The 144,179-nt window shown below is 38.0% G+C and overlaps 5 protein-coding genes and 1 pseudogene across 5 annotated transcripts; 3 read left to right on the top strand and 3 right to left on the bottom strand.

The window, feature by feature from the left end:
* The first annotated feature begins 72,830 nt into the window (after positions 1 to 72,830).
* Positions 72,831 to 77,236, top strand: LOC103502508 (transcription factor PIF4-like). The gene is made up of 9 exons (XM_008466463.3): positions 72,831 to 72,999; positions 73,767 to 73,852; positions 73,999 to 74,917; positions 75,005 to 75,103; positions 75,183 to 75,248; positions 75,539 to 75,604; positions 75,700 to 76,005; positions 76,109 to 76,235; positions 76,821 to 77,236. The coding sequence occupies exons 2-9, from the start codon at positions 73,788 to 73,790 to the stop codon at positions 76,823 to 76,825; spliced, it is 1,653 nt and encodes a 550-aa protein (XP_008464685.1). The 5' UTR covers positions 72,831 to 72,999; positions 73,767 to 73,787; the 3' UTR covers positions 76,826 to 77,236.
* A 10,368-nt stretch (positions 77,237 to 87,604) lies between these two features.
* Positions 87,605 to 89,218, top strand: LOC127150348 (uncharacterized). The gene is made up of 2 exons (XM_051088015.1): positions 87,605 to 88,709; positions 88,973 to 89,218. The coding sequence occupies exons 1-2, from the start codon at positions 87,996 to 87,998 to the stop codon at positions 89,132 to 89,134; spliced, it is 876 nt and encodes a 291-aa protein (XP_050943972.1). The 5' UTR covers positions 87,605 to 87,995; the 3' UTR covers positions 89,135 to 89,218.
* LOC127150347 (uncharacterized) lies at positions 89,214 to 91,018 on the top strand. The gene is made up of 5 exons (XM_051088014.1): positions 89,214 to 89,535; positions 89,624 to 89,689; positions 89,768 to 90,157; positions 90,245 to 90,340; positions 90,432 to 91,018. The coding sequence occupies exons 1-5, from the start codon at positions 89,233 to 89,235 to the stop codon at positions 90,987 to 90,989; spliced, it is 1,413 nt and encodes a 470-aa protein (XP_050943971.1). The 5' UTR covers positions 89,214 to 89,232; the 3' UTR covers positions 90,990 to 91,018.
* Positions 91,019 to 91,561: 543 nt separating this feature from the next.
* Positions 91,562 to 92,378, bottom strand: LOC127150346 (uncharacterized). Its single transcript, XM_051088013.1, has 2 exons — positions 92,292 to 92,378; positions 91,562 to 92,204 (listed from the first exon to the last, which is right to left on the bottom strand). The coding sequence occupies exons 1-2, from the start codon at positions 92,349 to 92,351 to the stop codon at positions 91,614 to 91,616; spliced, it is 651 nt and encodes a 216-aa protein (XP_050943970.1). The 5' UTR covers positions 92,352 to 92,378; the 3' UTR covers positions 91,562 to 91,613.
* LOC127150309 (uncharacterized) lies at positions 92,353 to 94,653 on the bottom strand. Its single transcript, XM_051087722.1, has 7 exons — positions 94,512 to 94,653; positions 93,646 to 94,342; positions 93,420 to 93,566; positions 92,922 to 93,353; positions 92,597 to 92,724; positions 92,420 to 92,505; positions 92,353 to 92,357 (listed from the first exon to the last, which is right to left on the bottom strand). Exons 2-7 carry the CDS (start codon positions 94,339 to 94,341, stop codon positions 92,353 to 92,355), a joined length of 1,494 nt encoding a protein of 497 aa, XP_050943679.1. The 5' UTR covers position 94,342; positions 94,512 to 94,653.
* A 5,086-nt stretch (positions 94,654 to 99,739) lies between these two features.
* Positions 99,740 to 122,439, bottom strand: LOC103502506 (ABC transporter G family member 31-like; annotated as a pseudogene).
* Positions 122,440 to 144,179: the final 21,740 nt, after the last annotated feature.

Raw genomic sequence — 144,179 nt, 5'->3', positions numbered from 1 at the left:
AACCTCATAAGATCCTGACTTCCTTGCTCCCTCAGACTCAAGGGAGAAGACTAACTTCCCCGACTGACTCCTCTCTCTCTCGACTAATATCACTCCTGACTCTTTTTTCTAGCTTCTGGGCTAAGTGAAAGAGAATGGTTATGACGCTTCCTCAACGGAGAATGAAAGAGAGTTCGCGCTGACTATCCATATTAACCTCTTCCATGAATGAGTCACCTGGACCTTGATTTTTCCTTCTACGTCTTCAGACTCATTGATAAGGACATATGAACTTCGTACTGATTACCTTGTTGAATGAGACTGGGACTGATTGATCTGATTCAACCTAGCCTGACTACTGAGCTACCTCTAATCGCTCCTTATCATGACTGACTCTGGGTCTGACCTTTCTGACGCTTCTGAGGATAGTACCTCTGAAAGAATGGAAGAAGAGACGTCCTCTAATCACAGATACTGATTCCTATGAAAGAGAGAAACTGAACCTGAGTACGGAAAGAATGCTACACTCCTTCCCATGCCGGTCCCAAGCTGCTACTATTGAGTGATGTTCCGACTCCCTTCTAGCTTACTCATGAAACTGGGACGGATTCTGCTCCTTTACTCTCTCACATATTCATACCTATCCCATCACTTCGTGGTATGGGCCGCCGCAGAAGAGGTCTACCTCGGTAGTGACCTCGTACGCGGTGCTTGGCGATGACGTTCTCATTTCCGACACTATGGTTAATAGACGCTGACTCTCAGATCATCAGTTAGGCCTCAGCATATCCGCAAATCTTTGGACTCCCCACTTCTTTTGAAGCCCTCCTTTATCCTCTCCTCTGGCTGATTCTATTTTGAGTCCCCACGTAGCGGTTCATTCCTGTCTGTCAAATAAAGACTGGAAAACATCCTTTTTGAATTTGAGGATGGCTGAATGGAAGTTGGAACCGCCTCAATGGATCTGGCTTTAGTTAGGGAAAAATGGACATTTCCCACTCCGCGGTTTTCCCCATGGTGAGATGCACCTCAAAACCCTTGATTTCATCTTTCTATTAACGGAAAAAGAGAAAGATGGGAACATGAATTACCATGTATGTAGCACTAAAAAACAAGAGTGCCACGCTGATCAGAAAGGCTTTCAGAACTTCTCCTTCAACAACTGCTTTCAACGGCGGACATGAATGGAACAAGAACTTCTACGTGCGTAAATCGTCAGATTCAGAATCAAAGATCTCTCCTAAGATGAATTTCATCCCAAGCACACTAACCTTTCCTATCTCTTTTCGGATCAGAAAGCATTTACTTAACACGGTCTATTCTATGCCCCTCCCTAATAAGGGTTGAGCAAGTGGGTTCCATAAGAAGGTAGCCATGGTGGACCACTAGTCCGCTCGATCCTTCGGTAAGCTATGAGATCGTCAGGCTAAAATCAAGGAACTACATCAGCAACAAGAAGAGCCAAAATCAGAGCCACAGCAAGGGATGCCACTGGCAGGGATGCTACAACCGCTACGTGGGGTGGAAGAGCCGCCAACGGGGTACTTCCTCTCGTCGATCCTTTCCCAGTCCGTGGTAGTTGAATTTCACTGGGACATCCACTTCCTCTGCAGCGAGACCCTTTCGGTCAAGCGGATATAGCTAGTGGGTCTATTTATTGAGAAACCTCTTCCCCATTCCCCTTGAATGATCTTACTCATTCCGATTGATGTGAGAATGATTGGTCTCCTCCTTCGCCTATCCTTCCTTTTCTTAGTGGCCCGATACTAAAACGATCTTCCGACCTATGAAAGACAGAGAATACTCGTCATAATACCTCCCAGATTCCCCTCCAGCCACAATGGTGTGGGGCCTCGTCCTCTTGCCTCGTGGAAAACTCCTTTCCTTCTATCAAGGTCTATTCATTTCCCTATTACAACCTTTAGAAGAGAGGTCTTGAATGCGGTATTCTCCTTCTGCTTAGATCTTTCCCCTACTAATGAATGAAAGGGAGACTCCCCTTCTCCAACTTAGTTGAGTGGCTGAACGCCTATTCATATTCATTCGTCTATGAGAAGTTTCATTTGACGAAAACCCGTCTCCTGGCTCAGGTCTCTCCCGAAGATTGAGTTCCATAAACAAGTCCTTTCCTTCGTCTGCAATAAGAAGCTGGAGGCTGGGTAAGAGTCAGAAGTTCAAGGTTGCATCCCTTTCAAAGGTAATTAATGAGACAAAATAGGCAGGCGCCTTGGGCCGGTATTCAGGGAGTGGACGGACTGAGGCCCAACTTTGAACTTGGTCGAAAGATGTCCCATTCCGGATCCGGATCTTGAAAGACTTGAAGATGATCACTCTATTAAATTAAGAAGGATGAAGGTCAGACTTTGCATTATTGGAAGGTTCACGCCCTCGGATCTCTGATTTTTTCTCAGTTTCATAGGAAAGAAAGTAGCCCCCAATCGGAATGAGCAAGCCCTCCGTGGACATCCGTATCCCTTTCTGGGTATGACAGAGGTCTGGCGGTGCGCCGAGTGGAGGCTTAGAAGTGGGACAAAGCCCTCTTCCGTAAGGCTAAGAAGAAGGGAGAGAGTTAAGGAGAAGAGGTTCAAAGAATGATCGAAGCGACTGAATTTTGAAAGGCTAAAATCAAGGATGATTTATGGGATTGAATATATTCAATTAAGTAATTACGAGTTCCGGATCCCGAACTCAGAGGGAGGGAGGCGCCGAAAGCCTCAGATCTTTTTTTCTAAGGCTTTCAATGGACTCCCAATTTCTCACTTTCTTTCCTTTTCCTCCCCTAAACCTTGAGTTTATCCATCTCCGTCCAGGCTCCCCCCGGTCACCTGTCCTCCCCTCCCCTTGTTAACGGACTCGCTTATTAGGCGGTCGCTTCGCTCTGGCCAGCTCGTATGGAATGCCCTAGGCGGGCATCCTTGTCTTTCTTTCTTTCCTACTACTGATTCTGAGGTCGCTTCGCTCCGGAAGAGGAAGAAGGAAAAACCACTACTGCTACTGCTTCTGAGGTCGCTGCGCTCCGGAACCACTACTGATGAAATACTACTGATTAGGTCGCTTCGCTCCGGAACAAGGAAAAGTGCGGAAGAACTACTACTGCTGATTAGGTCGCTTCGGTCCGGGGTAGCTTAATTCTTAGGTCGCTGCGCTCCACCAAGGTTCTTTCTTTCCTTCCCTTTCCTCCGTCTGATCCCGCCCTGCCACTACTAGAAAGCCGGAAAGCCTGTTTTCACTCCTCTCGCGATATTCTCGTAATATGATTGATTCAAAGAATGATCCTGAAAAAGACAGTGAATCCCAGCCTTGCCAGCGGATTGGGACATTGTACTACACGGCAGAAATTGTAGGCACCCCTGAATGAGCCCTTCTCTACGGAGTTGGGTGGCCCTGGTCGACCCGGTCTTCGGACCTAGGCCATTAACTGGAGATTGACTCGCTCGTTCTTGGTACGCTGATGAAAGCGAGGGTGGCTCCATACCTGGTAGGTAGATTGACTTTTTCAAGTTTTTCTGCTCATACCAGTCACCTGGACCTTGATTTTTGCTTCGAACTAGAAATCCATTATTTTGAACTTCTTCTTCTTCTGAACTGAAAATCTTTCTCAATAGAGAATCATCTTTCTAGTTGATATGAGTGAATGAGTGAATTGTGCTAGTTCGATCTTTGATCATGCATTTCATGCTTTGATTCTGTCTAAATTAGCAGATGATGTCAGTCTTCCACGCGGGGAATGAGTTCTTTCCTATCGCTGAATTTAGTGACTTCACACCTCCCCTCCCGGGTGGGGTTTGTGAAGGAAGGGTCCACCAACGAGCGTAACTGCTTGCTCGGGGGGTGCGCAGTCTAGCCTTTCCCATAAGTCTATCTCTTTTTCTTTTTGTGATCGGTGAACAGCAAGTTGCTGCATGATGCCTTCTTTCTCTCATATTGGTACCAAAACATTTCTTAGGTGTGCTCGCTTGGGAGCCCCACCAGAATCTCTACCGCGGAGTGGGATTCTTTTTTTTCCTTCCCCTCTGCCTGAATCCGGTCTTCGAGCCCTTGATAAAGGGCCTGTACGTCCGCTTCCTCCTCCTCCCCATGTGCTTTCTCAAAGTTAATTTTGAGCGTCAATTCATACCTAGTCAACTCAATGAACAAGGGCTTGATCTTAAGGGGCCATAAAGAGGCCTTAACCTACTAAAGAAGACTGAAGGAAGAAAGCCTTCTACGCCTCCCCGATTACCAATTTTTCCTTTTAGGTGGGGTACCCTAGGCAAACTGATTCATGTGCTCCCCTTTTAGGGGCACTACAACAAACTTTCGTAGATCCATTCCCCCATCTCTGACTTGAGAATACCCCACGGAGCGGTGCAGGTAGGGTACCCTCTTCCCTCTGTCCCTTTATATGGGCACCACGAGGACTTCTTTCCCTGACCTTAATTGAAGCAAAAATCTTTCCGCCGTAGGCTTTGGCTTTCTTTCTTCTTGTCTTTTATTGAGGCTAATGAGGAGTACCTCCGTTGCACTTAGAGAATTGTACTTCAGTCGGGGATCCCTCTTGCTCTGGATTCATGCAAGCCCTTCCCACAATACACCCCCATTTAGTTGCAAGAACCCTTTCTTTATTTCACTCAAAAATCAAAGAGTCAAAGTTGACTTCGAAAGGAAAATAGCTGCTTTCTTTTGATAGGCCTCTCACACACAAGGTTCATTGCAATCCAATCGAGAAAAAGGTACTTTTCGCCTAATTCCTCGGCCTCATACTCCTCCGGCCACTCTTTGTCAAAGGGATAGGCTAGGGTGCTCTCCTACCTTTTTTCCTAGTTGACATCTTCCCAAAGCTTCCTGACAGTATTCTACCTAGACCAGAGGGCACTTCCAGAATCAATCTCGTAGGCGTTGGATCTTTCTTGGATTGGAGGATAGTTTCTTAGGCCCCACGGAGCGGATAGACTGTCGACTTTTTCTTTTTGTTTCAGTCAGGAAACTTCAGCAAAATGAAACTACCACGGACCGGAGTGCAGGTTATGGAGGGATTGAATGGGAAAGATTGAAGTTGCCGAGGAAGGAATTATAGACTCAAGGTTAGAGGAGAGGTTTCCTCCGTCAGTGACTCCGTCAAAGGGACTCTTCTGATAATGGCACAGCCACTTCTTGGGATTCTATCTGAGAATTGGGAATCTTTGTTCAATTCCTATCTCTTTCCTCATGGATCCCTTGCAGCTCGACGAGGATAGGCTTTCTGACAAATAGTAGGTGCAGAGAAAGAGAAGATCAGATTTCTGTCTAACTCGGCTAAGAAGTTCTTTCTTTTCTATTTTTTAGTTAGTCGGCTCATAAGCCTCAAATTTTGAAATTCAACTACCACGGACCGGTATAAGTCGGCTAATAAGTTTCTCTTGATTTTGAGTCCTCCTCTCCAGCCAAGAACATCGATCAGTCCGAAGTCCTTCGATCATTCTTTGAGCCCGTAGTTAGGATCAAAGAGGTCATTCTCCTCCTACGGAGCCTCCTCTATTCGCAAATTCTTTGCGCCTCCGGACGCCTCATACTCATGAAAGAATTCCTGCCCATCAAATCGCCGACTAAATCTCCGAGAGCATATTGAAAGGTCGTATTCAGATGGAAGACTAAGCTAAACTGGAAGAAGATCTCTCTTTCTGGGTCTTATCCGTCCTACTCTCTCAGTCTTGAAGTGACTGACTCTTCCTTCTGATCATAGTACTGATCCTACTTCTGACTATTTATCTTATTCATTCTTCATCGACTGATGACTCGGAAGAAATGGAACAAGGGGGGTGTAGCGGACTCTCTCTCTTACTGACTTTCTGATCATAGTACTTATGAAAGTGAACCAGATCTTCTTCCTATTCTCATTCTAACTTCCGATTCTTTGAAAATCCTTTCCAGTGAATCATGAATTGAGAATGATGACTTTTCTTCCATATTCAGGAGTTCAGTCAATATCCCTCGTACTCCATCTAGATAGAAAATGGAAAGTCCTCTTATCGATACCCTGCCAGACTCGGCTTCGCGGGCGCCTATATAAAAGAAGGGAGAGGCCTCGTGGGCCCTCTTCTCTTTGAACGTGGTAAGAAAGAAAGAGTTTTCTCTACCTGAATCATATAGATTCATTCACTAATGATAAAAGAAAGGAAAATCTTTTCTTTTTCATGAATGAATTCCAAGAATGGAAAGAAATAATCAGATATAAGTCGATAAGAATTCATCCTCTTTCTCTCTATTTCTCTAATCTTGAATCTGAATCTATTTCAAAGAAAGGCCGAGGATTGAGACTGATAAAGTAAAGACGAGCTTCTTCTTCTCCTCCTTCTACGTCCTCAATTCCATCTCTATTTCTGAAAAACTGAAAGAAATCCTCCGCAATGATGAAAATTCTTTTGGACTCCAATGGTACCTGAATCAAAATCCAATTAATGGAATAAAGAGAAGAGGCTCCGTAAGGAGTTGAGAATTTGAGAAGACTCCTACTCCGCTCCGCTTCTTTGCGCGGTTTTCATTGAAAGGAATAAAAAGAAGACATGAAAGTCAGAAACTACTCCTCCTAGGGCTCCGCTCCTTCTACGTCTCCTCAACGAAAGGATGAAAGGAAAGTTCGCCTTTGAATAGTGCAGATTCCTTAGAAAACGAGGATCAGGCGTAGGTTATGACTTGATCCAATAGAGTCAGAACACCTTTCGAGAAACTTAAGGCGCGAAGATAAAGGATCCAGATTTCACACTATGCTGTGGGCTGGGGAGAGAGCAGCTTTGCGAAGCTGGGCCTTTAGTGTGATTATAGGGGAAGCATACTAGAAAGAGAATAGAAAGGGCCTTCAAAAGAGAGCGAGTGAGTGATGGGCAACCGTCAGTCTATATCTTGCTCGTGAGCCGCCAAGTACCAGTAAAGTAAGAGTACTGGCGCAAAAGGATCGGTCCTTCACTTGCTGATCGTTCGCGAGTCGAACTCGCTCTCTTGCCACGCTTTTCACTCACTCGCTTGAGTCGGACGAAATCACTCTTTTTCTTTCTCCATATGAACTTCTTCTTCTCTCTCTTGCTTATTAATTAGTCGTCTATTTCATCCATACCTTCTTCACTCTCTTCTTGCTATTACCCGGAAGGAGCGCAGCAACCAAGGCGCATATTTGAATATGGAAACAAGCGAAGCGTAGCGATTCGTACTACCGGAAAAGTTTCGGTAACCGGCAGGCAATAGAGTCAGTCCGCCGATAGGCGCAAGCAAGCGTAGCGAATCACATAGATAAGCCCCTACCTGCGAGCGTGCGGATAGATAGGGCGAGCGAAGCGCTCAGGGGATGGATGTCTGCCAGTATAATTGATGGGTCTTGAAAACCGAAGTCTTGATAGGAATACCGGGGGTTCGAATCCCTCTCCATCCGCGAAGTCATAAGTTCTCTCTTGCCTTATGGAGAGATAAGAACGAATCCGGATCGACTCGACTGATATGATAGATGGAATGGTTAGCTTGTCTTCGGATACAAAGGTTAGGACTCTCCCTTTGGTTATCTTTCGCTCCCCGGAAAGTGGAAGTTCCATAAAGAGGTCCTCCGGACGGGTGGATTACCTTTGGGAGCTAAGTCGAAGATCTCGGTGGTCTTGTGAGTGGTTGATAAACTACGATTGCTCTTTTCTTTAGGAAGTCCCGGCTTCAGAGACAAAGAAAAGGCTTTCTACTTCCCCCTCAAGAGGTAGAACAAGTGAGAGGGTAGAAGGTGAGGACCCTAATGAATCGACTATGAAGGTGGCTGTTAGCTACATCAGCGCTCAAATTCCTTTGATTGCCCTGGCTTCGATGATCAACCCCTGGCAGGCACATTTAGGTTTTGATCTTCGGCCATCCTGGTCCTCAGGACCCAAGACAATCAATATTCTTCCTCGAGATTTTCTTGACTTTCAAAGATGCAAAAGGTCTTGATACGTCCCATCCACATAGAAAGCTTACCCTCTTCCACACATTACCGGTGGATGCTACAGCCGCTTTTGGCTACAGGAGGGGAATGAAGGGAGAGGAAGCAGGGAAGAAAAGGTTATTCCCTATTGGCTCGCCCTTGTATCAGGCCTTGGTACGGCCTATACATGATTATTGGGCCATGACGGGCAAGGTATAGTTTGATTTTGACCTATAACAAGACTCAATCCTTGCAGTACTTGAGAATCAAGATCAATTTCTTTTTCTTTCAAGGCAGGATTCCTTACCAGTGATTCTGACGTCCTGTATGATTGCAGGGTTTTTCGGGAATCCCTTTGCAACTTCCTGGACGTGAATACATAATCTTTAGTCTTGAAATGACAATATTTCAGAATAAATCAAGGCGAAATCTAAATAAAGCAGGAAGATGATTTAGAGCTAAATAAAGCAGGAACTTAGTGCTTTGATAAGAAAAAGATCATAATATCTCAAATACCGATATACCGCAAGAATGAAATTCCATAAACAAGTCCGAGGCTTCAATGAACAAGGGTACGAAGTGGGTACGAATATCCGTTGCGGAAGGGTACGAGTCAGCGGCAGCTCGACAAGAGGTCCCAGTGTCATGAGAAGTTGCCGATCTTGAGGAAGATGCTCTTCTTTCAGAAAGAGTTGAGGATGCTAGCTTAGTTTATAGATCGATCGGTAAGCTCTTGAATGAGATCGTCAGGCAAATTGCCTTCTTTCTCTATTTCCTTTGTATACATTAGAGGGAGGTAGCAGTCTCAGACACATTATCCGTTCCTGCAGAGGTTCTTTCATAAGTACTCAAAGCCAAGTATCGGTTAGGGGCTCATAACTTTCTGGGTCTGATGTATGAGGGGGAGGTAGGTCATTGCATATTTCGGCTCAAAGATCAAATAGGGCTAGGCCCAGGAGTCACTGAAAGAGGAAGCAGTTGTAGAGGTCCTCAGTCCTCATGAAATTCCACTCAAAGAATAGAAGTCAGCTCCCCCGAAGGAGAAGAAAGATGTTGTGCCGGACAGAAGACGGAACCGAGAACTAACTCAGGCAGGGAGGAACAAAGGAAAGAAAGCGCAGGAAGCAGTAAGCTCGACCAAACGGAGAGGAAGAAAGAAGCCTACCGTCAGAGGAATTTTCGAGACCAGTAGCAGTTGAGGAATGAACTCGACTAAGAGGAAGTTCAGGCTAAACAAACCCCCGTTTTTTCAGTGACTTACGAAAAGAAAGGAATAAGGAAGAGTCAAAATAGAATCAGCCAGAGAAGAGAAGAAGACTGAAAATCAAGATCAAGCTGCGGTTATTCCATAGCGAGACCAGTCCGAAGGAGCAAAGAATTTGCGAAAGGAGTCCAAGATTCAAGCTTCATCAATGAACAAGGTCTCGACTGAAAGGAGAGCGAGGGCTCGACTGAAAGGAGAGCGAGGTCTCGACTGAAAGGAGAGAGTTGAGAAGGAGAGAAAGATTCAAGCCTAGGATTTGCTTGAAAAGAAAAGCGATTCATTCTGAATATGGTATATGAGAGAAGGAGTCAAATCTCTCTACAAGAAGAGTTCTGGGCCAAACTCCCCAAAGAGGGGGATCGGAAGGCTCGGGTAGGAGACCGAGACTGGTAGCCGCCGAGCATCGACCTAGGAAAGAGGAAGGCTCTGGAAAGAAGGGGCGGCGATCTAATAAGGATCAAGCTCTAGGCCTACCTTTGAAAAGGAAAGACCACGAATACGCTCTTGGAGCAGAAAGGCTAGGCATTATTGGTATGCTCTATGACGAGATATCTTTCGTAAGGCCCCATTCAAGGCTTCCTAATTGATTGACTTTCTTATGTCCCAAGTTGGTTAGTCTCTAAGCCTGTTTTTTACTACAAAGGTGAAAGACAACCCCCTGACGGCTTTCGTACTGATTTTGCCCCTAAAGACCCGGGAAACCTTCATTGCTCCAACAAAGGAGCACAAAGGCCATTACCTACCTCTGAAGAACTAGGCGGGAGGAGAATAGAATATGATCTCTTCCCTTTCGCTAAGCTTTTGACCGCTACGTGGGATGAGACTCCAAAAGTTCGACCTGTGGCAGCAGTCGTAGTAGTTGACAGAGTGTAGGAATTTGCTTTTCTTCTTTCTTTTGTTCTCCTTGCTGTAGAAAGAGGCTTTGATGAAAAGCGATTCTTGTGAAGAATCAGAATGTATGAACAAGTAGAAATGGAAGATCTCTCAGAAAAAAAATGGAAAGAAAACTCCTAACTCCGCCTCCTCCGCGGTCCGAAGACCTCCACTCTCTGTAGTTTATAAAGCTAATCGTCTCTTCTAAGTCTCTGAACCTACTTAAAAAAGCCTATCTCCAACTCACTTTGTTCTATCTCCTGAATGAAGCACCCGAGCAACCTCTGAACTTCTTCCTGTTCCCGGTTCCCGCTACGTGGGATTTCCCGACTTCAGATGAGGAGAAAAGGTTTCCATTTCCCACGGTTTTTCATTTGGAAACTATTAAGAAAGTCTGCGGTTGAGAAAGACGTGTTCTTGCATTAGCGGAAGTTCTGAATTCACTCATATAACGAAATAATCGAGTTCATTCTCATTCTCCATCTCTTTCTCAGTTAATATGTGCATAAAAACAAGTCCTTCGGACAGGTCAAAAGTCGACAAGAAGAGCATGCCATGCCAAAGAACTACTCCAAGAAAGTGGACGAGGCACGACCACCCTTTTCTCGATCCGAGGATTTCAGTCTCCTCTTTCTTTTATTGCCTTCGCGCTTCGCGCCTTCAAGCCTATAACGGAAAATTCCTCTCGACCGACTTCTTCTTCTACTTTCATACTTCAGATCTGAAAGAGGGCCCCGATGATTCTGAGTTCTCAGCTGTCTAACCTCTCCGAGAATGAAAGAGCAATGTGCACAATTTCATCATTCTTTTCCTGACTCATGGAGTGAATTCCGTATTCCGGACTCAAAAGCCTACTGAATGAGACTGAGTCCTTCGCCGCCTTGGATCTTCCAGTTTTCACTGAAAAAAAAGACCGCTCGGACCGAACCCCTCGGTAGTTCTCGCTTACGAAATGAGAAGACTGATTCCTATTTCTATCCTACCCCGTAGTGCGGTCTATTTTTGGTCGCGCTGACAAGGGAGAATGAAAAGAGAAAGATCTCTAACCTCTGCCTCAACCTATGAAACCTGTCCTTCGTAATTAAGCTAGCACGGACCGGTGCGGTCTCGCCCTCTTCCTTCCAAGGCTTCCTCTTCCCCCGAAATCTTATTCACCGCCTGGCCGAGACTGATTTTTTCCTCCACCCTAAAGGTCGGTATCCTATCTTCTATCCCCGAATCAGGAAACCTATTCCTCACTGAAACTGCCCTTCCTTCCGTCATGAGCTAATTCATAATTTTCGAGTTCTTCGTCAACATCGATCGGCCGACCATCTTCAAATGGACATTCCGGACTCCTTTGAATGAGAAGAAGCTATAGGTTCTTCTCTTTTATCAAGAGGCGGAGTAAGGAGTTGACGAAGCGGGAAGCCTTTCAAAGAAATCTCGTAATATATCTGAAATGGGAAGAGCACTCTATTTCGAAGGAAAAAAGTAGTTTAATTCATTCATGAAAGGTGGAGAAGTGGAGCTTTGCATTAGCTTAAGATAGGCTGATCGTAGAAAAAGACCTTGAACCCACGAGTTTACAAGGTGCGAGAAGTTTACGAGAGGGAGAGGTAGGACTCGAGTGTGAGGGGCATGGGCGAAGCGGTGCGTGCGCGAAATGAATTTGAGATTCAAGTGAGCGCTTAGGTCATGGTGTCCTTGGTACCGCCGCCGCATTCATTCTGGGACCAGTCGTGAACGACCGATCGGACAAAAAAGAATGAGCTTACCAGTAAAGGCGCGAGGTTCAAGGCTCAAAGAATTTGAGGTCCCAGTTCTTCTTCTTTCAGTGGCAGTGGGTTTTTCTCTTCTTCTTGATTTGCAATCTCCGAGAGTCGATTCCTCGGTTCCCGAACTCATTGAAAAGAGGGATCAACCTAATATCAACTAAGGAAATCTTTCCGAGTTCACTCTACTTCTCATGGGACGCGGACCTCCTACCTTTCGCATTGTGGGAATTCTCATTTCTAATATTTTGAATAAAGGATATTAATCATCTACGCTTTGCAAGAAAGACCAGCAAGTCCTCCTCTTCCTTTTTACCGGACTGGGACAAGAAAGGCTACTGCCTGAAGATAATGGTACTTCTCCTCTTCCTCCGTCCGGTCGAGCTTCGTACTTGTGGCCGATTTCTTCTTTCAATGTGAGAGTACGGGGTGGTTTGCATCCGGGAAGGAAGGCGGAATCCTTCCTTCTACAGAGATGGACGTGAAAGTGAGGTTCCTTCTCTCATCCTCAACTGCGAATTGCGCGATGAGATGGATCCGCCTCGGTCGAGCTCCCGATCTCTGGTCGAGTTACTACCTCTTGGACTTTCGATTTGAGTTTGGGAATCTTTCTTATAAAATTGGGAATATTGAATGGACTGATTATACTCGCTTCGCTCCTGTCCTTTCTATGCTGCTTCGTTGAGTAGATATATGATTCTTGCGCTAGCTAGTCCTACTATTGCAGAGTTCCCCGCTCTTTCTGACTCTGCTGCAATGGAAGAGCTATGACTCGGCCGATCCATCTGATACGCTTGAGTTCTCGATCTGATACAGTGGAGCGGCTTTGCCCATAATCCGATACCCTTTCCCGAACCCAAGAAAAGGAGAAAACTAGGTCTCGCAACCCTTTTTTCTCTTTGATCAATCCTATGACATTACTATCCGATCATGAGATCCCTATCAAAAGTAGTTTACGAGGATATAAGTCAAGCTTGTAGGTAGGTAGCCTCCTCTTTCATCTTTGGGGCGTCCTACGAAGCTTACCTCCCACCACCCGTGGGTTTCTTATCTGACCTTTATTTATGAAGTAGAATAAGAAGCGGAATAAGACCGATCCGAGTGGGGTTCGGTCGGTCTAGTCTTGTTGGAAGAAAGAGAGAAAGAGAATCAGAATGCCCTATGAATCAGACCGATAGCGGCTTCCCACCTCTCCCTACCTTTTCTTATGACTCAAGATCTCATTCCATCGCGGACGATTGGTCACCACGCCCACGGTTGATTTTGACTGTAGAAAGGAAAGTCTGAACCTACTGAAAGGTAAAGGAGCGGTTGAAGTTGAAGAAGAAAGGATCGAGAGCAGTGGCTGCGGAAGTTGAGGAAGTGGTTGTGGCTTGTTCCAGGAGAGTCAAGCTATTATTCAGAATAGAGTATCAAAACTCATATTCCCATTCTCTGATGAAAGAAGAATTCAGGATCAGACTGAGAAAGTAGCGAGACAGCAAAGTCAAATAGGCACGCACGAGGAAGAACGGAGAGAGAAAGAGTACGAGTCGAGAGGTTAGAGGAAAAAACAAAGAATGAAAGACAGGCAGATCTACCTTGCTCGGGACCGGACCAGAAGAAAGGAGTGGTGTTCTTGAATTCATTTCATAATCCTTGGTGGCACATCCTAAGTTGACGAGTGGAATGGCTCTTTCTCTCTCTCTTCCATTAGACCATGCGTAATGATTCAATGATTACCGGAAGCCCGGAGGTAACTGAAAGCAGAAGATATGAGTAGGTATGGCTTTCCTCTTATGCTTATGGAACCTCTCTTCCATTATTAGACCGAGTAATCTGAATTCGGATCGAGAACTCGGTTTTCAAGAGAAGGCCGGAGATAGAACTCTTGACTTGGGTCTGGCTCTCTCACTATTAGAATCTCTTCGTAGACCGGCCAGCCCACGGATGAAACTCCTTACGGAGCCTTGCTGGTGGCTCGACCTAGAAAGAGCAGTTGCCCACTACGGAGAGGTTATTCCTTGTAAAGAGATTACTGCATTAATTATATGGATTCTGAGAAATGAGGGCATTATAGAATCTCCAGTGATTTTCGGTTGAGCCTCACACTAATTCTCAGTTGCGGACAAGTGTGAAGCAGCTCTTCCAAGAGGATAGGTTGCAGCTTGACCTCTTTCGGGAATGCATTGGAGTTGAATGAGGAAGAAAGCGGAATGGAATTCCCTCTTTCCGAAGCTAGGGTACAGAAAGATCTCGAGTTTACGACTCATTCGTAGGAGCAAAGAATTTGCGAAGGAGATCTTGGGGTTCCAGAGTTCAGGAAGGAGGAGCGGTCTAAGTTCCGGATCTCAAATCGAGTTGGGGCGAAGCAGTATTCTGACGAGGGTGCAGAATTATGAGGATATGTTTTCCCCGAAAACTCTCTTTACTCATTCGATCTGCTTCCGAAGAGGTGCTAGAAGCCGCGTCCGTCATCCCTGATTTCGAGGTGGGAAGCCGTGAGTCGGGTCTTTCTTTCTTCATTCGCTATTGCTTCAAGCAAACTAGTCAAATACTTGATTAAGTTCGGGGATAGGAATAGTTAGAAATGAATAACTGTCTTCTTGCGGATCTTCTGAAATCAGAGGTCAAATTCAAAGAAAAAGGCGCACTCACAGAAGTTTCAGTCAGAAGTAGCCTCAGTCCTCCTTGGTCCCCTGAATCAGAATCAAGGATCTTTCATCCCTTCTTCTTGCTTTTGCAGTTGCAGTGGAAGTGGGAGTTTCAGGTCCAGAGTAGCTTAATTAGGAGGAAGGAATCTCATATTTCATTGACCCTTGTTCATTGAGGCGGTTGAGCTGGCGCAGCTTCTCCCTGGCGCCCATAAGAGTCTGAAATCCATGATGAACCACTACTCCCCGGATCAGGCAGAGAGGGTAGAGGCGAGGAAGCTTTAGCTTTGGATGAATGGGGTTGAAGCAATGAGAACAAGAAGAGCGTCTTTTTATACCTCCTTCCATCCACTCCTTTTTCCGCACTTCAATCTGAACACAGAAAAGGGGAAGAAGAAGAGCAGCTCTCCCGACCTATCAAATCTCCATCTTTCTTTCCCGAAAGCATGAGTCAACAGAGTCAGCAGTCTCGGCAGAGAAAGGGGTTGGACCAAGCTATCACTCATATCCTATTGGAGTTGGGTCGATCGGGAAGTCTGTTTAGGAAGTAGCTGCGGTGGAAGAAGCGGCCTTTCCTTCCCCTATCTCTGGGAATCAAGTTGCTTCTTTCTTCATTTACGGATCGAGCGAAGACATCTTGAGACCATAGGCTTGAATCCTTTCAGAAATATCCCACTTTGCCTTTCTTTGACTGATAGATCCGATCGATCCTTCTACTAAGACAAGAAAAGCGACTTCCGAAAGATCTCTAACCAAGTCTCTATTCTATTGGAAAAGAAGTGGAACTTCGAGTCTATAAACTTTGTTCCACTCATAACGCTTACGAATTCCGATGAAAAGAGTCAATCTCAAATAAGTACGAATTGCATTTTGATGCCTTCAAACCTACGGCTACTAAAAGGAAGAATCCTCCTAACCTCTGATTTATGGGGGTCTCGCTCCCTCTTTCTTCTCTTTTCTTGGTCTCCTCCGAAAGAAAGGATCAAGCAAGTGCTAATTAAACTACCACGGACCTACGGCTCCGCTTCCGCTCCTTCTAAAGAATCAATGAACAAAGGTTTCTAATTAAACTACCGCAGACCTGGAGCTAGGGAGAAAGAAATGAAGAAGGTCGTAATTGAGCGATTCAATCTTCTTTGAAGAAGGATGAAAGAAAAGAGAAAGAAATCTCGTGATAAATGAAATAGAAGAAGTCAATTATGAGGTAGTTCTAGCTTTTTCTATCTTTCTGATTCTGATCTTTCTCTTTCGGATCTCAGAGAATTTGCTTAAGACATGAATTCAACGATTTCTTAGTCCTTACGGACTCCTCTTAAGTCGCTTCGCTTCGCGCCTTCGCAAATTCTTTGCTCCTTAACAGTCGCTTCCTTTGTTCATTGATTCAGTCGAGCTATTTCATAAGATCTGGACCTTTGTTTTTGGATCACCGCTTTTTCTATATTACTAATTTGCAAATACAACCCAAGGTTTTGACCTTCATTCTTTCATCTCCCCTAGGCCTAAAAGCATGAAAAATGGAGATTTTGCCTAAGATTTGACCCATGTGGCATCCTTCTACGCCAATAGGGAACAAGGAAAACGAGGGAATGAGTTCACAGGAAATTCCTCGCTTCATTGCATTGATTGAAGAATAAAACCCTCTCAAGGAAGATCGAAAAGCTCGACGAAGGCGCGAAGCGACTGGTCACCTGGACCCTTGTTTATCCACTAAAATAGCGAGACCGCGAAAGTGCTCTTCATTATTTCATAATCCGATATTCAGAACGCGAATGTGCGAAAGTCATAATCAAGGCATCCTTAATCTTGCTTAACACATGAAAAAAGTAGAAAGAACCTCATAACGTGAACTGAAAGAACCCGCAGAGACAGGGAGCTAGGCTTTCCTTCCGCGGAGTGGGGTAGATCCTAGGCTTTCCTTTTTGGAACTCTTTCTCCTTTGTACTTTTTGCATTCTTCTTGTACATTCCATTTCAGATCTCAAATTCATCTTTTTGGCTCATAAAGAAAGGAAGGATAGAAGGAGCCGCCCCCACGTAGCGGGAGAGGAGTGGGACAAAGAGGAATGAGACGAATCTCCAAATCCATAAAAGGGGAAGAGAAAACGAAAGCTCGAGCTTGGGCTGAGGCAAGGGCACGAAAAGGCTTGGCTTAAAAGCACAAGTAAGGAGAAGCTTTTCCAAGTCCTTTGAGTATAGCATCTACCGCTCCTCTCATCCCCACCGGCTCCATATATATGGTGACTGTATCCGCAATTGAGTTTTGTACTCTGAGCTGTAGAGTTAGTAGAAAGAATTTCTTCTTCGGCAGAGATGCGGGCATCTTCTTTGCCTAGCCGCCTCTCCATTCTTTTCTTGCCTTTTACCTTCTCATCTTCTTACCACCAATCTTCTTTCCTCCGAATGATCATAGAAAGAGGGCTGCCGGAGAAGACTAAAAAAAAGGCTGTAAACGAGAGTCAATTTCAGAGTTCAAGGCGATGGTCCTTTTTAAATAGAGCCAGCCCGGATTGAGAGTTGAGAGACCGAAGCCGGTGAGTTTGCGTACTCGAGTAAGGGTACCTTGGTGAAGAGTACTTAGCTTTGTAAAGAGCATCTTCCTCTTGAGTCCACCGGCCTGGATCCCCTTACCCCTACGTGGGGCCTTAGTTAGGAAAGAGAGATCCGTCCTCTTCTTGTCTTCCAGTGGGTAAGCACTTCTTGGCCTTGGGAGAGTTAGGTAAGTTCAGGGTTCCCTATATGGAGCTAAAAGGCTGATTAAGAAAGTGTGGCCTCGTCTAAGCCACTATGCTAGTCTCCCAAAAAGAGAACTGACTAATCGCTAAGAGCTCACCCCGAGTGGGATAACTCTAAGTACGGCATTCAGTCAGAAAGATAAGGCCCCAACCATTAAAGGAAAGGCTTTTCCTTCTATTCTCTCTCGCACTAGAAGGAGGTAGTCAAGTGTGATCTACGTCAATGAATGCATAGGCGGATTCCCATTCCTTGCCCACATAGACAGATTAAGCACCATAGTAGGTAGGCTTCTGGCCCACTACGCGGTGGAATATCGAGGTCAAAAGGACGGGTAGAAGAGGGAAGCTGGATCTTGGATCTTCATCCTAGGCTTTCTTTCCTTGGCCTCTGAAAATAATGAATAGTATGGGGCTAGATCAGGATCCGTGGTTGAAGCTGCGGAAGAGAAGTGAGGGGAGAAGTAGAATCAAATGTAGAATAAGTAGGTCGCAGTTCTTCCTCTTTCTTGGCTCTTTCTGTATCGGTTGATAAATCGGGCTAGGCCCAGTATGAAGGAATCTAATAATGAAGGAATTACTGTCTCGACCTTTACGAAAAAATCTCCATAAAAGGGAGGAGAGCCTCTGAAAAAGATCAAATCCTCAGGGCGAAGCCACCGACCGCTACGCTACGCGGGAAAAGGTAGTTCCGCTGGATCAAAGAAAGGGCGAAGCCACCATACATAAAAGGGAGAAGGCACCGACCGGCCTGTCCTATTCAGCCTGGCCAAATCCCTATTCCTATATGGCGAAAGCCACCCGCTACGCTTCAAGAAAGTGGGTTAAGCGAACCGCTACGGCTCCGCCTACGCTACGGATGAAAGTAGTTGTTCCGGATAAGAGTTTCGGATAAATAGCAAAGTAGTTAGATAACTAAAGTAGTTAGATAACTAAAGGAGAAAGTCAAAGTAGTTGACTGGTCCTTCGATCATTCTTTGAGCCTCCGCTGCTTGGATCTGACTGAATAATCTGCTTGCTTGGATCTCCTTGGAGCAATTAAACTACCACGGACCGGAGCGACTGAAGACTGAATCTCAGAATATCCGGATAAATAGAAAGTAGTTCCGGATAAGAGTTCATAGTAGTTAGATAAATAAAGGAGGTAGAAGGAATTAAACTACCACGGACCTACGGCTCCGCTCCGGAAGTGCTTTCAGGCTGTCCTGTCCGCGTAGCTGAAAGAAAGTGGTTGACGGCTGCTATCAATCGCTGCCATCAATCAAGAATCTACGTACCTTTTTTGTATGTTTTTCCTACTTTCTTTTGGACACGTGTGTCTATTGCCTTGAGTCCTTTTCCTCGCTAAGCTAAGAAAGAGGTCCGGCCATACATACGGCTTTTCATTGTCGGCGATATCGATCCGGCTGCCTTCTTCTGGCTTCGCCCTGAAATTCAGATTGGAAGCGGAACTGGGCCTGATTCCGATACAGTGAGGCGGAGGGACGTGAGGGGGTGAAAAGCTGTCCAGAGAAGTCTGGATTTTCGGCGCTACGAGGAGACGAAGATGGGATCCTTGGAGATTTTGAATGCTATACAGGCCAAAGTTGAAGTGCCTAGGCAGCAAGGAAGGGACCCTTCTATGTAGAAGGCAAACTAGGCAACTACACAGCCATGGTGGACACAGGGGCTACCAACAACTTTCGAGAGGAGAAGGAAGCTGAGCCTTTGGGCGTCAAATAGATCAAGGAGCCTGGATGGCTCAAGGCAGTAAACTCAGGGCCTAAATCCATCTTCGGAGTAGCTCGTGGCGTGAACTTGGGGCAGTGGAGTGGAGAGATTGACTTCGGAGTTCTACGGATGATTATCCCATTGTGCTTCTTGGCATTGAATTTTGAGACCAAGTAAAGGCAGTACCTATTCCTTTCAGCAAGAGTTTGTGCATCTTGGAAGAAGGCAATCCTTCCATGGTTCCGTTAGCACGAGAGTCTAGCCTGAAAGCAAGGCAAATTTCAGCAATGCAGCTCTCAAAGGGATGAAAGAAGGCGCAGCCCACCTTCCTAGCATGCCTCAAGGAGGAAGGAGTCCTCGAGCCAGCAAGGAACCTGCCCTCAGAGATCTTGCCTATCCTAGAAAGTTGAAAGGATGTTATGCCAGCTGAATTGCCTAATGCCGCCTCAACGAGAAGTGGACCACTGAGCTTGTGCAATTTTTTGCCTCCAGCAGCTTCAAATAAAAGGAAGAAAGCCTAGGCTTGATCTTTATTGAGAGTTTTTTCTAGGCTTTCCTTCTTTCTAAACCTACTTAAAGGCTCCGTAAGGCGCGAAGCGAAGTGACTGTTAAGGAGTGCAAGTTGACCTACTAAATAGGGAGATCATCAAAAAAGTGGAATATTTCTGGTTGTGGCTTTGCTACTTGCTAAGGTTTCCATCTCATGGGACTCTGATACAAGGTCCTACGCTCTTCTTATAGGGTAGCTCGACCCCCACGTAGAGGTTAGACAAACTCTGATCTTAAGGATCGGTGCTCATATCTGCACTTTACGTGAGTAAATGAGTGAAAGGACATCTAAGAAAGAAAGAACACTTTCTCTTTATGAAATGAGCTTTGAACCTTCTGTTCATAGTGAGTTGAGAAATTCATGGATAGGGCTTAGAGGCACGAGGAAGAAACTCCCCAGAAAGGCGAGACCAAGAGGATCTGGATGAATGAATAAAGCAAGGAGACCAGGAAGCACTCGACTCTCACTGGAAAGGTATTAGGCTTCGGGGGAAGTAGCTCTAAAGTCACGGATCTCAACGCTTACCCGAGACGGCTTACAGAGGTCTTCTTTGAAAAGGTAGCATCTCTATTTAGTATGAGAAGAAGAGAGAGTTGAATAAGGATAGGTCTGATGTATGAGGATAAAGGTATTGCATAACTGTGATTTCGGTTCGTACTATTATGTCTCTTTCGGAAGAGGGCTAGCCTCAAGTATAATGTCAGAAAGATTAAGCCTAGGGGAATGAAGTTGAAGAAGAGTCCTTAGACCGCCCCGTGGGAGACTAGGGTCTTTCGATCTTGAATGAGCATAAAAAAGGCAATTTGCCTTAAAAAAGATCTCACCTATTTTTCTTCGGAAAGAGAAGTAGTAGCCTCAGTTGGGTCGGCCTCTGTTGAGATATTCCAACCTTCCACTCTCTATTTTATGGATTGGTCGAGCCCTTCCACTCCCCACGTAGCGGTAAATCAGGTCTCTGCCTTCTTCCCTCTGATGGGATAATAGTGAGAGTTCATTACCTTTTAGATGAAAGAAGAGAGTGTACTCACCGAGTCAATAGCAAATAAGAGTCTCAGATATTGAGAAATAAGAGCTTTACAGCAAGCTAGAACCGCCTCAATGAACAAGGGCTACTGCCACAGCCTTTACCTCGGCCGCACCCTACTTTTTCTTGTTTTCGTGTGAACCGCCTCAATGAACAAGGCTCCGTAGGGAAGAACTCGACTCCCAGTTCGAAGAAAGTCGACTGATTATGAATTTTTGTAATCAACGACCTTCAAATCCTTAGCGAAAATTCACAATTTGCTAGGTTTTGACATAGGGAAGAAGCAACTTTTCAAGTCAAATGCCTGATTTTGAACTCTATTTTCGTTATATAGAAAGATGAGAAAAACGAAGAAAATGCAAGAAAAAAGACGGGAAAACGCAATGAAAGAATCAAGCCTATAAAAGAAATTCACATTGTTTGATTATAGTTCTAGTTTCTGGTCCGGATAAAGAGAGGAGAAAGAAATGTTTTTCACTCAATTATCGTGAAATATCAAGATTCGAAAAAGTCAGATTTAGAAGGAAAAAAGTAGTTTAATTAATTGCAATGAAAGAAGAAAGCCTAGGACAGGTAAAAGAAATTCACATAGTTTGATTATGGTTTGTGGTCCGGATAAAGAGAGGTCTATGCCCCAGATCACCGCGTAGGATCAAAGAATTTGAGAAAGAATATTGAGCTTTAACCGCTACGCACTGGCCAGCTCGGATGGTAGGCCCCAGACGGGCAACTTGAAAGATCTCCTTTTGACTGAGAAGGTTTATCGTTAATAGTTGATGAAAAGGATGTGTGCCCGAAAGGCTTATGCCTTGACTAGGGACATCGTGGACAAAGGGCATCAATCGTAGGACTCTTTCGCGAGCTCAGCTTGACTGGGTGGCTGGCAGAACCAGTCTTCGGACCTAGACCATGAACTGGAGATTGAACCGCTAGTTCTGGTACGCTGACCAAAGCGAGGATGGCTCCATACCCTTGACTGGTAGGTGGAGGAAGACAAGATTAGTCTTTCTACGCATACCAAGGGGTGGTGAATCAGAGCGAAGGGAAGCCGGGTAAAGCCTTGTTTTTAGTGCCTTCTGTGGGAGCCTGTGCTTATTATATGGGATCTGAGCCTCTTATTCTGATATGGAATGTGTAATCCTGCGAGCCGAGCCAACAATGTTCTTGCTGTTCTCAAATTCTTTGCCCCTTATACTTGCTAGCCGTCACGGATTGGTTTACGCCGTCACGGAGTTCAATCAGCGGATTCACCGACAGCGAGAAAAAGGGAAAAAGATCTATGGATAAGGCGCAAAGCTCAAATACTTTGATCCTGAGAAAGACAGGCGCAAAGAATATTGCGGCTCATTAACGAGAATGAAAGAATAATTATTCTTGAATAACCTGGAGGGAAATAAATCAAAGATTTTGCTAGGGCGAGACTGGTCCGGAGGACTTGTGAATAAAGAACTCATGAAAAATCAGTCATTTTGTCTCTATTTTCGAAGAATAAAGTAGGAAAAAAGTAGTTTCAATTGAGTTAATATGGATAGGACTGAGGACTGATCCATTATCAAAATCTAGTGTGTGGAAATGAACATGGTTTTCTTATAGTTTCTGGTCCGGATAAAGAGAGGTTCAAAGAATTTTTCAAGTCAAATGCCTGATTTTTCACTCAATTATCGTAGAGTAGATAGATTCGAAAAACTAAGAAAATGTAAGAACCGAGAAAAGGTCAACTTTCTAGGATGAGTTGGATCTCTGATCATTTGCTTAAGACATGAATTCAGAGAAAGCTAACCTACTATTTAGCATGAAAGAAATAAATACAGATAAGACCACCTACGGCAAGGAACTGGAGGCAAGGAACCTACGAGAAGGCGCGAAGCTTTAGCCGTAGGCAAGGGGCGAAGCCAAGCGCAACCTGCGGTAAGGGGCGAAGCCAAGCGACTTAGTAGGAGTCCTTCGGACGGGTGCGAACCCCATCCATCCCACGGAGCGGGGAAGCAAGGGTCTTGAACACCCCTTAAGAACTCTCATTACGAAAGAATGAAATACCTATGAGTGGGCTTTCGACGAAAGACCCTAAGATCGACCCGGTCCACATCCTCTGTCAACTCTTTCTTTCCTTTGTCCTCTTCTGTGACTTCGCTAGCGGACTCTGATTCTTGGAGTGACTTTGGGAACTTCTCTCACTGATTCTCCTTCCTTTGTGACTGATGTGACTGATTCCATATCTCATTCCTATAGGTCTCATTCCGATTCCATATCTGACCTTGGGGTAGCAGCGCCAACTCGGCCCGTAGCGGTGGTGCCTTAGTACTTCCTCATGGTTCTCGCTTATGGATAGACTACTTCTGCTTACTCAAGCCTACTAGCTTCGGATAATGACTCTGCCGCGAGATCTCTGTCTACTACTGAGAATGCTACCTTCTCTAGGGAAAGCTGCTCACATTCAACCGATGAAGACTAATCCCACTCCTGGAACTGGAAGTCGAGCCGCCCTTGATCCTCTCCTGGGTCTGACCGATCGATCCTATATATCATATCTACCCTCTGAATATCCCCCCGATATGACCCAACTCTTCTATCTGAGTGAGTCCTTCTTTCTAGCTTCCTCTATCTTTTCTTTGATGGATCGGTCTTTCATCCTCTTCTGATCTCATGAATGCGCCTTTGTTCCCTAGGCTTTCTCTTTCCGACTTCTTATGAATGAAGGAATAAGAGTCTAGCGGCTTAGCACCCTTCCCAATGGGGATGAAATAGTTCATTGACTGAGTCTCAACCCTTGTTCATTGATTCAGTCTCGCCGATCATTCTTTGAGCCTTCGGACCACTAAAAGCCTTGTTCATTGATTTTCTTCCTGAATTTGGAGGGTAAATAAGGAAGGAGATGAATGAGCTCATTCACAATCATAGCTTATCCACTTATCCTCTCAGAAGACTCCCACCGGACCACTCCCGCATGCAAGTCTCTCCTTCGCAACCTCTACTTTTCTTCTTCCCTCGCTTTCCTTCTTTTCAGGATAATTACCCTTGCTTGATTTCATGAATGAGAATGAACCATTAGAATGAAGCCAAACCCCTTGTTGTTAGTTAGTTCGAATGTGCAAATTTCGCCCTATGCGAGATTCAAGCCATAGCACAACCCAGTCCAAGAGAGAGGGACGAGGTTCAAAGGATATTGAACTGAAGAGCTCTTTTTCTATTCAGTTCCGGCAACTTTCGTTTTTCCTTTAGGAAGGAATCCGAGACTGGGAAGTAGGACCATGTTGAGGCTTCGGGGGTTGCTCCTCGTCTTCTTCTTCGGTATGCAGAGCTCATGTCTATGCATTTCACTCTTTGTACTGGAAGAATCCCAGTGAAAAGAAAGGATCGAAGAGAAAGAAAGCCTAGAGGTAAAGGAGGGAGCGAGACCAATAGAAGGAACTCTTTCAGGAGAGGGAAAAGAGGGAAGGAGCTCGAGTGTAGAAGGAGAAGGAGCGAAAGCAGCTTGACCCACGAGAGCTAACGGATGCATTTGAATAAAAGAAGGAAGTCAAGAGGTTCTATAATATAGAAAGAAGACTGGGAAAGGAGTTAGCCAGGGCGAGGTAAAGAGAGGTAGGGTGCAGGTGCGGAGGAAAGATGGGTGCAGGGGTGTGCCTACTCGAAGGAGACAGCGATAGGCACGAGAGGAGTTCGGAGAGCATGTAATTTCAGAAAAAGGGGTGCAATCTCTCTTCTATCTTTCGGAATGAGACTAGCCCGCCCTTGTATTTCCAGAGGGAGGTATCGGATCGACCCCACGGAGAGGTTGAAGGAAGAAAGGGGAAAGTTTCGACCGAGGCGATCAGAATATTGAGAAGGACTTTAGCTGCCACGGTGGGAAGTAGAGGACTCTTTCTTTCGATAGGTTGCACATTCATGCCCAGAATAGAATCTGCTGCTTTTTCTGCTCATATCCATTGCTATTTAATCTGATCCAGTTATCTCATCTATAGAAGAAGCTGGTATAGAATAGGCTGATTTTCTTCGGGCTAAATGTCACAGAAGGAAGATCTTCTTCATATCTTCTTATTCGAATTTTTCCCTTCTTTCTCACTCATTCTTTTCTTCCTTTAGCCTTTTCAGCTTCATTTCACTATCAAATAATCTATGAAAATAGAGTTCCTTTTCGTGATAGCTTAAGTTGATTATAGAACGGCTACGTGGGGAAGCCCTACTGGCACATCCAATCAAAATTTTGCCTGCTTTCAAACTTGGCTTTATCACACTCGATAGCGGGGGAACTTTACGTTTTAGAACTAGTCAGAAATGAATGAAATAGCTTTTCTTTTCCCATAGGTTTCTATCTATCAATTACGAGGGTGTCCAGTCAAGTAATCAAAGACTTGGACAATAGACCGCATACCAAGACTGAAGAAGAAACTACTTTCCTTCCGGGTGGTCTACCCGTCTCACTTGCTTAGTCGACCCACGGGAATGAAACTAGCACGGACCGCTAGCTTATCTTGGTCATTTCCCTCTCGTCCTATTGCTATTGTGGTAAGGTTGCAGTCAAGTCTTAGAAGCAAGCAAGTCTCTTAGTGAGTATGGTAATCTGGTCTGGATAGGCAGTCTGGTTGTCTGATTGAGTATCCCCGCAGTCCGTCCAGCCTAAGTGGTCGATGTCGGCTAAGTTCCTTTTCTTTCGGGCCAGCTTTCGATTGAAAACATAACTCCCCCTCCTTTCCCCTATACTTCATCCTACCGAGAAGTTTCGGAAGTAGTCTTTGACTGAGTCCCCTAGTCTTCCATTCGATTCGCGGTCCTAAGAGCGGTCAAAGTCCTAGAAGGTCCAGTTGCTTCTTGCTTTTGCTTGAGAATGAAAAAGTCCTCACCCGCAGCATTAGCTCTAGTCCCGATCAGTGCACATTAGCCCCAGTCATCACATTAGATCACAGGAAGCGGGTTACCTTCCAAGTCTGATATGAACTACGAGAAAGCTTACAAAGAAGCATAGGCTTAGAGTGCGGAAATTTCGTACCCCTATATCAAATGGTAACCAATAGGCCTTGCAGACACGCTTTTACTAAAAGGAAGGATCGCAAGGGGGTCAGTCAGCTAATGAAATTCATGATATGCGGGACAGTTGTACTCTCAATCCCAGTTGAGGCAAAGGTATTGAAGAGCGGATAGACCCGGAAGATTCCAACCTTCTTGATGGAGCCAGAGCCAGGTTAGGTCACTTCGATCGCTTAAGCCCTGACTGTGGTAGAGTAGGACGCTTTAGTTGGCAAGAAGGTCTTATGTGGTATTTCATTCTTCCACCTCTGAAAGAAGGGTTGCCAAAGATGTTAGGAATGGCATTTCCACCGATTCTCTTTCAAAGAGTGAAAAAAGAGCCTGAAAGCCAGCATATATTTGCCTCTCGTCCTTGATTTGAAGCAGTTAATTAGACTGATCATGTCAAAATGATGTGGAATTCTCTTATCGGAAGATTCTCGGAAAGGTAGTTCGAGATGGTCTTTGGGTATGATTAGGCAGCCCACTCTATCAAGGACTCAGCTCCCACACCGGTTAGCAAGCGAGATCAGAGTGAAAGTCAAGGGGGAAGGAGATCCATTCCATCCCACTTCCAATGCCAAGTCTTAAGCAAGATCCATGATCAAGCTATAAAGGTGATAAAGAAAGATGGGTTAGATTAGAGTGGAAAGCGCAGACTGCAGGAAGGATTTCCGGCAATGGATTAAGCTGAGACCTCTCTTTGATGAAGCAGCGGGCGTACTTCCATGTCTCATTTCTAAGGGGTAGTCTTTGACTGGTTTATAGGCCGCTTTCCTTCTCTTTCTCAAGGAAACTACTAGAGCTTGGCTGGCTATTCTATCAACCCTGTGCCAAATAGTGGTACTTTCTCTTCGGTAATCAGCTAGTCTGAAAAAGATGTAAAAGAATGTGAGTGGGGATGAGGGAGTCCTATTAGTGGTAAATCAGGGTCAAGACGAGGGTCCGAAGGACCTCTTTTATCCACTAAGTCATGAATTTCAGGAGAGGAAGAATGATCGATGAAAGTAAGGTTTTGACTAAGGCATCCAGCTCGTAGCAAGGCTTTTTCCTTGTAACCTTCTAGCTGTCCCTTCTCAGAGTTAGAGATATGGATCTCTTCTGAAAGCCCCCTTTCCTTAGTGGCTGATGATTTAGACCGAGCCCTTTCTCTTCGATTTTGAAAGGCTATGAATATATGGAAGAAAGAAAGAATCTATTCATTAGCGAACCGCTAAGCACCTAGCGAGAGATACTAGTAAATAGGTTCATCTCCCTTTCTTTCCCCACGGAGGGGGAAGAGGATAGGCTTGAATCTGACTAGTAGGTTTGGAAGGAAAGCCGTCAGTCCCGAATTTGGAGAGGGCCCTAAGTACGTACACTGATTGAGGAATTCTTTCTTTCGCGGGTGACAGGTATTGAAGACGAAAGATCGGAATAGGCCAATAGGAAAGTGGATCGACCCCGTCTCTTGTGAAAGGAGACCGAGTGAGGAAGGAGAGAGAAAAGAGATTAGTAGCTATCTCTGATTCAAAGAAACTTCCCACGAGAAAGTCGCTTGAGTAATGAATTTGCTGACGGTGACGGAACTTCTCTTTCATGAGTAAGCGAAAGAGGATGAAGGATGGGCTGAAAGAGAAGAAAGGAAGCTTTCCCGGCCGAGTATCATATCGAGACTGTATATAGAGGCTATCACAGAAGGCATCGGGGTCAGAGTACTCATCTCTCTTGAGTAACTGAGAGTAGGAAAAGAGGAAAGGGTCAACTTCAGCGAGACCGCGTAGACTCGGGAGGGAATTTCATGAATAAGAGTGATCATCGAGATTGACTAGTCTCAAGCAAGAACTCTGAATCTAGGGTCAAAGGTAAATAGGAATGATCCCGATAGGTTAACTCAATGAACAAGGGCTTTCTCTTTCAAAGATCAAGACTTCCAGTAAGACAGGAAATTCTCAGTGAAAGTTGAAGTCGAAATTCAGTAGAAGTCTCTGATTTAGTAGACGAGAGGCTGGGATCCCAATATAGAACAGGGGACGATCGGAACCCGTCGGCGAAGAAGTCAGGAAGTACTATGATAAGCAGTACTCTGAGTCTAAGAAGAAAATGAGTGAAGGTTGGGAGTGGGTGTCATGAAGTAGGGTCTTGAGTATGAAAGATCCCTTCGAAGGTATCTTTCGTCAGATCTACAGACCAAGGCCGTCGGCTAGGCCTTTCACGCGATTAACTGGGATAAACTAGGCATCTTGATTCTTATTCTCAGGCTCAAAGTCTTTGAGAGAAAGAAGGACTGATTTTAGCCTCAGATCTCATTATCCCATGGATGAAAGCCCTATCCATGAATTTCGAACCACGCACCTTTCTCAACTAAGGACTTAGCCAAGACGGAAACTTGCAAATTTGCATTCTTGCTTTTTCTTTCTGACTCAAGTGCGATTCATTATTTCCCTTGATAATGAAAATAGGTGCGAGTGATCCGATTTCTTTATTCTGCCTTTGTCTACTTCTTTGAAGAGGTCCTTGACGGGTGATTAATGAACCCGAACTGGGCGAAAGGGATACTATGAAAGAATTACCTTTGTGATGAAAGAACTTCAGCTCCAACCGCGTAGTGGGCCAACCAAGTCTACTCTGACCCAAGGGACGGGGAAAGAGAAAAGGCTTGATCCTCGTGCACCAGCCACCGATGCCTCTTCCCTACGGTCTTGACTAACTCCTCCCTCTCTTTATTACGAGATATTTCCATTCTTCTTTCGTTAATGGACCAAGCCCTTAGTTCATGCCTAACCTCTCTCGATCGGCTTCTAATTCGCAAGGAGAGTGATTGAATTAGCGAACTGGAAAGATTCGTAGAAGGCACTTTCTTCTGGGTGATTCAGAGGGGTTGGAATTTTGAACGTCTTTGGGAGTAAATAAATTCAGAACTTTGATGAGGCGTGACAGAGATCTGCCCTACCACCTAGGGCAAGGAATCCATCCTTGAGTCCGGAGGCGAAATCTAATATGAGTTGCTTAACTATGAAATTAATATCGGAGAAGAGTCTTCCCCTAAAGACTGCCCCATTTATCTAGGTAAAATGTAATATGAGTTGACTTTCACTCATTAACGAGAATCAAAGAAGAAAGAAAGGTTGAAGCGCGTAGTGGATCACTGACATCATCTTCTCATGAAGACAGAATCAAAGCATGAAATGCATGATCAAAGATCGAACTAGCAGAATGAACTCATTAACGAGAATGAAAGAAGAAACTCGTAAATTCTTTGCTCCTTGACTAATTCATTAATATGGATTTCGATCATTCTTTGAGCCTTGAAAGACGCTTCTTTCATTCTCTGGGCTTGGTGGGCTCATTCTCTTTTCTTTACCTAACTCCTACGGAGCCTGATTTATGAAATATGATGAAAATAATAGGTTGATAGTCCTTCCCCTTTGATTTTTCCATTAATCAGTCCTTCAGAGCGGCAAAGAACCTACTAAGAAGAGACAAAGGCAAGAAAAGAAAGGCAGGGATCTTCTTGGTCCAGACAAGGTCCGAAGGAGTATATAGCGTAGGAGGAGTCTGATTCCATGCCGCGTAGAGAAGTCTGACCTTGATTCCTGTCGACTTTCTTGAGTAAGTCACTGAAAAAGCCCTTAGGACCTTGTATCAGAGTCCCATGAGATGGAAACCTCAGCAAGTAGGAAAGCACAAGCAGAAAGATTCCATTCCACTTTCTCAACTATTAAGTCAGAACCTATGGCAAGGAAAGCCACTAAACCTCAAAATAATCGGATCATATTCTATTTTGATGTATCTCTTCTTATGGGAGGAGTCCAAATCAAGGTTTTTGACAAGAACCATTCGCGCGCGAACAAGGTAGATATTTTGAGTTTAGAGGGGGCGAATAGTTTCATCCCTTGCAGTTTACTAAGCTCGATCCCTTGTTCATTGACTTTCCGTTGAAGTAGCAGCTCTTGTTTCAGCTCTTGAAGCAGAGGTCTTCTTCGATCAGCTCTGCCTTACTACTGAAAAGGTAGCCGATCGGAAGAAAGTTCAAGGTCATTCTCAAATGAGTTTCCCACTACGCGGGAAAGGTATGAATCAGTCGAGATCAGAAAGGGGATGGGAATCCAAGAAGCCGCCCCCCGGATTGACCGCTACGTGGGGTAGGCTAGACCTGATTGAGATCTTAAATCAGATCTTTCCGAGAAAGTGGGACTAGCCCTTAAGAGAAGATATGGATCGAAGGTGCTCGTAGTTTCAGATTGGATCTCCGCCTCCCTCGGACAACTATCCTTCCCCTAGCAAGATCGATGAGATGAGAATAGTACTTCCCTTCCTAAACTGAGACTGAATCCGACTCCTTTCCAGTCGCTTCTCAAACCTTGTTCATTGATCCTTCTCCTTCTAAGAAAACTATGGATTAGTTATCGATCCTTCATTATCACTCTAGAATACTGGTGGAATAAGGAAGTAGATATAGTTCGCGCTGCCTAATAGTCCAACTTCCAATGACTCTGGAACTACTCGCTTCCTCTACCCCTTGTTCATTCAGGCATTAATGAAACTACCACGGACCGGAAGGTTGAATATGAAAGGAATAAGAAAGATGAAAGCAATACTAAGGAAGAGTTTGAGTGGAATTCATGATCCGACCTATCCACTGAGTCCGACTATCCACTAGAGAAGAAATCAGCACACACCACCGGTCCGTGCTAGCTTAATATTGCATGCATTTGCATCTTGCATATAGTCCCGAAATAGGAAAACCTGGGGGGGGGGGGGAAGGAAGTCTTGCTTTCTACGGTCCAGGGAGCTGAGTCATACCATCCCCAAAAACCACCACCTGCTGCCGAGAGGGTATACCAAAGTGGGAGTGCATAGTACCGCTTGACCAGTCCTACGTCCTAGGGATGAAGGGCTGGGAGGTCTATTTTGAAGCCCCCATTGCAGTGGGAACCTTAACTTGTCCTACTAGAGCTTCAATTCAATCATGTAGTGGCCATAGAACTACTGAAGACCCAGCCAGTAGGATGAACCTGAGCACTAAGCAAGACTATGAGATAGGTTCTTTTTCTTTTTCACTGAATTCCCCATCCCGCAAGAAAGTTCCCCTTGAACCGTCCTGGGTCCGCCCATCTCGCCGACTGCTTCGTGTAGCAGAAGTTAGACCCCCTTTTTCAGAATCTCCCATTGTAGCTACTATCTCAGATGAACCCGAAATCCCGGTTCCGCCTGAACCAAGCACTTTCGACATTCTCAAGGCTGGCCCAAAAGGAATCACCGGGCCATCAATAATCTCCTTCTACTGCACCTCAAGGACCTCCGGTTCAGGTCTTTGATGATTGTGACCAATATGCCTTAGACTCTGCCGAGCCAGGACAGCCTTTTGAATTTCACAGGCCACAGCCAATCCTTCCTTCCCCTAAAGCCAGAACTGAAATGGAAAAATGGTTGAAAGAACAAGGGGAGCAGCTAGCCAAGTTAGAGGAAGAGTTGCAGAAAGTAAAGGGTCCTCAAACCATGGGCTCAAGATTCAAAGATTTCCCATTTTTCCTCTGGTTGAATCTCCAGAAAAGTTCGACGATGCCTGAGATAGACAAATAGGATGGAACTGGCTGTCCTAAGACGCATCTGCTGCTCTTTTTCTCAAATGTAGGTTCTATGAGGCTCACTCAAGATGGCCAAAATCTTTCCTAGAATTCTTAGTGGGGCCGCTGGGGTTCAAACAGATTGACAAATCTACCCTGGATGAGATCGCCAATCTTGAAAGAATAGCAAATTCTAAGACCCCGATTAAAGTAAGCAGAAGAGGGCTGGAATCGCCAGCGACCAAATTCAAGATTCACGGATTTCCTGGCCCCTTTTCTCAGACCAAAAGAAGAAAGCCTACCCCCAGAAAAGGAAAAAGAGATGATAATGATCAATAAGATGAGTAGGAAATACCATGAAAATAGAGATTTCCAAGGGATGATTACTTATGACTCTTTGATTTAAGCGGCCACTCGTATTTCAGATGCTATCTACAATGGGACTCATGGATCACAGGTCAAAGAGGCAGATCCAAAAGAAGATAGCCGGGAACAAAAGAGTTCAGTCAATGTCTTGTCTGACGTAAAGGCAAAGACACCCAGGACTTTCACTCCCTTTTTCATAACTCTCGCCGCGCCTTGGAAAAGCTGAAAAAGCATGGTGTACTCACGCCTCTTCGCCCATCTCCGCCACCAGATCCGATTCCCTCACTCAATCTGACTCTGGAAGTTATGCTGCCGAAGGAGAATACTGAGAAAACCTTCGGGGAAAGCTGACTCTTAGAGTTCCCTTTCTGCTTCTGCCTAAACTGGGAATTCCCTTGCTCCCTCAACTGGAAGAACCGACAGCTACTTCTTGTCGAGCTACTTTCTTCCACTCCGGTTAGCTGCGGAGATCCCGTCCGGAGGACTATTAGTGGTAAATCAGGGTCAAGACGACGGGTTAGTGGATAAACAAGGGTCCAGGTGACGGAGTTCACAAAGTCTTTGACTTGATTCTCAATGAGACCACTAAAAGTCGCAGACGGAGGACCCGTCGGACTTCTGAATTCCACCGATTTCTAGGTAGGAGTAGTCTTGTCTTCTTCTTTCACCTTCCTCTTCTGAAACCTCCTATATCCTTTGATTCTGATAATAGAAAAGCACTCAAACTTATATCCTTCAAACTACTCCAAGCAATATTCCATTGCTTTTTTCTTCCTCTAATATCAAAGCATTTCGTTGTTGAGGAACTTCCCTTGTTCATAGATTTCTTTTAGACGCATCAAAATAGAAGTTGCGCTTTCTTGTTCAATCTTCCTTCGTCTACTAATGATTTCCACTCCTCAACTTCAACCTCATTTCTCGCAAATTTCTCAATCTCAAAGCAAAGGCATAGCGCTCGCTTGCTTTCAAGCTGAGGCTTCCTTTCGTACTTAAGGAAAGAAGAGGGGGAGGACGTCGATCCCAAGTAAACAATGGTCCCACTCTGATCATTCCTATTAAGAAAGAAGTGGAGTTCTCGATTCTGATATTCCTTATTCTCGCGCTAGGGTTCCACCCGGCCGCATCCGATCCTGAGACTTGCTTGACTCAAGCGAAGAGAAACTTCTCTAAGCAGGCAGTCAACCGCGGAGTGGGGTCCTCGAACCAGACTGAGAATTCCGAGACTGGGATAGACTGATATTCCTCTAATGCATCGGCAAGATCTCATGGATGAGGCTGCCTTTCGTAAATGCCCTATCAACCGCGGAGTGGGGGCAAGAGCGTCCTTCGCTCCTACTTAGGAAGGATGCTACCTTTTAGTTCCCTTTTATCCGGCTTATTCTTAAACAAGAGCTTCTCAACTCATCTGGAGCTTTATTTGACGATCAGTCGCTTCGGCTATTTTTTGGTCTGAAGTCCTATTAGTGGAATGAATGAGTCAAAAGGACCTGTCCTCCGGACGGCTTTCTCTTTCAGATCTCATAATTAATAAGTAGTTGGAGTTCATTTTCACATTCTTTTTAGTAGGGGAGTAGTCAATGAACAAGGGAAGAAAGATCCCATTTCAGGAGAAGAAGAGGAAGATCCCTAGGCTTTCTTCTTCCATCAACTTGATTCCGCCTTACGTTAGCATTCAAACTCTATTTATTTCTTAGTAGGGTCCAGGGGACTAGGCAACTGAGAGAGTAAGCTAGACGACTGGCCTCGTCTATTCTCTGTAGCATCTGTAGCATGATTAGTGTCTTCTTTCAGGTATCATAGGATGACGAAGGAGAAGAGGGACTAGCCTCTACAAAGGAAAGGGGACATCCAGAGGAAGCTCTCCGGGCCGAGTTTCAGAATCAGTCTCGACAGAGAAAGGATCGAAAGAAGCGGCTTTCCCAACAACTGGGGAAGAGGTCTTCTAAGTCCGCAGTCTCTCTTTCATTATCTCTTGTGCTTTCAGCAAGAAAAGAAGGATTTGATGGAAGTTGGAACCTCCAGCCATTTGCTAGGCTCAAGAGACAGACGGATACGAAGCTATCACAAAGCGAAGCGCAGCTCAAGAGGCAGAACAAGACAGGGTCAGGGCGAAGCCATAGGCCCTCGGGATCGACCGGTCGGGGCGCAGCATAACTGAAATCGGAAGTTCGTATTCGAATAAGATAGTATTTTCACTAAAAGCTAGAAAAAGTCAATGTAGTTGACGAAGGAGGCAGATAGGTTATAAGAAAGCAGATAGGCGGAGAGAGTATTCAAACTAATGAGTAAGGAACAAATGAAAAGAATAAGAAGTCGAGTCAGACAGGTGAGAGCTCAAGCGAGAACTCTTCTTCTGTTGAGGAATCGGGTTATGAGAGGCAAGGAAGTTTCAGTTCCATAAATCAGTCCCATAATCATGAAATTCTTCCTTCTTTTTCTTAGTAGGTTATTTCAGTTCACTTCTCAAGAAAAGAGCTTCTTATTTGCGAGACACATTTCATTCTACTTTCTACCAATTCTTCGCCCTACTTCCCCGCCGACCGGCCGACCCGCTCCCTTTTCCTTAGAATTCTGACGTCCCCCCTTACTGGTAAGGACTTCTACGAATGAATAGTGAGAGCTTTAGGGCTAAGCGGATTCCAAAGGTAACTCCAACTTCTCAGCTGCATTTCTCTAAACCCGAAATCTCTCCCTAGGCTTTTTCTTATTGCCCAACCTCTCCGGTAAGAAAGGGTCAATCTGGTCGTCTCGGCTAAGAATGAAATAAGAAGGACCGAAGCGCTACGTGGCTTTATTTATCTTGGAAGAATTGAATTTTGATGCCTTCATACGAGATCCTAGAAAAAAGGATTGAAGAATACTAGGGGGCTAGGAAGAGATTAGCGATGCCTGTCTATCATTGCCCTCTTTGAGGATCAGATCCTCCCATGGCCGATTGTGGGTTAATCCACCCCAAGTGAAAAGCGAACCTGGAAGGAAATGAGAGGGAGGAAGCCATTTCCAGCACGAGCCAATCCGATAACGGAGAATGAGATCCTTTAAGCCCGGGGGTAAGGTCCAGTTATTTACACAGCCTTAGACCAGAAGGCTATACAACCTTTGCTTGATGCAGTGCCTTATGCTTTCACTTGCTCCACAAAGTACCAGGATGATTTGCTTGATTTAGATGGAACCCTAGGCTTTCTCTTCTTCTTGTCTGACGTCCTTCTTTCCGGGGCTTTCGTCTTTTTTCCTTTCCGCTTGGTCCTCCTTTGCCTTGTCCATAGAAGGTGCAAGCATCCCGGTTCTTGTAAAGTAAACCAGATTTCCAGCTCTGTATGGGTGAAGGAGGACGGAGAAAATCAAACCCGAAGATGGAATGAAATCGTCTTTGATAATCTTGAAATGAAAAGAGGCCATAGGTTCGAATCACATAGCCTCAGTCTAGGATAACCCAGCCAAGATAGAGGGACGAGGCCAATAAGAAAGAAGGCAGAAGTTGAATACAAAGGTTCAAAAGAAAGAAATGAACAAGGGCCTAGAGAAAAGAAAGAGAAAGGTAGGAGGATAGGCTGAATTCCAAATAGTAGGTATTAGCTAGCCAAAATGGACATTTAGTCACTTTTTCCTATAGCTGGCAGCTCTACCTACGGCAAAGAATCTCCTAACGGAGCAGTCAAAAAACCACTATTATCATTAGTAAAGATCAGTGGAAGATTGATGGAATTCTAAGAAAGACAGGTAACCTCCTCAATAGGAAGCGAAGCAGTAGTTGTTGGTGGGGCTGAGTAACTTCAAGCAAGAAGAAGCCGCTCGGCCGGGCCTCGTCTCATTCAGGCTTGACCTAGTCGTGGTTGGAAGTAGCAGAACTACAGCGAGGGCAAGGTACCGATTGAGGAGCGAAAGCGGCTCGACTGAGGTTAGGAAGGTTCAGAGCGAAGGTACTCGTAGTTTCAGATATAGGAGAGGAGCGAGACTAAGAAGGAGAGGAGAGGCGCAAAGAATTTGTGGAAAGGAGCCTGAATGAACAAGGAAGGTAAGGCTACGCTAGGCTTCAAAAGATCAAAGCCACGGAGCGGGCGAAGCCACCTACCGGCTGAAAGAGTTTCAGGCTGTCCCCGTAGGGGTAGTAGCTATCTTTCCAAGCAGATTCAGTCCCAAGCGGATTCAGTCGCAAGGCTCCTAATAAGGGATCAAGGTTGAAAGGCTACGCTTTCTGGATCAAAGCCACTCCGCGGGCGAAGGCCCCCGAACCCACCGCTCCGCTACTCCGCTCCGCTTCCAATATTGAAGGGCGAAGCCCCAGCAGCCAGATCGATATGGCCGACAATGAAAAGCCAGACGTAATAAGGCCCGACCTCGACGCTTAGCCTCTGAGCTTAGCGAGGAAAAGGACTCAAGGCAATAGCGGACGTGTCCAAAAGAAAGTAGGAAAAACATACAAAAAAGGTAGATTCTTGCTTGATTGTGATTTGATGGCAGCGATTGATAGCAGCCGTCAACCACTGTATTGTATTTCAGCTATGCGGACAGAGGACAGAGGACAGCCTGAAAGCACTTTCTTGTTCCGGAGCGGAGGCGGAGCCTACGCGTAGCGGGTAGTCAACTACCTCCTTTATTTATCCTAACTACTTGGAGATTTTTCTGGAACAACAATTATCCGGAACAACTTGATACCAGATATGATTCAGTCGCTCCGCTACAGGGTAGCTATCGCGAACATGAGATCCAATCCAAGCAAGCAGATTCAGTCAGATCCAAGCAGCGGAGCCGTAGCGGACAGTCAACTACTAGGACTTGCTCCTAACTACTAGGACTTGCTCCTTTAGTTATCTAACTTCTTGGATATTTATTCGGAACTATTATCCGCGGAACTACTTGATATATTTATCCGGAACTCGGAACAACTACTTTCATCCGTACCGGAGGCGGAGCCTTAGCGGTTAACCCACTTTCTGGAAGCGTAGCGAAGAGCCGTCAACTACTTTCCTTTTATCCTATCCTTTCTTTCGGAGGAGCGGAAGCGTAGCGGTGAAAGCACTTTCTCCTGTATTTATCCGGAGCGGAAGCCTAGCGGAGCGTAGCGGACAGCCTGAAACCTTTGTTCATTGATTCAGTCTCGCTATTTCATAAGATCTGGACCTTGATTTTTCTTCTTAGTCGAGCTATTTCATAACCTTCGGACGGAGGATCAAAGAATATTGAGAAGAATGAGAGAAGGAGTTTGAATGCCACTCAAAGTTGCAGACGAAGGACTGAAGATGGAATATGAACTTGTTTGCACGCACAATTATCTGTATTTTGAGAAGAGGAATTTGCTTTGAGAAGATCTTTCCTACATTTTTCTTTGATTCTGGGGCGAGGTGGGGAATCAGTCAGTACGTACCCCTTTGGGCACGGAGGTTGAGTCTCACTTTAGCTGTTGAGAAAGTCGTCCGCGTAGCCTTGCCTTCCCCTATCTCTGGTAAGGCAAAAAGGTCAATTTATGGATAAGAAGAAAAGGGAAATTCAGGGCTATTGGCTCATTCTTCCGATCAGCTACCCTTCTAGGGGAAGTGCTAGGGTAGGGGAAGTGGGCCCGAGTCGCCCATACTTCTTTCTTCTTTGAAGAATGCAAATCAATTTGACTGAACCTTTCGTTAAGGACTGGGGAATGGTCAAGAGAGATTTATCCCGTAAGCGTCTGAAAGAACTTGCAAAAACTTCCTAACCTCATTCAAGCGGCTGATAACCAGTCCCATGAACAGACTGACGGAAAGAATGAAATACCGGAAGCTTCTCTCAATATTCTTTGAACAAGGCATCCTTATCTTGGCGCTCGGACGTAGGAGGAGGAGTTTCTTCCCGGTCCGTGGTAGTTTCATTCTTCTTCATTGACTTCCTTTGCCTTTTTATTCCCCATAAATCAGAGATTAGGAGTCTTCTCATGGAACTGAAATGTTACTGGATAGGCTTCTCAACTCAATGAACAAGGGCTTGATCTTAGGACCCCACTCCGCGGAGCACTTCTTCTTCTTGTTCCTTCCATTGACTTTTTATGGAGATAATAGAAAAGCACTTCAACTTCCAAATGTACTAAAAAGAAGAAAGCCTATCTTTCAAACCCACTATTTAGTCCTAGAAACTATTTAGTCCTATAAAAAGTACAAGAAAAGCAAGCTTCTTTTTTTATGCCTCCTACGCGACGGGAAAAGGTAATGAATTAATGCTCAACTTCCAGTCGATCAAGGGCTCGTGAAACTCGTTTACGTGCTGCCAGCAGATATACTTCTGACGATCGATCAGAAAGCAAGAGGAGAACCGGAGAGGTTTTTCTGGATGAGATCTTGCTGGATGATCAGGATCGGCCTAAGGGTAAACTGCTCTTTCTTTGCTTTCTCTTCTTCCTCTCCTTTCAGTCAAGCCTTATTCATTCTGAGGTCTGATGAGTATGACTCATAGGCTGAAGTTGGGGAATATCTATTGACCTTGAGCCTCTCGCCTGGCTTATTGCTGAATTTATTGAGAAGGATTGAGACTGATTTACCATGAAATAGAGAAAGAGGCTATTAGCCGAGGTCTCCTACACGGTGCTTACCGATCTTCAAATAAAGCAACTACATCAGCGCAAGAAGAATGGAAGAAAGACAAGACAGAGTGAGAAAGAGGAAAGCCTAGGAATCAAAAGATCAAGGAGTGAGTTTCATTCGTCCTCCCATCTTTCTTTTCTTTTTCTTCCAGTCAGCCTATTGAACTATTTCCGTAAGAGCTTTCTAGCTTCGGCCGCCTAGCCCTGTGTTCGCCGGTTAAGCTTCCACTGAAACTTCCCTTTCGTCCTCCCCGACTGACTCTACAACTCTTGGCTTCACACCTCAACTTACAAAGTCTTTTTCTACCGTGACAATGACATGAGTAAAAAGGAGTTCGGGCAATGAAAGAGGGTAAATATGGCCTTCGACCTTGTATGAAATGAAAGGTCGATCGCGGAGCCTTCTATTCTATGGAGACTCTGGAACCCTATAAGTAGGGAGGACCTTTCCTTCCTTATCTTTCTCATTCAATCACCTCTGGTTGAACGGAGAATCCCACAAGGATAGATTGACCCCTACTTCAAAGTCAATAGTGAAATCAGCTTAAGGCGAGGCCGACGAATATGGATTTCAGACTCCTTCTACGCGGTCTGTGGTAGTTTCATTTCCAAGACCAACGGGGACGCAACTGCTACTTTCTCAACAGCTAAAGTGAGACTGAAGGCGCCCAAGAGATCCTGATTCCACCAACCAGACCCCAACCCGGACGGACAGGCGGGGAAAGAGAAAAGAGATGGAAGGATACAGATATACTACCGATCTACCAGCATCACTCCTCATCCTATGGTCTCGCTCAATCGTGGGATCTTCCTCTTCGTAAACGTCTTTTTCTGACTCAACTCTCATATTAGATTTCGCCTCGCCTTTCAGTCGAGCCTCACTCAATTACCAATTAGATCTCGCCTTTTCGTCTCCCTCTTGATCTGGTGTGGAGCCTCTGTGCGTCCTATGGGACAGCAAATCTCAGAATGAGAAAAGGAATTGATATGGTTTTTCTAGGAAAGAACTCCCTATTTAGTATCGTCGGGCTCCTCTCCTTATCAGTCGAGCTGCTTTGCTCCTCTCCTTCCTAACCTCAGTCGAGTACCTTCGCTCTGAACCTATATTGAAAACTACGAGTACCTTCGCTCCTTCACAGTCGCTTCGCTTCGCGCCTTACGGAGCCTGTGAAGAGTCAAATCGAGAAGAACCTTGGGTCAAAGTGAATCAATCCAGTAAAAGGGGCTAGAGAAATTCCCTCAAAATCTATAATAAGAAAGAGCTTCTCCATCAACAACTGCCACTGAGACTTCAGGCTCAACGGCTGGACGGGCACCTGGGGGTCACTCCTTTTTCTCTCCAACTCACTCAGAAAAGCTGTGACACTCCTGATCCCCTAGCTCAAGATATTCTACTAGCCTCTGAAAGAGAAAGGGAGACTGAAGACTCTGAAGATAGGGTCCTATTCTACCCTAACCGGATAACTGACTTCAACAACTGAGACTGATGCCGATTCTGTTAGGGAAAGAAGCTTCCACTCTGACCCTAGAAGGTAAAGCGGACTCTTGTCTTGTGACTCATACCTCTTCCTAGCTAACTGATCATTGAAAGTGCTTCGCACCTATTCTCATTCCAAGTCTCACTCCAGAAACTTCTCTGTCTTCTTCTCTCTTTCCAACTCGGGAAAGCAGAATTACGGTAGATCCTATTCATTCCCCAGGTTAATATGGATATAAACAAGTCCTTCGGACGGATAGACTTCTCCCGAAACTACTACTTCATCAGACTCGGCCGATACGGCTGCTTTGAGTTCTCGATCCGAGATCTGACTACTCTATTATGAGAGAATAGTACTGTTATTCCTCTATTCCTCTCCGGCCTCTCTATCTGACGCTTTAGGTAGGCGCGGAGGAGTTTCCATAAATCAGTCCTTCGGACCTCTCCAACTCTGAATGAATAGTGATTCTCTTTATTGAATGTCGGCGTCAAAGTTGTTCATAAGTTCATATTCCATTTCTTCATTGAATGTGAAATTAGGTTTGATTCTCTCACTCATTAACGAGAATATAACGATCTTGGAATAAAAGAGAAGAAAAGAAGAAAGAATCATCGTCAATCAGCTAAATAGAGGTTGATCAAGCTCTTCCTCCTACAAAAAAATGAAAGAATACATGACTGATGTAGATCGATTTCGAATCCATTTTTTCTTTGTCAATATACATGAAAGAATAATATTGATTTCTTTGTCATAGTCCTATAAGTATTCCCTTGACATTCTTCCCCACCTAAACGGTTGACGTCCCGTCAACTGGCGAAGCTAGAGCTCTTTGATCTTCTGCTTCCACACTTCAAGCTCTTTGACCCGTTCTCTGCTTGTTACCTCCACGAGGGTTCTTCAACTTCACTAGGAAGAAGATAAAGAAGTTAAGGAAGTCCTTGCTGACAGAGTAAGGACAGATAGAAGGCTCACGAGGGAGATACATAAATTCCTAGTGAAGTTGAAGAACCCTCGTGGAGGTAACAAGCAGAGAACGGGTCAAAGAGCTTGAAGTGTGGAAGCAGAAGATCAAAGAGCTCTAGCTTCGCCAGTTGACGGGACGTCAACCGTTTAGGTGGGGAAGAATGTCAAGGGAATACTTGTCAAAGGTATTATTTACCTATGGCTATGCTCGAATACTCCTAAATCGCTTTATCTTTATGTCTTGAAAGTCGTCTAGGTTAATTCTTTCGTTTTCGTGTCGTCGAGCCACAGTGTGACATTTCAGCTTTTTCATATGCAAGCCTGCCAAGGCCAAAAATCTCAATATGTACTATAGGGGGTACCTGAGTAGTCCAAACCTCGCCCAAGCCTTGTCGCACTCTTTGCAAGCTAAGCTATTTTCTTTGCATTTGACAGTCTTCAATGCTTTCTTTCATGATGTTTTCAACTATTTACTTTCTCTCTCCCGTTTTATAAAAATATTTTTCCGAGAACGTGGAGGGAGGGTACATCATACCGCGAGTTTGTCTGCGGATTTCGAATATTGAACGGCTAAATTGTTGACCGAGAGGAACAAGGGTCGTACAATCGTGTTTGAAAGGTTACAATTGTGACATCTGACACGTTTTCCTAATGTATAGGTGAAGAAGCAAGCTCGTTAGAGAGAGAACTAAGGTGCGATCCAAAACGGTCCAAAAGATGGCCAATGCTTCCAACGAGTGGTGAACACTCGTCCGGTGTCAGAAACCACTGGAAATGCACTTGCACTGAAGGAAACGAGCTGAGCTCGAGGACTTCCAGTATTCATCACAAGAAAATGCGAGCAAGAATGCCCCGGACTGGATTTTCTCATTCTGGGGTAAAAAGCGGTCCCCCGACAGTTTCTTCCCTTTGCTTGGTATTGGTCATAAGTCTTTCGATCTTCAGAACTCGTAGTCTGAGGACTTCAACCCACACCAATGGCATGCTCCTTGACACGTTTTCAAAAGGTATAGTTTGCGAAGCGAGCTCGTTGGAGGGAGAACTAAGGTGCGATCCAAAACGGTCCAAAAGATGGCCAATGCTTCCAATGAGTGGCGAATGCTCGTTCGGTATCAGAAACAACTGGAAATGCACTTGCAGAAAAGAAAATGGGATGAGCTCGAGGACTTCCGATGTTCGTCCCAAGAAAACACGAGCAAATATTCCCCGGACTCAGTTTTCACGTCCTGGGTAAAAAGCGATCCTCGATGGTTTCTTCCCTTTGCTTCGTGTTGGTCATAAGTCTTTCGATCTTCGGGGCTCGTAATCCAAGGACTTCAGTCCATACTCCTAACATGCTCCCTGACACGTTTTCTCAAGGCATAGTCGGGAAGCGAGCTCATTAGAGGGAGAACTAAGGTGCAACACAAACGATCCAAAAGATGATCAATGCTTCCAACAAGTGGCAAACGCTCGTCCGGTGTCAGAAACCTCCACAAATGCACTTGCAACGAAGGAAACGAGCTGAGCTCGAGGACTTTTGGTGTTTGTCACAAGAAAACGCTAGCGAGAATGCCCCAGACAGGGTTTTCTCGTACTAAGGTAAAAAGCGGTCCCCCGACGGTTTCTTCCCTTCACTTCATATTGGTCATAAGTCTTTTGATCTTCAAAACACGTACTCCAAAGACTTCAACTGACACTATAGGCATGCTGCTTGACACGTTTTCGCAAGGTATAGGTCAGGAAGCGAGCTCGTTTAAGGGAGAACTAAGGTGCGACCCAAAACGGTCCAATAGATGGCCAGTGCTTTTAATGAGTGGCGAACGCTCATTTGATGTCAGAAACCATTGGAAATGCACTTGTAGCAAAGGAAACGAGCTGAGCTCGAGAAATTTCAGTTTTTGTCCTAAGAAAACGCGAGCGAGAATGGCCTGGACTCAGTTTTCTCGTCCCGGGGTAAAAATTGTTTCGCGACGATTTCTTCCGTTTGCTCCATGTTGGTCATAAATCTTTCGATCTTCGGGGCTCGAAATCAAAGGACTTCAACCCACACATCTGGCATGCTCCTTGACATGTTTTCGCAAGGTATAGGTTGAGAAGCGAGCTCGTTGGAGGGAGAACTAAGGTGTGATAGCAAAACGGTTCAAAAGATGGCCAATGCTTCCAAAGAGTGACGAACGCTCGTCCGGTGTCAGGAACCATTAGAAATGCACTTGCAGCGAAATAAACGGGCTGAGCTCGAGGACGTCTGGTGTTCATCACAAGAAAATGCTAGCGAGAATGCCCTATACTTGGTTTTCTCGTCCTGGGGTAAAAAGCGATCCCCCGACGATTTCTTTCCTTTGCTTCGTATTGGTCATAAGTCTTCGATCTTTACAACACGTACTCCGAGGACTTCAACCGACACTGTCGGCATGCTGCTTGACACGTTTTTGCAAGGTATAAGTCGGGAAGCGAGCTCGTTGGAGGAAGAACTAAGGTACGACCCAAAACGGTTCAAAAGATGGCCAATGCTTCCACTGAGTGGCAAACGCTCGTTCGGTGTCAGAAACCACTGGAAATGCACTTGTAGGAAAGGAAACGAGCTAAGCTCGAGAAATTTCGATGTTGGTCCCACGAAAATGCGAGCGAGAATGGCCTGAACTCAGTTTTCTCGTCTTGGGGTAAAAACCGATCCACGACGGTTTCTTCCCTTTGCTTCATGTTGGTCATAAATCTTTCGATCTTCGGAGTTTGCAATCAAAGGACTTCAAGCCACACTCCTGGCATGCTCCCTGACATTTTTTCGCAAGGTATAGGTCGAGAAGCAAACTCCATGGAGGGAGAACTAAGGTGTGATAGCAAAACAGTCCAAAAGATGGCCAATGCTTCCAAAGAGTGACGAACGCTCGTTCGGTGTCAGGAACCATCGGAAATGCACTTGCAGCGAAGTCAACGGGCTGAACTCTAGGACTTCCTATGTTCGTCATAAAAAAACGCTAACGAGAATGCCCCAGACTTGGTTTTCTCGTCCTGGGGTAAAAAGCGATCCTCCGACGATTTCTTTCCTTCGCTTCGTATTGGTCATAAGTATTTCGATCTTCAGAGCTCGTACTTCGAGGACTTCAACCCACACTGTTGTCATGCTCCCTGACACGTTTTCCCAAGGTATAGAGTAGGAAGCGAGCTCGTTGGAGGGAGACCTAAGGTGCAATCGAAAACGTCCAAAAGATGGTCAATGCTTCCAATGAGTGACGAACGCTCGTTCGGTATCAGAAACCACGGGAAATGCACTTGTAGCAAAGGAAACGGGCTGAGCTTGAGGACTTCTGGTGTTCGTCCCAAGAAAATGGGAGTGAGAATGCCTCGGACTAAGTTTTCTCATTCTGGGTAAAAAGTGATCTCCTACGGTTTCTTCCATTTGCTTCGTGTTGGTCATAATTCTTTTAATCTTCGGGACTCGTAATCCGAGGACTTCCACCAACACTCCTGGCATGCTCCCTGACACGTTTTCCCAAGGTATAGTTCGGGAAACGAGCTCTTTGGAGGCAAAACTAAGGTGCGACCCAAGTATTGGTTACTTTCTTCCCTTTTCTTCGTATTGGTTATAAATCTTTTGATCTTCGACGCTCGTACTCTGAGGACTTTAACCGACACTCCTGGCATGCTCTCTAACATGTTTTCCCGAGGTATAGGTTGGAAAGCGAGCTCGTTGGAGGACAACTAAGGTGCGACACAAAACGGTCCAAAAAATGCCCAATGTTTTCGACGCGTGGCGAACGCTCGTCCGGTTTCAGAAACCACTGGAAATACACTTGCAGTGAAGGAAACGGGCTGACCTCGAGGACTTCTAGCATTTGTCCCAAGAAAATGCGAGCAAAAATAACCCGTACTCAGTTTTCTCGTCATGCGATAAAAAACGGTCCCCCGACGATTTCTTCCCAATCTCAGGGGCTCGTACTCCGAGGACTTCAACCCACACTCCTGGCATGCTCCCTAACACGTTTTCCCAAGGTATAGGTCAGGAAGCAAGCTCGTTGAAGGGAGAACTAAGGTACGACCCAAAACCTTTCAAAAGATGGCCATAACTTCCAACGAGTTACGAACTCTCGTCCAGTGTCAGAACCACTAAAAATGCACTTGCAGCGAAAGAAATAGGATGAGCTCGAGGACTTCCGGTGTTTGTCCCAAGAAAACGCGAGCGAGAATGTCCCGACCTTGTTTTCTCTTCCTGGGGTAAAAAGCGGTCCACCGATGGTTTCTTTCCTTTGCTTCGTATTGGTCATAAGTCTTTCGATCTCTGGGGCTCGTACTCCGAGGACTTCACCCATACTCCTGGTATGCTCCCTGGCACATTTTCCCAAGGTATATGTCGGGAACCGACCTCGTTGGAGGGAGAACTAAGGTGCGACCCAAAACAGTCTAAAAGATGGCCAATGCTTCCAACGAGTGGCGAACGCTCGTATGGTGTCAGAAACCACTGGAAATGCACTTGTAGCGAAAGAAATGGGCTAAACTCGAGGAATTCCAGTGTTAGTGTAACGCTCCGAATTTTTCGAGGTAATTTTTATCATTTTGTGTGAATTTTTCGGAAATTTAAAATTTTGGTGTAAATTCTTGGTTGGTTTTGAAGAGGGATGAAAAAGAAATTTAGGGTCATGAATTTCTTTAAATTTAATATTGTGTAAATTGATATAATAATAATATAATATTAATTATATTATTATTATTATTTAATATTATTATTATTATTATTATTATTATTATTTAATATTAGTATTATTATTATTTAATATTATTATTGATTATATTATTTTTTTATTTTTTTTATTAATATACATATATATATAATTTTTTTAAAAAACCCTAACGCGCGCGTCCGTCCGCCCCCCCCCCCCCCCCCGACTTCTTCGTCTTCTCCTTCTTCATCTTCACGCAGCTGTCACATCTCCCTCTTCCGCACGCGTCTTCACCTCCGTCCCCGTCTCCGCCTCTGTCTCCACCGCTATCTCCGTCTTCGTCTCCGTCTTCGTCGTCGCCTCCGTTTCTGTATCAAATAGCCATTGCGGCCACCCCCATTTCTGATCTCCTCTCGGGCTCACGCGACCAGTCACCATCGTGCGTCCCCTCCGTTGGCCATCTGCCGCATTAAAGCAGAGCCGATCGTCAAACTCCTCCAAGCCACGAAACGTCACTACCATCGAGCGCCCGAAGACCCGTCGCTCGTGGTTGCCCCGACTTCAAGCTGACCAGACCCGAGAACCCTCCTCCAATCTGATCCGCAAATCAAGTCGCAAATCCAAGTCGAGCCGCGAGTCGAAGACTGAGTCAAGCCGCGAGTCGAGCCACAAGCCGAGTCGAGCCGAAGACTAAGCCGAGCCACGAGCCGAGCCGCAAGCCGAGTCAAGTCGAAGACTGAGCCGAGCCGCGAGCCGAGTCAAGCCGAGCTGAATCACGAGCCGAGAGTTGAGCCGAGCCGAGCTAAGCTGAGCCACCTAAGCATTTTTCTCCCTCCACTTCGGGTCACGGTGAGTCTTCGGTAAGGATTATTTTGGTAATTTACCCAGTGTTGGTATAACCGATCCGAGTTTAGATTTTGGAGTAAGATATAGTCCTACCTTTCGTTCCTTGAAGGTATTAAGGAGTTGAAGCTCAAGTTCTCGGGTTCCGCGGCAGGCTTAATTGGAGATAGCTCTCCTTTTCTCAGGTAAGTCAACGGATGTTGCTTAGGACCATTTAAAAATGACTTTTATTAGTATCATCGTTTAAACCCTTGTGATTTCGTTTAGGTGGATTCGTTGAGCGTGGACTCGATCGAGGGGCATCAGCAAGTTTCAGGTAAGGGATTTCCTACTACTGGACCTTGGATCGAGGCTGGAAATGTAGTAATCCACAGAGGATTATACGAACTGTACTGAATGAATTGATGCATGTTTGACTATTAAATATCGCTTTATGCTCTTGTCTGATTAAAGGTAACGTGATCGCTAGTTGTAGCTTGGGTGCCATCGTGTGTAATGAGTTGTTTACGGATAGACACCGATGCCCGGATGTTCTGTGTATAGTAGTTATGTCAATGGGCTATGTTGTGAATTGGAATTGTATGTCGATGGACTTAAAAGTCTTAAGGTTAGGTATGTGGTAGTCTATTGTCAGGATATTGTTTATGGAGTTATGTCGTGGAAGGACTGTGAGTCCGATTCTGATTTGACTGGTTGACTGGATCTAAAGGATATCACAATGATGTGTGAATTGGATACGCATGTAGCAACTGAGGATATGGTTGTTTAAACCTATACTATCTGACTGACGAAGTCTATGATGAGATTGCAATATGAACGTTGTCGGAGCGTGACTGTTGTAGACGGTTTAATATGGACTGAGGGGTAACGGTTAGCTTCATCTATGGGGTAGTGTACCTTACAGATAGGTGTATCCTTCGGGATCACTAGACTGATACGTGCATCCTTCGGGATCACTAGACTAATACGTGCATCTTTCGGGATCACTAGACTGATATGTGTATCCTTCGGGATCATTAGACTGATATGTGCACCCTTCGGGATGACTAGACTGATAGATGTATCCTTTCGGGGTCACTAGACTGATACGTGCATCCTTCGGGATCACGAGACTGATGTGTGCATTCTACGGAACCACTAGACTGTTTATGTAGGGTACCCCTGAATAGGAAGTTAACTGTTGTTCCCTAACGAGCCTAGTAGTGGGTCCCTTACTGGTATATTTTATACTCACCCTTTCTCCTCTTTAACTTTTCAGGTAAGGGTACAGCGAGTGGCAGACCGACGAGAGGCAAGAAGGATGCGCGAAGGTCATATGGACGCGTCTGGTTTTCTTTATGCTTCCGCTGATGTATTTTGTTACTCGTTATTTTCATTGTTGGATCGAGTCATGTTTAGAATATTTGGTTTGTGATTTCGATGTTGATGAGTTAAGTACTGTATTTTGGAACTCTCGTGATTGTGATTTAAAATAGGGCCCGAAACTGTTTCTTTTATAATATTTCTAAAACGTTTTTATGAATCGAAATCGGTCCTTTTGTGAGTTTGTGTGTTTTGTGGTCGAGTCTTAGTACCGAGTAGTGACCTCAGCTTAGTTCGGATAGTTGGGTCGTTACAGTTAAGCCCAAGAAAACGCGAGCAAGAATGCTTCAAACTCAGTTTTCTCGTCCTGGGTAAAAAGTGATCCCCCGACGGTTTCTTTCCTTTGCTTCGTACTGGTCATCAGTCTTTCGATCTTCGGGGCTCCTACTCCGAGGACTTCAAATCACACTCCTGGCAAGCTTCCTGACACGTTTTCCCATGGTATAGGTCTCGAAGCGAGCTCGTTGGAGTGAGAACTAAGATGCGACCCAAAACGGTCCAAAAGATGGCCAATGCTTCTAACGAGTGGAAAACGCTCGTCCGATGTTAGAAACCACTGCAAATGCACTTACATTAAAGGAAGCGGGCTAAGCTCAAGGACTTCCATTATTCTTCCCAAGAAAATGTGAGTGAGAATGCCCCAGACTCAGTTTTCTCGTCTTGGGGTAAAAAGCGGTCCCTCGACGGTTTCTTCCCTGTGCATCGTCTTGGTTATAAGTCTTTTGATCTTCAGGGCTCGTAAACCGAGGACTTCAACCCATACTCCTAGCATGTTCCCTAACATATTATCCCAAGGTATAGATCGGGAAGCAAGCTCGTTGGAGGAAGAACTAAGGTGCGACCCAAAACGGTCCAAAAGATGGTCAATGCTTCCAATCAGTGGCGAACGCTCGTACGGTGTCAAAAACCACTTGAAATGTACTTGCAGCAAAGGAAGCGGGCTGAGCTCAAGAACTTCCGGCGTTCGTCCCAAGAAAATGTGAGCGAGAATGCCCCAGACTCAGTTTTCACGTCCTGGGGTAAAAAGCGGTCCCCGACGGTTTCTTCCCTTTGCTTCATAACGGTCATAAGTCTTTCGATCTTTGGGCTCGTACTCTGAGAACTTCAACCCACACTCCTGGCATGCTCCCTGACACGTTTTCCCATCGTATAGGTTGGGAAGCGAGCTCGTTGGAGGGAGAACTATGGTACGATCCAAAACGGTCCAAAAGATGGCAAATTCTTCCAAGGAGTGGTGAACGCTCGTTCGGTGTCAGAAACCACTAGAAATGCACTTGCAACGAAAAAAGCGAGTTGGACAAGTCTAGTTGTTGTTAGGCCAAAAGCGAAGAGTTCCCTACAAAAGTTCTGATACTGAAGGAACTCAACGCATTCTACTTAACCTAGCCGGTTAAAGTCTAAAGAACTGGGTAGGTCTGGTTTTAGTTAGGCCATAAGCGAAGAGTTCCATACATAAGTTCTGATACTGAAGCAACTCAACGCATTTGACTTTACCTAACCGACTGAAGTCTAAGGAACTGGGCAGGTCTGGTTTTGGTTGGTCAAACACGAAGAGTTTCCTACACAAGTTCTGATAGTGAATAAACTCGACGCATTCTACTTGACCTAACCGACTGAAGTCTAAGGAACTGGGAAGGTCTAGTTTTGGTTAGACCAAAAGAAAAGAGTTCCCTATATAAGTTCTGATACTGAAGCAACTCAACGCATTCTACTTGACCAAACCGACCGAAGCCTAAGGAACTGAGCAGGTCTGGTTTTGGTTAGGCCAAAAAAGAAGAGTTCCCTATACGTTCTGATACTGAAGGAACTCAACGCATTCTACTTGACCTAATCGGTTGAATTCTAAGGAACTGGGCAAGTCTAGTTTTGGTTAGGCCAAAAATGAAGAGTTCCCTACACAAGTTCTAATACTAAAGGAACTCAGCGCATTTTACTTGACCTAACAAGTTGAATACGAAGGAACTAGGCAGGTCTAGTTTTGGTTAGGCCAAAAGTGAAGAGTTCCTTACACAAGTTCTGATACTGAAGGAATTCAACACATTCTACTTGACCTAACCGGCTGAAGTCTAAGGAACTGGGCAGGTCTGGTTTTTGTTAGGCCAAAAGGGAAGAGTTCCCTACACAAGTTCTGATACTGAAGGAACTCAACGCATTCTACTTGACCTAACCAGTTGAATTCTAAGAAACTGGGCAGTTCTGGTTTCTGTTAGGTCAAAAGTAAAGAGTTCCCTACGCAAGTTCTGATACTGAAGAAACTCGATGCATTCTACTTCACCTAATCTACAGAAGTCTAAGGAACCGGGTAGGTCTGGTTTTGGTTAGGCCAAAAGTGAAGAGTTCCCTACACAAGTTCTGGTACTGAAGCAATTCAATGCATTCTACTTGACCAAACCGACTGAAGTCTATGGAACTGGGCAGGTCTGGTTTTTGTTAAGCCAAAAGTGAAGAGATCCCTACACAAGTTCTAATACCGAAGCAACTCAATGCATTCTACTTGCTGTAATAGGTGGGCTATCCTTGTGTAGGGTTCTTCATTTAGTTCTAGTGTGATCGTTCCCTTCAAAGTGACCATAAGCTTTATTGAATGCCTAACCTTTACATAAGACTTCTAGTTTCACTATGGCTAGACAAGACTCCTAACTCATGGTTTAACTAGACAAGAAAATTGAACAAGAAAGTTATAACCACTTTCAACTTCTAAAATGCTTTCCTATCATTTTCAAAATCTACCTAGGCAAGATTTAGACAACTGCGTCATAGACACATCCTAGTTAAACAACAAAGAAGACTAGTTAAGAAAAAGTATCCATGCATTTATTATTTTATACAAATAATCAAACATTCACTAACCATCATACATGGCATTCAAACAATCATATACAAGTGGGTATGGCCAAAAGAGGGGTATTAATAAAAAAAACGACAGGCCAAGTTTTCAGCACATATTATTAAGTATGTACATATTTCACAACATTCAGAAAATGGACGGCATGTGTTCTACTCATTTATATGCTATCAAAGTATGCATCTTCAACATATTTAAGATATTCAAATAACAAACACAATAACTAACCCAAGCTCCATGTTGAAGGGTTGGATAGACATGCTTTTCTAAGCTAAAAAATAAAGTAGGCACGGTATGTAATCGAAGAATGGAGCATTTGAAAACTTTTAAAATTTGAGCATTTTTGGCAAAATGAAAAATTTTTCAAAGGACATGGAACATACAAGGCTACAACCCCACCCCCTACATAAAAAATTGCTTTGTCCGCAAAGCATTTTAAGCATGTGATGCTGATGGATGGAAAAAAAAAAAGAATGAGGTACAAAAATCTTCCCCTTATAATCTAGTTATTCATGGAAGCTTGCTTGCAAAGGTTCCAAGTTTGGTTATACTTCATTTTCCTTTATTCCTACAAAAAGAAAACAAGAATTTTTATCAAATTTGTTAAAGAGGTTAAACTAAAAATTGAATAAAATGTGCACAATTCAAAAGAAAGCAGTAAAGTTTTACATTGATTAAGGTCGATTGCACACCGTACTCTCCCTAATTCAACCTGAACAACGATCTTGACTATCCATGTGCGATTTTTGAAGACATTTGAATCTTTGGTTGACTATCGATAGAGAAATTTGGTGCTAAGAGTGGGTGATCATCATTTAGAGGAAAGCAAGAAATGTTAGATGGAAAAGTTTTGTTCCTTGCATATTTTTGCCTTAAAAGGATGTAGTTGATAACATGTCTAAAGTTTGAAGCCTCAATGCAAGAATCAAAGTCAAAGAAACAATTTTGTTCTAAGCTTGCATTTTGCTTTAAGCTTTCATTTTCTATCGAACTTTGTTTCAATTTTACTTCTCAAGTTCGAGTTTTGATTCAATTTAGTCATTAATTTTCAATATTTTCACTTTAAATCTTGATTTTTATTTAATGCTTCATTTCCTAATAAAATATGAATAATATAAGTTCATTTATACCCCTTTAACTTCTATGGTTTGTGTCAACGAAAATCTCAAGCTAATAAGTAAATTAGTTTAAACAAGCTATAAGAATTTTGTTTTAAAATCGTTAAACTTGAACTTGCTACTTTATTAAATTTGAGCTATATTTTTATTGGTTCTGCTACTCTGGGGACTTTTTGAAGAAAAGTAATTTTATTTAGATAATTTTCAGTTGATTTTAAATAGGATCTACTAAAAATATTATAAATCATTTATCAAATGGTCTAAATTGATTAGTTAAGAAACCTACTAGGGATGTAAATTGATATATATATTTGACAAAATATTTAAATTTGTAGCTAACCTTTGGAGTATCAACAAAATAATTGACATTGTGAAAATTCATTGTTAATGGTTGGAATGGAAGAATCATTCCCTTTCCCACTTTTTCATTTGAATTTGAAACTTGTTTTGCAGTGTAATAAATATGAGCAATGTTTAAACCTTAAGGTCGTTTGGGTTGATTTTCTAAGTGTTTATAAATACTTAAATGGTTAATCCAAACGGACCATAATACACGAGGCCAGCATAAAAGGGAAGATAAATTTGATTGACCTCTATTGTTTGTAGTGGAATCAATTCCATCGGTATCAATCGGGGTTACAATTTGAGCTTTTCTTAGCACTGTTGAGAATGAAAAGACAAAGAATATTATTATTTGATAATATACATATATATATATATATGTATGTGTATTTATCATATCAACGCTCGTTAGTAATTTTCCTTTGAAAATTACAATATGTTATTTACTTACGATGGAGTTTAGATCAAGCCAAAGTCACCAAACTATCGAAAAGAATTGCATAAATCAACATCACACCAACACCCAACCAGTACCAATTATCACTACTAGGCATGTTATGTGAAATGGAGAACATTGTATCCAATAGTTCCATTTCCAATACTAGATTTCTCCAATATCAAAAACCCATTATTATAATTAAAAATTTAACAATTATATGCGTAAGAAGGATTGGTTCAACATGTTAAATAACGGGGACACCTAAAAAGCCCATGACCACCATGGCTTAATCATTTCTACAAAATGTATATGATATGTATCCAAATTAGGGTTAATTGTATAATTTATTTATGACCTTAATTTAAAAGGCATATTTAAAAAAAATGCAAATCCTACCTTTTGGTATGATAAATCCACAAAATAGAAATATAATTAATAAGGCTGCTAAACCAAAAGTATTGGCAAGTACCATATCTCGAGCTATAGCTACCATCCAACGAAAAAGACCAATAGCCATTTGAAGAATTGAAAACAATAGAAACATGAAGCGAAAAAACCTGAAAATCATTTTAAAAATAGGCTAGCGATCAGTAATAGAAAAATGAAAACGTAATGCCTACTACAGTATTTGACACATCATCAAATTATTCTTTCATTCTTTTGTGAATCCCACGTAATGAAAATTTTTCATACTAATATATAGGGGTTGTGGTTGGTGTGAATTGGTTTTCAACAAAACCAGTTGAGCACCTTAGTTTTGATTAGTAGACTAGGTCTTTTGTCTATCATACTCTCTCCTAGTAAAATATTACTAGTTCTTGAAAATAGTTACATCTCAAAACAATAGAGAAAAAGGCAGATAAATATAAAGTACCTTCCAGCACTATGAGCAAAGCAAACAGTATAATACACAACACAAGAGACCACACGACGGCTTCGAGTACAGAATAAGGCACACGCAAAATCCAACTACTAATGGACCAAGACCAAGAAGGATGAAATAGATTATCTCTTTGCTTGTAAAAAATAGGTAATCGAAATTGAAGGGATGAAAGCCCTTGCACAGCGGAAGAATTAAAGAGACCTATAACTCAATTGAATTGGGAACCTAAAAATACCAATACATTGACAAAGAAAATTACAAAACTAATTTCTATGACAATGGCTAAGCATGTTGTATTAAAAAAATTACAGAGGGAAAGAAAGAAACTTACTCACGTTGACGTCTTTGTATCTACAAAACTCCAAATTGGGCACCACCACTTGGAAACCTTCCTATTCTCTGGGTTGAAATTTGGTTTGTGGGAACCAATTGGAATGAAATTTTTAGAGAGAAACTTGTTTTTAGAGAGAATACTCAGAAAAGCAGAAGTTATAGAATATCTTCTGTCTTTCGTATGACTCCCTCTTCTTCAGGAAGTTGGAGAGATTTAGGGAACGTGGAAAAGCCACCCACATTTCCTATTAATTTAATTTTATTAAATAAATAATAGGGGTCTTTTCAAAAATATAACAAAGTGGCAAAATATTTACACTGTATAGAACAATTCCAAAAACGAAAAAAGCCCATAGGCCCACAGTGGAAAATACCAAAAATACCCTGACCACGCCGTCAACAACACGCGTAATATATTTGGTACATAATCGTTTAAATTTGGCAATTGTTTGGTGCACGATCGTTTAGATTTGGTCGTTTAAATTTGACTACAATTTATTTTTTCAATTCTAACGTTTAATTTTGTTACACGATCATTCCGATTAAATTTGGTTACACGATCGTTTATATTTTGATCCAAATCTAAATGATTTTTTTTTAAATTTGGTACACGATCATTTAGATTTGACTAAATGATTTTTTTAATTCTTTTGGTACACAATCGTTTAGATTTGTTTACATGATGATTTATTTTTTTTACATGATCGTTTACTCTTTTTACACGATTGTTTACACTTGGCTACTCCAATCTAAATGATTTTCTTCAAGATTGTTTATACACGATCTTTTAAATTTTGTTATTTTTTTGTACACGATCGTTTAGATTTGGTTACTCAAATTTAAACGACGTAAAAAAATAAGAGAAAGAGAAGATTCTTTATACACGATCTTTTAGATTTTGCTATTTTTTGTACACGATCGTTTAGATTTGGCTACCCAAATTTAAACGATGTAAAAAAGAAGAGGAAAAGAAGAAAAACATGGAAAGAAATTGCAGCGAAAAAAAAAAAGACGATGAAAGATATCGCAGCAAGGAGGAGAAGAAAGACGGAAAAGGGAAATTTTCATAAATGTAACAAAACACCAAACTATTTATGGCCCGTGTAACAAAGCCCATGAAGTTAGCCATTTTAGAAATATTTCAGGTTTGCCCTTCCTTCTTTCTTCTCCACCTCGCTACGATTTCTTTCATCGTCTTCCTCCTTTTTTTTTCCGCTGCGATTTCTTTCCATGTTTTTCTTCTTTTCCTCTTCTTTTTTTACGTCGTTTAAATTTGGGAAACCAAACCTAAATAATCGTGTACAAAAAAATATCAAAATCTAAAAGATTCTGTATAAAGAATCTTCTTTTCCTCTTATTTTTCTACGTCGTTTAAATTTGAGTAACCAAATTTAAACAACCGTGTACAAAAAATATCAAAACCTAAAATATTTTGTATAAAAAATCTTGAAAAAAAATCATTTAGATTGGAGTAGCCAAATATAAACGATCGTATAAAAAAAATAAATCATCGTGTAGACAAACCTAAACGATTGTGTACCAAAAGAATTTTAAAAAAATTGTTTAGCCAAATCTTAATGATAGTGTACCAAATTTTGAAAAAAAATCGTTTAGATTTGGGTCCAAATTTAAACGTAACCAAATTAAACGATCGTATAACAAAGTTAAATAACAAAATTAAAAAAATAAATTGTAGCCAAATGTAAATGACCAAATCTAAATGATTGTGTACCAAACAATAGCTAAATCTAAACGATCATGTACCAAATATATTACATGCGCGTTGTTGACGACGTGGTTGACAGGACATTTTTGGTATTTTCCACGGTGGGCCTGAAGGCTTTTTCCGTTTTTTGAATTGTTCTATACAGTGTAAATATTTTTCGCTTTATTATATTTTTGAAAAGACCCATAAATCATATTTAATTAATATTTCATTTAAATCATATTTAAATGAATCTCTCTCACACAACCTATAGTTTAATTTAATTAAATCAAATTTAATTAAAATTAAACTAAACTATTAATTAAGGAAAACTTACATAGATGTAACAAAATACCAAACTATTTATAGCCCGTGTAACAAAGCCCATAAAGTTAGCATTTTTTAAATATTCCAGGTTTGCCCTTCCATCTTTTTCTCTTCCTCGCGATGAAATTGTCTTCTTCCTCTTGCAATTTCTTTCATATTCTTCCTCTTGCGATTTCTTTCATCGTCTTTCTTCTTTTTCTCTCCTTTTTTTTCTGCGATTTCTTTCCATAATCTTTCTTATTTTTCAATTCTTTTTTTACGTCGTTAAATATTTCCATTGTCTTTCTTCTATTCTTCTTTTCTTCGCTGCGATTTCTTTCCATCGTCTTTCTTCTTTTCTTATTTTACGATTTCTTTCAATGTGTATTCTTCTTTTTTTTATTCTTTTTTACATTATTTAATATTTTTTTCGTCTTTCTTCTTTTCTGATTCTTATTTATGTCGTTTAATCTTTACAATCGTCTTTCTTCTTTTCTTTTTTTTTCGCTGTGATTTCTTTCCATTATTTTTCCTCTTTTCCTCTTCTTTTTTTACGTCGTTTGAATTTGGATAACAAAATCTAAACGACTGTGTACAAAAAATAACAAATCTAAAAAATTGTGTATAAAAAATCTTGTAAAAAATCATTTAGATTAGAGTAGCCAAATGTAAATGATTGTGTAAAAAAAATCATCAGTAGACAAATCTAAACGATCGTGTACTAAGAGAATTTAAAAATTCATTTAGCTAAATCTAAGCGATCGTGTAAACAAATTTAAACGATCATATAAAAAAATAAATGATCGTGTAGCAAAAACATTTTAAAAAACGTTTAAACAAATCTAAACGATCGTGTAGACAAATCTAAACGATCGTATAAAAAAATAAACGATCGTGCAGTAAAAGAATTTAAAAAAATCGTTTAGCCAAATCTAAACGATCGTGTACCAAGATTTAAAAAAAATCGTTTAGATTTGGGTCCTCAAATTTAAACGATTAAATCTAAACGATCGTGTGACCAAATTTAAACGTAACCAAATTAAACGATTGTGTAACAAAATTAAACGATATAATTAAAAAAATAAATTGTAGTCATATCTAAATGATCGTGTACCAAACAATAGCCAAATTCAAATCTAAACAATCAAATCTGAACGATCGTGTAATCAAATTTAAACATAACCAAATTAAACAATCATGTAACAAAATTAAACAATAGAATTGAAAAATAAATTGTAGTCATATCTAAACGATCGTGTACCAAACAATAGCAAAATCTAAACGATCGCAAATATCTAAACAATCGCAAATATACTATGCACGTGTTGTTGACGGTGTAGTTGACGGGGCATTTTTGGTATTTTACACGGTGGGTCTCTGGCCTTTCTCTATTTTCGGTATTGTTCTAGATAGTGTAAATACTTTGCCGCTTTTTTATATTTTTGAAAAGACTCCGTTAATTAATTCTCTAATTAATAATTGCTAAATTAAATATCTTATATTTAATATAATTAAAATTTGAATCATATTCAAATATTAATTTCTCTCATAACCTATAGTTTTAATGTGTATCATATACGTATTAAATTTTAACCTATAGTTTTAATATGAATCTCATTCACATTAAATTAATATTTGAACTCTTTCAAATATTCTATTCTCTCACAAATTAATTTTAAATCATATCCAAAATTAAATTTCTATAATAAAGTTTATTAAAAATATAAACTTTATATTATAATGTATCATCATACATTATATTAATTCCCAAAGTAGATTTGAACATTTCAAACCATAACCAATATAAATAAATTTCAATACCCTTTACGAGCTAGGAAGGAGACCTAATCGACTTACGGATCAGAAGCTACAACGATATGAGATTAATTGGCTAAACTCATTAACCACATTAATCAATATTCGTTAACTGTGTGTACGCTCCACTAAAGACGCATAGCTGAACTCTTCTCACTGACGATGTATTTTTGTGTCCACGGACATAGACCAATACCAGTAAGTTAGTCATTCATAAGTATTCGTAACACCAGCTGGGTCAAATTACCGTTTTACCCCTGGGTTACTTTTAGTCCTTAAATACCAGTGTTCCTCTAATGAACAACTTATTTATAGTCCAACCACTAAATAGAAATCTCTCTCGTGTTATAGAAAGGGTAGGGCCCTTTGTTCAAGTCCCAGAGACGCCATTTAAGGGAACACTTATCTACTTACCCTAAAAATGTGAATGAGTGAATTCCATCTTGTGTGATTATGTTCCCAGCTCCCCACTTAGTCTTGTCCCCAAAATGATAAGCATATTAAGTCGGCAATTTGGCCACTCTCACCCATACAAATTAAAGGACAATCCTTAGCGAACAGGAGTTCATAATACACTCAGGATTAAAACTAAGTTACCTAGGTCATTCTAATGAAATAGAAACATAACTAGTTAACAAAGCTACATATAGTGCTTACTATTTTGAGGTCCGATCTTATGCCAACTCAATGCATAAGATATCCTCACTCGCATGTCACTTATACTAATGCGTTGGATCATTGCATTTGTATTCATAGTGTTACCAGGATAAGGTACCCAGTCTTATTCCTATACTATAAACCCTTTAAGTTGTATCTCAAACATTGATCCCTGTATGTCTCTACATACTGTTCAAGACTAATCAAATAGCTTAGTATGTTAGTTTATTGGATTTAGGTTATTAAGACAAAACTAATAATATAATCAATAACACTTGTTGAAATTAATATAATAACTCTTTATTAATAACGGTCAATGGATTATATTTACTATCTACGAGTTTTAGGACATAAAACCCAACAAACTCCCACTTGGACTAAAACTCTAGTCACTGTGGGATGTACATAATAAAGTAATCCTTAAATATTGAAAATGGTAAAATGTACAAGTATATTACATAAAACGTATATATACAAATACAATAAACTAGGGCATCCTCATACCCATTACACATCTCCCACTCGCCATAGAGTACCTAATGTACATATCTCGTAGACCTAGACTTTCTAGATGACCCTTGAATACTTTAGTTCTAAGAGTATTCGTAAATGAATCAACAATGTTGTGCTCCGAAGCGATCTTGGAAACGATCACATCCCTTCATTGCACAATCTCCCGTATCAAGTGATACTTCCTCTCTATGTATTTTCCTCGTTTGTGGCTGCAAGGTTCTTTAGAATTGGCTACTATCCCACTATTATCGCAATATAGAGTGATGGGCAAGTTCATGTTTGTAACAACTTCCAAATCATGTAAGAACTTGCTAAGCTAAACTGCTTCTTTTGCTGTTTTGCAAGCAGCGATGTTCTCAGCCTCCATAGTAGAGTCTGCAATGCATCCTTGCTTGATGCTACGCTATACCACAACTCCCCCATTCAGGGTGAACATTAATCCCAACATGGATTTTCTAGAATCCTTATCGGTTTGGAAATCAGAGTCAGTGTATCCTATAAGGATCAAATCCTTAGCTCCATACACAAGCATGTAGTCTCTCGTTCTCCTAAGATACTTGAAAATAATTTTAACCGTCGTCCAACGGTCTAATCCATGAATGGACTGATATCAACTGACTATTCCCACTGCATAACAAATGTCTGACATAATGCAGAGCATAGAATACATTAAACTGCCCACAACTAAGGCATAAGAAATACATCTCATATCCTCAACTTCTTGAGGTATCTTAGGACACTGTTCCTTAGACAAGTGAACCACGTGCCTGAAAGGTAATAAATTCATCTTAGAGTTCTGCATCGAATATCAAACCAACATTTTGTCAATATATGTTGTCTGAGACAGTGCTAGCATTTTGTTCTTACGATCCCTTATGATTTAGATCCCAAGAACATAGTGTGCTTCTCCCAAATCTTTCATTTGGAATTGAGCTGCCAGACAAGTTTTAATGTCAACCAAGTATCCTATATAATTTTCAATGAGAAGGATATCGTCCATACAAAGTACTAAGAAAACTACTTTACCTTTGTTGATTTTCTTGTATACACAAGGTTCATCAACGTTTTGGTCAAAACCGTAAGATTTGATCACAGTGTCAAACCTAATATTCCAAGATCTGGATGCTTGTTTCAACTCATAAATGGATCGATTCAGCTTGCAAACTTTTTTCTTCTGACCTTGGGTTATGAACCCCTCAGGCTGAGATATAAAGATACTCTCTTGAAAATTGCCATTTAGAAAAGCAATCTTGACATCCATTTTCCATATTTCATAATCATATAGTATGGCTATGGATAAGAGAATCCTTATAGACCTTAACATAACAACAAGGAAAAAAGTTTCCACATAGTCAACCCCTTCCCTTTGGGTATACCATTTTGCTACAAGTCTAGCTTTGAAGATCTGTACCTTCCCAGCTGAATTCTCTCTTTCTTTTATAAATCCACTTGCACCCTATAGGTTTTACCCCTTCAGGTAGATCTACAAGTTCCCACACTAAATTGAAGTACATAGACTCCATTTCAAGGTCCATGGCTTTGACCGATTTGTCCTTGTCTACATCATTCATTGCCTGTTTAGAAGACAATGGATCCTCAACACCATCATCTGGTATGACAAGCTGAGTTTCAGTTAAACCCAAGTAACAATTAGGTTGTGATACAATTCTTCCACTACGTTGAGGCATTCTCAACGATTAAGAAGGATGAGACTGACCTAATGTGGTTGTTTCATCAACTCTTAATGAGGGACCAACTTCATCAACAATCCTTGTTGATTTATCAGTAGCTTTAGTTAATACTATTTGTCCTTTCTTATACACTATTTTTGTTGAGGTGTCCCAGATGCTGAGAGTTGAGATTGGATTTCATGTTCTATCATATAGTCTTCGAATCTCAAATCCATGTACTCTCCACCTCGATCAGATTGAAATATTTTAATCTTTTTACTTAATATATTTTCAACTTCAGTCTTATACTCCTTGAACTTTTCAAGAGCTTCAGATTTATGCTCCATTAAGTATAAATAATCATACCTTGAATAATCATCTATAAAAGAGATGAAGTATTCAAAATCTCCTCTAGCTTTTACATTCATCGGACCACAAAGGTCTGAATGTATAAGTTCTAAGGGCTCTTTGGCTCTGTAACCTTTTCCAGTAAAAGGTCTTTTAGTCATTTTTCCTTCAAGACAAGATTCACATGGAGGTAATGAATCACCTTCTAACTCGCTTAGAAGTCCATTCTTTACCAATCTCCCGATCCGATCGAGATTAATGTGACCTAATCTTAAACGTCAAAGATAGGTATTGTTATTCGGAGAAATTCTTTACCTTTTATTTTGAGTGTTAGCAGTTTTAAACATCTCACGATTTAAAACTGCTTTTGCTTTATTAGGTCTTAATATGTACAAGTTGTTTTCAAGCTTAGCCGAACAAACATGTACACCATTCTTAGAAATGAACGCTTCATTCAAAGGAAAAGTAACTGAGTACAATTGTTCAACAAGTGAAGAAATAGAAATTAAGTTTCTCTTAATAACTTAATTTTAGAAACTATATACAAGTTTTCTAAAAACAAGAATCTATTTCTGAAAAACAACTTGACATCTTCCACTACACGAGCTGAAATAACGTCTCCCGTTCCAAGCTTCAGCGTCATCTCAACCTCCTCAATCTGCTTGAAGGAAGTAGTTCCCTGGAAAGAAAAACAAACATGGTTAATGGCTCCTGAATCAAGTATCCAAACATTTTGGTCATTTTCCACTAAACATGTTTCTAAGACAAGCAAATCATATTTACCTTCCTTTTCTTTCTTCTTAGCAAGGTACTTGGGGCAGTTTCTTTCCCAATGTACATCCACATTGTAGTGGAAATATTTTCCCTTAATGGCTATCTTAGTTTTCCCTTTGCCCTCAGCAGCAGCAGTAGGACTTTTCCCTTTCCCTCCTTTCTTCTTCTGAATTTTCATAGATCCAGAAGATGAAGGTGCAAACCTCTCGGAATGAGCAGCATTTTCCTCTCCTTCTTTCAGTCTCTTAAGAGACTAAAAAGTTTGCAACTCTTTTAGGATGGTAGTCATGTTGTACTCTATCTTGTTCATTTCCACATTGCTGCGAAATTGAAGAAATCTCTTCGAAAGAGATTTCAAGATAAAGGACACTTGACTTTTCTCATCAAAGACTGCTCCGTTCATTTATGCTACGTTGAAGTGAACTATCATGTCGAGAACATGTTCTCTAACAGATTGATCCTTTTCATACGTGCATTATAAACGTATTTAATAGCCTCTTATTCGATCTAAATGGACGATTGTCCAAACATCTCTCAAAGAAAAACAAAAAGCCTAAGCATGCTTCTATAAAGGAAAAGGTGTAAAGAAACTAACCTTTGTAGAACCTTAAAGAACTCTTCTTCCAAGCTTTCAAGAACAACATGAAGTCTTCCTCGTTATTCTCTAGGTAAAGAATCACAAAGAGTTGTGGGCTTCTGTAATTTTGGTGAGGGAAATTTGAGAAAATTCATTATTTTTTATTTAATGCAGAGAGATCGATTGATTAAAAAAACAGATAAAGCTTTTTATAAATCTCTCTTTCTTTTTAAGAAAAAATCTTAACCATTGATATGGAGGGGGAAGTTATATAACTTCCTCCCTCTTTTCCACGTGGGAGTTATTCTATTTATTTAAAAAAATTATATTAATTAAAATAAAATAAAATAAATATAAATTTGATCTATATTATATCTCATATAATATAAACTTTATACTATATCATATATAATATAACCAATGGTTTAGATCTCTCATATGATCTATAGTTCTAATATGAATCGAATCCATATTAATTTTAACCTATAGTTTATTTGTGAATCTTATTCATATTATTATTATTCTTTATATTATAATATATCAAATACATTATATTAATTGTACCATATATAATGTATTCCCTATAATCAATTTGAACAATTCAAATTAAATCAAAATAAATTTGATTCTCATTTATCCTTATTGAGCTAACAAGGGGGCCTTATGGATCTAAAGATTGAAGCTCCAATGATATGGGATTAATTAATTAAACTATTTAATTAAATTAATCTCTATTCATTAACTATTAGTCATTCCACTAAAGACTAATAGTTGCACTCTTCTTATTGTAGATATATTTTTGTGTCTATTAGATATAACCAATCAATAGTGCAATGACCCTTCACAAATTGCTCGTGAGTACAGCTAGGCCAAAAATTACCATTCTGCCCCTTTAATTACATCTAACTCCTTAAATACCACTGATTCCTCTAATGAACAATAATTATAGTCCTACTATAACTAAACTCCTCTCAGGCCAAGAAAGTGTGTGGTGCCACATTATTTAAGCCCTGGAATCAACACTTAAAAGAGCAATTTCTCTACTTACTCTATCTATAGAGAATAAGTGAATTCCTTATTGTGCAGTTGTGTTCTCAGCTCCCCAATCAAACGAATCCCTAAAATGGTAGGTAGATTGAGTCAGTGACATAGGCCACTCTCACCCATGCAAATCAAAGGACCGCCTTCATAAACAGGTGTTCACAACTCATTAAGGATTCAGGTCAAGTCACCTATGGTCATCTTAGTGAAATGTAGTCTCAACTAGTAATGGTGTTAATAAAAGAGACTATTCATTTCATGGTCTGGTCTTATACAAACTATTTGGATAGAATACCCCCACTCTAATGTCTCGACATTAATGATTATGATCAAATCATTTGTAACGCTTTAGAACAATTGTAACAACTACAAAGCAGACCGTATTCGTAGTGTCACCAGGATAAGGTATCCAGCCTTATCCATTTACTACAGACCATTTAGGTTATCACTTAAACATGATCCACTTGTATGTCTTCACATACATGTTTAGGTTACAAAAAATAACCTTGGATGTTAGTTTATTGGTTTTGTGGCTTAATGCAACTAAATGCCAAATAAAATAAAATACTTTATTTTATTAGATAAATAAAAAGTTTTTATAATATATACAATTACAAACTACAAGACCACGAGATTTAGGGCATCAACCCCAACACTGACGTGTAATAACCATGATCTCATGTTTCTTGCTCAGTATGTCAGACATACTAGCCTAGATGTAGATGTGGGCCTTGTCATTGCCCTTTGTCCAGCGATCATATGCATCCCTGACACTCTAGGATGCATTTTGAATAGGGAAAGGAGGACATTCCTCCATTAAGACGAAGTACAAGTCAGCGATAACTAGAATCATATTCAATTTCAATTTCCATGTCACATAATTTTTTACCGGTTAACTGTTCTTTTTTAAGCAGTGTGATAGTTAAGGAAGACATGCTGAAATAACAAACAATTGACATTATTAATTATCTTTGTCTTAACCAATTACACAAAATAATCCAATTAATTTAGCAAAAATAAACAATCAAAGAACCCTAATAAAACAAATGATTTAGTTTTTGCAACGATATTCAGAAGTTTAGAGCAACAGTCACCGAAGGATGATCAAGTACTCCTCTCCCAAATTGAGACAATCTCAGTTAATTACTAATACTAGAATAACTCTTATTCCTATAGTCCTTAGCTACCGCTGTTCAATCAAGAATTGATTAACTAACTTAATTCATCCTGTAAGTGTGGTCCTACCATTTTCAGATCCCAGAGGTACGTTTTAACAGGCTACCATTAGGAAAGACAACTGTTGAAGATTAACCTAAGAAACTCTATCCATTTCTAGAGTTTGCGTTGTTCTGACTTAAATGATCAGGCCTTCCGAAGGGATGGTCGCTCCAGGACGACACTCAGGTGGATCATAGAAATCTCACGGTGCAACCTAATGGAGGAGATCGTAGGATACGTTGACACGTGTCCTTCTCCCACTTACTTTGAACATTTCCCCTATTCACCATGTTATTGACCATACAAACACTTTTTGAATGGAAGCCGCACGTAGGGCAACACGAAGTCGAGTATGAATCTCATGTACGAACTCTTAGGAACGTGAGAGCTAAAAATTGATATATCATATATATCATTTTTCTCCCACTAAAATGTTCTATTAATTTAGGGTTTGGTTGTACATAGCTAAATTCCAACTAAACGAATCTAACTAAGTCTATTCTTATTATAACTCTTATAATAAAACTTTACTCTAAAGTTTCTAGGTACATTAAACCATTTAATTGACCTAGTAACATCTTATGCTAATAGAAATAAGGTTAATTCAACGCCGGTTCCGGGTCAGTTTCCAAGTAGAAGGTGTTTCATAAACTGTCAACTTAAGTACCCACAACCTTAGGCAAAACTTTACTGATGGAGTTTCCTTATAACCTTAAATCCTATTTGTCCTACTTAGTTTCATTGAGCTAATTAAGACTTAATTCTAATCCTATTAGAATTAATGTGATCTTAGGTTTATTTAATTTTAAACAATTTAAAATTAAACCAAATTAATCCTAAGATCCTATGTTTGCATGCAACTCTTTATTATAAGTTGAACCATTTCTAATTATCAAATTTTATAATTATTATAAAATTAGTTAATTAGACCTATAATCATGCTTACTATGGTTTAATTAATTAAAATCAAATTATAGTTAAATAAAACCATGTTACATGCAAAACAATACATTAATGTAACAATTATATTAAACTATAGATGTAATATGCACAATACAAATTGATTTTCATCTTAATTAATATAACACTTATATTAAAAAAAATATATATGAAAATCAATCAAGCATACACAAGACATTAATTTGAATATAACAAATTATATTTAACTAAGTAATGTCATGCATCATGCTTATCCAATTTCATATATTTGAAATATAAAGTATTTTATAGCACTAAGAGCAAAGCCAACAGTATAATATACAACACAAGACCACACGACGGCTTCGAGTACAGAGTAAATCACAAGCAAAATTTAGCTACTAATGGACCAAGACCAAGAAGGATGAAACAAACTATCTCTATGATTGTAAAAAACGGGTAATCGAAATTGACGGGATGAAAGTTCTTGCATAGCGGAAGAATTACAGAGACCTTCACTCAATTTTATTGGGAACCTAAAAATACCAATACATTGGCAAAAGAAATTACAAAACAAATTTATATGGCTATGGCTAAGCATACTGTATTAAAAAAATTACATAGAAAAAGGAAGAAATTTACTTACGTTGACGTCTCTGTATCTAAAAAACTCCAAAATGGGCACCACCACTTGAAAACCTTCTTATTCTCTGGGTTGGAATTTGGTTTGTGGGAACCGATTGGAAGGAAATTTTTAGAGAGAAACTTTTTTTTAGAGAGAATACCCAAAAAAGCAGAAGTTATAGAATATCTTCTGTCTGCCATATGACTCCCTCTTCTTCGAAGAAGATGAAAGTTTGAGAGATTTAGGAAACGTGGGAAAATCACCCACATCTATTAATTTAATTTTATTAAATTAATAATATTATTAAATGAATTAGCTAATTAAATCATATTTAATTAATATTTCATTTAAATCATATTTAAATGAATATCTCTCACATAACTTATAGTTTTAATTTAATTAAATCAAATTTAATTAAATAAAATTAAGTGGTCTTTTCAAAAATATAAAAAAACGGCAAAATATTTACAATCTATAGAACAATTCCGAAAACGGAAAAAGCCTAGAGGCCCACCGTGTAAAATACCAAAAATGCTCCATCAACCATGCCGTCAACAACGCACGATCATTTAGATTTGGTTATCGTTTGGTACGTGATCGTTTAGATATGGCTACAATTTATCTTTTCAATTCCATCGTTTAATTTTGTTACACGATCATTTAATTTGATTACATTTAAATTTGGTTACATCATTTAGATTTGGTCGTTTAGATTTCCAAATCTAAATGTTTTTTTTTTTTTGAAAATTTGGTACACGATTTTTTTAAATACTTTTGGTACACGATCGTTTAGATTTCTCTGAATGATGATTTATTTTTTTTACACAATTTTTTATTTGTTTTACACGATCGTTTAATTTGGTTACACGATCGTTTAGATTTGGTCGTTTAGATTTGGTGATCCAAATCTAAATGATTTTTTTTTTCGAAATTTGGTACACGAATTTTTTAATTCTTTTAGTACACGATCGTTTAGATTTCTTTAAACGATGATTTTTTTTACACGATCGTTTACATTTGGCTACTCTAATCCAAATGATTTTTTTCAAGATTTTTTATACACGATCTTTTATTTTTTTTACACGATTGTTTACTTTTTTTAAACGATCGTTTACATTTGACCACTCTAATCTAAATGATTTTTTTCAAGATTTTTTATATACAATCTTTTATTATTTTTTTTACACGATCATTTACATTTGACTACTCCAATCTAAATATTTTCTTTCAATATTCTTTATACACGATCTTTTATTTTTTTACACAATTGTTTACATTTCATTTGGTTACTCCAATCTAAATGATTTTTTTCAAGATTCTTTATACACGATCTTTTAGATTTTGCTATTTTTTGTACACAGTCATTTAGATTTGGTTAACCAAATGTAAATGACATAAAAAAAAAAAGAGAAAAGGAAGAAAGACGATGGAAAGAAATCGCAGCGAAAAAAAAAAAAGAGGAAAAGTAGAAAAACGATGGAAAGAAATCGAAGAAAGAAGAAAATAAGGAAGACTGATTAAACGACGTAAATAAAGAATTTAAAAATAAGAAAGATGATGAAAAGAAATCGCAGAAAAAAAAAAGAAGAGGAAAGAGAAAGACAATGAAAGAAATCGCAGGAGGAAGACGATTTTATCGCGAGGAAGAGAAGAAAGATGGAAGGGCAAACCTGAAATATTTAAAAAATGGCTAACTCTATGGGCTTTGTTACACGGGTCGTAAATAGTTTGGTATTTTGTTACATTTACGAAAGTTTTCCTAAAATTAAACTAAACTATTAATTAATTCTCTAATTAAATAATTGCTAAATTAAATATCTTAGATTTAATTTAATCCAAATTTGAATCATATTCAAATATAATTTTCTCTCATAACCTATAGTTTTAATGTGTATCATATACGCATTAAATTTTAACTTATAGTTTTAATATGAATCTCATTCATATTAAATTAATATTTGAACTCATTCAAATATTTTATTCTCTCATAAATTGATTTTGAATCATATCCAAAATTAAATTTTTATAATAAAATTTAATTAAAATATAAATTTTATATTACAATACATCATCATACATTATATTAATTTCCAAAGTAGATTTGAACATTTCAATCCATAACTAATATAAAATAAATCTAATTACCCTTTACGAGCTAGGAATGGGATCTAATCGACCTACGAATCAGAAGCTACAACAATATGAGATTAATTGTTAAACTCATTAACCACATTAATCAATATTCATTAACTGTGTATACATTCCACTAAAGACTCACAGTTGAACTCTTCTCACTGAAGATGTATTTCTGTGTCCACGGATATAGACCAATACCAATAAGTTAGTCTTTCACAAGGGTTAAATAGACATCCCTAATTCTTTTGTTTTGTCATCTATTCTAATTCCAAATGTTTTCAAAATTCAGTCAAATTTTGAAAACTAAAAGGCTATTTTAAATTGTTTGTTTTTATTTTAAAATTTGACAAAAAAAAGTATGGATAAAAACAAGAAAAATATATTTTTAAAAAATAATAGTTTAAAAAAATTGACATATTATTTTTTTTCTTTCTTTTGACACAAAGAATTTATAACCCATTAAATTTATTTAATTACAAAAGTTGAGTTGAGAATATAATTATCAACTTCACTTCTTGTTTGATAACAACTAAAGAATAATTTAATGCTTTATTAACTGTTTATATAACGTGTACTCTACGTTTTACAAATCTTATCCGTATTTAAAAAATGGTCAACGAAACAAATCCTCTTTTCAATAGATTATATATACAATTGCAGTAACAATTGAAAGAAATTCCCAACACATAAATCTGAAGTCAAATCAATTGTGACAAATACTTTTTCACCATAACTGTCATGCCACGTAGAAATCATCAAATGTTAAATCATCACATGTTTTCTCCCTCATATTTAATATCCACAAAGGCTAATTTAACACTATATATATATATATATATATATATATATATATATATATATATATATATATATATATATTTAGCACTAACATCATTGTCATGGACTAAAAAATAATATAATCAAAAAGATCTTTTTACAAATAGAACAAAGCGACGAAATATTTACACTGTATAAAACAATTCCAAAAACGAAAAAAATCCACAGGTCCACCGTGTAAAATATAAAAAATGTCTCGTCAACAACACTCATAATATATTTTTGGTACACGATCGTTTAGATTTAGCTATTATTTGATACATAATCATTTAAATTTTGTCATTTAATTTGGCAATTATTTTTTTAATTATATTACGATCGTTTAGATTTGGTTAGGCAAATCGTTTTTCTTTTGGTACACAATCGTTTAGATTTGGATAAACGATTTTTTAAAAAAATTTGTACGCGATCGTTTACATTTTTTTTACACGACCGTTTAAATTATTTTTTTACATCATCGTTTAGATTTGCCTACACGCTCATTTTTTTTTTTCAAGATTCTTCAGTACATGATCATTTAGATTTGGATAAACAATTTTTATAATTATTTTGGTACGCGATCGTTTAGATTTATCTATACAATGGTTTATTTTTTTACACAATCGTTTGTTTTTTTACACGATCGTTTACATTTGGCTACTCCAATCTAAATGATTTTTTTCAAGATTTTTTATACACGATCTTTCAAATTCTGCTATTTTTTGTACACAATAGTTTAGATTTGGTTACCCAAATTTAAACGACGTAAAAATGAAGAAGAAGAAAATAAGAAAGACGATGAAAAAAAATCGCAGAGAAAAAAGAAGAAGAACAAAAGAAGAAAGACGATGGAAAGAAATTGCAGAGAAAAAGAAAGAAGAGGAAAAGAAGAAAGCCGATGGAAAGAAATTGCAGCGGAAAAAAAAGAAGAGGAAAAAAAGAAAGGCGATGAAAAAAATCGCAGCAAGGAGGAAGATGATGAAAGAAATCGCAACGAGAAGGAGAAGAAAGACGGAAGCGCAAACAAAAATGGCTAATTTTATGGGCTTTGTTACACAGGTCGTAAATAGTTCGGTGTTTTATTACCTTCATGAAAATTTCCCATAATTAAATTGCAAATTACAAATTTAGATCTTATTTAACTTTTTAATTTTGTATTTCAAGGAAAATATCCATTCTTAATTAATTAATTTTATGTCAATATATATATATATATATATATATATATATATATATATATATATATATATATATATATATATATATATATAAAGTATTAACAATCGTCTGATATATTCTCAAAGTAAGAAGATGTCTGGAGCAATGAATTGGTTATTATAGTTTTATGTTAGGAGAACTGTCAAAATTATTAAATTTGATAAAATATAGCAAATATAGTAAAATTTTTGATTTTATCAATGATAAATATTGATACTCACTAATATGCTTCTATCAATCATATTGATAAACATTAGAAACGATATTAGAAGTCTATCGCAAAGTTTTGTCATATGTTGTAAATATTTTAGTTTATTTTATGTTATTATAGTTGATTCGGTTATAATAATTTGTGTTTGGAGTGTAAACTATTTTAGTATGGGAAGAAAATGGTAAAAATTGTAGTAAATAATAAAAAAAAATGATAGATGTAAAATAATAAATACGTTAGCAAATGATGAGATTTTGATATAGTGTTATTTTAGTTAATTGGAGATTACAAAATAATATTCCCACTAACAAGAAGTGATTGTTATAGTTTTAAGAGAATTTCGGTAAAAAACGTCCACTAAAATTTTACATCAATATGTGTTTGAATTTTCCATTTTTTATCGAATGAACTTTTTAATCAAAATGTTTAATATCTCTCTAATACAAAATATTAGGAAAACTTACATAAATATAACAAAACTGTAAACTATTTAGAGCCCATGTAACAAAGCCCATAAGGTTAGTCATTTTTTAAATATTCCAGATTTGTCCTTCCATCTTTCTATTCTTACTCGCGATTCATCTTCCTCTTGTTATTTCGTCTTCCTCTGCGATTTCGTCTTTCTTCTTTTCTCTTTTTCTTTTTTGCGATTTCTTTCCATCATCTTTCTTATTTTTCATTTATTTATTTATTTATGTCGTTTAATCTTTCCATCCTTTTTCTTCTTTTCCTCTTCGTTTCTTTTTCTTCGATTTTTTCCATTGTCTTTCTATTTTGCTGTGATTTCTTTCCATCGTCTTTCTTCTTTTCTTTTTCTTTTTTTACGCATTTACATTTAGTAACCAAATATAAATGACTATGTATAAGACTGTGTACAACAAAATAACAAAATCTAAAAAATCGAGAATCTTGAAAAAAAATCATTTAGATTGGAATGCCAAATGTAAACGAATGTAAAAAAAATAAAAGATTGTGTATAAAAAATCTTGAAAAAATCATTTAGATTGGAGTAGCCAAATGTAAACAATCGTTTAAAAAAGTAAAAGATCGTGTAAAAAAAAATTTGAAAAAAAATCATTTGAACTGGAGTAGACAAATGTAAATGATCGTGTAAATAAATTTAAACAATCACGTACCAAATTAAAAAAAAAAAAATCATTTAGATTTGGGTCCCTAAATCTAAACGATCGTGTAACAAAATTAAACGATGGAATTGAAAAGATAAATTGTAGCCATATCTAAACGATCACGTATAAATTGTAGCCATATCTAAACGATCAAGTATAAATTATAACCATATCTAAACGATCGCCTTGTAACCATATCTAAACGATCGCCCTTGTAACCATATCTAAACGATCGCCTTGCAGCCATAACGATCGCATATAAATTATAGTCATATCTAAACGATCGCGTATATATTGAACCATATCTAAACGATCGTGTATATATTGAACTATATCTAAATGATCGTGTATAAATCACAAATATATTAGGCGCGCGTTATTGACGGCGTGGTTAACGGGACATTTTTTGTATTTTACATGGTAGGCCTCTAGGCTTTTTTCATTTTTGGATTTGTTCTATAGAGTGTAAATATTTTGCTGTTTTTTATATTTTTGAAAAGGTTCCAAAATATTAATTACTTATCAATTAAACCCACTAATTTTTAAACGAGTTTTATGTAAAAATCCAGTAGATATAAAATTATGAATCTAGAAATTTATGTTTATTGAATTTATTAATTTTAAAAATTTAAAATATGGAGAAAAAGAAATACTCTTCAACTTGAACTTTATGTTGAAAAATTCCTTCAAATTCAAAAATTAAAAAAAAAATCCTTGAATTTTAAAAAAAATGTTTAGAAACATATTTGTAAGTTTTTGAATGGAAACGATAATAGGTTGTTTAAAAAATATCTTCAAACTAAAAACCAAAATCCAAATGACTAGGCACGAAAAAAAATTAATTTTCTGGTTTTAATTTATGAAAAGTAAGTATATGAATGGAACATTTTAAAATATAATAAAATAAATTAAAATATTTACACAATATAGCAAAATTTTGAGATTCTATCAATGATAGTATCCGATAGACTTTTATCCCTCTCTATCAATGTCACTGATAGAAGCATATCAATGTCTATCAATATTTATTATTGATAGAATCTGAAATTTTGCTATATTATTGTAAATATTTTGTCAAATTTATAATTTTTTATGATTTTTCTATATAAATACTAATTTCATCTCTAAAGTTTTAAATTTATTTTCTACCTCATATTATCGTTTTCAAAACTAAGTAAAGTTTCAAAAACTAAAAAACTAAAAATAAAAATAAAAAACTTGTTATCGTTATTGAAATCTAAATAAAATTAAAAATTTACTTAACCTAATTATTTTTAAAAAGTCAACAAAACTAAGAACTTGATTTCAAAAAGAATAAAAAATTATTAATGGATGTACTCTTTCACTTTTAAAAATTAAGTTTATAAATATTGAATTTTATTTTAAAAAATTGTCAAAAATGATAAAATATTTACAACACATGGAAATTTCAAATTATAAACATTGATATACTTCTATAAATAATAAAATCCAAAATTTGGTTGTATGTTATAAGTATTTTACTTTATTTTCATAAAGATTTTAATAAAGATGTCCCTTCACTTCATTACTTAAAAATGTAAATATAAATAACTTGTTAAACTAAAAAATGAAAAACCGTAAACAAAATTTGTACTTTAGCCTAAAAAATAACATAACTTTCCCAATAGGATAAATCAGGAGGTGAGTTGTCATTGCTGTTCTTCTGACCACATTTGTCCCCCCTCTCTCTCTCATCATTGAGAAACATAAAAAAGAAAAAATAACACAAAATATATTTCTGCCATTGCACACATGGCACAAACCTCTGTCTAATTTCAGATTGCCCCCTCCATGAGGTTGAAGATGTAGATTTTCCTCTTCAAAACATTTCCTTTTTTTTTTTTATTATTATTATAAATTAGCTTTTCCTCCATGGAAATTGATCTTGAAGCTCACCTGTTGGTCCTACAAGAAAATCACAGACGTATTCACAATTCGCCACGTGTCCTCCCGTGTAGCTCACTTGGTATTGCTTATAGTACCGAATCTTTTGCTCTGACCTCTGCTTGTGACGTCCCTTTCCTTCTCCATTGGTTTTAAATGCTTTTTGGTCCATTGTTCATTTCCTCCTCCATTGCATTTGCTCTGGAGTTGAGCTTTTCTTTTTTGCTCCATTTACAAAGAGAAAGAAACAGAATTTAAGTAAAGGGTCACTTCAATTTCCAGCTGAAATTTGGGATTTCTTCAGGTTCTTGTTTCTTTTCTTCATGTTTTTTTTTTTTTTTTTTTTTTTGTTTATTGCTATTGGGTTTTTCTCCTTTTTGCTTTTTAACCCCTTTTTAGGGGTTCCTTCCTTCTTTCTTTCTTTTTTCTGCTTGGTGTTTCCATTGAAACCCCTTTTTTGTGTCTTTTATCTATTTTAAAGTTGTTGTGAATTGTGATGATAATATAAAATAATGGATTTGGTTCTTGGGGAAGAAAGTTTCTGTTTCGGTTTCTGTATGTGTTTTTACCCAATTTAGACAGACAGCTTTTGCCCCTTTTTGAAAATTTTGTTTTGTTTTTCAATCTCTCTGAATCCTCTGTTTCGTGTTCTGAATTCTGGAAGATTCTGTTTTCTCTCCTCTATTTGAAAGGTTTGATATGATTATGGTGTTTTCTAATGATTTGTTTGGTTTAGAGAGTCAATTGTGTAAATTATTTAATTTAAAGTGTCACTTAAATACTACTTTATTTGGACTTTCTTCACACTCTTTTGCTTAATCTCATGGGTTTTAATATATGGGGACAGCAAATCTCTTTATTAATTATTTTATTTCTTTTCTTGGTCAATTGCTAACGTAGATTTTGTGGGTTTTGTTGAATAATAATTTGTGGGGGTTTCTTGTTTTCTACTTTTCAAGCCTCAAAGTATGGATTAAAGCTTGGTGTTGTTGTAACAGAACAAGAATATTTTCCTAATTTGAGATTTTTAGGGTTCTTTTCTTTTTCTTATTTATTGTTTCATTTTGACAGAGATTCTGTATCAAAGCAGCCATGAATTATTGCTTTCCTGATTGGAATTTTGAGGGTGACCTTCCCCCAGCTAAGAAATCAACGGGGTTGGCTCTCTTTTTCTCTCTCTCTTTTTGCATTCTCTTTCTCTATGTAGTTGATTCAAATTTCTAAGAGAGGGGGAAAATATTGGTATACCCTTAAGCTTGGTATTTTGTGTATTTGTCTTTAAGCTTGGATGGGGATTTTGCAGACCTGAACATGATGATCTTGTGGAACTTTTATGGAGAAATGGTCAAGTGGTCTTACAAAGCCAAAAAGCTAAAAAATCAAGTTTAATTGCTAATGAAGTAAGGCAATTTCAAAAACAGAATCAACCACTTTACAGGAGTAATGTGTCTTGTGGAAATTCAAGCAATTTGATTCAAGATGATGAGACAGTCTCTTGGATACAAGATCCGCTTGATGATTCGTTCGAGAAGGAATTTTGTTCCAATTTCTTCTCCGAATTGCCACCTGCTGATCCCATCGACATTGTTAAGCAGCCTATCAAACATTTCCAAGATGACAAGCAAACAAGATTTGGTGCCTTTGATACTTCTACTCATGTTACTTTTGGGAATTCTGTGAAGAAAAGCTCGAAGCCGCCTGCAGCTCTTGCAGAGTTCCCTATGAACACGATGCCTCCTCCGAGATTTCAGTTTCAAGATTCGTCACGTCAGAACAAAGATTTAGGAGATTTAGGAAAATTGGTGAATTTTTCTCAAGTTCCTGCGCCTCCCTTGAAGGGTGACTTGGGATCATCAAATGGGGGGAAAGAGTCTGGAAACTTGATACAGGGAGAAGGAAGAGATTGTTCGGCAATGACAGTTGGTTCGAGCCATTGTGGTAGCAATCAAGTTCCTAATCCAAATGACCTTGATTTGAGCCGAGTTTCAACAAGTGGTTTTCGAAATGCTGGTTTATCTGCTGGTCTCTCCAAGGAAGATAATAGAAAGTTGGTTGCACAAGGTGAGAGGGACAAAACTGAGACCATGGATCCAACTGCCACTTCATCCTCAGGCGGTTCGGGAAGTAGTATGGATAGAAGTAGAACAATTGGACAATCTACTGGAGGTAACAGCAACAAAAGAAAAGGCCGAGACGGAGAAGAATCCGAGTGCCAAAGTGAGGTAAAATTATCAAGCATTCTTTTTTTCTATTGTTAGGTCCATTAGTTATACTTTCTAGACGTGAACGCAACTTAACATTTTCTGTAGACTGCTGAACTCGAATCTGCTGAGGGAAACAAGACAGCTCCACGATCTGGATCTTCTCGCAGGACCCGTGCTGCTGAAGTGCATAACCTTTCAGAAAGGGTAGGATATTAAGAGTTCCTCATTTGTCAAATCTTTTTTCTGTATTGAATCTTATGTTAAAGGCTTGCTTGTAATGCAGAGGAGAAGAGAAAGGATAAACGAAAAGATGAAAGCACTGCAAGAACTCATTCCACACTGTAATAAGGTATTTGCATACCACATCTAGTCTTCCATTTTTTAATTCTTTATTATTTCTTGATGATTAAATTTTGCTACAACGTTATTAACGATTTATCCTTAGTTATAGTTGTTGGATCTAATCGAGAAAGAACTTGTAAAGGATTTTTTTCCTTTTCTTTTTACTTGCCATAAATTTATGTCAACTTCAAGCTGGAACTAACTATGATTGAAACTTTTTCATTCAACTTGAGTGACTTCAAAATTTTCAGTCTACCTGAATCTTGTATTCTTTAGTAATTAGTCCTTCTGTCACAGACTGACAAAGCTTCAATGCTAGATGAAGCTATTGAATATTTGAAGTCACTTCAATTACAACTACAGGTATGAGTTTAACCAAAAATTCCATAAAATCTACTGATTTTTCTACATACTATACAAGCCACTAATTTCTTTTGTAATTGCTTAATGTTCAATAGGTAATGTGGATGGGAAGTGGGATGGCGCCCATGATGTTTCCCAGCGTTCAACATTACATGTCTCGAATGGCTATGGGCATGGGTATGGCCCAACCTTCAATGCCTTCAATTCACAACTCGATGCAATTACCTCGGGTCCCGATGGTCGATCAATCAGTTTCAGTGGCTCCAACACCAAACCAACCTATGATGTGCCAACCGCAAATGTTCAACCCGATGAATTATCAAAATCAGATGCAGAATCCCGCTTTGCAAGAGCAATATGCTCGTCTAATGGGATTCCATCATATGCAACCTGCCTCACAGGTTAGAATCGGATTGCGTTTGGAGTTTTTCCTTTGGATGTTTTGTTGTAAATAAAAAAGCCTATTAACAATTCTGACTAATTATATCTTGTTTTGTTCTTCAGCCCATAAATGTGTTCAGATTTTGTCCCTCAGCAGTCTTGCAGAGTCAACCTGCAGCAGCACCTGGCCCTGCTAGTGGTCCTACTGCTGGAGGATCTATAACCAATGATATTGTAAATGGAAATTTGGGTAAGTCTTATCGATCTTTCTTATTGTATCATTAACAAGTGATTAATATTAATCTGACTTGCATACGACTTCTTTTCCGTAATCAATGATGTTTATATGTGTTGGTAGTAAATTAATTCAGTTATTGTCCAAATCTAGCATCTTCACAAAAGTGCCTGTCCCTGGTTTGGGGCATAGGGGGAGAGAGAGAGTAAGTGCATGAATCATGTTGAAAGTTTGAGAACCTTTCTTTGCTGATTCTACCAATCTTGGACATAATGAGTGGTTACAAGAAATAACCGAGTTCATATTATGCCTTCTCTTCTCAAATAGGCCCCTACCTTTCTCTCTCCAAAAGGGTACCAAATCATCTAAATCTTTACCCTAAAAAATTTCCGCACAGTTCTCGGCCAATTTGTTCCTTCCCTACTAGTGGCTCTCTTTACAAGTCGTAGTTTCAAGTGTAAATGCACGGTGGCCAAATTGAAAGACAAATACCCTATGGAATTAAAACTGCATTCCCTCTTTTTGAATCTGATTCCGAAAGTGTGTCTCTCGGTCACATAGCTGTCGTTGACAGTCTTTTTCTTTTGCTGATGTTAACAGGTTGACGAGTGAAATTATCCATGTTTATCAGTTAGCTAAGGTTCCTTCTCAGTTTATTGCGAAGCATCATTCCTCAATATGGTGGGAACCATGATTGTTGGTTCTTTGTGTATATCTGATACAGATTCTTGCCTCCTTGCTCTCCACCAAGTAGAAGCTTATATGCTTTCCAACTTCATTACCATATTACATAATAGTAATGGCCGAAGAAGCTTCATTAATCTGTATATTGTTGAAACAGCTAAAAACTCAAGATTCAAGATCTTGCAATTCAAGGTATTTAACAAAAAAATTTTGTCGAAGAATGCATTACGAAATAAGATCAACTAGTTTGTTTCTGCCCAGCTTAAGCTCCTTTTTATGTATTATCTCTTCTCTTAAACTGTCTATGAATTCAAAATAAGTTGATTCCGATATTATGCTGCTGCCGATGTCTATTCCTGCACTTGAATCTATAAATTTGTGTTTTCTTCACATCTACTTTGTTAGATGATATAATATTAAATTTCATTTATCTACCTAAGCTTTTAGGTGAATAGATGATTTAAGATAATTTTCTATTAGTAACTAGGAAAAAAGAAAAAAAAAGTAAAAAAAAAAAGCAAAATTAGAAAAGAAAAAAGGAAATTATTCTCCTGTTATGTACATATAGAGGGTTGGGTGACCTAGAATGAGAGAGTGGGTGGGGATAGAATGATGAAATGGGACCTACAAGAAGATTTAGACTTGGACATATTTGGAGATAATCAAATAAGGACCATTCAATAAATGGGTATAGCATATTGACAGCTCTGTATTGAGCTTTAACATCTTATCCCTATCTTTTTCTTGATTGTTGGGAGTTTGAAAGAGATTGCAAAGAGATTGATTTTTTTTTTTTTTTTTTTTTGTTCACAAAGGTTGGTCCCATCTTTTGCCAACTTGCTTGATGGTATGTCTTCTTCTTTCATGGCCATTCATGTCCCCATTCACAACTCAAACTTTTTAATTTCTTCCTCCCCCTACAAGTTGCTGGTCATTTTCTTCATATACCCCACTTGATAGAAAAGGAAAAAAAATAAAACTAAAAACCAACCAACTAGAGTGACAATTTGGTAAAACTCCATTACTTTGAAGCTTTTTTTCTCAATCATTGACTTTTACTTTTGCTTCTTAATCTTGGATTTGACTTGCTAAAACTCAACTCAATCTTTTATCTATCCTTACATTGAAATGTCTCGAATATGTTATCTAACCTTCAAGCAATCAAATACATAAATATTTTTATTGTATTCGTGTTCATGTTACTTGTGTTGTTTATGACATTGGCTTTAGAGTTTAGAGTATCTTAAATAAACTCTCTTACACTGCTCGTACCTTGATTTTGTAATATAATTTTTTTCTCTAATTAAAAAGAAAATGGATCTCTTTCCACTTCCAGTGGACATATGCATAATGAACTCTTTTGTAAATCTTTGCATTGATGGTCTACCATTGATGCTTTTTTATTTTTTTTAATCTTTGATTGTAACACCTTCTTCTCTAAACACTCTCTCCTTGAATTGATTACTGGATGCCAACGGTTCTTTAGCTGCTATTCATTTTTTTCCCTGTTTGGAATGGAGAGAAAAAAAGAAAGAGAGAAAATTTCAACTGTCAGTGGGAAAAGTGAGAGAAAAAGAAAGACCGCTGCTGCTGTTGTTGTGTGAGAATTCTGAATAGACATCAGTGGCTGATAATAGAATAGAAAGAGGCATTTGATGACACATAGAAATATTTCTGAATATGAATCTAACCCCAATCATTAGTTACCATCCCACTTATTTTCTTCTACTGACATTCCGTACAGAATATGGGTAGATAAAACTCATATGTTTTTATGTTTTTATTTTCAAAGCAAAATTGTTTTTATTTTTTTGTGGTTGAATTCCTTCCTTTGTGACATCACAAAATATGCCTCACAAATTTTATTCCATGTCTTTCATATTATTGGGTTAGTCTAGAACTCGGTCATTGATAGAATTAGTATAGATTAAAAGAAAGTTTGAGTATTCCATAAACTTTATGCTTTTTGTATAATATATAGAAATAATACAAATATCAATAGTTAGTTCAATGATAAAACTATCTTATACTATTTCCAAAAACAAGTTTAAGTCCCAATTCTTATATTCTTAATTATAAAATCTTCTGTCAATAAAACTTTTGGATTCGTCACTTACTCAGATACCAATTAGGATACGTACTTAGGTACACCTATGTTAGATATAACATATGTTTTCAAATGCAGCGTAAACTAAAAAAAAGAAGACTTTGGAAACTTGCCTATTACCATATGTTTTGGGCATAAATTTAGTAGTTCTCTTTGAATGTTGCGACCTATCTATATTGTGAGCTAAAACACCTTGAAAGCAGTTGGATTAGATTTGTGTTAAAACAAGTGTTTTATATACTCTTATCTTAGGACTTGTTTTCCTATCATGCAAGATTTGATTGTTCTTTTTTTTTTTTCTTTTTTTTTTGTGATTTTTTAAGTATTAAAAGCGAGAGTTCGAAGTTTTGAAACTTCAATCTCGGGAGAAATTACATATCAATTATTATTGCACTGTATTAACGTTGATTTTTTTTTTCGTTTTTTAATTTTTAATGATATGATTTAGTATTTTATTTACACACATAAATTAGGTTGCTAATGTGTTAAATTCCCTTCGACATTTTCATATATCTATGGTTTTGACGTTGATATAAGAGATGAATAATGAAATATAACTAAAATATAGAGAAACTACGAAGGTAAATACGAACAGTGGGGAATTTAAACTTTCCTTAAATTAGAAATGTTTATTTATTAATTTAAAAGTAAATTTTAACATTAATAACTTTTTTAGAAAATATTCATCTAGATAGTTTGTTGATAGGGGTCTTTTACACTGTATAAAACAATTTCAAAAATGGAAAAAGCTCAAAGGCCCACTGTGTAAAATACAAAAATGTCCCGTGTAAAATACAAAAATGTCCCGTCAACATGCGCGTAATATATTTGGTAACAGGATTTGGTACATGATCGTTTAGATTTATTTTTCATTTCTATCGTTTAATTTGGTTACATGATCGTTTAGATTTGTCTACACGATCGTTTAGATTTGTCTACACGATCGTTTAGATTTGGGGCCAAATCTAAACCATTTTTTTCAAAATCTGGTATACGATCGTAAACGATTTTTTTTCAAAATTTGGTAGACGATCGTTTAGATTTGGCTACACTTGCTAGTCGATCGTTTAGATTTGACTACACAATCATATACCAAATTTGGTATAAACGATTTTTTCAATATTTTTTATACACAATCTTTTAGTTTTGGTTACCCTAATTTAAATGTTTAACCAATTTTTTTCAAAATTCTTTAATTTGATTACCTAATCTAAACGTAAAAAAGAAAAGAAGAAAGACAATAGGATGCATGCAGTGAATGAAAAAAAAAAAGAAGAAAGGCACGTACCTAAAAAAGAGAAAAAAAAGGAAGACGATAGAAAAAAATAGATTTGGTTTACCCAAATCTTAAAAAAAAAAAAAGAAAGATGGAAGAAATCGCATAAGAAGACGGTAAAAAAATTGCAAAGAAGAGAAAAAGATGAAAGAGCAAATCTAAAATATTTAAAAAATAGCTAAATTTACCGACTTTGTTACACAAGCCATAAATATTTTTAGAAAAGTTTCCCTTGTCCATATTTTTATGAAAGTTAGAGATTTAGATATTTTGATTGACGTGACTTTGAATAAACTACTACTACATTATATAACTTTTTATTAAAAATATTTGGAAAAAAGTATAGATATATGTTGAGTAATGGATAAGAGATTGCATTCCACCCTATCTATATTATAAAAGTATCTAGAGAGAATACAAATTTTATAATATATAATTTTTCTAAAAAGAAAAATGGGGACTACATTTTCAATTTGGCAGGGTGGAAGTTTTGAATCAACTTTAGGCAAAGTAAACAAGCTATTATTTGTTATTATAAATATTAAGAAAAATATAAATTCACTATACTTTAGAGATTTTCGAGCTTTGAACGTGAATGATTCGATCTCCTATTTTAATTTCCAATGATGATTGAATATAAGTATAAATATTATTTGTTCTCTGTATTTTTAGTTTATAGTTTATGTTTGTCTTGGTTCATATGTATTTACAAAGTTCAGTTTAGTTATTGTATTTTTTATTTTTAAAATTTTTATCTTGATTATTGTACTTTAAAAATTTAATATTTTTTGTTCATCCATTTCTATTTTTTACTTTATTTTTAAGGAATCAAAATGCTCATATATTTTTTGAAAGTTCAAGAACTAATATAACAAAATTTGAAAGTACAAAGACTAAAATTAATACTTTTTAAACTCTAGAAATCAAAATGAACCAAAATCAAAGTATGAGGACCAAAATGAATATTTTAAAAATACAATAATCAAAAAGTATAATTGCTAATATAACAATTGGATTCAAAATATTAACATATATAACAAGACTTTAAAAATATCGAAAACATAATAACATTTGTTAAAGTCTATAAATAATAGAAATCTATTTCTGATTTGATTTAGACCATAGAAGTATATAAAGCACTAATAAAATTTGGGATCTTTTTGGTTTTTTTAAGATGTTGTGTATATAATTATTCCTAAAATTGCTATTTATTATAATTACTTAATAAAAGAAAAGTAGTATTTAAACCTTAACATCGAATAGAAATAAATAAATAAATAAATGAAACGAGAGGAAATAATATGCAAGCAAAGCAAAAGAAGGTATGTAGTGAATTTTCATATATATGTAAACTTTAGATATTAAATTTAAAAAGTGTAAGTTGAATTTTAATTAGTAAGATTATGGATATTTGAAAACAAAAATTTAATTTTTTAAAAGTTAATAATCATTTGATTTCTTTTAAATTTAAGTTCATGAGATGATTTGCTTTTGTAGTCACCAACGTACAAATATTTTTCAAAGTTTGAGAACTAAAATTATATGTGCAGTTTTAATTATTTTTAAACAAAAATTGGATGAGGATCATTTTCTTAAACATATCGTCTATTAAAGAAAGAATCATAATACAAATTTTAAAGATGATAAACTATTTATCAATAGTAAACAAACTATTTATCAATACTAAACTTATGACAATATTTCAATGAATCTTTTTTTAAAATAATATCTTTTGTAAGAGTAACATCAAAAATATGGTAGAAGAAAAAATATTGATCACAAAAATAAGGTAGTTTGGGCGAAACTTTGCTGGTAAATTATGAACCGACTTCAATGTGTTGGAATGTGGATCTCATAATATTTTTATTATTATTATATATATACATATATATATATATATAATATATATATATATATACATATATATATATAGATATATATACATATATATATATATATACATATATATATATATATACATATATATATATATATACATATATATATATATATATATATATATTAAATATTAAATATTCAAATCTCCAAATTCAATTTCCAAAAATATCTTTCCTTATAAAATATCTTTTCGAATTCCAAATTACAATCTCCAAAAATATATTTTCAAATTTCAAATTCTAATCTCCAATTCTTTAAAAAATATATATATATATATATATATATTAATAAAATATGTTATTAAAAGATATATTAAACAAATGTTTGCAATCCATCGTTATTAACAAAATATCTAAAAAAAGATAGGGTAAGAATAATTCTATTGAATAGAAATTAGAATATCTAATTTTTTTAGAATCAAAATGAAAAGAGTTATGGCAACAAATCGTTTTTAATAACATATTTTGTTAATAGGGGTCTTTTAAAAAATAAAACAAAACGACAAAATATTTACACAGTATAGAACAATTCTAAAAACGAAAAAAAACCCACTGACCCACAATAAAAAAATACAAAAAATGTCCCGTCAACCACATTGTCAACAACGCGCATAATATATTTGATACATGATCGTTTAGATTTGGCTATTGTTTGGTATACGGTCGTTTAGATTTGTTCGTTTAGATTTTGATAACCAAATATAAACGATTTTGTTTTTCAATTCTATCGTTTAATTTGGTTACACAATCATTTAATTGGGTTACACAATCGTTTAGATTTGGTTACACGATCGTTTAGATTTGACTACCTTAAATCTAAACGATTTTTTTTTCAAAATTTGGATCGTTTAGATTTGGCTAAACGAATTTTTTCAAGATTCTTTTGCTACATGATTGTTTATTTCTTTTACACGATAGTTTAAATTTGACAACTTCAATCTAAACGATTTTTTTCAAAATTATTTACACACGATATTTTAGATTTGGTTACCCTAATCTAAACGACGTAAAAAAAAAAAAAGAAGAAAAACGATGGACGCAGTGAAAAAAAAGAGAGAAAAAGAAGAAAGACGATAAAAAGAAATCATATTTGGTTACCCAAATTTAAATGACGTAAAAGAAGAAGAGGAAAAGAAGAAAGGCGATGGAGAGAAATCGCAGCGGAAAAGAAAAAGAGTAAAGGAAGAAAGACGATAGAAAAAATTGCAGCGGAGAGGAGAGGAAAGATAGAAGGGTAAACTTGGAATATTTAAATAATGACTACTTGGAATATTTAAATAATGACTAACTTTATGAGCTTTGTTATACGGGTTAAAAATATTTTAGTAGTTTGTAATATTTATGAAAATTTCTCTTGTAAAAAAGAATTGGAGATTGGAATTTAAAATTTGGAAAGATAATTTTGGAGATTGGAATTTGAAATTTGGAAAGATATTTAATAAGAAAAAATATTTTTAAAAATTGGAAATTGGAATTTAAAAAGATATTTTTGGAAATTAGAATTTGAATATTAATTTTGGAGATTGGAGCAGCCAAATATAAATGATCGTTTAAAAAAAGTAAACGATCATGTGTATAAAATTTTTTGAAAAAAATTCATTTAAATTAGAGTAGCCAAATGTAAGCGATCGTGTAAAAAAAAAAGTAAAGATCATTGGAAAAAAAAGTAAACGTTCGTGTAAAGAAATCTAAACGATCGTGTAAAGAAATCTAAACGATCGTGTAGCAAAAGAATTAAAAAAATCGTGTACTAAATTAAAAAAAAAATCATTTAGATTTGGGTCCCCAAATCTAAACAATCATATAACAAAATAAAACGATGGAATTGAAAAGATAAATTGTAGCCATATCTAAATGATCGCGTATAAATTGTAGCCATATCTAAACGATCGCGTATAAATTATAGCCATATCTAAACAATCGCGTACATATTGAACCATATCTGAACGATCACCTTGTAGCCATATCTAAACGATCGCGTATAAATTATAGCCATATCTAAACGATCGCGTATAAATCGCAAATATATTACGCGCGCATTATTGACGGCGTGGTTGATGAGACATTTTTGGTATTTTACATAGTGGGCCTTTGGGCTTTTTCTGTAACGATCCAACTTTTTGGACTATGCTGAGGTCACTACGTAGTACTAAGACTCGACAGTAAAACACACAAGCTCATAAAAGACCGGTTACGATTCATTAAAAACATTTAAAATATCACAAAAGCAGTTTCGGACCCTGTTTTAAATCACGTTCCCAAGAGTTCCAAAATATAGTTTTCAAAATCATCAAAACAAAACCACCAATCAAATGTTCTAACCATGACTCCATTAAATTCTCAAAAGAAATAGAAATTAACAAATACGTCAGCGGAAGCATAAAGAAACTAGACGCGTCCATATGGCCTTCACGCATCCTTCTTGCCCCTCGCCAAACCCTTACCTGAAAAATTAAAGAGAAAAGGGTGAGTATAAGAATATACCTAGTAAGAGACCCACTACTGGGTCCGTTAGGGTAATAACAGTTTGCTTCCTATTAAGGGATACCCTACATAAACAGTCTAGTGGTTTCGTAAAACGCACACATCAATCAGTCTAGTGATCCCGTCGGATGCACATATCAGTCTCGTAATCCCAAAGGATGCACATATTAGTCTAGTGATCTCGAAGGATGCACATAACGATCTCGTGATCCCGAAGGATGCACATATCAGTCTCGTGATCCCGAAGGATACACATATCAGTCTAGTGATCCCGAAGAATACACCATACCTGTAAGGTACGCTACCCCATAGATAAAACTGACTGTTACCCCACAGTCCATACTAAACCGTCTACAACAGTCACATCACAATAACGTTCAAGTTAACGGTTCAGTTATAAGCTTAGCCAGTCAGACAGTTTAGGTTTAATCAACTATCTCTTCAGTCGCTATATGTATATCTAATTCACACGTCATCGTGGCATTTTCTTAAATCCAGTCAACTAGTCAAATCATCACTTTGTAAAATCACCTGACAGTTCTTCGCCTCAGTTCAAACCCTAGCACATCTACAGGTAATCTAGGTTATGCGTAACGTCCATATTATGCATAACAGTCGTATTCAGTCTACAACACAGTTTAACGGCGTATACTCAATGTACACAAAAGGTTTCCAAACTCTTAGTCCCTCCACGACATAACTCCATACTCGGTATCCCAATAACAGACTTCAACTGTACATAACATTAAGATTTTCAAAATCCATCGACATTACTATTCCAGTTAACAGCACAGTCCATCAACATAACCACAAAACACAGAAGATCAGGCATCAGTGCCTATCCACAAAAACAACTCAATAACGCATATAAGTACATAGGCTACAACCAACGATCACGTCACCTTTAATTAGTCAAGAGTGCATATTAGGGATGTTTTCTAGGCAAACATACATCAATCAATTCAGTACAGTTGCTATCGTATAATTCCCATGTGGGTTACTACGTTTCTAGTTTCGGTTAGAGGTCCAGTAGTAAGAAATCCCTTACCTAAAATGTAGCTAAATTCTTGTTCAAGTCCGCGTCCAAACGAATCCACCTAAACACAAACATACGAGTTTAACAATGACATCACCAAAATCCACAGTACAAAACGTTCCAAAGCAACAATTACCGACTTACCCAAGCAGAGGAGAGTTGGCTCCTATTGCGCTTGCCGTAAAACTTCTGAACTCGAGCGTCACCTCTCTAACACCTTCAGGGGATCAACAGTTAACCCAACCAATCAGTTCAACATTTAATCCGACACTTAAACTCGCATTGACTATTGAAAACGTTAGAAATTCCTTACATTGTCCTTACCAAGACTCACCGGGACTCGACACGAATGGACATGATTTAAGTGGCTCGGTGGACCGGGAATTGGCTTGGAAAATGACTCGACTCGGCTTGGCTCAGTTCTCGACTCGTGGCTCGGCTCGGCTCGCGGCTCGATTCAGCTCGGCTCGCAACTCGACTTAATACTCGGCTCGACTCGACTCGTAGCTCGATTTAGCTCGGCTTGCGACTCGATTCAGCTCGGCTCGCGACTCGATTCAGCTCGGCTCGCGACTCGACTCGACTCGGCTCAACTTAATACTCGGCTCGGCTCGACTCGTGGCTCGCTGCAGCTCGACTTGGATTCGTGGCTCGGGCACGGCTCGCCTTGACTGGCTTAGCTCGGCTTGATGGAGGGCAGAGGTTGGCTCTTGAGGTTGTGTTGGCGGCGGCGTTTCGCGAATGACTGACGGCAACACAACGACGGAATGGAGGGGTGGCTCGCTTGACTAAGGGTAGAAGCGGCCGACGGCCACCCGGGTACACGAGACGGTGAGAGAGAGCATTGGAGATGGAGGTGCTTGCGAATGATGGGATGATCAATTTGGATGACTCGTTGGCGGCTGACAATTCGCGGGCGAAAGACGGGAAGCGTAGAGGCGGTGGCTGCTACCCTTGCATTTCGCCCGACGTCAACGATGGAGAGGGGACGCGGTTGAGGATGGCGACGCTCGGTTGAAGGCGGGGAAGGAGGCTGGGATGCGAGGTGCGGCTGGATGGAAGAGAAGGAGAAGAAGATTTGAGGAGGCGGCACGATCGGCTATCGGGTGAAGAAGATGATGAAGAAGAAGAAGAAGCTACAGGGGGACTGGCGGCGCGCGAGAGGGAAATGGGTTTAGGGTTTTTTTTTTTTAAAAAAATATATAATTATATATTAAATAATAATAATAATATAATTAATAATAATAATAAGGAACCTGTTTGTAAGGACAACTTTCACTCTTAGAAGCACTATATTAGAATATTTGTGGGCCCATATTCATCAGTTAAAGGGAGTGTTTGATGCCACGTGGGTCCATGGTTGTTATATTAGTTCAAAATTATCATTGCAAAAGACGTCGTGGCAAAATGTTTTATGTGTGAAGATTTGAAGACTATCTCTTATTAAAAGATATTATTTGGAGCTATTATGTTATTAAAAGATATTCCTTCGATTCGATTAGAAGATATTATCTTATACTATTTGAACGTGCATATTTCAGGATTCAAGATTTGATTTCCTATTCAAACACTGACTCCTGGTTGATTATGTATTGCGGGGTTCTTGGCGTTTGTGTGTGCATGCGTAGAATTGCAGTTGAACAAAAACCTACGTAAAGCAATTCAACAAGCGTGTAAGTCTTCTTAGATTATTGTGGATTTAATTGTTGTTTATGTGTTGAAGAAAAGTCTTTATGGCTTAATTTCGAAAATCAAACTTCTGTTCCATGAAGAAATAAGGAACCTTAATCCACTATTTGATGATAAACGAGGGGGAGATCTTCAATTGCACAAGCTTAATTTGCTAATTGATGAGAAACATAATTAAAGGGGAGATTTTTGTTGGGAAATTGCCAAAAATAGGTTAAAAAAAGAGATTTAAATGAATTTTGGGACAAGTTTTCAAAAGAAAGACTTTTAGGACAATTTGGGTGTGAATAGACAAAAATGCCCTTCATTAAATTTCTATCGCTCTCTATTGATTGTTTCGCCTACCCACGTTCGCTTTCCCTTCTCTTTCGCATAGAACACCTGAAGTAAAAAAAAAAAAACATCTCCTTTCTTTGGCTTTTCAAATTTCCCGCTCTGCTCTTCGAAGATACTCCGACTGTTCGTCTGTCGTCGGTCCTCCAGTGCATTTCGTCGCTTCTCCTTTTCGAACCTAAGAATCAACTTTGAGCGTGTTCTCTTATTTCAGTGAGTTTTATCTGTAACCCATTTTCAATATATTTGCTTTTTCTTGGCTTGAATCATGACATCGACTTCAACATCGACCGACGGACCCTTCTACAAGATTAATCCTTCCCATCATTTTTATTCCCTAGTAAGCTGTTTGTCTCATTTGGAAAAGACAACACATAATATTAAGGCCAAACTCAAACCCGATCAATTAGCCTTATTTAGGAAAACAAAGTTTGGGCACTTTTTGGACCTAAATATTGTCTTCAATGGGCCACTCATCCACTACTTACTGTTAAGGGAGGTGGAAGATGAAGGAAAGGATTCTATAAGTTTCCTACTAGGGGGCGTTGTTTGTACTTTCGGTAGGAGAGAGTTTAACATCGTAACTGGACTATGGGGTCCTAAAGAGGACTATATTCAGTTGGGTGGGAACAGTCGACTGTTGGAGAAGTTTTTCAAAGACAAGGACTGTGTTTACGTTAGCGACTTAGAAGATATATTTTTGGAATACGAGGGTGATGACGATGATATCGTCAAATTAGCTTTAGTCTACTTTATAGAGATATCTTTGTTGGGAAAAGATAGGCGAACCAAAGTGGACATTGGTTTTTTGAAGATTGCTGATGATTGGAATTCATTTAATAATTATGATTGGGGTCGGATTGTTTTTGTACGCACGCTAAGTGCATTGAAAAGAGCCTTGGACAAGCAATATGCCAAGGGAAAGAAGAAATCAACACAGACAAAAAAATATACTATCAATGGATTTCCGCATGCATTACAGGTATTTGACTTCTTACTTCTTACTTCAAAACTTTAAAAAGATCGTTTAGTTATTTGAAACGATCGTTTAGTTATTTTAAACGATCGTTTAGTTATTTTAAACGATCGTTTAGTTATTTAAACGATCGTTTAGTTCTTTTTAACGATCGTTTAGTTATGTTAAATGATCGTATAGTTGTTTTCAAACGATTGTATAACCACTTGTTTATATATCTATATATATCTTGTGGCACTTTCTAAACTTGTTTGTCAAATGTGGAATAGGTTTGGGCATATGAGTCTATACCAACCATCATTGGATGTGGTGTAGATAAAGTAAACGATCATGCCATACCACGAATGCTGAGGTGGGTGTGCCAACAATCACCAAAGTCCCAAACTATAAGCCAGGTGTTTGACTCGCCAATGGTAAGTAGCAAGCAATAGTAACTTACTTAAGGATCGCGTGATTTTGTGCTTATTTCTTTGTCCTAAATACATTTGCCTTTTTCTATTTGCAGTTTATAATTAAGGCGGTCATTGAGATGACACCTGAAGAGGAGCAATTGAAAATTGCTTCAGGTGAACTTTTTGAAAACTTCCGCTCATCTACCATTATTCAGTCGAAGAATGGTGGTTCAAAAAGAGTACGAGAAGTTGTTAACGATGAAGATGAGTTGAAAAAGAGTAAGAAACAGAAGTCCAAGATTAAGATGAAAAAGGCTATTCGAAATCTCCAAGATCGAGTAGCGGTTGTTGAAGGCCAACTTAATACTATAAAATCCGATATTGACGAATTGAAGGGCCTGATGTCAACCATATTGAAGCACATTGGACTTCAAAGAAAGGTTAGGAATGAAACTGTTAAGTGTATTCACGTTAGTTGTTTCATATTTGGTAACCATGTTCTCGCTAATTCATTTTGAGGTTCCATAGGGTGACGAAGGGGACCACAAGGTGTCCGAAGGCTTGGAGGATGAACACATTGAAGTTAAAAAGAAGGTTTGGTTCCATGTTCATGCTAATATTGATGTTTAATTTCTATCATTATATACACTAATGCATTATGAGCTTCCATAGGGTGACGAAGATGTGTTGGAGAAGAAGGTTGATATTGGTTTAGAGGAGCCAATAGATGTCGTTGACGATGAGGACGTCATAGAGATAGAACCATTTCTCACTCAACGACCACACGTTCGGCCCGCCCGTAGGAAGCGTGCAAGTGTTTACCTATCAACCCCATTCACAACTCTACCTAAACGGTCTCTGACATCAACCACCAGCACCTCTGAGTCTGAAGCAATTGTTTATGATCCTATGCACAAAATACTTGACGTCCATTTAGATAGACTTCGAGCGTGGATTACAGACAAGCGTACAGACGATGAGCTGCGTGAAACCTTTCATGGGAAAAAATCGAAGGCTTTTTTCAGAGACTTGTTTATGTGTCGCCGGTGGTTGTCGGATGAGGTATGGGATTATCTTATCATTTATGCAATTATAATTTTATCATTGTTATGGTTCTATACATTTACTGCTTACTTTTGTTTGTATTAGCATTTGGATGCACTTTTTCTTTTCATTCGCTTGAAGATTAAGGCAGCCGGGATACCTTCTTCTCAGAACTTCACAACTGCGGACACAATCTTTATGGTTTGTAATCGTCTCGTTACTTTATGTATGTATTTGCGTTTGATATTTGTCTTTCGGTCTGATATTTGCGTTTGTATGTTTTTCTTTGCAGCGCATTTTAGTTTCGAAGTGGCCCCTATACAAAGAATGTATTAAAGAGAATCGCCCGTTTGACTGGGACGAAGAGTATAGGTTGGTTGACTATGTTGTCGGGTCAAAAGTGGACTTCCAAGATCCTTGGGCAAGTGTTGATTACGTTTACTCTCCATTCAATGTCCATGGCAACCATTGGGTTCTATTATGCTTGGATTTGGTAAGTTGTCAAGTGAAGGTATGGGATTCGCTTCCGTCACTTACAACTGCCGAAGAGATGACAAACATATTACTGCCCATTCGACAGTTGGTGCCAAAGTTGTTAGATAGTACTGGCTTCTTTGATAGGAGAGGTAGATCATCGACATACAAGGAACCTTGGCCAGTTGTCATTGTTGACCCAATTCCACTTCAACGAAATAATTGTGATTGTGGCGTATTCGCAATTAAGTATTTTGAGTACATAGCTGCTGGTGTTGGTTTAGATACATTATGTCAAGAAAACATGTCATACTTTAGAAAACAATTAGCATTTCAAGTATGGACCAACCAACACTCCTATGTATTGAAATATTAACATAAATCACAAGTATCAATTGGCTGTTCTATTATTGTGTATGTTGCATTTCAATTAGTAGTATCGATTATTCTCTATGTTGCAAAACTACTTGTAGCTAAACGATCGCTGAATTTTTTTATGATTTTAAGAATATCGTTTAGACTTTACCAAACGATCGTTTAGACTGTACCAAACGATCGTTTAGACTTTACCAAACGATCGTTTAGACTTTACTAAACGATCGCTTAATATTTTGACGTTTATTAAGAAGATCGTTTAGACATCGTTTATTAAGAAGATCGTTTACACTTACCGAACGATCGTTTAGACTTTACCAAACGATCGTTTAGACTTTACTAAACGATCGCTTAATATTTTGACATTTATTAAGAAGATCGTTTAGACATCGTTTATTAAGAAGATCGTTTATACATATGTGCGCGATGAGTATTTCTCTACACGAATATTTTGTGATATGTATCTAAACGAATACAAATATTAACTCAAATATTCTTTCTCAATTTTGGTCGCGTTTAATTGAAAATATCACAAAGTATTTATTTTATAACAAAGTTTAAAATTATAATATGTTATTCTCTCTATAAAAATTACATAAAAAAATTATATAAACGAATACAAATATTAACAAAAGTATTTATTGGCCCAAAGTTCCAGCACATATTGTTGTCTAAACAGTTTCATGTTTGGCACAGTTAGACAACCAAGGTCACTAGCAGTTACAAGGCATTCAACAAATTTGGTACAGAAAATTCCACAATCCAATGAACGCCCTTTCTGTAATGTGGCCTTCGATCTGCGTATTGGCCAAGGGCCATATGTGAAACGATCTGAATGGAGGTTGACTCCAATTGCAATCGCGAGTGAGGCAATGCATCGTGCAGGCATTTGAAGAGCTTCATCAACAAGTTTCTGCTCAACATAATTTGGCATTGAGTCGAACACGTAGATCCTGCATTTTCTCATATCAGCTGCAATAGCCAACCAGTGTTCTTTTATGTTGATGCAGGTAATCACGTAGTTGACATCTCCCCACCCTGGTATGTCGTTGTAATCACCAACAGCAGTGTTGAAATAGTATTCGACATCTTTTTCTGTCCATATACTTAGGTGTGCTGTTGGGTCTGTCCATTCAGCTTTCTTATTATCTGGTGTCACCAGATGAGTATCAAAAATGTGGTTCCAAACAATGCAGTCTGGTTTATTGATTCCAGTCTTCAAGAACAAGTCAAAATTTAATCAGAATATAATGATGCAGTTTAACTTGTATACAAAAAAAAAAATTAAAGAATAACAACTTACCAGAAAAGAGGAATGTAATATTCTAAAAGAACGCTTGCAATGGTGCTTGAGATGCAACATTTTATTCTGCAAGTGGGCGAATAGCAGATCCAACATTTTATTCTTGAGATGCACATCATACAATAGACTATCCGATATATCTCTTATAGTCATTAGCAAGTCTGCATCCCTACCGTCTATGCTTATATCACTACCACGTTCCTCTTCATGTTCCCTAAACAAAATGAGAAGAAACATGAGAATAAGAAAAAAAAATACAATTGTTAGGTATTTATAAACTAGTAAACAATGAATGAAATGTTAACCTTTGGGTTTCCTCTTGACGTTCAGTATGTTGTTCTTCAGTAGGTTGTTGTTGAGTATGTTGTTCTTGAACAACATACTCATTGTCATTCTGATCAGTATGATCATTCCCTTGATTTTCAGTTTGATTCTAACAAACAAATAAAAACGAACATAAAATTAAAAAAATAATGTATTGTTAAACCATCGTGTATATAAAAGTAAACGATCGCGTAACTTTGATAAACGATCGTCTATCGAAGTTAAACGATCGAGTAACTTTGATAAACGATCGTCTATCAAAGTTATACGATCGTTTATCTAATGTATGATGAAAACAAATTTTACCTGGACCAATCTCTCCAGCATCTGCTTCATTTCATACAGCTCCAATGACTGCTTTGTGATTGTGTCATCCATCCTACAGACTATAGAAGTCAGTGTGGATAAATCCTTACGAACTTCTTTTATTTCCTTCTTCAGTTTCTTGTAGGATTTTGAATGACTTCGTTCTTCTTTGTCATTGGACTTCTTTGATCTGAAATGTTTCTTCTTGGTGATTGGATGCATTTCAGACTCCTCAGCCACTGTTTGACTTTGTTCCCTTTGGGGTGAGAGTTGTTCTCTTTGTGGAGATGAGTCTGATTGCTCCAATGATTTGTTGTTCATTGCTCCAATGGATTCATCCTCCTCCATTTGCATGTTATCATCCCCTCGAATTCGACTCTCCATGAAAGCCTTCTCTTGGGTTGACATCTTGAGTTTAGGTTGAACAACAGTCTGCAATGTAATTGTATTATTGGATTGTGTAATTATATTAAACGATGACTGACAGGTTTTACTTACATTTTTGTTGTCGAATATGTTATTCTGCAGCATTTTGTAAGATGGAGCTTGTGTACAATTCCATCTCAATATCCTTGGGATTAATCCCTTACTGTTTCTTGTGGCCAGGTGCTCATTTGCGGTTGAGAGTACTTCATAAGCCCACACCTACAACATTTAAACAAATATGTTAAACTTTGATGTTCAATTGGCATTTACTTAAAGTGTATGAAGAAATAAAAATCACCTGAAAAGCAAGGACGTAGCCTTTGATGTTATAGTATGACACTGCTTTGGAACTTCGTGTCTTCTTCAGCTCGTATGCTTCTTTTTTGCCTTGGAGACTTGTCTTTAAACTGTTGAGCAGACGAGTGTAGAAGAAAGTTGACCAATCGAAGCTTTTAAATGCTTCTTCATCATCAACTCTTCCCAAAATGTCCATGTCAAACTGTGTTTTCTTATCCTTCCCGACCATCACAGTTTCTATAAAGACGGCCAAGGCGACCTTCACAGCATCGTCATCATTTGTAAACTCAAAATTCTTGAAAATTTCCTCAATTTCCAAGCATGTTATTACTTTCTTATTTTCTGATCCGAATAGAAGACTTTGCAGTCGCTTGCTATCGCAATCTTTCTCCAATGGATTGTTTGTTGGCCACAATCCAGTTATGATGTTGAATTCCTTTTGGGTAAAACGGACGTTCTTCCCTAAAACCGAGAAACAGATTCCATCTGCGTTACCGTCTTCAGGTATCTGCCTCAGCAAGAAATGATGGATCAACTGGCCGTTGAATACCATGTTCACATTCAGCAATGGACCAAAAATTGTTTTTTCGAACATTTGCAGCTGGTCCTTGGTCAGTTTATCCTTAATAAGACTGCCAATCTTGTGCACTTGGCATGACACAGTGGCAGGGAAATACTTTTCGCTAGGTACAGCCATCCTGAAATGAATATAATATATTGAAGACAGAAGTCGAACCCGAAACCCTAAACGCTTCACAATAATAATATAAGAACACAGTGATAGTTTTTGAAGACAGAAGTTGAAACGTTTGAAATATAAACAAAGGAAAAGTGTAACGTTATAGTAGGAAAAGTTCGGGAAAATACCTTTTAACGTTGACGAAAACTATGGACTGAGACAAAAATGGTCTGAGAGAACAATGGACTGAGAGAAAACGAAGGTGTGATCAGTGCGGTTGTGTATTGCGTAGTGACGAAAAACGAAAAGTGAGAAGGCGGAACGTATATATATATCGGTCGTTTTTACCAAAGGGGCAATATTGTAAATTCGCATACTTTTTTTGAAATGTTGAATCGCGGTTGTAAACAATTCGCGGGTGTCTTTCGTTGTTTCAAAAGATCGTTTAGTTTATGTAAACGATCGTTTAGTTTTTTATAGTCGATCGTTTAGTTAATTTCAAACGATCGATTGGTTGTTTTAAACGATCGTTTAGTTTTGTTCGACCAATCGTTTAGTTTTGTTTAACTGATCGTTTAGTTAATTTCAAGGTATCGATTGGTTGTTTTAAACGATCGTTTAGTTTTGTTTGACCAATCGTTTAGTTTTGTTTCACCGATCGTTTAGTTTTGTTTTAAACTATCGTTTAGTTGTTTTCAAACGATCGTTTGGTTGTTCTTAACCGATCGTTTAGTTATTTTTAAACGATCGTTTACATATTTTTAAACGAACATTTAGTTATTTTTAAACGATCATAAAACCAGTGTTTGTGTTCTTAAATGAATAAGTCAATCGTTATTTTCGTCTTCTTCATCCATTTGGACGCACAGAAAGTAAGAATGTTGGGACAAATCATTAAGAAAACACATCATTAACAAACATTCATTAATTAGTGTAATACTTGGTACATTGGTAGGGAAATTTCTAATCTTGTATGCTCGACTTGTCGGTATATGAAATTGGATTGGTACACGTTAATCTGTTGTGACCTATTTGTTTACACCGACCACACTTATGCAATTTCGGAGCTTCACCAACACTTGGAATCCTCTTTTTCTTCGGTCGACCAACTCTTTTGACTACTTTTGGAGGTAAAACAGTCATATGTACGTAGTCTTCGCTTGTCTTCCAATCTGACTGATTCCCAACTGGGTAGACGGCCTCCGCATATGCAGCCAACAAACATTCATTAGTGTAATAATTAGCACATAAACTATAAACATTTATATTACGAACCCGTGCTGCAGCAATGGCATGTGAGCATGGTAGTTGCTCAGCTTGAAACTCCTTGCAAGTGCATTCTTTAGTCTGAAGGTTTACGACCTCCTCCTTATCTAAATCTTTGACATGAAATTGGTAACAGTCAATTGGGTTGACCTTCATTGTCAAAGCTCCTTCTTGTTTCTTTTGAATAACTAACTCTGCCCATTTGGTCAATGTAGACGTCACTTTAATGCCTTCTTCTCGACGCTCCCAAAACCAACGTTGTAGCAAAGCTCGAACATTTTCAAGGAATGAAGCAATAGGCAAATCTCTAGGTTCTTTCAGTATAGAATTCATGGACTCCGCTATATTTGTTGTCATCATGTTATACCGTCTTCCTGGGCAGTGAACACGAGACCATCGTGCTATTCCAACATCATTTAAATATTTCCCTGAACCATTAGGAAATGAAAGAAGATGTCTCCACGCTTCAACAAACGTTGATTCACGATATGTTCTCGATGCATTATAAAACAAAGTAGCAACCGTGTCATTCTTATATTTATCATGCAAATTTTGACTCAAATGTTGGACACAAAGGCCGTGGAATGCAGATGGGAAAACTGATGAAATACCCTTGGCGAAGCATGTTTTCCGATCTGTCACAAAGCCTAGATTAGGCACCTCCCCTATTGCACCTTTCAATTTTTCTAAGAACCACTGTATTGAGTCATCTGTTTCTCTATCAACTACTCCAAAGGCTAGAGGATAGATCTGATTGTTACCATCTAAACAAACGGCCACTATCAACTGACCCCGATATTTGTTCTTAAGAAATGTTCCGTCCATGACTATGACCGGTCTAATGCAATTTAAGAATCCTCTAACACATGCACCAACAGCCATAAAAAGATATTTAAAGAAACGATCATCTTCGAGTTCCATGTGAAATATTGTACCTGAATTTGTAAATTTGAGTGCTTCACCATATCTACGCAAAAGATTATATGACTCTTCAGGAGACCCTCGCACTCGTTCATATGCATTTTCTCTGGCACGCCATGCTTTCTCATAACTCATATTTATGCCATAGTCTTGCCTCATGTCTTCTATGATATCACGTGGTTTGTATATGCGACCGGGCCCCTTGAATTTGGACTTGATTAATTCTCCAACAACCCAAGATTTTGCTTGCCTATGGTCACGATTCAAAAACTCAAGAGAACATGAATGAACTTTCACATACTTTTTAATCTTGAATATATTTGAATCCTTCAGTCTAACCGCTCGCAATCTCCAACCACACTTGTTGTCGATGCATCTAACGAAAAGAACCTCTTTTGTAGACTTTTTTACTACAAACTGAAAATTTTTTTTCATTGCCAACACACTTAATCTCATTGACAAATCTCTCTTGCAAAAAAATATTTGTCCTACATCCAACTCTTCACTTGTAGAGCTTTCTTCCGACCAGCCACTTCCTTTTGTCTTCAACTTCCGACTAGAGGACCTGTAGTCAACTTTACCTTTTCCTTTGCAATCTTTTGTAGGAGCATCTCTTTGTTCTGGGATGTCAAACAATTCATTGTACATCTCAACTGACTCCAATGTAAAAGTATCATCTATTGAATGATATGACTCATATGATTCCCATATAGCCGAATTGGTCCCTATCATGTTATGACACAAGCCACCCTCGACTTCACCAATATCAACTTCATTCTCATCTAATCTATCCATTCCAATTGGAGGAGGATGAGGGTTTAAATTTTGAACTTGGTTGCTCCCAGATACTGAATTGTAATCTTTGTTTAACACTTTCATGCTTCGATTGCTTGTAGGCTCAAACGATAGGTATAGGGGGACCTCCAATGGATTTTCACTAAGAATATAAAACTTCAAATCACGGTCATTGCTTAACTCAAATGGAGGAGCTTCCTTTTCCCCTTTGATCTCATATATACATCTTATCTTTATGTCAAACTTTGTAGGGTCAACTTCTGCAAGGTCATATAGTTCAGACTGTAAATCTTTGTGTGTTATTTCTTTAGGGACAACAATGCCTTTTAACACTCCTCCTTCATATTTTCTTCGTCCCTCATCCCATTCACCACCGTGACGCACTAAAATCCGAACATGTGCCATCCTTAAACTACCTTAAGTACTTTTGTATCTTAAAAAATTGATTTGAACTTAAGAACCTACAAAATGCGTGCAAGATGTAAAGAAATGAATTAGGAGGTGTACCAATTTGATTTTGAAATAAATAGTGGAAGTTTGGAACGTGCGAGATGTGTGCGAGATGTGTGCGAGATACGTGCGAGATGTGTGCGAGATACGTGCGAGATAAAGCATGAGGGCCTAAGAGAGTTACTAAACATGCAAAGAATAGCTCTAAATGGATTAGGAGGTGTACCAAGTTGATTTTGAAATAAATAGTGAAAGTTCGGAACGTGCGAGATGTGTGCGAGATACGTGCGAGATACGTGCGAGATAAAGCATGAGGGCCTAAGAGAGTTACTAAACATGCAAAGAATAGCTCTAAATGGATTAGGAGGTGTACCAAGTTGATTTTGAAATAAATAGTGAAAGTTTGGAACGTGCGAGATACGTGCGAGATAAGTGCGAGATAAAAAAAAAATGCGAGATAAAAAAAAAAAACCTTAATTCCTTCTATTCCTATTGCTTACTCCTCCTCTATTTGATCCAACTAAATCCTCATCCTCTAGTTCAATTCATTTTTCACTAGCCATTGAACATTGAACTTTCTAAGAACCTAAAACCAAAATTTGACTAAACTAATTTACGGCAAATAAGTCCAATTCCAAAAACCAGACAATTACGGATGAAAATAGCACCAAATACCCTAACAAACATTTACTTACAGCAGATAAATTGAAAATCGGTTATACATGAAACTCACCTAAATAAGACGCTCGAAGTTGATTGAATGGTCCGAATAGGAGCGACGAAATGCACTGGACAACGACCGACGAAGGGCAAGCGACGAAGGGCAAGCGACGAAGGGCAAACGACGATGGGCAAGCGACGATGGGCAAGTGACGATGAACAACTGACGATGGCCGGAGTAGGTTCAAGTGTTCTACACGAAAGAAAAGAGAAGGGAAACGGAACTATACGCGAAAGAGAACGAATCAGAGAAGGGAAAGCAACGTGGAAGAGGGAAAGGAAAGGAAGGGCATTTTTGTCTATTCACACCCAAATTGTCCTAAAAGTCTTTCTTTTGAAAACTTGTCCCAAAATTCATTTAAATCTCTTTTTTTAACCTATTTTTGGCAATTTCCCATTTTTGTTTTATCTTAGTCATCTTTGAAATAGATTAGTGATAGATTTACTTATAGTAAAGTTGTATCACTTAAAGTGCAGAGTGAATAATAGTTGTTTTTATCTCTATACCTAAGATCGTAAGATTGTTATTATGATTTATATCTCAAAAAAATAAAATCTCTTATCTTGGGTCGGACCCTTAGACGTAGACGCAGAATCATCATACTGGGTCAACAATGTCTTGTGTTCCTATTGTTTTTATTTATTACACCGTTTGATGTATCTTCGGTAGTTAACTGAGGGATCGTCTCAATTATTGTTGTTGACACTTTAATTGTTTTATCACATTCAAGACAAATAAGAACAAGTTCTTTAAGTGTTAATACTATGGTCATAAACATCAATTTTAAAAATATTTTATGAACTATTACCATATCGACCATTTTGTAAATTAAATTATTGATCAAAATTAGTCGACAAAATCAGGCCTATTGAATCACGATATGATTTTTAGTTTTCTTTTTTTAATTAAAACTAAAGTTAGGAATTCATAAGTTTTTTCCTCCCAATTTTCTCAGTATGAGTTCTCTTTTCTCAGACAAAATCTTAAATCTCTAATCAAATTCTTAAATAAATAAGTAAATAAACCTCGAAACTATACTTTCTTTGATATGGATAATTTTCGAAAAAAAAAATTGTCTTTATCAATCTCATGAAGCATAAAATATAAAATATACAAAATTTGAAATGTGTGTCCACAGATTAAAATTGAATTATATCTCGTTTCCCCAAAAGACCTATATTATTAAAAATGGATATTACATATATATTATATCATGTATTGCGCAATCTTAAACTAAACAACACAAAATAATGTACTTGTTTTCTATCTTCTCTGGAAGTTGATGAGCTTGACGGAGACTGGAAAGACAGTAAATAAATGGAGGATGAAGGCAATGAGAAAGACAATGAAAACTTCGATCATACCGTCGCCACCATAACCTAAGCTTACTTCCAAGTATTGTTTCACGTTACCCTTAAAACCTGGTCCAACAATTATGGTTTCTACATCACCAAGCTGTGATGTTATAATTCCCCTCAATGTCCATGAAATTGGGCAGATGTAGTAAAACCAAATCCACCATCCAGCAATGCTCTAATAAGATGTGAAATATATACCGAATTAATTAATAGCACATGCAACACTTAAACGAATTAGAAAGTTAATCTAAACGGACCTTCAAACTTAATGGTTTTGGAATGAGAAAGCCTGAGAGGAGATTCCATAACGAGTAGAAAGCGGAAGAAACAATGACTGCCATATGTTGTGAAGGAGCAAGGCCAACCATCAACATACCATAAAATGTAAAATAGGTGAAGGTAAGGAACATGAAGAGGATGTAAAGAAAGAATTTGCCAGCAAAATTTCCAAACACACAAAGTTATTTCTTAGCAAACAAATGTAGAATAGAACAACTCATAGGAAAAGCATTAGAGATGTTCAAAAAATCTGATGACCTAAAGTACTCGATTAATCCAATTCCGATTAATAAAAACTCTATTAATTAGATTAAGTTGGTTTATATAGATTCACCTAGAATAATGACCAATTAATTTGGGTTCACCTAATTAAAATATTCGAGTTCAACTCAAAATTATTATTAATTTTAAAAGTATGTCTCTTTTACGACTACTAAGCTTTAAATAATTTCATGATTTTTATAGATCATTTTATCTCCAACCACTAATAAACACAACTTTTTGACATTTCTAAAAGTAAATTATCATAATACAAATTAACTGTGCGTTACTAATCTTGAATATTGTACTTCTTAAAAATAACAAAAAATTTAAATAGATATATATCCAAATAACCTAAATGTTCAGAAGTGCTCCAACTCAATCCACGAACAAACATTAAATCTAATGAACTTACCAACGTTTCTATCGAAGTTAACCATTAAATATGTGATAACACCAAACATGATGTCTGTGCAGCAATATATTCCACTAAACCCTGTTAGGGAATAAGCAACAAATCAAAAGTTTGATTATTATTTAATAATTAATTTGCAAATACAAAAAAGAAAAAAACCATTATTATTATACATAGATTATTTCATGTCAAAGTACAATTAATTAAAATTAAGTACTTGGACAAATGCATAAGCAATTGGAGAATACATCTATGCTGCTTTCTCTCGATAAAGTACTGTTCTCTCAATCGAAACAATTAGTCGTACAGAAGAAGCATTATTTACTCTAAAGAATAACCATGCAGAGTATAGAGCTCCCGTAATAACCATCCGTTCTTGAGTTGAATTCCTTTCAAACATTCATAAAATTAATTCAGCAAAATGTTAAAAATAACAAGAAATACCAAACTTGGAGTATAGTTCTATTAGGAAATATTTTTACATACATGATTTATATATTTTTTCATTTATTTATTTGTTACATATTCTTTTATGGAAAAAAGTATGATCCGATCAAAAATGATGAACTCAAAAGAGACACTATCTCGATGAGGTATGTTGGGGATTAAACACTGAAACAATCAAGAAACCTTATGCTCTTCATAAGATAAAATTCATTTTTACTTGACCTCCAGCTTTCTCTATAGTAAGTTCATTTGAACCTTAAGTTTCAAAACATTATACTTTTACTATGAGTGTCGTTTCTACCTAGCTCCCAGATTATAAAATTTATACTTTTACTCTTTGATCAACTAGTATTTTGTTTAGGGTTTAGGGTGGCTTGGACTAAAAGTGAAAAATAGCAAAAATTCAAGAGTAAAAACATGTTGAATCTTGAAGTCCTGTGAAACCAAACTATAAAAAATTTGAGAGGCAAAAATGTAATATTTTTTAAACCTAGGGGGAGAATTAGAAGTCAAACTCTATTTAGAGTAATAAATTAAATATAATAGGTTAAAACCTAATTAGAAACAAAATTCGAGCACAAATATAAAAGGCAAAAGCTTAAAACTATGAGATGAGAAAAAGATATGTTTACCTTCTCATACCAACATCCCAAAAGACGGAACCACATATGACTGCATTTATGAAGGTGAAACATAATCTCACGACATTGTATTGTGGACGCCTCCAATAAACAAGCCTTTGCTTCCAAAGACAAAGTATAGATTGGGACAATGTCCGTTGCGAGTATGTGGAATCAAAATTTAACGCTTCTCCACCACTTGGTAGAACACTATATTGCTTGATGGTTTCTTCAACATTCCAACACATGACAAAAATTTTCAAAACATAATCCTAATTTTATAACTTTTAACCAAAATATATGTGTATATATTATGTTGAAGATTTTGTCTAAAAGATATTATTAAATTATTCTTTTAAAAGATAAGATAATTAAAGGATAAAAAAATTATTTTTTATTTTAGGAATCTTGCTAATTATCTTTGAAGAAATAAGATTTATACATATAGATCTTATATGTATAAATATGGTTTTCGAAGTTAGAAATCGTGCGTGGAAAAATATTAAAAAAATTATTTACGACTGAAGGTTATTGAAGAACTGGTCGCAGAAGCTGTAGGAACGAAAAGGTATTATGATCTTATGTCTATAAGATCAACATGTTGATCTAAGTCAATATTGTTAATGAGTAATGAAAAGGACGAGACAGTGGTCTGTGTGGTCACAATAATCTTTAGAAGTATATAAAGATATCGTTGAAGACATTCACACATGCATTCAGGGGGAGCCTGAAATCAAACATCATGGAGGAGAGTTACTCATGCATTCAGGGGGAGTCTAGAGTCTGAAGCTAATACACATGTTATTTAGTCATATAGTTGAATAGAGTTTATATGTTGTATCAATGTATATTGACTAAAGTGAATCTTAATAAAATTACTCATCAGGGCTGTGCGCAGCTCCTCAGACGTAGGCAACTTTGGCCGAACTGGGTTACCAAAGTTTCTTGTGTTATTCTCTTCTGATGTGGACTGACTGAAGGTTATTTGATTATCTCACATTATTTTTTCAATTGGTATCAGAGCAAGGTTGCAATATCATGGAGATAATCAGAGAGGGACCATTAGCTTCTCGTCCTCTTGTACTGGATGGAAAAAATTACTCAAATTGGAAGCCTCGTATGATAATTTTTATTAAAACATTAGATGGAAAAGCATGGAGAGCTCTTGTTGCTGATTATAAACCTCCGATGATTACTATGGATGGTGTATCAGTACCGAAACCTAAGGTTGATTGAACTGATGCTGAAGAACAAGCATCAGTTGGGAATGCTAGAGCTCTTAATTCAATATTCAATGGTGTAGACCTAATTGTATTCAAACTTATAAACTCCTGTGGTACAGCCAAAGAAGTATGAAGAATATTGGAAGTTGCTTATGAAGGGACTTCTAAAGTCAAGATATCCAGATTACAGCTGATAACATCGAAATTTGAAGCATTGAAAATGTCTAAAGATGAATCTGTTTCAGAATACAATGAGAGAGTTCTGGAGATTGCTAATGAATCTTTGTTGCTTGGTGAAAAAATTTCTGATTCTAAGATAGTGCGGAATATGCTTCAGTCTCTACCTAGGAAATTTGACATGGTCACTGCCATAGAGGAAGCACATGATATTACTACATTAAAATTTGATGAGTTATTTGGGTCCCTGCTTACATTTGAAATGACTATATCTAATAGAGAGAACAAGAAAAGAAATGGGATCGCTTTTAAATCCACATATGAAGAATAGACAACAGTGAATCAATCTGATAACGAAATCAACATGGATGAGTCAATAGCTCTACTGACAAAGAAGTTCTCTAAAGTGGTTAGGAGATTAAAAAATATGAATACTAAAGGATCAAATGCTCAAGATTTAAATCAATATCAAAGAAAAGATGGTGAGAACACTACAAGAAGGTATAATGAAGTCTCAAACAAGAGGGGCAGTGATTATGGAAAGAAAAAAGAGGGAGAATGAAGGTTTTTCAGATGTAGAGAATGTGGGGGAGTTGGTCATTACCAGACTGAATGTCCCACATTTTTAAGAAGACAAAAGAAAAATTATTATGCTACCTTGTCAGATGAGGACACTGATGATACTTAAGATGATAGTAGCATGAATGCCTTCACAACATGCTTTACCAAAATTGATCCCGGAGACGATAGTGGATGTTCGGATGAAGATAATGATAAAGATTTAACTTTTGAAGAACTCAAGATGTTAAGGAAAGAAGATACTGAAGCCAGAGCAATTCAAAACGAGAGAATTCAAGATTTGATGGAAGAAAATGAACGATTAATGTTAGTCATATCATCTCTAAAACTGAAGTTGAAAGAGGTTCAGAATGATTATGATCAAACAATTAAATATGTGAAGATGTTAAACTCAGGAACTGAAAACTTAGATTCAATACTAAAGTCAAGACAGAACAGTTCAAGTAAATATGGTCTTGGTTTTGATGCCTCAGTAAATAGTCTTAAATCTACATCTGAAATAAAGTTTGTTCCTGCTTTAGTGAAAGCTGAAACTGAAACAACTCTTACAACCACTGTTGTTAGCCATCCTGTTAAATCTCCTAGAAGGATTTGTTATCACTATGGTAAAGAAGGCCATATTAGACCTTTTGCTATAAATTATGTAAAGACACATGGTATCAGCAGAAGACAGAATATGGAAGCCATAAGCATGGTTCTATTTTTTCAAAATGGAATAGAAGTAAAAGAAGTCGAATGGTTTGGAGAGTTAAATCATCTGAAAATTACAATATTGCCTTTACAACTGTTCAAACCACGAGTGATACTTAGTACTTTGATAGTTGTTGTTCTAGACATATGACCAGTAATTGGTCATTCTTCTCTGAGTTAAAGGAATGTGCCTTGGATCATGTTACTTTTGATGATGGTGCGAGAGGAAGAATAATAGCTAAAGGAAATATTGATAAAAATAATCTACCCTGTCTAAATGATGTTAGATATGTGGATGGATTAAAGGTGAATTTGATTAGTGTAAGCCAACTATACGATCAAGGTTACAGTGTAAATTTTAGTAAAGCTAGTTGTGTAGTTACTGACAAAGATAATCATGTTCTTATGAGTGGCAGATGACAAACAGATAACTGTTATCACGGAACCTCTAATAACTCAAATGTGTGTCAGATATCTAAAGAAGACCAAACTTGGTCGTGGCATAGAAAGTTGGGGCACATTAGTCTAAGAAGCATAGATAAATCTATTAAAAACGAGGCCGTTAAGGGTATTCCAACTATAGACATCACTAGAAAATTCTTTTGTGGTGACTGTCAAATTGGAAAGCAAACTAAAACTTCTCACAAAAGCCTAAAGGTATGTTTCACAAATAGAGTTTTTGGGTTACTACATCTGGATCTTATAGGTCCTATGCAAACTGAAAGTCTGGGGGAAAGAAGTATGTTTTGGTTGCTGTGGATGATTTTTCAAGATTTATTTGGGTTTGTTTCTTGAAAGAAAAATCAGATACTACTAAAATTTGTATCAGTCTATGCTTAAATTTGCAATGTGAAAAAGGAAAAAAGATTATCAGGATCAGAAGCGATCATGGTAAGGAGTTTGATAATGAAAATCTAAATAATTTCTATGAATCAGAAGGTATACATCATGAATTTTCTGCTCCCATAACTCCTCAGCAAAATGGAGTAGTGGAACGAAAAAATAGAACCCTACAAAAGTTGCCTCGAGTCATGGTACATGCCAAAAATTTACCCTTAAATTTTTGGGCAGAAGTGGTTAACACAACGTGTCACATTCACAACAGAACTACTACTCGATCTGGAATGGCTGTCACTTTATATGAACTTTGGAAGGAAAGAAAACCTAATGTAAAGTATTTTCATATATTTGGAAGTACTTGTTATACTCTAGCTGATAGAGAATATCATCGAAAGTGGGATGTGAAATCAGAACAAGGAATCTTTCTTGGATATTCTCAGAATAGCCGAGCTTATAGAGTCTTTAATAATAGATCTGGTACAGTTATGGAAACGATCAATGTTGTGGTAAATGATTTTGAATCAACTGCCAAACGAACTTATGATGAGAATGATAAGACTCCAAATATGTCTGTGGATTCTTCTACACTTCCTGCGGAAGTACCTAAAGTTGATGCTCAGGCAGATGGTGCTGATATAAACTAAAAAACAATATCTAAGGAAGTTATAGCTGATAACTCTGAACTTGTTCCGTCTGCACACATGTGAGAAAGAATCATCCATCAAGCTCTATAATAGGTGATCCTTCAGCTGGAATTATCACTAAAAAGAAAGAGAAAGTAGATTACTTGAAGATGATCACTGATTTATGTTATACATTTGCCATTGAACCTTTGAGTGTTGATGTTGCTCTTAAAGATGATTATTGGTTAAATACAATGCAAGAAGAACTACTTCAATTCAGGCCTAACAATGTCTGGACATTAGTTCCCAAACCAGAAGGAGCGACTATTATAAGTACAAAATAGATCTTCAAAAATAAGACTGATGTAGCAGGGTGTGTGACAAAGAATAAAGCTCGTTTGGTTGCTTAGGGTTATGCTCAAGTCGAGTGGGTTGACTTTGATGAAACGTTTGTACCCGTTGCTAGGCTTGAAGCTATTTGCTTGTTACTCGGAATATCTTGTATTCAAAGATTTAAATTATATCAAATGGATGTAAAGAGTGCTTTCCTGAATGATTATTTAAACGAAGAAGTCTATGCTGCACAACCTAAGGGATTTATTGATTCTGAATATCCTCAGCATGTGTATAAGCTTAATAAAGCTTTGTATAGGCTTAAGCAAGCCCTTAGAGCTTGGTATGAACGATTGACAATTTATTTAAGTTGTAAAGGATATTCCAGATGCAGGGTTGACAAGACATTATTTATACACAGAACAAATGATCAACTCATTGTTGCACAAATTTATGTTGATGATATCATATTTAGAGGTTTTCCTCAAGATCTTGTTAATAACTTCATTGATATCATGAATTCAGAATTTGAGATGAGCATGGTGGGAGAACTATCATGTTTTCTAGGGCTTCAAATCAAGTAGAAAAGTGAGGGTATATTCATATCTCAAGAAAAGTATGCCAAGAACATAGTTAAAAAATTTGGGTTAGAACAATCTCGACACAAAAGGACTCTAGCTGCGACATACGTTAAAATTACTAAAGATACTGATGGTGCTAGAGCAGATCACAAACTTTACAGAAGCATAATCGATAGTCTGTTGTATCTAATTGCCAGTCAACCTGACATTGCTTATGTTGTTGGGATATGTGCTCGTTATCAGGCTGATCCTCGAACGTCACATTTAGAAGCTGTTAAAAGGATCATCAAGTATGCTCATGGAACAAGTGATTTTGGAATTCTGTATTTCTATGACATGACTTCGATCTTGGTTGGATATTGCGATGCCGATTGGGTAAGCTCTTCTGATGATAGAAAAAGCACCTTTGGAGGTTGTTCTTACTTGGGAATAATCTTATCTCATGGTTCAGTAAGAAGCAAAACTGTGTTTCCTTGTCTACAGCTGAAGCTGAGTATATAGCTGTAGGGAGTGCTTGTACGCAGTTGATTTGGATGAAAAATATGTTGCATGAGTATGAATTCACACAGGATATCATGACTTTATATTGTGATAATATGAGTGCCATTGATATATCAAAAAATCCAGTTCAACATAGTCAAACCAAACATATTGATATTAGGCATCATTTTCTTAGAGAACTTGTTGAAAATAAAGTTATTACACTGGATCATATTCGATCGAACTTTCAATTAGCAGATATTTTCACTAAGCCACTTGATGCAAACAAATTTGAGCATTTACATACTGGCTTAAAAGTATGTCGCATTTAACTCGGTGAACAACTAAAAAGATGGTGTCAGCGCCATCTTCGAAATTAATGGCTATCTTTTCGACACTTGAAGAGTTTTTTTTTTAAGAATCTTAATCATTACTGGTTATTTAAACTAGCATTATCTTGTTTGTTTCATCTTCGACGTTCTTCATTTTTTTTACTTTCAAAACATTCTGCTCTGTGCTTTGGTGTAAAGTGCATTATGGTGAATACTCGAAAGGGTTCGTATATGGTAAAATCGTCCGAAGATGAACTTGCAGCTTAAATTTCGTCGCCTTCTGTTCAAAAGGTGAGAGGATTTAGGTTTAAAAGTACTCCACCATGGAGACCTTATTGGCTCCCATTCAAAAAATCTCAAGCAGAGGTTTCAAACAGACTATCTAAGTCTGTGCCAGAAACTGTTGATTCTCCTAATCATGCGCCTTCAGGTACATATGCACCGAATGTTCCTGAGACTCTTCTGTTTGATATGGATTTAGATGACCTAGATGACGTACCTTCGGCTCGACTGTTAAAGAAGACTACTATTCCTGAGGTTGCTATTGAAATGCCTACTGCTCTTTCCGTGTCTATTCATTCTCAGGAAAGCTCGTCAACTAAATGAGTGTTTGTTCCTACTCCTGGTATTTAGCACACTTCTAATGTTCAACCTGGACCTTCAATGCACTCTCCTCTTTCAGAGTCACTTCCCTCTGAATCGAATGTTGCCCATGCATCTGTTCCTTGTGATGTTTCTGCTGAACCTGAAGTTAGAACTGATGTTCGTAATAAAGAGGATGAGCTAGATCCTCCAAATCCTAACATTCATTCTGAAGAAGTTCCTGCTGCTGCTGATAATAACCCAACTGTTCCACATGCTTCTCCTGAAATCCCTATTGCATCACAACCAGCAAAGAGGAAATCTCAACAGAATCGATGTAATATAACTACCAAAACTAATAGAAAGAAGATTCCTCCTAATATTCCATCTGTTCCACTCGATGGAATATCCTTTCATCACGAGGAGAATGTTCAGCGTTGGAAGTTTTTGGTCCAGCGGAGGTTAGCGGATGAGGTAAATGTCTCCGACAAACATTAGTCCTGCGTGAGTATCATGAATCTTATTGAAAGGGCAGGTTTATCGAAAACTATTTCAAATGTCGGACCATTTTACCCCCAGCTTATTAGGGAGTTTATAGTCAACTTGCCTGATGAATTTAATGATCCTAGTAGCCCAGATTATCAGACCGTTCATATTAGGGGTTTCAAATTTGTAATTTCTCCTACTGTGATAAACGGTTTTCTAGAAAATGTTGTTGTTCTTGATTGTTCTTCGTCGTCTCCTTCAACTGAAGTTTTGGCTTCTGTTTTATCTGGTGGGACTCTGTCTTTGTGGCCTGTCAATGGTATACCTGCAGTTGCTCTGAGTGTCAAATATGCAATCCTACATAAGATTGGTATTGCCAATTGCCAATTAGTCACTACATCTAATGCTCCTGAACCTGATCTTAAAACATTGTCCCTTAGCTACAGACTTTTTTAGGGCAGTCATGTACTTGATATTGATCATGATGTGCATCCTTCTCGAGGGCCACCCATCTTCGATACAGGTGACTGGAATGAGTCTGTTGATGGCTTCTTTATTGATCGAGAGTTAGGTTCTAGAATTGTTAATTCACTTACTGCTGAATCTCGGGCTCTGTCTAATTCCATCAATCTATTGTCTGAATGACGGCTAGAAGTTGACTCTCTCATTCGTCATTTGAAGACTTTTGCACTGTCTACCAATCAAAGGGATCATGAATTTGACTGATATTTTTTTCTGGTTCAAAGGGGGAGTAGCAGCAGGTTGCAGGTTGGATGGTGCTGTGGCTGTGGGGTGCTATGAGTGTGTTGCTGATGTTGGTTTGGTTGAGTTGCTGCTGTTTAATTTTTAGTAGAAGTTTCTTCTTGTTTTTTTTCGTTTGATCTTTTCAAAGAAAGTAGGAAGACAGAAGTAGTTGTCCCTATATCTTCTGACTTTTGTTGTTTGAAAATCTTCTATGCTTGAAATGATGATTCGGTTTGGTTAAGTGTTGGAAGCGTGTGATGTTAGATACAATGATCATGTGAATTTTGTTATGACATGTTAAAACCTATCTATGTTGAAAGATGGTTCTATGGAAGCATTGTCTTGAACCAGAAAAGAAATTTCTTTTAGACAAAAGGGGGAGTTTGTTGAAGATTTTGTCTAAAAGATATTATTAGATTATTCTTTTAAAAGATAAGATAATTAAAGGATAAAAAGATTCTCTTTATTTTAGGAATCTTACTAATTATCTTTGAAGAAATAAGATTTATACATATAGATCTTATATGTATAAATAGGGTTTTCGAAGTTAGAAATTGTGCGCGAAAAAATATTAAAAAGATTATTTACGGCTGAAGGTTATTGAAGAATTGGTTGTAGAAGTTGCATGAACGAAAAGGTATTATGATCTTATGTCTATAAGATCAACATGTTGATCTAAGTCGATATTGTTGATGAGTAATGAAAAGGATGAGATAGTGGTCTGTGTGGTCACAGTCATCTTTAGAAGTATATAAAGATATCATTGAAGGCATTCACGCATGCATTCAGGCTGAAATCAGACATCATGGAGGAAAGTTACTCATGCATTTAGGGGGAGTTTGGAGTCCGAAGCTAATACGCATGTTTTTTAGTTATATAGTTGAACAGAGTTTATATGTTGTATCAATGTATATTGACTAAAGTGAATCTTAATAAAATTACTCATCAGGGTTGTGTGCAGCTCCTCAGACGTAGGCAACATTGGCCGAACTGGGTTACCAAAGTTTCTTGTGTTATTCTCTTATGTTGTTTCTCTAGCTATTACAATAGTTATTAACATGTGGATTAACTGAAGGTTATTTGATTATCTCACATTGTTTTTTCGTATTCGTTTAGTCCCTAAAGCTTTTATTTTGAGATCCTAAAAAAAGAAAAAGGAAATAAAATCAAATCTTGTTTGGTAATTATTTCTTTTTTTTTTTTTTTAAGTTTTTGAAAATTATACATGTTTCCTTTCATTCTCTTACCATGGTTTGTATCAATTTTGAGTAAAAGAGTTGCATTCTTAGCCAAATTCCAAAAACAAAAATAAGTTTTTAAAAATATTTTTTTTGCTTTCAAATTTTGATTTGGTTTTTGAAAACGTTGGTAAAAGATAGATATCAAAGCAAGAGGCTTAGTGGGAAAGAGTAGACTTAGTTTTCAAAAATCAAAAAACAAACAAGTTTCTGTACAAAGCTTAAATTTGTAATACTGAGATTAGTTGAGAGAGCAAGTAAATAGAAATATCAAAATTGAGGAACTAAATCTCACCAAAATATAAAAAGAAATGTCTAGACTACATATATAGCAGCACTTGAATTGACCGGAGTTTCTATAAATGTCAGCAAAATCACTACAAGAAATTTGGCCTTTAATGTCGGTTTAAAACCGACATTAAAGGCCTTTAATGTCACTTGGCGACCGACATCTTTGTAAGCGTTATTAAAGACCTTTAATGTCGGTTGGGCTTTAATGTCGGTTTATAACCGACATTAAAGACCTTTAATGTCCGTTATAAACCGACATCTTTGAAGGTGTTATTGAAGGTCTTTAATGTCGGTTCATCTTTAATGTCGGTTATGTCTTTAATGTCGTTTTTAAACCGACATTAATGTCGCTTAGTGCACATCTTTAATGTCGTTTTTCCACCGACATTAAAGACACATTTAATGTCGTTTTTCCACCGACATTAAAGACACATTTAATGTCGTTTTTTAAACCGACATTAAAGACACATTTAATGTCGTTTTTAAAGATTCATTTCATGTCGTATTTATAATAGTTTTTATGACAGCAAAACCGATATTATTTGAGTCGAATTACGTCCGGAAATGTTCGTCATCGTATATTGTAAAAAATAAAAAAATGGCTTGCACACTAGCTATAATGCCTACTACTCAATGCACACAATAATACCTAAAATTCCAGCATACACTTCCATATAGAACTACAACAAATACACATCATCCAACACTTACATATAATCACATATCAATAAACACAACTATATTCAATACTATAAGTCCAACTACTCCAAATCCTCCAATATATACACTTATATATAATCACACATATCAAACAACACATCCTACCATCCATGGCAAACCAATAGTAAACACCTACAATGCATAAGATCCAACACTAAAATACAAGCACACTTTTCCACACTTCCATATAGAACTACAACAAATACACATCATCCAACACTTACATATAATCACATATCAATAAACACAACTATATTCAACACTATAAGTCCAACTACTCCAAATCCTCCAATATATACACTTATATATAATCACACATATCAAACAACACATCCTACCATCCATGGCAAACCAATAGTAAACATAGATATTTTGGTAAAATTCGTACAATTAGGATATAATGGTTTCTTGGCATCATCTACTACTTCCTCAAAATTTTCTGACTTGTCATTAAAATAATTATGTGCAGCCTCAAACATTCCAATTGTGTCATCAACATCATCCTCGTCAATTTCTTCTTTTACACTACTAAAGACACTTTATTGGTAGTGATTCACCATGAAAAATCCATTCTTGATAACTCTGATCGATGCCGTTAAAAAACAAGTGATCTCTAATTGTATTCACATCTAAAGTTTTTGCATTCACACACTTTAAACAAGGACAGGCCATAACATTTGACGTCTTTGAATGCTTCAACCCATTTTTAATAAACATCTCAACCCCATAAGCATACTCAGATGACGTTCTATTCTTTTGCATCCACGACTTATCCATATTATATAAGATGCAATTTAATCTACAAAAAAAATCGAGAAAACAACGAAATTAAGTAAACTTAAACTGAACCCACATTCCAAAAACTAACAAGTTCTATATAAACCGAAAAGAAACTACAATAATATTAAGCAAACAATCTAAATTAAGACTATGACATTTTCTTTTAGTTTTAGTTTTGGTTTTGTTATGATTTGGAAAAGAAAATGTATGGCTAATTTTAGAAGTAGACCAATGTCAACCTAAATAATAGCGTATAATACTTGACTAAAAGAAAAGCAATCTAAAAGAGTTTGGGTTATATATAGAAGAAGCTTGAGGTAGCAAGCAATGTCAAGTGTCAACCACCAAATGAAAAGTCCAGGAATATATATATATTTTTATTAATATTTTCTTTTTCTTTTTAAGGAATTTATACGAGACCAACTTTAAGATCAAAAGAAACAGGGAATTACCAAAAATTACATCCATATGACTCAACCTAAAAAGTTAGATGAACTTAGTTGAATTGACATTTGTATGTTTTCGAGGATAAAAGGTTTTAGGTTCAAATCTCCCACTCTTAATTGTACTAAAAAGACATTTTAAAAAAAGTAAAGAAATTAGATATCCAACATTTTCCAGCATAGTCTTTTGAATTGGAAGAGGGAAAAAAGAAAAGAAAATAATAATAGTAATAATAATATAACATAAAGCCAACAACATAACATGAGTAACTCCGATGAGGAAACAATTCACCCAACTCAACAACGACTTAGCTACATTATCTACCTTAGCAAAATCAAACAAAAAGTTATTAACCAAATTCACCACCTTCCCTAGCTAGCATCAAATTCAACCACAATAGAATGAAGGAGAGAACACATAGAAGATGAAGATAGGAAGACTAAACATCTACGATAGCTTGAGTTTCGAACACCTTGGTAGACCACTCATAGGATATATTCCAAAATCCAAAAATTTAGAAGAAGAATTCAGTTAATATTATTAGTAATTACGAAGTCTGTGGTTTGAATCTCTTTTATCCTAATTGTTGATATTGACTTGATTAGTTATATTAAAAATAAAATAAAATTCAAATTAGAAGTTTGATGACATTATATTTGGAATTGGAAGTAATTATAATACAATATAAAAATTTGATGACAGAAGAATGGCAGGTTTGTTGCATGAAAATAAGTTTTTTTTTGTTATTGGGTTTGATACTGAGGCTTATGCTTTATGTCCACAAAATGGAAATTAAGTATAACAACAGATAAGGAAAGAAAGGAATTTTCACAAACATATATTAAGAAAGACAGAAGCTGTAGCAGATAAGAAGGTACAATTATTTTTAAAGGCCACAAATTATACATTTTCTTTTATCTGGATTGAATCTTTTGCAAACAATCTTGAAACCAAATTAAGACTATGACATTTTGTTCCTGCATCAATAATCTCTACCACTGTCGAACTAAAATAGTGATCAATTCAAACCACAGCCTAACATGCAAGATGTAATTTAAACCTACTCTTTCAAGCAAGAATGAAACCATGGAATCATTCAAACCTTGATCAAATATTCAAAAGAATTAAAGACCAGTCATGCTAGAAAGTGTAAATGTAAATTACCATTCAAAAAGAAAAACTTTCAACAAATCAAACATAAAAATTCATCTATCCCTAAAGCAGTGTGAGAAATTTAGCCTAAAATTTCTCCTATAGACAAGACCAACATCATCAGAATGATCTAAAGCTTTTGTTCTAGTGATTATTGAAGACATGGACTTGGCCGTCCGTGCCAGTCTCAAAGGCTGGAAATTCTTATATCTCGGGAACATTCAGGTTCGTTTTCTTTTTTTTACTGAACTACTGATTACATAATCAAACCAAGTTTAAATTCATATCTTAATGTTTATATATATATGAGCACAGGTAAAAAATGAACTCCCCAGCACATTGAAAGCCTTCCGTTACCAACAACACAGATGGTCATGTGGGCCGACCAATTTATTCAGAAAGATGGTTGTGGAAATTATCACAAACAATGTAACTAAGAAAACAAAACTCCTCCATTAAGTTTGAACAATAATGCTATAATGGTAATAATAACGTTCGGTGTGTGCGTGTGTGCGTGGGGTTGATTTGCAGAGAGTAACAACGTGGAAGAAAGTGCACGTGATATACAGTTTATTCTTTGTGAGAAAAGTGGCAGCCCATATAAACACCTTCATATTCTACTGTCTTGTATTACCAGCCACAGTGGTAGTACAAGATGTTGAAGTTCCTAAATGGGGATATGTTTACATTCCTGCTATCATTACTCTTCTCAATTCTAACTATCGCAAGAGGTCATAAATAGTCATTGCACCAAAGTCTTAACCATTCTAACTAGATGCCACTCTTAAGAATTTTTCTTAAAATCAAGCCAATGACCTAACAACTCATATGAATAGAATATATATATATATATATATATATATATATATATATATATATATATATATATATATATATATATATATATATATATGGAAGTAAATGTAGGGGATGCTCACAGAATTGAAATCACTTACAGAAATTTCTCCTCTCCTACATGAAATCACTTACAGAAAGGTGAAAGAGACTGAGAGACAAGTTTGCTCACAGAATTGCCCACTAACTTCATCACAAAATTGATAGTTTTCCTAATCTCCCTATCTCTGACGATATATTCATTTCTAACTATGGCTAATGTCCATTCATCTTCAATTAATCTACATTATAATCCCTAATTGATTACTATATAAAGTGGGTATAGAGTACAATGTGTACCTTGGAGTCTTTGTCCTTCCTGTTCCTTTCCAAATGCTTTCTAATCGAGACAACCTTCTTAATCAAATGGTAAAGATCCTCAGGAATCTCCGGAGCAAGCCCTTTTGATAGTAATAAAAAAACACACATTCAATTACCACAACAGCTCAAACCTAAAACTAATACATTGTTAATACTCAATCTTCCATATATATCATGGTAACAGCTAAAACCTAAAACTAATACATTAAAATTTCGAATTGATGAACAAGAATGAACAAGTACAATACATTAAAACATGCTAAAAACCCCAAATTAAAATCGCGACCACTTGAAAGAAGATGGAAATTTTACCGTCGCTGCTGTGAATGTGAGAGGGAGAATGAGAATGTGAGAGGATGTTTTTTGTGAACGCGGACGAATTTGATTCCAAGGGTGGGCGAACCTGGTTGCTGGTTGCTGTGAACGCGGACGAGCGAATGAGTTTCTTTAGAAGGAGAGAAATGCGGCCGAATTTGATTCCAAGGATGGGCGAACAGAACAACAATCGTGGCGACGATAGAAATGGTGGCGACGATAAAAATGGTGGCGGCGATAAAAATGGTGGCGTCGATGAAAATGGTGGCGTCGATCGGAGAAGAAATGGAGGAGAATCGTTCGGAGAAGACGAGAGGGAGATGTCGAATATGGTTTCGTATAGCAGACGGTCGAAAAGGGTAAAGTAAGAGAGAGAATGTTATTTTTTCACAAAAAAAAATTATTAAAAAAAAATTAAATGGACCTTTAATGTCGGTGGAAAACCGACATTAAAGTGTCTAATTTATTCAAAAAATAAAAATATTAAAATTAAAATTTAAATGGACCTTTAATGTCGGTTTTCAAAATGGCGGACCTTTAATTTCGTTTTAAAACCGACATTAAAGCTTTGTCTTTAATGTCGGTGGAGAACCGACATTAAAGATCCGCTTTTTCAAAACCGACACCAATGGTCTTTTTTCATTTTTCCCAAGCGACATTAAAGCCTATATTTGTTCTAGTGTTGTAACCTCAAGTATCCAAGTAATGGGATTGTAAGCATCTGGTATTGGAGATACTCCACTAATTCCCTATAAGATAATGAAAAATAATCATAATAATTTGCTGTATACTATCGTATTCTGATTTTATATAGTCTTACTTCAAAATAGTCTATCATTATCTTTGAATGTACTCCTAGCTTTCCTCCATATATAACACGTCCCCCTCGTTTCATAAGAAGTAACTACACAAAAAATTTAGAATAAATTCGATTATTATGAGAGACGAGCTACATTATGACTTAGAATAAGGTTTAATTTATTGACCTAAAACCTAATCGAATGCTTCAAATAAGTCGATGTTGGGTTGATGAATGGTACAAACAATAGTTCTTCATGTATCAACTGTATTACGAACAGTTTGCATTACAATGGCGGAGGCTCGAGCATCAAGTCCAGATGTAGGTTCATTCATGAAAATGATAGAACAAGGATTTGCAACAAGCTCCATTGAAATTGTTAATTGTTTCTTCTGTTGTGTTGATAAACTAATACTACCTGGCATACCAACCAATGCATGTCTAAGAGTATCAAGTTCCACTAAACTCGTTACTTCTTCAACAAACTCCTGAAAAACATGCATTAAATATGATAGAGTTATTATAGTGTAGTTTGAGATTTACCTAAGTACATCTTTTTATGGATGAAAGTCAAAATAATTACCCATCGTTTCTCTTTACTGATTTCTTTTGGAAGGCGTAAAGAGGACGAAAATTGAAGACTTTCCTTAACAGTGACTTGGGGGGAATGAATCTCATTTTGCATTACATAGCCAGAAATTCTAGGAAAAGTACGTTGTTCTTTTGGAAAACCTGATATTTTAATTTTACCTTCAATGTATCCACCTGTTTTTCTTCCTATAAAAACATCCATTAGTGTGGTTTTTCTAGCTCCACTTGAACCAACTAATGCTCTAAGAACTCCCGGTGAAAATACACCGCTCACGTTTGATAATAGTTGTAATTTATTTTCTGGTATTCCTTGCTGCTTCATTTCCTATGAATAAATTTGATAAAATTTGAATAATATAAGTTCATCTATACACTTTTAATTTACTTTTATGGTTTGTATCAACGAAAATCTCAAACTAATAAGTAAATCAGTTTAAACAAGCTATTAGAATTTTGGTTTAAAATTGTTAAAGTTGAACTTGCGACTTCATTAAATTGTTAAAAGTTGAACTTGCGACTTCATTAAATTTGTGTTTCTATTGGTTCTGCTATTATGGGGACTTTTTGAAGAAAAGTAATTTTATTTAGATAATTTTGAGTTGATTTTAAATGAGATCTAGTAAAAATAGTATAAATCATTTGATAAATGGTCTAAATTGATTAGTTAAGAAACCTATGCAAGGATGTAAATTGATATATATATTTGATAAAAAATTTAAATTTGTAGCTAACTTTTCGAGTATCAACAAAATAATTGACACTGTGAAAAGTCATTGTTAATGGTTGTAATGGAAGAATCATTTCTTTCCCACGTTTTCATTAGAATGTGGAACTTGTTCTACAGTGTAATTAATATGAGCAATGTTAAAACGAAGATTTAAGGTTGTTTGGGTTGACTTTCTAAGTGTCTATAAGAATAGAATAAGTGTTTATAAACACCTAAATGGTTAATCCAAACAGACCATAATACATGAGGCCAACATAAATGGGAAGAAAATTTAACTGACCTTTATTGTTTGTAGTAGAATCAGTTCCATCGGTAATAGTTGGGATTACAGTATGAGCTTTCCTTAACGCTGTCGAGAATGAAAAGACAAAGAATATTATCAATTGATAATATGCATATATATGTGCGTATATTTATCATATCAACGCTCATTAGTAAATTTCATTTGAAAATTAAAATTCGTTATTTACTTACCATGGAGTTAGATAAAGCCAAAGTCACCAAATTATAAAAAACAATCGCATAAATCAACACCACACCAACACCCAACCAGTACCAATTATCACTACTATGCATGTTATGTGAATGGAGAACATTGTATTCAATACTTCCATTTCCAATACTAAATTTCTGCAATATCAAAAACCCATTATTATAAATAAAATCTAACAATTATATGCATAGGAAGGATGGATTCAACGACATGTTAATATAGTATACATCTTAAAACTAATAATTAAGTGCGTAGCAATATTTTTAAGTGATAGACTCTATCGCTAGCTAATTGGCTACTTCTACTGTATAGCCTATCATTGATAGGATCCAATAGTTTGATATCTAAATTTTGTCTTTTCCAAGTATATCTCTACTAATACTTTGGATCTGATGATCATATTTGCAACTAACTCCTGAATGAATTTATGATTTTGATCTTAGAATTTAGTTTACAATTAGTCATAAGTGTGCCTGTTGAGTACGCTATGATACATGTTTGATAAAGGTTTGATTTTAAACAATTTAATGCCTAAGATATTTATTGTTCTAATAAATGGGAGAATGTCAATCTCAACTAACATGCTAGCCAAATCGTCCATGTACCAAAGAAAATAGTTGTATTGTACCTCCATCCACCTAGTGGTAGTGAACTCGTTCACATAAATAGCACGTTGCCCATAAGATAGTGGGGACACCTAAAAAGCCCACGACCACCATGGCTTAATCATTTCTACAAAATATATATGATATATATCTAAATTAGGGTTAATTGTATAATTTATTTATGACCTTAACTTAAAAGGCAATATTAAAAACATATAATGCAAATCCTACCTTGGTATGATAATTCCACCCGATAGAAATATAATTAATAAGGCTGTTGAACCAAAAGTATTGGCAAGTACCATATCTCTGGCTATAGCTGCCACCAAACGAAAAAGACCAATAGCCATTTGATGAATTGAAAAGAGTAGAAATATGAAGCGAAAAAACCTGAAAGTCATTTTAAAAATAGGCTAGCGATTAGTAATAGAAAAATGAAAATGTAGTGCCTACTACATTGTTTGACATATCGTCAAATTATTCTTTCATTCTTTTGTGAATTCCACGTAATGAAAGTTTTTTATACTAACATATAGGGGATGTGTGGTTGGTGCGAATTGGTTTTCAACAAAACCCGTTGATCACCTTAGTTTTGAATAGTAGACTAGGTCTTTAGTCTATCATCATGCTCTCTCCTAGTAATATATTACTTGAAAATAGTTACACCTCAAAACAATAGAGAAAAAGGCAAATAAATATAATGTACCTTCCAGCACTAGGAGCAAAACCAACTATATAATACACAACACAAGACCACATGACGACTTCGAGAACAGAATAAGGCACATGCAAAATTCAGCTACTAATGAACCAAGACCAAGAAGGATGAAACAAATTATCTCTTTGCTGGTAAAAAATGGGTAATCGAGATATCATAAGAGGTAATTTTGAAAATCAATTAAACATCATACGGATTAATCCAAAAAATAGGCAAGATAGATAGAGATTGCCATTGATTTCGTCTGTGGGATGTATTCTTGTTCGTAAGAACATTGTGCAGATAATAAATCTGACAAATGCAACCTACATAAGTTATGAATGGAAATAATAAGTAAGAAAGAGAAAGAAAAAAAGAATATTATCATTTTATTTTTGAAGTTCAAGTTTTGATTCAATTTAGTCCTTAAATTTCAATATTTGTAATTTAAATATTGGTTTTTATTTAATACTTACTTTTAATAATTATCACATCTATTAATAAGATAATAGATAAAAAAGTGAGTAATTAGTAGAAAATCGAGATTAACGATATCATTCTTAAAACTTGTGGACTAAATTGAAACAAAACTCGAAACTAAAGAGTATATTTGTATACATGTTTTATAATCCGAACTAAGATGATTTCCCTAACTAGTAATAATTTCAAAATGAAATGGTCAAAAAAACATATATTACCTAACATGTCCTAAAAACATAAAGAAAACTATGGCGATGAGAAGTAGTTCTAAGAAAAAGCAAGCTTTAAAGAGTTCATTCTTTGAAGCAGCAAATTTCCTTTTAGTCAAAGCTAAAGGATGACTTGATGATTTATCATATGGAAGATTTAGATTAGACTCCAAAAACTTCCTAACTTGGAGTTTTTTAAATGGTTTAGCAATTTCAGGAACAAAAGTATATTTATATGTCCGAGAAGAATCAGTCCAATACTGTTCTTGATCCTTTTTAGAGGTGATCTGATTCACAAAATATAACAAGTTAAGTTAGTTAGCCAAATTAATTATTAAAGAAAGAAACTGCGCAAATTTTAATAATTTAAATACATGTATCATGTATACCTCTGGTAGAAAATCAAAAACTCCTTTACGAGGTGGTAATTTAAAACCTAATGACTCGAAAAAGGCTAGAACCTCTGCTCGAGGTCCTCGATACACAAGATAACCATATGATTATAACACAAGATCATCAAATAGTTCAAATGTTTCAGAAGCAGGTTGTAAAAGAGCCATCAACACTGTAGCTTCCATTTGACGAACAAAATTTCTTAAGCATTTCACTATTTGAAATGTTGTTGAGCTATCGAGTCTGGTAGATATCTCATCCATGAAAAGGGCTTTTCTTGGCCCAACAATCATTTCCCCTGTGTCAAAATTAAGAAAACGTTTCATTTAGTATCACAACAAATTAGTAATTGCCTAATGGTGGAAATTCAATGATATATTTATAAGGAGACGTTTGAGAGTAATTTTGGAATTGTGAAAAAATGAAAATCGCTTTGAAATTCAGCCCTATCATCGAGCCTACAACCTAAACGCTAATCCAAGTCTAGCTTAATTTGGATTATCAAATAGTCCATGAATTAGGATATATAGATCTCTATGTTTAAGAGATTACGTTGATCCAGGTCGACCCACCAAACTATGCTCAAACTATGCTCAAGAATCACAAGGCTTTGGCATTAGACTAATCCTGGGCCTCTTTTTTTCTCGATCTAACTTAGTGATTTTCTTTAAAGTTAATTATAGAAAATAGCAATTTTAGAAATAATAATTATGTATATAGTAATATTTTTAAAATTTACAAATATAGCAATGGTTTATCAGTGATAAACTCCTATCATTGATAGACTTTGACAGATTTACTATATTGGTAATATTTTTAAAATGGTATATACTTAATTATTTTGAATATAATAATTGCATTTCCATCTATCCTATTTTTTAGACTAGTCATGAGACTTGCTTTGAAACGCATCTTTAATTGTTCAAAATTAATTTTATAATTTTCAATATCAACAAAATTAATATTGAATAATCAAAAATATATTTTAGAGTGGTCGATAGAAGTAAATTTAACAATTCGAGAATATTTCTAAAACATGCATTAAAAGATACCTGAAGTAACTCTTTTTCTTTGGCCACTAGAAACACTTCTAACCATGTCATTACCAACTATCTGAGCATACATCAAGGCCAAGCACCTTCAAAATATAGTCTGTTAAAACACTATGCTTTTTACCACCAACAGATGATGCCTGACAAAGGAAAAGTGCAAGTGTAAATCAATGGTAACTCTCTCCTTTTCATAACTTTTATTTATAAGAAGTAAGAAAGAAAATCTTTATAACTCTTTTACAGAACCTACAGAATAATGAATGTTTAACTTGTGTTCTTGAGATGGTTAAACATGTATCTTTATAAGTTAAATAAGATGATAAACATTCATACTGATTTACAGATAAATACGAATGAATAGAAGTCAGACACAATTAAACCTAAACACTTCTCTCATAAAGTTTAGAAAGGGGTATGAGGAATAATAAGGGTACTCACATAGAACATCTCTTACGACGACCATGCTCAATTCACACTCATCCCCTAACATGTAGCAAAGGAATTGCTCTGCCTCCTCTTGAGAAAACTTCCCACGGTCAAACTCCATGAATCTATTCCTCGAATCACTCTTTAATGATGACCGAACATAATCTTTCCCTAAAACCATAGATATTGTTCATGTAGAAGCAACAACTCATTTCTGTTTCTTCCCCATATAACCTTTATAATCTAAAACATCATTAGAGGAATACGAACTAGAACTCGAAGCCATGATTGCACTTGAAGATGAGGAAGAAGTCGTCGCCTAATCGTCAAAACTATCAACCTCTTCATTCAAACCAACCCTAGCTTCTCTAGAAATAGGCAATAACAGATCTTTAATAGAAGCCACAAATAATGCCTCTGTCACTACAGCAGTAGGGGTGGATCCCAACGCCGGCGAACTAAGAGCCTATGAATGAGTCGACCTTTGAAGCTTGCCTTGGGAAAAATCCCTAGAAATGCCCTACCCGAGTAGGGATGAGGCATCCGACATAGGAGCACACACTTTTCATCTTCTTCTCCAGCAACTACTTGGACTGAGGATTCTATAAGAAAAGCAGTCGTCTTCAACCATACGTCACACAATGACTAATTAAGCTAATCTAGACCTTTTCAGTTCTAAAGCAAAGGTTGAAAAAGTGGATCGTAGAATGCTTTCTTCGTTTTTCTTTTGAAAATGGAGGATGAAGAGGATGAAAGGGTGTTTGCATCCGTTAACGTCTTTTTACAGTTCTTTACAAAGGATGAGGCCTATAAGGCTCAACTAAATGAAACTAGAGAGGAACCTGATCATGGAATATTTTTCTTCTATCTTACTTATAGGATATCGATGAGAATGAGAAGAAATTAAATAGGACTTAAATCAATCCCATAGGATGAAAGAGGCCAAGGGCTCAATGAGTTCGTTGATTTAGTGTGAACTAGAATCAAGTCTCAAGATAGGGATGCCTTGCTCGAAGGATAAGGATTCGTATTCTTGACCTCATCCATAACCTCATGGAGGATAGGCTTTCTTTCATTTAGTAGTTGATCAAGGTCGGTTAAAAGAAAGGGGGAACCACTCTTAGAAGGGAAATTCTATCTTGAAGTGAGAAGTTATCTTATTCTATATACAAAAATATCTACAATCCAATTAGGTAGGTCCCTAGTATAGTTCCCTATTCATGATTCTGCTATTTACTGAAAGAAAGTGACTCAAATATATATAGGATTCAATCTAGCCACAGGTTCCGCTACGGCTACCTTGTTACCCCTTCACCCCAATCAAAGACCCCACCGTGGTATGCGTGAATAAGACCACTAAAAGCCTTTGTGGCACTAGTGGTACATGGAAGTCATGGGTGATCATTGGTCTGATGCTTCGGGTGAAACCCATTCCCAGGGCCTGGGTACATATTCACCGCGGGATGCTGATCCACGATTACTAACGATTCCAACTTTATGTTCTCGAGTTGCAGAGAACAATCCACTCAGGCAATCTTTTCGAATTCGTTTCGTCTTACAACCTTGCTTCCCATTGTGATTGCCATTGTAGCATATGTATGGCCCAACCCGTAAGGACTATGCAAACTTGACGTCATCCCCACCTTCCACCAGTGTCTTACTAGCAGTCCCTCGTGAGTGCAGCAGGCACCTTTCACTATAGGGAGAACCCGATTTGGTAGGGAATACTAAATCCACTTCGTACCACAACACCAGGTCGCTCGCTTGAATATCGATTTAGTAAAGCATGCTAGCAGCAATCAAACTAAAGCCCACACTCTCAAGTGCTTCCTTCGAAAAGATAAGGTTCCCTTCTGACTGATAGATTTCTATGTGTTGGCACTCAATTAGTTGCGCTGGCACCTCACTCGTTTACGACATGGACTACCAGGCTATCTAATCTTGTTCTCTCCCCATGCTTTTATACCCCAGTGTCGGTAGGAACCTAGAGAGCTACCTTCGCTTTTATCCTTCCTTCGTAGATCTTCAGATTTCACACCTACACACGAAATTCCACTCTCCTCTATCTCACTTAAGTGAATGGGTTTCGAGAGAATTCCACCAGTTTTTGGCGACTTGAACTTTCATCCTAATTCACCGCCTACATGCCTTTTACGCCCAGCCATTCCGAAGAACACTTGCCCTCTCGTCTTACTGCAGCTGTTGGCATGGAGTTAGCTAGGGCTTCTGCCTCGAGTTCTGTTATGATCGCACATGACGAAAGAGCCTTACAATTGGCAGTGCCCTTCTTCACTCACGCGATATTATTGGATCGGGCTTTTGCCCATTGTCCAAGATTCCTTACTACTACCCCCGTGGGAGTCCGAGCCGTGTCTCAGTCCCAGTGTGGTTGATCATCCGAAAAGACCAGCTAAGCATCATTGGCTTGGTTAGCTAATACTATACAGGCTCATCAAACAACATAGGCTCATCAAATAGTGCTTTTTAGCTTTCTTCAGGATTTGGCTCAAACTGTTCGACAAATTCCCACACGTTACACACCCGTTTGTCACTTTCTTCTCAACTGATCCCACCTTGAAAGGCGAGACAAAGCATTCAGCCTCTTCTCCTTCTACCTAGCTCCCCGAATACATCGTTCAACTTGCATGTGTTAAGCATATAGCTAGCGTTCCTTTTGAGCCAGGATCAAACTCAAATTTTTTGTATGATTTGGCCTTACTATGGTAGAACATAGTGAACCAGACATACTACTTCTCAACTCCTAATGGAGCCTTTCTTTTCGTATGATAAAAGTGATTTTTTTCTTGTTATTGGATTTTAGAAAGTCCTTTGGGCCCTGGAGAACAAGCTTTCTCGTGCACTGTAATTGGGCTTAGTACTCCAACGAGAAACTAGCTTGAAGACTGAGGCCGAAACCGATTCTAATTCAATTGTGCAAGGAAGAATTTCTTCTTTTCAACTTCTCTGACCTTCTAAATAAGAAAAAGACTAGGGAAAAGAGAAGAGTGAATCAGAGTTTCAGTACGTGGGGGGAAACCCCGTAAAAAAGGCCCATGGGTTAGGAAGGGGAATATGCAATGAAAACAAGATGATTTGAACTGGAAAGTCATAGAGTTCTTAAGAATCAATCAAGGTAGCAAGCCAAGCTACTTTATATCGCTCCTCTCGACGGGTGGAGTCACCGCTCCATTGAGAAAAAGAGTGCCACTGACGTTGGCTTCTTTAGATCATGCATGAATTGATGGAGACGACCTTTGGATCCTCCTTTGCATCCATAGCTCTGAACTTCGCATTAGCTACTCCGACCTTAAACCAATCTCTTTTTTTATGATCCTCGAAGCCTGAAAAAGGGGTGGTAGTTATACCACTTGAGTCTCAAACATCCAATGAGCTAGATTCCCTTCTTTATATATTCAATATTTGTTTTGCCTTGCTTCCAAACCTACACTCATGAATTTCACTAACAGACTAAGGATACGAACTGCCTCTCTTCAACTCTGCCTATAGAATCTACTATTTGGAAGAAAGCCTATCTCCCTCTTTCATTTTATACACGAAAAAGGTATAAACTGAATGTAAAGAGATTAAAAATAGAGTGAACTTTGAAACAAGAAATAAGATAAGAAGACCTCATCGAGTTGAGCCTTTTTCTTTCCTCTCACTCTACAACTAGCTTAGCTTTGATCAACCACAATCCGCGGAAGAAAGCCTTCTCACCTTTTTCATTGAGGTCTCGTCTCGCTCTAATCCTAATCCTAAGGAGAATCTTCCAGTATTTAAGGTAAATAGAAGGTTGGTACTTCTTGCTGTAGGGGACATTCAGTTCAACCTTTGATTTCAGATCTAAATAACGAAGGCAAAGTTCAGCAAGATTGCTCATTAATCAATAAAGCCTTGAGGGTTATAGCTTGTTCTGAAAGAGATGCCTCTCCTTGAGCCTCTTGCTTGGGCCTCTACTAAACTAATCGCTGCCTTTACTCATATGAGTATATACTTCTCTCTCATTAGACTCCTCGTGGCTTTACCCATCCGACCTCTAGAGGTGAGTTTGCTCTTTATCTGGGGATGATTTAACAACAAGACTTTCATATTTCCATGGGGAAAACCTACTACGTAGTGGGAATTGACCTATTGTGGGGTTACTCATAGCCTAGGATAGGCTCCTTGAAAGATAAGATAAAGGTGAAAAGGCTTTCTTTCATATTATTTTGAGGTTAGGAAGGTTCGCTTAGGGATTAAAGGTTTTCTTCTAAGGAGGTAGCATTTCTCATAAAAGAAGGTAGCGATGGAAGACGAGGTATTCACATCCATGAGTCCATCCGCTCGATCCTTGCTTTATCGGGAATGAGCTAGATTGAGCCCTCGGCCTCTAGAAAGGTTATGGAAGATATCAAATTTAGTAATTGCATCAAAATCGTTCTAGAGAAGGAGTCGAAATTGAGTCCTTATTCGGGTCTAAACGAAGACCCTTGTTCATTGAGGCAGTGGTAGCATAGGCTTGATCTTTATTTTCAGACTCTTCTCAATCTCAGTTGACAAAGCTAGGGAAGGCTCTATAAAAGGGAAAGAATAGTTCGTGAGTTGGATTATGCTTTCGTCTTATTCCGGTTGGTATTTCTTTAGAAGAAAATCAATGAACAACTATAAAAGAAATTAGGGAATGAGTTCTTCCAAGAATCAAAGTAAGAATTCTCCATTGAGGCAGAAGCAAATAAAAAGGAAGACCTCGAAAGAAGAAAGAAATCCCAATTGTGTTCAGAATATGCAATACGCAGTTAGCATCTCTTTCACTTGAGTTTTTCTAGCCTAAAGCGCTTCCCCTCTTAGGTCTTCACACTATGCTTGCATCTCTCTTTCATTCTCAGCTTAGGAATCGGTATGAGATAGTCTTTCCGAAGCTAGGGAAGGAAGAATACTCAAACTCATAATAAGCGGAAGACTTTCAATAGGGCGAGGTTAGAGATCTTTCTCTTCTAATCTTCGTTGTTTCAGTCAGCGCGACCAAAAATAGATCGCACTACGCGGTAGGATACGACTGAAATAGGAATAACTGTTCTCATTTCATAACTGACAACTATTTGATGCACAAGAAGAGGAAGGAGGTCTGCTCTTTCGTGCCTTGTTCATTCCAAGGCCTATAGAAGGCCAAAAATGCCCCTTTTTGATGGATTTATGGTCTATACATATCCCACCCACCCAATAATCTTCTCTTTTCTCTTTAACGAATATGAGGAAAAAAGCCTAGGGCTCAACTGAAAGGAGAGGGCTGAAATCCTGTGAAAATGGTTGAATCAGAGTCGGTGTATGAAAGGTCACTTCGAAAATCTAAATTTCAGAGTCCACGAAGTCGTCCGCGAGGAAGCTCGACCTGAAAAAGTAGGTAGGTCAGAAAGGGAAATGGGGCATGGCCCAGTGAATCAAGAAGAGTGAGAATGATAAATGAAATAGAATGAGGCCAACATAACAAAAAGGATAGGATCAGAGGGGTCGCACATATATCAAAGAGCCAAACCCTGCAAAGAAGCCCTTGTTCATTAATTGTGCTTCTTAAGATAGGCTTTCTTGATTTAGGCTTTCCTCTTCCTCTATTGTCTTATGACTCGAATCTGATTCTTACTTTCACTTCTTAAGGTTGGTTTTCTTTTTCTTCCACTCAGTGGGCTTCAAACCTTTAAGCCTTTTTAGTAGGTTTAGTAGGTCTGGTGGCAGAGAAGGAGGCATCAAATAGAATACGATCCTCTTTTTAGTAGGTTTAGGAACTTTCCACTTTTCCCTACTTTGGAAGGTGATCAAATTGACAAAGACCCCTTGTTCATTGAGGTGCTTGGCTTTCCTCTCATTTTGAAGAAAGGGAATGAAGATGTTCCTTCTCTGAAACCGAAGAAGACTCTTATTTTTTATGGTCCTTCTATTGGGTTTTAGCAATTCAAACTAGGTAGAAAAGAATCTCTTATCATTTGCTTTACATACCCGATTGAAGAACTAAGCTAGCATCCGACACAGGAGCATGAACTTCTCCGTCAACAACAACTGAAAAAGAAGGTCAATGAACAAAGTCTGAGGCTAAATCTTTTGAGAACTTACTAATCTCTACATTCCTATCCTCAAAATCTTCTTATACTCCACCTCTGAAGCCCACGTAGCGGTGGAGCGGCTTCATTCCTTTCGATTGAATTCTTAACAGAAAGTCAATGAACAAGGCTTCTTAATGTGGGTGTGCCCCTACTTCTGAGTACTCTTTGTCTAATGAGATGGAATAACTTTTCGCTTTAGCTCGACCCGACCATGCCTTAAGTAGCTTGCTTTGTTTGGTCTTTCTTCTATCTGACTTCTCAACTAAAGAAGATGATGACGATATGACCCTTCCTTAAGAAGGCTGATTATCTGATGTAGGAGTCCTAGGCTTTTTCTTTCTAAGAGTCTGTAGAACGTAGGGGACTCCCTTTTAGTGGTCTCATTTGTCACACCCCCTCCCGGACTACCTGCTACCTTAGACCGAAAGATGGCGTGAAGCCGACGAACAACGTTTTTCTGTACCTGTATCTGTCGACTCTGCTTAAAACTTTCATGTGATGAACTTGCCAATCTAGTATATAAACTATTGTACATGCCACAAAACACATCGGATCCTAGGCTAGTCAAACACAGCTAGTCAAACACATACATGAAGTGTACCTCAAAATTTACCAATTTCACGAGTAAACCTAAAGACACCTTAATCAAAATATACCCAACAAAATTTACACAACTACAACTCCTAAAGCTTATACAAACTGTGGAGTATCTATAACATACAAGGGTGTGAATACATCACAACACAACAGACTTTATGCCCAACTCAAAACACGTACTGGCAATCGATAATGAAGCTTCCGCCGACTAAGGCAGTCTATCAGGCACCGGGAAGTCGATCTCTACCTGGAAAATGGGTAAAACATTTTGGAAAGGGTGAGCTATGAAGCTCAGTGAGTGACTCGGTTTAAAACTATGAATTTAAAGATAAGAGCACGTGAAAACTTTACACATATAAATCTGTTTATACAAGTCGTAAATGTAAATGTGTAATAGTAAGAATAGCTTCCTTAAATACTCAGCATGTTCATCATTGAAATCTAGCAAGGCATATCAAGTATATCGAAGCATTTTAACTAACATGACGAATCTACGTTGTGTAGGGTACACCTAGTACAACAACGTTTACAAGCACTACGATGTAGTGGGGCCCGCCCAGCACTCCCATCGTCTTTGTCGTAGTGGGGCCCGCCCAGCACTCACGACAGCATCGTTGTTACGGAGTACACTCAACGTCAACAACGAAATCTAACCAGTGTGCACACGGTAATCTCTAGCCTCAGGCTCAAGATCTCGGTCATGTAGTTAATGAAAATTTCATAAATCATCATAAAATATTAAAACATGCCTGCTTATAAATTTTACACAAAGCTCGAACTTTACTCAGCTCTTTCGTGGAAAATTGTAGTTCTTAAAACAAAACTTCATACTAATTCATGCTTTGCTTAAAATATTGTGGTTTAAATACTTTCCAAACATTTAATATCTACGTGCTAGCATAAATTTCTTTAAGAAATCTAGTCTCCAAATGTATACTTGAAAATAGTCATGAAATTCAAATACCTTTCATGGCTTCGTAAATAAACATTTATCGCATTCAATCATAATAACAGTTATGAAAAATATTTCAAAGTTGGTTTTGTCACTCACAGTCTTGGGCTAGATCCTTGGTCTATAAGCTCGGTTTAATTCTTCTCGGCCTGCCAACAACCCAACCGAGTATTAAAACCTTAAACATTCTGGTTTCCTAAAGATATACATAACATGTCGCACCAAAGATGACGCTCACGAAAACAAAGCTTAAGAAATAAAATCCTATTTCAACAATTCTCTAAAATTTCCAGATTTCTAACATAAACTTCAAAGAACTATAACTTTCTCAATACTTAACCACAATGAGTGTTCTTTATATCAAACTCTTCATTTTGAGATCCTCTAAAACTTACTTGAAGACATATAAATCTGATTCCCCGTGCATAAACACATATAACCCTCAAAACAGAACCACTTCCAGAATCGCGCGCACACGACCTCTTTAACTTGTTCCTACAATTTAACCAATTTTTAGTCGTTTTTGGTTTACAATTTCTTCATGAAAGTTGTAGTAAATTGAATAAGCTTTCCAACCATACCAAATAGAAATTCTAACTCCACCGATACACTCTGAAATACAAGAAAAACCAGAGACCTCCTGATTTCGAGTGAAAACCAACTGCCCTGTTTTCTTCATCAAAAAGCACCAAATGAAAATCCGAATTTGCTCCAACGTTCTTCATAAAGTTTGTTTAAAAATGAGTTAAATTTCAGTAAATGTAAATCTCACCTCTTAATTCCTTTTGAAGAGTTCAAACCGAATTAAAAACCAGTGATGTGCAGAATGAACTAAAATTCAGCCATTGATACACTTTGCTTGAGTTCTCCTCCTCTTCTTCAACCTAAAAATTCTAGTAAAATTTCTCTTCTTCTTCCAAACTCTCTCTTAGAAGTTCTCTGCAAATTGAAGAAGGAAAAAGAAAAAAAAAATAAAGAGAACTTGGATGTCTTCAAACTTGGCGGTGAAGGGAAGAGAAGAAGAAGAAGAAAAGAGAAAATGAAATTTTCTTCTCCTTTTCTTCTTTTTGTCCTTTCTTTTCTTTCTTTTCTTTAATTAATTTAATAAAACTATTTAATATATAAATATATATATTTATATTTACACTTAATTTCCATTTGTTTTTCTTTTTTTTTTCCACATTTAAAGAAATTAAACCAAGAAAATATCGGGTTTACAACTTACCTTCCCTTTAGAAAATTTCGTCCTCGAAATTTAGAATGTCCTTAACTGAAAAGTATCGGATAGCTCTTCTTCATCTGATATTCTGGTTCCCAAGTTGCCTCCTCCGCTCCATGATGTCTCCACAAAACTTTTATGAGTGGAATCGTTTTGTTTCTCAAAACTTGTTCCTTTCTGTCGAGAATCTGAACTGGTTCTTCAACATAACTCAAATCTTCTTTTAATTCAACTGGTTGATCTTGCAACACATGCGATGGATCTGATATATATTTTCTTAACATGGATACATGGAAAACATCATGTATTCGTGCAAGTTCTATTGGCAACTCAAGTCTATACGCTGCTGGTCCCACTCGTTGCGTTATCTGATATGGCCCAATATATCTAGGACTTAACTTACCTTTTCTTCCGAAACGAATAACACCTCGCCATGGAGATAATTTCAAGAAAACTTGATCTCCAACTTGGAATTCTAGGTTTCTTCGTCGCTTATCCGCATAACTTTTCTGTCGATCTTGGGCTTTCCTCAGATTTTCTCTGATCAACTTAATATTGTTTGTCGTAATCTGAACCAACTCAGGACCTACTAACTTCCGCTCTCCAACTTCATTCCAACACACAGGAGTTCTGCATGGTCTCCCGTATAAGGCTTCATATGGTGCCATACCGATACTAGACTGATAGTTATTATTATAAGCAAACTCCATAAGTGGCAAGTGGGTATCCCAACTTCCTTTAAGTTGTAGGACACATGCTCTCAACATGTCCTCTAAAGTTTGGATGGTCCTCTCGGACTGACCATCTGTTTGGGGATGAAATGATGTACTAAACTTTAGCCCTGTTCCCATTGCTTTCTGTAAACTAGGCCAAAATTTAGAAGTAAACCTCGGATCCCTATCTGAAACTATGGACACTGGTACTCCATACTGACTCACAATCTTATCAACATATAATCTCGCTAGCTGGTCTAACGTAGATGTCATTTTAATCGGTATAAATCGTGTCGTCTTGGTGAGTCTGTCTACTATTACTCATATACCATCATGTCCACTGGATGTACGAGGTAATCCAAATAGAAAATCCATAGTAATATGCTCCCATTTCCATTCTGGCACTGGCAAAGGATTAAGAAATCCTCCTGGCCTCTGTCTTACTGGTTTAACCTGTTGACAAATCAAACATCTATCAACATATTCAGCTATCTCTTGCTTCATTCCAGACCACCAATAAGTCTTCTTTAAAGTTCTGTACATCTTGGTGCTACCTGGATGCATAGCGTAAGCTGAACTGTGAGCTTCTTCTAGAATAGCATTCTTAAGCTCACTGATATTCGGAACACATAATCTTCCTTGTTTAACAATGGCTCCATCTGTTCTCAGCTCAAACTCCACCTCTAAGCCTTTCTTGGATTTCTCAAACTTCTTCTGTAAATTACTGTCTTCTGACTGTCTTCTTACAATCTCAGTTACTAGAGAAGACCGAACCTGAAATTGAGCTAAGAGACTTCCTGAATCCTCTATAGTTACTACTGCCTTGGAACCTCTTAACTCATTCAACAAAGCTACTCGAATACCACACAAGGCACTCTTCGGAAGTCTTGACTTCCTACTTAATGCATCTGCTACTACGTTGGCCTTACCTGGATGATACTCTATAGTACAATCATAATCTTTAATCAGTTCTAGCCATCGCCTTTGTCTCAGATTTAGCTCTTTTTGATCAAAAATATACTTCAGACTTTTATGATCTGTGAAAATATGGCACTTTTCCCCGAACAAATAGTGTCTCCAGATTTTTAGTGCTAAAACAACTGCTGCTAGGTCAAGATCATGGGTAGGGTAATTACACTCATGCTCCTTCAACTGCCTTGAAGCATAAGCTATTACATTCCCATTTTGCATAAGCACACAACCTAATCCTAGCCTTGAAGCATCACAATAAATCACATAATCCTTCCCTGTTACAGGAAGTGCCAAAATAGGTGCTGTAACTAGTCTTTTCTTCAATTCCTGAAAACTTTGCTCGCATTTATCTGACCAGTCAAACTTAACATTCTTCCTTGTCAAAGCGGTCAAAGGCAATGCCAATCGAGAGAAATCCTCAATAAAACGCCTATAGTATCCTGCCAAACCCAGGAAACTACGTACTTCTGTCGCACTAATTGGTCTTTCCCAATTGACAACCGCTTCTACTTTTTGTGGATCGACACTAACTCCTTTTGCTGAAACTACATGCCCCAAAAATACTACCTGTTCCAACCAGAACTCACATTTGCTGAACTTAGCGTATAACTGTTTTTCACGTAGAGTCTGTAGAACAATCCTCAGATGTTCCTCATGAGATTCTCTGTCAACTGAGTAAACTAATATATCATCAATGAACACAATCACAAACTGATCTAAATACCGATGGAAGATCCTGTTCATGAGATCCATGAAAACCGCTGGCGCATTCGTTAAACCGAATGGCATAACTCGAAACTCATAATGCCCATACCTCGTTCTAAATGCTGTCTTAGCAATATCTGATTCTCTAACCTTCAACTAGTGGTATCCTGACCTTAAGTCAATCTTAGAGAACAACGTTGCTCCCCTTAGTTGATCAAATAAGTCATCGATGCGTGGTAAAGGATACTTGTTACGTATTGTAACCTTGTTTAACTGTCTATAGTCAATACATAATCTGAGGGTACCATCTTTCTTTTTCACAAAAAGCACTGGTGCTCCCCACGACGAAACACTAGGCCTGATGTATCCCTTGTCAACTAGTTCCTGTAACTGCATCTTCAATTCTTTTAGCTCGCTTGGAGCCATTCTATACGGGGCCTGTGAAATAGGTGTTGTTCCTGGTAATAATTCAATGGTGAACTCAATCTCTCTATCAGGTGGCAAACCTGACAGATCATCCGGAAATACATCAAGAAACTCTTTCACCACAGGAACATCTTCTGGCTTTAGTTTTTCTCTCTGCACTACTACGATGTGTGCAAGAAACGCTGTGCAACCCTTCCTCAGTAATTTCTCAGCTTTCAAAACTGAGATTAGACTTCTAGAAACGGCCTTCCTCATACCTCTAAAAACCACTTCAGCAAAGCCTGGTTTTCTGAAAACCACTTCCTTCCTATGGCAATCCATAGATGCTTAATGAGCAAATAAGAAATCCATTCCCAAAATTACATCTAACCTCTGCAACTCTAGTGGTAGCAAGTCCACTAGCAAACTGATACCTTCTACTAAAACTTCACAATTACGTAACACCTCATTAACAAGTAAAACGTCACCAACTGGAGTGTATATAGCTAACCCCTCAGATAAAGGCTCTAGCATCCTATTCAACTTAGTCAGAAATATACTAGAAACAAAGGAATGCGTAGCACCTGGATCAAATAAAACATCTGCAGGTACATTACAAATAAGAATCGTACCAGTAATAACGTCTGGTGCATCCTATACTTCTTGTTGAGTCATGGCATAGACTTTTCCCTGTTGCCTCGGTCTTCCAACAACTCCCTTTTGCCTTGCACCACTGGTGCCCTCTGTTGGAACCACTGAAACTCTCGATTGCTCAACTGTCTGGGACCCAACTCCCTGATCTCTCTGAACTGTCATGTTCAACTGCGGACAATTTTTCTTGAAATGTCCTGGCTGTCCGCACTGGTAACATACACCGGCACCTACCAAACACTGACCCCGATGGTTCCTGCCACAACTCGTGCATGGTATTCGCCTGACGGTACTAGCAATAGACTCCTGACCTGGTTGCGATCTTACTGTTGATCTAATGGGTTGACTAGGTATTCTCTGGCTCTGTCTCTGAAAAACACTACCATAACTCACGTTCCTCGATGCTTGGCCTCCAGAGCGATTCTTAAAATCTTGACGGCTTGAAATATTTATCCCAGGCGTGAACCTCCGCTGCTCACGGCCTCTAAATCCACTAGCTGTTGAAGTCCCACGACTAAGCTCCACTGTCGATTTCTCTTCTGTTATACTCTGCTCCACACGAAGGGCAGTCTCCACTAACTGAGAGAAATTCGTCCACTTAGCAATGGCTGTAACTGGGGTACGTATTTCAAAACGCAACCCTCTTTCAAACCTTCGGCACCTGTCACTCTCAGAAGCTATAATAACGTCAGCATACCGTGAAAGCTCGGTATACTTCCTCTCATACTCAGCCACTGAAAATGATCCTTGTTTCAACCCCAGAAATTCATCCCTCTTGGCTTCGCAGTATGTGCTGGGATAATACTTATCTTCGAATATGCCTCTAAAAGTCTGCCAGTCTAAAGCACGTGCATCACTGCGTCTTGCTAATATAGATTTCCACCATCCTTCAGCCTCTTTTTGCAACAAAAATGTGGCCAATCTAACCTTTCGCTCCTCAGGACAATTTATCACATCAAAACACTTTTCAAGCATATTCAACCAGTTCTCTGCATCAGCTGGATCTGTGGAACCTTCAAACACTGTAGCCCCTAACTTCTTCAGCCGTTCAATTCCGTATGCCTTTTCTGGATCACTAGGCTCTTCTCTATCTGTCCTTCCTATTTCCTGTGTTGTTCTCGCAAACTGCTCGTTTCTTGCACCACCTCGAACTCCTAGGGTACTAGATTCCCCTACAGATGGACCTTGGGTAGGACCTTGCATCCCGTCCTGATTCTGCCGGCGTCGTCTACCAGTACGTGGTGGCATGACTCCTATAATATGTCAACACATTAGACATACTATAAATACTTAACTCAAATGCATGATACTAAATGTCTACTCACGTATTAATAATAATTGGACTCACTTCTACCCTTACCTAGACCATACTCCACTAGTTCCCTTTAAGCTAACTTGACGTTCAATTATTTACTTTCCAGTTTCTTCTTAGAGCTAACCGCTCTACCTTAATTCCCATGGAGCAAACTGCTCTGATACCAAGTTGTCACACCCCCTCCCGGACTACCTGCTACCTTAGACCGAAAGATGGCGTGAAGCCGACGAACAACGTTTTTCTGTACCTGTATCTGTCGACTCTGCTTAAAACTTTCATGTGATGAACTTGCCAATCTAGTATATAAACTATTGTACATGCCACAAAACACATCGGATCCTAGGCTAGTCAAACACAGCTAGTCAAACACATACATGAAGTGTACCTCAAAATTTACCAATTTCACGAGTAAACCTAAAGACACCTTAATCAAAATATACCCAACAAAATTTACACAACTACAACTCCTAAAGCTTATACAAACTGTGGAGTATCTATAACATACAAGGGTGTGAATACATCACAACACAACAGACTTTATGCCCAACTCAAAACACGTACTGGCAATCGATAATGAAGCTTCCGCCGACTAAGGCAGTCTATCAGGCACCGGGAAGTCGATCTCTACCTGGAAAATGGGTAAAACATTTTGGAAAGGGTGAGCTATGAAGCTCAGTGAGTGACTCGGTTTAAAACTATGAATTTAAAGATAAGAGCACGTGGAAACTTTACACATATAAATCTGTTTATACAAGTCGTAAATGTAAATGTGTAATAGTAAGAATAGCTTCCTTAAATACTCAGCATGTTCATCATTGAAATCTAGCAAGGCATATCAAGTATATCGAAGCATTTTAACTAACATGACGAATCTACGTTGTGTAGGGTACACCTAGTACAACAACGTTTACAAGCACTACGATGTAGTGGGGCCCGCCCAGCACTCCCATCGTCTTTGTCGTAGTGGGGCCCGCCCAGCACTCACGACAGCATCGTTGTTACGGAGTACACTCAACGTCAACAACGAAATCTAACCAGTGTGCACACGGTAATCTCTAGCCTCAGGCTCAAGATCTCGGTCATGTAGTTAATGAAAATTTCATAAATCATCATAAAATATTAAAACATAAACTTCAAAGAACTATAACTTTCTCAATACTTAACCACAATGAGTGTTCTTTATATCAAACTCTTCATTTTGAGATCCTCTAAAACTTACTTGAAGACATATAAATCTGATTCCCCGTGCATAAACACATATAACCCTCAAAACAGAACCACTTCCAGAATCGCGCGCACACGACCTCTTTAACTTGTTCCTACAATTTAACCAATTTTTAGTCGTTTTTGGTTTACAATTTCTTCATGAAAGTTGTAGTAAATTGAATAAGCTTTCCAACCATACCAAATAGAAATTCTAACTCCACCGATACACTCTGAAATACAAGAAAAACCAGAGACCTCCTGATTTCGAGTGAAAACCAACTGCCCTGTTTTCTTCATCAAAAAGCACCAAATGAAAATCCGAATTTGCTCCAACGTTCTTCATAAAGTTTGTTTAAAAATGAGTTAAATTTCAGTAAATGTAAATCTCACCTCTTAATTCCTTTTGAAGAGTTCAAACCGAATTAAAAACCAGTGATGTGCAGAATGAACTAAAATTCAGCCATTGATACACTTTGCTTGAGTTCTCCTCCTCTTCTTCAACCTAAAAATTCTAGTAAAATTTCTCTTCTTCTTCCAAACTCTCTCTTAGAAGTTCTCTGCAAATTGAAGAAGGAAAAAGAAAAAAAAAATAAAGAGAACTTGGATGTCTTCAAACTTGGCGGTGAAGGGAAGAGAAGAAGAAGAAGAAAAGAGAAAATGAAATTTTCTTCTCCTTTTCTTCTTTTTGTCCTTTCTTTTCTTTCTTTTCTTTAATTAATTTAATAAAACTATTTAATATATAAATATATATATTTATATTTACACTTAATTTCCATTTGTTTTTCTTTTTTTTTCCACATTTAAAGAAATTAAACCAAGAAAATATCGGGTTTACAACTTACCTTCCCTTTAGAAAATTTCGTCCTCGAAATTTAGAATGTCCTTAACTGAAAAGTATCGGATAGCTCTTCTTCATCTGATATTCTGGTTCCCAAGTTGCCTCCTCCGCTCCATGATGTCTCCACAAAACTTTTATGAGTGGAATCGTTTTGTTTCTCAAAACTTGTTCCTTTCTGTCGAGAATCTGAACTGGTTCTTCAACATAACTCAAATCTTCTTTTAATTCAACTGGTTGATCTTGCAACACATGCGATGGATCTGATATATATTTTCTTAACATGGATACATGGAAAACATCATGTATTCGTGCAAGTTCTATTGGCAACTCAAGTCTATACGCTGCTGGTCCCACTCGTTCCGTTATCTGATATGGCCCAATATATCTAGGACTTAACTTACCTTTTCTTCCGAAACGAATAACACCTCGCCATGGAGATAATTTCAAGAAAACTTGATCTCCAACTTGGAATTCTAGGTTTCTTCGTCGCTTATCCGCATAACTTTTCTGTCGATCTTGGGCTTTCCTCAGATTTTCTCTGATCAACTTAATATTGTTTGTCGTAATCTGAACCAACTCAGGACCTACTAACTTCCGCTCTCCAACTTCATTCCAACACACAGGAGTTCTGCATGGTCTCCCGTATAAGGCTTCATATGGTGCCATACCGATACTAGACTGATAGTTATTATTATAAGCAAACTCCATAAGTGGCAAGTGGGTATCCCAACTTCCTTTAAGTTGTAGGACACATGCTCTCAACATGTCCTCTAAAGTTTGGATGGTCCTCTCGGACTGACCATCTGTTTGGGGATGAAATGATGTACTAAACTTTAGCCCTGTTCCCATTGCTTTCTGTAAACTAGGCCAAAATTTAGAAGTAAACCTCGGATCCCTATCTGAAACTATGGACACTGGTACTCCATACTGACTCACAATCTTATCAACATATAATCTCGCTAGCTGGTCTAACGTAGATGTCATTTTAATCGGTATAAATCGTGTCGTCTTGGTGAGTCTGTCTACTATTACTCATATACCATCATGTCCACTGGATGTACGAGGTAATCCAAATAGAAAATCCATAGTAATATGCTCCCATTTCCATTCTGGCACTGGCAAAGGATTAAGAAATCCTCCTGGCCTCTGTCTTACTGGTTTAACCTGTTGACAAATCAAACATCTATCAACATATTCAGCTATCTCTTGCTTCATTCCAGACCACCAATAAGTCTTCTTTAAAGTTCTGTACATCTTGGTGCTACCTGGATGCATAGCGTAAGCTGAACTGTGAGCTTCTTCTAGAATAGCATTCTTAAGCTCACTGATATTCGGAACACATAATCTTCCTTGTTTAACAATGGCTCCATCTGTTCTCAGCTCAAACTCCACCTCTAAGCCTTTCTTGGATTTCTCAAACTTCTTCTGTAAATTACTGTCTTCTGACTGTCTTCTTACAATCTCAGTTACTAGAGAAGACCGAACCTGAAATTGAGCTAAGAGACTTCCTGAATCCTCTATAGTTACTACTGCCTTGGAACCTCTTAACTCATTCAACAAAGCTACTCGAATACCACACAAGGCACTCTTCGGAAGTCTTGACTTCCTACTTAATGCATCTGCTACTACGTTGGCCTTACCTGGATGATACTCTATAGTACAATCATAATCTTTAATCAGTTCTAGCCATCGCCTTTGTCTCAGATTTAGCTCTTTTTGATCAAAAATATACTTCAGACTTTTATGATCTGTGAAAATATGGCACTTTTCCCCGAACAAATAGTGTCTCCAGATTTTTAGTGCTAAAACAACTGCTGCTAGGTCAAGATCATGGGTAGGGTAATTACACTCATGCTCCTTCAACTGCCTTGAAGCATAAGCTATTACATTCCCATTTTGCATAAGCACACAACCTAATCCTAGCCTTGAAGCATCACAATAAATCACATAATCCTTCCCTGTTACAGGAAGTGCCAAAATAGGTGCTGTAACTAGTCTTTTCTTCAATTCCTGAAAACTTTGCTCGCATTTATCTGACCAGTCAAACTTAACATTCTTCCTTGTCAAAGCGGTCAAAGGCAATGCCAATCGAGAGAAATCCTCAATAAAACGCCTATAGTATCCTGCCAAACCCAGGAAACTACGTACTTCTGTCGCACTAATTGGTCTTTCCCAATTGACAACCGCTTCTACTTTTTGTGGATCGACACTAACTCCTTTTGCTGAAACTACATGCCCCAAAAATACTACCTGTTCCAACCAGAACTCACATTTGCTGAACTTAGCGTATAACTGTTTTTCACGTAGAGTCTGTAGAACAATCCTCAGATGTTCCTCATGAGATTCTCTGTCAACTGAGTAAACTAATATATCATCAATGAACACAATCACAAACTGATCTAAATACCGATGGAAGATCCTGTTCATGAGATCCATGAAAACCGCTGGCGCATTCGTTAAACCGAATGGCATAACTCGAAACTCATAATGCCCATACCTCGTTCTAAATGCTGTCTTAGCAATATCTGATTCTCTAACCTTCAACTAGTGGTATCCTGACCTTAAGTCAATCTTAGAGAACAACGTTGCTCCCCTTAGTTGATCAAATAAGTCATCGATGCGTGGTAAAGGATACTTGTTACGTATTGTAACCTTGTTTAACTGTCTATAGTCAATACATAATCTGAGGGTACCATCTTTCTTTTTCACAAAAAGCACTGGTGCTCCCCACGACGAAACACTAGGCCTGATGTATCCCTTGTCAACTAGTTCCTGTAACTGCATCTTCAATTCTTTTAGCTCGCTTGGAGCCATTCTATACGGGGCCTGTGAAATAGGTGTTGTTCCTGGTAATAATTCAATGGTGAACTCAATCTCTCTATCAGGTGGCAAACCTGACAGATCATCCGGAAATACATCAAGAAACTCTTTCACCACAGGAACATCTTCTGGCTTTAGTTTTTCTCTCTGCACTACTACGATGTGTGCAAGAAACGCTGTGCAACCCTTCCTCAGTAATTTCTCAGCTTTCAAAACTGAGATTAGACTTCTAGAAACGGCCTTCCTCATACCTCTAAAAACCACTTCAGCAAAGCCTGGTTTTCTGAAAACCACTTCCTTCCTATGGCAATCCATAGATGCTTAATGAGCAAATAAGAAATCCATTCCCAAAATTACATCTAACCTCTGCAACTCTAGTGGTAGCAAGTCCACTAGCAAACTGATACCTTCTACTAAAACTTCACAATTACGTAACACCTCATTAACAAGTAAAACGTCACCAACTGGAGTGTATATAGCTAACCCCTCAGATAAAGGCTCTAGCATCCTATTCAACTTAGTCAGAAATATACTAGAAACAAAGGAATGCGTAGCACCTGGATCAAATAAAACATCTGCAGGTACATTACAAATAAGAATCGTACCAGTAATAACGTCTGGTGCATCCTATACTTCTTGTTGAGTCATGGCATAGACTTTTCCCTGTTGCCTCGGTCTTCCAACAACTCCCTTTTGCCTTGCACCACTGGTGCCCTCTGTTGGAACCACTGAAACTCTCGATTGCTCAACTGTCTGGGACCCAACTCCCTGATCTCTCTGAACTGTCATGTTCAACTGCGGACAATTTTTCTTGAAATGTCCTGGCTGTCCGCACTGGTAACATACACCGGCACCTACCAAACACTGACCCCGATGGTTCCTGCCACAACTCGTGCATGGTATTCGCCTGACGGTACTAGCAATAGACTCCTGACCTGGTTGCGATCTTACTGTTGATCTAATGGGTTGACTAGGTATTCTCTGGCTCTGTCTCTGAAAAACACTACCATAACTCACGTTCCTCGATGCTTGGCCTCCAGAGCGATTCTTAAAATCTTGACGGCTTGAAATATTTATCCCAGGCGTGAACCTCCGCTGCTCACGGCCTCTAAATCCACTAGCTGTTGAAGTCCCACGACTAAGCTCCACTGTCGATTTCTCTTCTGTTATACTCTGCTCCACACGAAGGGCAGTCTCCACTAACTGAGAGAAATTCGTCCACTTAGCAATGGCTGTAACTGGGGTACGTATTTCAAAACGCAACCCTCTTTCAAACCTTCGGCACCTGTCACTCTCAGAAGCTATAATAACGTCAGCATACCGTGAAAGCTCGGTATACTTCCTCTCATACTCAGCCACTGAAAATGATCCTTGTTTCAACCCCAGAAATTCATCCCTCTTGGCTTCGCAGTATGTGCTGGGATAATACTTATCTTCGAATATGCCTCTAAAAGTCTGCCAGTCTAAAGCACGTGCATCACTGCGTCTTGCTAATATAGATTTCCACCATCCTTCAGCCTCTTTTTGCAACAAAAATGTGGCCAATCTAACCTTTCGCTCCTCAGGACAATTTATCACATCAAAACACTTTTCAAGCATATTCAACCAGTTCTCTGCATCAGCTGGATCTGTGGAACCTTCAAACACTGTAGCCCCTAACTTCTTCAGCCGTTCAATTCCGTATGCCTTTTCTGGATCACTAGGCTCTTCTCTATCTGTCCTTCCTATTTCCTGTGTTGTTCTCGCAAACTGCTCGTTTCTTGCACCACCTCGAACTCCTAGGGTACTAGATTCCCCTACAGATGGACCTTGGGTAGGACCTTGCATCCCGTCCTGATTCTGCCGGCGTCGTCTACCAGTACGTGGTGGCATGACTCCTATAATATGTCAACACATTAGACATACTATAAATACTTAACTCAAATGCATGATACTAAATGTCTACTCACGTATTAATAATAATTGGACTCACTTCTACCCTTACCTAGACCATACTCCACTAGTTCCCTTTAAGCTAACTTGACGTTCAATTATTTACTTTCCAGTTTCTTCTTAGAGCTAACCGCTCTACCTTAATTCCCATGGAGCAAACTGCTCTGATACCAAGTTGTCACACCCCCTCCCGGACTACCTGCTACCTTAGACCGAAAGATGGCGTGAAGCCGACGAACAACGTTTTTCTGTACCTGTATCTGTCGACTCTGCTTAAAACTTTCATGTGATGAACTTGCCAATCTAGTATATAAACTATTGTACATGCCACAAAACACATCGGATCCTAGGCTAGTCAAACACAGCTAGTCAAACACATACATGAAGTGTACCTCAAAATTTACCAATTTCACGAGTAAACCTAAAGACACCTTAATCAAAATATACCCAACAAAATTTACACAACTACAACTCCTAAAGCTTATACAAACTGTGGAGTATCTATAACATACAAGGGTGTGAATACATCACAACACAACAGACTTTATGCCCAACTCAAAACACGTACTGGCAATCGATAATGAAGCTTCCGCCGACTAAGGCAGTCTATCAGGCACCGGGAAGTCGATCTCTACCTGGAAAATGGGTAAAACATTTTGGAAAGGGTGAGCTATGAAGCTCAGTGAGTGACTCGGTTTAAAACTATGAATTTAAAGATAAGAGCACGTGAAAACTTTACACATATAAATCTGTTTATACAAGTCGTAAATGTAAATGTGTAATAGTAAGAATAGCTTCCTTAAATACTCAGCATGTTCATCATTGAAATCTAGCAAGGCATATCAAGTATATCGAAGCATTTTAACTAACATGACGAATCTACGTTGTGTAGGGTACACCTAGTACAACAACGTTTACAAGCACTACGATGTAGTGGGGCCCGCCCAGCACTCCCATCGTCTTTGTCGTAGTGGGGCCCGCCCAGCACTCACGACAGCATCGTTGTTACGGAGTACACTCAACGTCAACAACGAAATCTAACCAGTGTGCACACGGTAATCTCTAGCCTCAGGCTCAAGATCTCGGTCATGTAGTTAATGAAAATTTCATAAATCATCATAAAATATTAAAACATAAACTTCAAAGAACTATAACTTTCTCAATACTTAACCACAATGAGTGTTCTTTATATCAAACTCTTCATTTTGAGATCCTCTAAAACTTACTTGAAGACATATAAATCTGATTCCCCGTGCATAAACACATATAACCCTCAAAACAGAACCACTTCCAGAATCGCGCGCACACGACCTCTTTAACTTGTTCCTACAATTTAACCAATTTTTAGTCGTTTTTGGTTTACAATTTCTTCATGAAAGTTGTAGTAAATTGAATAAGCTTTCCAACCATACCAAATAGAAATTCTAACTCCACCGATACACTCTGAAATACAAGAAAAACCAGAGACCTCCTGATTTCGAGTGAAAACCAACTGCCCTGTTTTCTTCATCAAAAAGCACCAAATGAAAATCCGAATTTGCTCCAACGTTCTTCATAAAGTTTGTTTAAAAATGAGTTAAATTTCAGTAAATGTAAATCTCACCTCTTAATTCCTTTTGAAGAGTTC

Source organism: Cucumis melo, chromosome 7, assembly GCF_025177605.1.
Source record: "Cucumis melo cultivar AY chromosome 7, USDA_Cmelo_AY_1.0, whole genome shotgun sequence".
Lineage (NCBI taxonomy): Eukaryota > Viridiplantae > Streptophyta > Magnoliopsida > Cucurbitales > Cucurbitaceae > Cucumis > Cucumis melo.
This window is presented reverse-complemented; position numbering and strand designations above follow the sequence as displayed.

Coding starts and splice junctions, on each gene's coding strand:
- LOC127150309 (XM_051087722.1), bottom strand. CDS start 94,341: ATGGCTGTACCTAGCGAAAAGTATTTCCCTGCCACTGTGTCATGCCAA. Junction 93,354..93,419: donor ACATATTCGACAACAAAAAT/GTAAGTAAAACC, acceptor ATTACATTGCAG/ACTGTTGTTCAACCTAAACT. Junction 92,725..92,921: donor TGCTGGAGAGATTGGTCCAG/GTAAAATTTGTT, acceptor TTTGTTTGTTAG/AATCAAACTGAAAATCAAGG.
- LOC127150346 (XM_051088013.1), bottom strand. CDS start 92,351: ATGTTGCATCTCAAGCACCATTGCAAGCGTTCTTTTAGAATATTACAT. Junction 92,205..92,291: donor TATTACATTCCTCTTTTCTG/GTAAGTTGTTAT, acceptor TTGTTCTTGAAG/ACTGGAATCAATAAACCAGA.
- LOC127150348 (XM_051088015.1), top strand. CDS start 87,996: ATGACATCGACTTCAACATCGACCGACGGACCCTTCTACAAGATTAAT. Junction 88,710..88,972: donor GATTTCCGCATGCATTACAG/GTATTTGACTTC, acceptor AATGTGGAATAG/GTTTGGGCATATGAGTCTAT.
- LOC103502508 (XM_008466463.3), top strand. CDS start 73,788: ATGAATTATTGCTTTCCTGATTGGAATTTTGAGGGTGACCTTCCCCCA. Junction 74,918..75,004: donor AATCCGAGTGCCAAAGTGAG/GTAAAATTATCA, acceptor CATTTTCTGTAG/ACTGCTGAACTCGAATCTGC. Junction 76,006..76,108: donor ATATGCAACCTGCCTCACAG/GTTAGAATCGGA, acceptor TTTGTTCTTCAG/CCCATAAATGTGTTCAGATT.
- LOC127150347 (XM_051088014.1), top strand. CDS start 89,233: ATGACACCTGAAGAGGAGCAATTGAAAATTGCTTCAGGTGAACTTTTT. Junction 90,158..90,244: donor GCCGGTGGTTGTCGGATGAG/GTATGGGATTAT, acceptor TGTTTGTATTAG/CATTTGGATGCACTTTTTCT. Junction 90,341..90,431: donor CTGCGGACACAATCTTTATG/GTTTGTAATCGT, acceptor TTTTCTTTGCAG/CGCATTTTAGTTTCGAAGTG.